The 133340-nt window shown below is 42.1% G+C and overlaps 5 protein-coding genes across 8 annotated transcripts in view; 2 read left to right on the top strand and 3 right to left on the bottom strand.

The window, feature by feature from the left end:
* The window catches only part of maml3 (mastermind-like transcriptional coactivator 3), a 120349-nt gene extending 85766 nt beyond the window's left edge, over positions 1 to 34583 (bottom strand). The window contains exon 1 of the mRNA XM_083982605.1: positions 33483 to 34583. Within this exon, the coding sequence (XP_083838731.1) occupies positions 33483 to 33866 (384 nt within the window). The 5' untranslated portion in view covers positions 33867 to 34583. The remainder of the gene's footprint in view (positions 1 to 33482) is intronic.
* Positions 34584 to 62965: 28382 nt separating this feature from the next.
* On the top strand, positions 62966 to 68503 carry scoca (short coiled-coil protein a). The gene is made up of 4 exons (XM_083977050.1): positions 62966 to 63106; positions 64385 to 64456; positions 64543 to 64623; positions 66579 to 68503. Exons 2-4 carry the CDS (start codon positions 64438 to 64440, stop codon positions 66719 to 66721), a joined length of 243 nt encoding a protein of 80 aa, XP_083833176.1. The 5' UTR covers positions 62966 to 63106; positions 64385 to 64437; the 3' UTR covers positions 66722 to 68503.
* A 1124-nt stretch (positions 68504 to 69627) lies between these two features.
* Positions 69628 to 85457, bottom strand: clgn (calmegin). 2 transcript variants are annotated; one of them, XM_084001202.1, is made up of 15 exons: positions 85255 to 85449; positions 77640 to 77912; positions 76113 to 76186; positions 75874 to 75932; positions 75476 to 75617; positions 75248 to 75329; positions 74932 to 75124; positions 74600 to 74789; positions 74380 to 74493; positions 74104 to 74260; positions 73290 to 73505; positions 73015 to 73131; positions 72771 to 72912; positions 72477 to 72676; positions 69628 to 70110 (listed from the first exon to the last, which is right to left on the bottom strand). In XM_084001202.1, the coding sequence occupies exons 2-15, from the start codon at positions 77910 to 77912 to the stop codon at positions 70036 to 70038; spliced, it is 2034 nt and encodes a 677-aa protein (XP_083857328.1). In that variant the 5' UTR covers positions 85255 to 85449; the 3' UTR covers positions 69628 to 70035. The 2 variants fall into 2 exon arrangements, with proteins under 2 accessions (XP_083857328.1, XP_083857327.1); XM_084001201.1 differs by having other exon boundaries at positions 69629 to 70110; positions 85248 to 85457.
* A 786-nt stretch (positions 85458 to 86243) lies between these two features.
* Positions 86244 to 90787, top strand: exosc9 (exosome component 9). Its single transcript, XM_083977074.1, has 12 exons — positions 86244 to 86403; positions 86647 to 86741; positions 86893 to 87012; positions 87152 to 87254; positions 87346 to 87483; positions 87750 to 87832; positions 89333 to 89465; positions 89621 to 89709; positions 89820 to 89966; positions 90092 to 90255; positions 90397 to 90475; positions 90554 to 90787. The coding sequence occupies exons 1-12, from the start codon at positions 86338 to 86340 to the stop codon at positions 90615 to 90617; spliced, it is 1281 nt and encodes a 426-aa protein (XP_083833200.1). The 5' UTR covers positions 86244 to 86337; the 3' UTR covers positions 90618 to 90787.
* A 12521-nt stretch (positions 90788 to 103308) lies between these two features.
* On the bottom strand, positions 103309 to 126159 carry LOC310994084 (high affinity choline transporter 1-like). 3 transcript variants are annotated; one of them, XR_014595775.1, is made up of 10 exons: positions 122905 to 126159; positions 115714 to 115922; positions 115445 to 115558; positions 114306 to 114461; positions 110123 to 110271; positions 109155 to 109298; positions 108756 to 108909; positions 108341 to 108558; positions 105900 to 106536; positions 103309 to 105308 (listed from the first exon to the last, which is right to left on the bottom strand). XR_014595775.1 is itself a non-coding variant. In XM_083982618.1 (10 exons), the coding sequence occupies exons 3-10, from the start codon at positions 114339 to 114341 to the stop codon at positions 105967 to 105969; spliced, it is 1368 nt and encodes a 455-aa protein (XP_083838744.1). In that variant the 5' UTR covers positions 114342 to 114461; positions 115445 to 115558; positions 115714 to 115882; the 3' UTR covers positions 103309 to 105966. The 3 variants fall into 3 exon arrangements, 2 of the variants coding, with proteins under 2 accessions (XP_083838744.1, XP_083838743.1); XM_083982618.1 differs by lacking the exon at positions 122905 to 126159 and adding exons at positions 111019 to 111065; positions 112695 to 112744 and having other exon boundaries at positions 103309 to 106536; positions 115714 to 115882; XM_083982617.1 differs by having other exon boundaries at positions 103309 to 106536.
* Positions 126160 to 133340: the final 7181 nt, after the last annotated feature.

Below are 133340 nucleotides of genomic sequence, written 5' to 3'. Positions count from 1 at the left end.
CCCCCCCCCCCCCCCCTCCCCACTTCCCCGACCGCCCTCCCACCCAGAATGTCGCTTCTTAACACCATCACTTATTCATGTGAGTGAACATTAGAAGAGGACTCTCCCTCTCTGTATCTGTCTCCTCATCTCACCAGTGTGTGTGTGTGTGTGTGTGCGGGGACCATATCCATAGGTGCGTGATCATGTGACATATTCACAGAGTACGACAGGGCGACTCTTTACTTGCCGTTTACTCACCTGTGTGTGTGTGTGTGTGTGTGTGTGTAAAATTGTGGGCTGTGTCTGAATGGGTTCCTGTACGAGTCGACGTGTACTTGTACAGCTATACAAGTGAGGACCAGTTTGAGTTTTACACCATCAGAGTGGGGACCTTTTGGGAAAGTGAGGACATTTTGGCCGGTTCTCACTTTCTCAGACCAAGGGTTGAGACTTTATAATAACTAGGTTATTATAATTAGGTTTAAGTTAGGTTAAGAGTTATGGTTAAGGTTAGGCATTTGTTTTGGATGGTTAAGGTTAGGGTAAGGGGCTAGGGAATACATTATGTCAATGAGTGTCCTCACAAAGATAGCATTACAAACGTGTGTGTGTGTGTGTGTATATGTGTGAGGGAGTGAAAGAGAGATGGAGAGAGGGAGAGAAAGAAAGAAAGCAACAGAGGAAGTTATTAATTATTTTAGCTCCTATTAGGAGGAACACGTGGACTCGACACCCCTGGAGACGTGTCATGAACGCCTCTTATTGTTCTCTCACTGACATACGTCGCTCTTTCCCTCCTCCCTCCTCCCCCCCTCCCCGGTCTATCCTTCTCTCCCTGTCACATGTACCTTTCCTCTCCTCCCTCCTCTCTCTCTCTCTCTCTCTCCGTCCTCCCTGTCGTTCACCCTGGCTGTGACGTGCACATCTTTCCTCATCCTGCCTCCCTCGTTCTCTCTGTGTTTCTTTTTGCATTTTTCCGCCAGCGCCGCATCTCCTCCGTCTCAACCTTTTCACTCTGGTTTCCCCATCTCTGCCCCCTCCTCCTCTCCCTCCTCCCTCCTCCTTTCTTACTCTCATCTCTCATCATCTCTGCCTCCTCCTCTCCTCCTATGATAGCTCCATCCTACCTTGAGCTCTTCCTCGGCGTTAGCCATCCCACCCCTCCCTTCATTTCTATTCCACATTCACTTAATCTCTGTTGACTTTCCTCCCGTTCACCCACACAGACGCAGCTCACTCATAGCTGTTGAACTGTCACGCTGTTTTTCTCTCTCGTGTGTGTGTGTGTGTGTGTGTGAAATAATGTGTGTGTCTGTGCACGACCCCCCCCACGTGCGTGTGCATCTGCCGTTGGGAGAGATCATCACGAAACCTCGCAGCCTGCTTCGGCTCAGGAGCCGCTGCGGCTTTTTATCCCCCGACTCGGTCACAACGGCTACGACCCACCCACTGCCCACTAAAGCAGCCAATGAGAAGATGGCAGGCCACTTCCTTGTTTCATACGCCATGTGGCTTAAAGAGGCATTGGACAGTTACACACACTGAGACAGAGGAGAGCAGACGGAGACGGAGAAAAACAGAGACAAAGAAGAAGGAATCCCCCAGTTTATACACAGACGCAGCCTTCACCACAAAGCAGCTCCTAGAAGATGATGCTGGGAGCGGGTCAACATGGGTTAATCCAACTTGGCTCTGCAGCACTGCTTATGACCAAGGTACAAGTCTGATCAGGTGAACACGGGTTACTACAGGAACATAGACCTGACTCTACAGTTGGCTTCCACAAATTCATCTCCTTATGAAAAAATGTCATTTGTTGTCAACAAAGCAAAAAACAATGAAGTACTATATATTTATTTTGATAGAGCTGCGCTAAATATCACGCTTGATGATGAACCCACAGAATATTATCAGAGCTAATCTTCCATTGTTCTGGTCAGTTATCAAACATACACTGCCCGTCCAAACAAAAAGTCACACACTCTAATATTTCGTTGGACCTTCAGCTTTGATTACAGCATGTATTTGCTGTGGCATGGCTTCAATAAGCTTCTGCAATGTCGCAACATTTATTCCCGTCCAGAGTTGCATTCATTTTTCAAAGATTCTCAATGGGGTTCAGGTCTGGACTCTGTGGTCACACTGGACCACGTTTCCTCCTTGAAGATGATGGTTCCCCACTCTCCTTCCAGTTTTTAATAGTGCGTTGGACACTTAACCCAATTATAGTAGTCTCAGTAATCTCATTGGATGTTTTATTTGCTTGATTCATGTCAATAATATGACCCTTCTGAAACAGATTAACATCTTCTCCATGACCACAGGATGTGTCTTCTGAATCATGGTTGTTTAAGAAATGAGACTGAGTTAGGGTTAGATAAGTTGAAACATAGCTGAAACATAATCATCCATGCAGTAACTATCCAATGGGAGGCTCTTACCTATTAGCTTACTTGAATCCAAGTGTTGACTTCTTTTTTTGGACGGGCAGTGTATATCAGCCACAACACTTTACTTTTTAACACCCAACAAAAACCAACTTCAGTCCACACAAGCCTCCGGCCCCGAGTTACAACTGCAAACCTGAATCTTTCATCACACGTGTATGACTCAAGAAGAGTCAGTTTCCTCTGAGTGCAGGGCACTGTGGTTTACTCAAACTGGAGTAAACAGCATTTGTTAAGGACTATTTTGAGCCGTGAATTAATACACATTGCGTACGTTAGTAAGATTTGTGTATATGAGACAAATGAATGACACTGCCCTTGTTCATTGTACTGAAGGAACCTGTCACCAAGTGGCTCATTGATACGTTTTCACTTCTCTGGAGGTCGACAGCACAGACGAACATCAGAACAGCACTGATGGTTATTTGGGGTCTTATCATTAGCTTCCTACACATAGAAATACAATGTGCATCTCACTTTATTTATACTCACAAATTAAAAGTCTGAATCTGTTGTGAATATAAAGGTATGACAGTCAAAATATTGGTACTGGTTTAGTTACACAACGCCAACGTCCAGTGTAAAGACAACTTTCTAATTACTGTACCACTTTTAACCAAGTGTGTTTAGTGCATAGGATCACATGAGGTCTGTTAGCATCCAGCTAACAAATAAGTTACTCTGTAAACAGCAGTCAGCAGGACTTGAGTCAAGACAGGAAGATCTTTGACCTTGAAATCTGTTAGGAGTCACCCGTCTAATACACAAACGAGACACTAATTATCTGTGTGCACACACGCTCATCATTTGTGTATGCACACACACCGACGCACAAACACACACTGGAACATGCAAACAGAGATCAAACCCATCCACATATGATGTCTACGAGCGCGCACGTACACCCACACAGCGCACACGCACACACACACAGCTTTCTATTGTCCCCAAGACAAAGATGGGAGTGCATCCCCGTGCGAGTGCCCCTGGGGGAGACCTGATTCTGCGCCCACCCCTTAACCCCCACATGAATGTACACACACACACAGTGATATTAACCCACCCCCATGCTTGACGGCCTGTTTTGAAGAGTAACAAACAGGCTAGCAGACAGAAGTGGGGGGTGGGGCAAAAGGGTCCCTCTATGGTAACAAGGGCATTATAAGCCAATTAGGAGTGCCGCCTGAGTGACTGACAGACAGGGTGGAGAGCACGGCACGGCTCGCTGTCTGATGTGGAGAAGGTGTGTGTGTGTGCGTGTGCGTGTGTGTGTGAGTCCTTGTATCAAATTGCATTCCCCTCTTTTTTGGGCTAAAGGGCTCTAATATGTGCACATAAACAGAGCCCAACACACACACACACACACACACACACACACACACACACACACACACACACATGCACGCAGGGCAAACATCCACACGATCCCCTCCCTTGAGGTCCACCTCCTACACGCGAAGGCATTCAAAAGATCTCTTTGTCTCTCTATCGTGCCAGAAAAATAGAGGAGCAAGACGGAGAAAGGGAGAAGGAAAAGTGAGGAAGACTGGAGAGGGAGGAAAAGAAGAAAAAAAAGAGGGCTCAGAAAGAAGAAAAAGAGCAAAAAGGGAAAGGATTTGCAGGAAAGCAAGGAGGAAAGAGGGAGACCTGAAAGGGAGGAGGGGGACAGAGGGAAAACACGGAGCAGGAGACAGAGGAATGGGAGGGGGAGTGCAGAGGAAGACGAGGAGAGAGCGGGCTAGGAGATGGAGGCTGGGAGAGAGCAAGAGACAGCCGGGCTCCAGCGCTGCTCTGAACTCGTTTGATCCAGTTCGTCTCGCCAGGCGTTCCTCGAGATACATTCCTGTGGCTGGCTGGGCGCAGAGCGCGAGAGAGAGACAGAGCGAGATAGTAAGAGAGAGAAGCTGGTAGGTAATTTGCGAGAACAGTGGAAGAAATTAAAAGACGAGGAAAGTAAAGGATCGGCTAAAAAGAACAAAAAAGAAGGAGGTATTCAGGAGAGAGAGAGAGAGAGAAGCAGCTGCAGCTGAAGTTCCCTGACAGACACAGTGTTACCTGCTAGTAAAGTTCAACCCCCATTGTCTCTTTTTTATATGTTTTTGTCTTTCTCGCTGCTGGAAACCTGAGTCCTACAGTCAGAGAGCCAAGAAAGAAAAAAACAAAAGAGGAGAGGAGAGGAATGTGGAGAAAACATTTTGTCATGTTTAAAGTCACCGATATAAATCCTTAATATCAGAGGCGAGCAACCGAGAGCAGATGTGAGAGGAAAACAATGTTGCGCAGTCTCGTGACTCCACAGACTGAATACAGGAATGTAAACCCAGAAGGGAAAGATTTATGAATCCTGTTAATACGGCCAATTAGAGGAAGAAGAAACTCAAGTCTGGTTTCTTCTGTTTGAGCTCCATGAGGCCTTCCTACCAGTAACAGTCTCTAAAGCTCTGTGTTGAACTAATTGACTCTATTGGGATGGGAATTAATTTTATTTGCTAATCAATAGGCCATGTCATCGAAGATGTTGCTTCTGACCTGTGGGAGGGGCTAACGCTCAGTGTGTCTACACCAACAGGAGACATTTGGCTGAAGTAAATGTTCACAGTGGCTTCATGTTGAATCATAAAATTACATTTGTTTTTACTTTGCATGTGTCTCAATTGGATATGAAGAATTCAGTCAATGTTTGTGCCAACAGCAGAGCAGCTAAGAGATTGTGTAACAGGCATTGTGGTCGAGAGTTTACAGCATTCAAATCATTAAATGTGCCGTTTTATGCCCATGTTTCCAAAAGAATGTCCAAACTTTCTTGATACCTTTAGGTTTACTCAAATGTGAAACAGAGAACTGGTCGGTCGTCAGTCACTGACTATGGCCCATGTCTTTTGCATGTGTGGCACACTATTGGTTCTGGCTGGCCCTTTACAAAGGCCCATTCAGTTGTTCAGTATGCTGAATTGCAGGGGTGTAATGATTCCAAACCAAAACGCTGCCACACTGCTGACTTCGAGTGCCCGAGGACTCTGCAGTCTCAGCGTCATTATCACTTGTTCATGACTGGACCAAAACATGTCATGTGACACACATGGATTGAAGACACAGGCCTGTGTAATATTTACAAAGCATACAGCTCGACTTCACTTCATTCTATGACTTACATGAGTTATAACATGACAGCTACGTGATTGGCTGCTCCTGTTACAACTCAGATTTTATCTGAATAGATGTGGCCACCATTTGTAAAAATGTTCTCAGTCCAACCAGGGAGGAAACACAGGCAGTCGGATCATTCAGATGTTAATAAGCCAGTAGGTTAGCTACATCATCTCCAGGCCAGTTCAAGAAGAAAGAAATTTGCTCTCGCTCCCAGGGCTGGCAGAAAAAAATGGCGTCAACTTCGTTCTCGTATGGTGTCCGACAACTTGATTGGTCAGAATTTTAAAGTGGGCGGTGTCAATGCGAAAATATTATATAGCCTATTTCATATTGAGAGGTCGGACATGCCTCCTCCGTTGCCTCGTTCTTTCCATCTCCTCTGCAATCGCGCTTAATATCATGAAATCCTCCTCCTCCGCAATCAACGAAAAAATCTCCGCCATTGTTGTTGTTGTGGTTACAGTTAGATTCCCACAGGGATTCCCTTGACGTGTACTGCAGTGGGCGGGGCGTGTGAGGAACTCCCAGGAGTTCTGCGCTTGAGTTTCTTGTGAAGTATGAAACACCCTGGCCAGAACGAACTTTGTTCTTGTTCTCGCCACCTCGAGACAAATGTCCTTCTTCTTGCGAGTATCACCAGGCCTTCAAGTGAGTGCATGTGAAGTGTTGGTAAGAAGAGGCGAACTGGAGGTTTGACACACACAACCTGAACCTGGTGTGTCAGACAAACCATGTACTCACACAATACACAGCTGTGTACAGTCGTTTATCATTATTACGACCTCAGCCAATCAAAAACATGGACTACAGGTCCCACCACCTGTGACTTAACACATTATTAGGTGACTACACATGTGAAAGTAGTGTGATGGGACTGTTAAGAGCCTGAGTGCTAATAAGCTACGTAGCTCTTTTAGCTTATTATAGCAGTTAGTATTTGTGAGGACTATTGAATATTCAAACAAATAAGTATGCACCACTTTGTTTTTCAGTTTTCCAGCTGTTTAGGTGTTTTTAATGCTACACATCAAGGCTCTGGAACGATGTGCTGGAGGACATTAGGTCAGCTTCATCACTGTTTTAAATCACTCCTTAAAACTCATTTCTATCTGAAAGCCTTTCCTGGTTTGATTTAATTTGATTTAATTGTTTTGGTTGCCATTTTATTGGTTGTCACTTGGTTGTACAGCACTTTGTAACATTTGCTTTGAAAGGTGCTATGTAAATTAAGTTTATAATTATTATTATCATGTTTGCAATTACGCCGGCCAGTCATGTGAGGGTCCGAACACACCTCAGAATTTACTCAACTCCTCCTAAACACACATCTCCTCCTCGAGACCACCCCCCTCCCCTCTCTCGCACTCTGTTCCATTCATTCCCTTCCCCACTCAAAATCCATCCACTCACCTCTCTCTCCTGCGCACAACTGATGACAGGTCACAGAGTGGTCATCAATTGTACACGTACGTGTGTGTGTGCGGTGTGTGTGTCAGTGTGTGTGCGGTGTGTGTGTCAGTGTGTGTGTGTGGAATGGTAAAAATGGCCTAACTGAGGGGATAAAGAAGAGAAGAAAGAGATGGGTCAATTACTGCAGGAAATGGAGAGCAATTGTGTGTGTGTGTGTGTGTGTGCTGAGAGGTGGGGGTGGGGCGGGTCTGTCATTACTTCCTCCCTTTTACGCATCTATAAAATGCCTGAGCTGCTCCACCTCTGTCTTTCTTCCACACTCAGTCATTCTCCGTCCCGCCCCCATGCTGGCTTCCTCGACCGCCCCAACCACGTAAACAAACAAGCACACACACATACATGCACGCACGCACACACACACAACCACTTTCCCATTCAATGAGGAGGTGGTCTGAGACTGTTGTATCCTGGCTGTACATGAGTGTGGTCTTCTGGTGTAGCCGTGGCGCTCCTCCCTGATCTGCTGCCCACACACCCCCCCCACCCTCTGTGACAACCTCACTTTCAGTTCCTCAAAGTCCACAAACTGAACTGCTGGAGCTGGAAAACATGTAAACAAAGCTGGGTCAGACCCCAGTGAGCTCCGTCTTAGCGTCAGCTGGTTTCGACCGTTTATCTGTTGCCATCTCTCATGTACAGTTCTTTTCTACAGCCGCAGTCCCAGTAAAACTGATCTCATTTACTTGTTTTCCTCTTTCTGTCGTCAGACAATGGAACAAGTTAGAAATTGGGACTGAAATACACCCCATTAAGACAACATGATAACCACCAGTCATTTCCAAGCTGCTGCCCTGCTGTTAAAATCCTGCTTTTATAACAGAGTCGGCTGACAAAATCACAATAAACACAACTGCTGTGATTCACTTGTAAAATGATCACTGAAAGCTGTAGTCACTAACAAAAAAATATATAGTTGTTGAAGCCTGAAGACTTGGTTAATCTAGCAACATACTTGTTGACTTGAAAACTGCTATAACACCTGAAATCAAGTTTCTATTAATTCTAATGACAGTGATTGTCCAGTGAAAGGATACACATAGAGAGAGGTTATTCACATCCAGTTGGCATATGATGTTTAAAGGTCTAGTTTAACATTTTGGCAAATTGGCCCATTGCCATAATCCCTATAGTTTTAGCAGTAGGTTCGTTACCTTTAATTGCCGGTGCAAGCTATTTGTAGAACGGCGGAGCAGAGCGGCGAGCTGCTCAGAGCTACGCTATGGGGGCTAAAGGGATTTCATGGTTTCCCTCATCAAACTCATCAAATACACAATCCAACAACTCCAAAACACTCTGGTGAACAAGTTGTGACCTGCACAACGTTATGAGACAGAGTTGTTTTCGAGGTAAATTGAGTTTGATGAGGGAAACCAAGAAATCCCATTAGCCTCCACAGCGTAGCTCTGGGCAGCTTGCGGCTCTGCTCTGCCGTTCTAAAAATAGCTTGCACCTACAATCAAAGGTAACGAACCTACTCCTAAAACTATAGGAATTAGGGCAATGGGCCAATTTGCCAAAATGTTGAACTATCCCTTTAAATACCGAGCTACTCAAGTCCATTGAACACGCTGTTAACAAAGCTGCTACATTTACACCTCATAGGCACACACACACACAGTCGAGGGGATGGGGCAGTTTGAACAGGTTCAGATGTCCAGTAGCCATGGTGACAAGGATGACAGCAGTGGCGACAAATGCAGTGTTCACACCTGTCTGCGTGCATGTATACGTCCACATATAGACACATCAGTGGATTCAGACAAGCAAATACCAGATCATGTCAACGTGATCACATGTTTCAAAGATCAGACCCACAACAGCGGAGCACATGTGCGCTCCGAGAGGACGACATGGCGCACATCAGTGTCAGCTGCAGGACGAGCCACAGAGGTGCTGCTGCATCGGTAGTCGAGGAGAAGAAGAGGAGATGTAAATGATGTAAACAGGCCAGATTCATGCTTCCTGAGGCAGGAAGTGTCACTCAGACGGATCATTTTTAGAAATTAGAATCTATATTCTGCCTTTGATTTGTCTACTTATTTGGTCAAAACTGTGCTTGAGATGAAAGAACGTATGTTTTATTCATTTTCATGTAGTGCTTTGTGTGGGCAGGTATTAAAAATAGTTCATAATATCACTTTAATTCCAGCAAAATGTACAGGCAGCCAACCAGCCGGGAGCCCACACTTCTGCCTCCATATACGTTTCCTTACGTTGTGACCTGAGTCAGCAGAGGAGAGGTCCACAGATTTTGTTTTTTATAGACCAATTTACGGTAATAACAATAGTTTTAGCAGGAAAGAGCCGATGATTAATGGTGAGTGTCGACGGTCCACTCAGCTTCTGCCATAGTTTATGAAATGACGATGAATGAATCAGTGAAACTGATAATCAACCTCCACAACAGAGTGAGGAAATCAGTTCTCCCAACGGTTTAACATGACAGTGTCACCAACTAAGTAAATTACAAACAGTTGCCTGTTGAAAAATGAGAAAACCTCTTACGTCGGCATTTGTTGGCTTATAGAGTTGTGACAGCGTGTCTCTTAGCAACGCTCACACTCAAATGTCAATCAAACTCCGCCACAGGAATGTTGTGTGTATACACAACAGCTACGGTCACATCGTAGCTTTTATTTACTAACAGAAAAACTGAAGAGGTCAGATTTCATTTCGACTTCAAGGTCGTGAACAGAACGTTTAGGTGTTGGATGTAAATATGTATGTTGAAAATGAAAAACACATGAGATGTAGCAGTGTCCACATGGTGATTATCCTTCAGTGAGGCCGTGTAGATCGTCTGTTACCTCAGCCCATTACTTCACCGGCCCGCGTCGCTGCTAAGCTAAGTGGCTAAATGGTGGTTTGTAGTTTCTTGTGTTGTCTGAAGCGCTCGGTCACAGCTGGTGGATACAAACCAAAGTTTGTTGCCTTCTGAAGAACAGATGAGTGAGATGAGAAGCCCACTGTTACATAACACCAGTCGGAGGTATTCTGTCTGTTTCTATCTGTAGAGGTGCACTAGGACGTACGTACACCCAAAACAAATCACTCAGGTTGTGTACGAGTCCCACTTCTAAGTATGTGTGTATCTGTGTAATTTACATGCAGGTGAACGCTATAGTTTAGTGTGCAATTACACACCGTGTGTCTGAGTGTGTGTGTGTGTGTGCGCGCAAGTGTGTCTGTGGACCAGTGTCTTTAGTAGACTTGTGGTAATCCTCTTAGCGTATGCTGCTTGAAGCTCAGAGCGCATTATGTAACCCCTCTAATCCAGCACCGCATCAAGGCAGACAGCAAAAGACCACAACCCGTGCTCCCTCACACACAGACACACACACACACACACACACAATCCCAAAGACACACAATGTCACTGTATTAATCAACAATCCATTCTCACTCTAGATACACAGACATGAGATATCCACTCCATTATCCTACAAAATAAAAATAAAAAGATACACACTACAAGTTATTGATTATCAACAATGGTTTGACTTTGTCCTGTTGGTGTCCAGACTGAGGCTGCAGAGACACTGCAGGACCGCGTCCCCGCTGCCCTCTTCACATATTCTCTGCATCTCCCCGATAACCTGAACATCCAACTAAAAAATAAGAAAAAGGAAAAAAAAAAAAGATCTCTCACTCTCTCCTCCTGCTCTCCATTCTGTTGCCAGGGCAACAGCGGCCATCTTGCCGTGCCCCTTCGGTCTTGGGTACACATCACAGGCTGGTCATAAATGTGGAATGACAGTCGGAGAGGGGAAGCAGAGAGAGGGAGACGGAGAGAGGGAGGAGGAGGACACTGACCAGGACACAAAGACTCACACATCATCCTCTCCTGTTTAAATGGCAGCATGAAAAAGCACCGACTGGAGATCTTGGCATCTCCTTGTATTTTTTTTTTTTTTTTTTATCTTTCCTGAGTTTTGATTCTCAGCCACACCTCGAACTGCTGCTCAAATATCACAAGTCATACGAGCCATGATCCTCTAAGGTAGTGTTTTTCAACCTTGGGGTCGGGACCCCTCGTGGGGTCACCTGGAATTCAAATGAGTCGCCTGAAATGTCTAGTAATTGATAATAGATTTTTTTTTTAACTGATTATTATTCTTTTTAAAATTATGATTTAACACCACACACAATCTTTAACAACTGTATTCTATACTTTCACTTTCTCAAATATAAATTGAGTTCAAATAAAATGCATCATTGAGCTGGCATATCCTGATTGACGGCCGCGATGATCACATGATCGTGGGAGTTGCCAGAAATTTGTTATGTCAAAATGGGCTCACAAGCCAAAAAAAGGTTGGGAACCACTGGCCTACAGAGTGACTAAAGGTGGCTTTCACTCAGAAATGACTGATATCTTTCCATAAACGGCCGTGTGTCTGTCTCTGTGGTAACCACGGTTCGCCCCGACCGACTTCACATTTGGCAGGTGTCTTGCTGATGGTACGACTGAGTGCGGCGCAGAGTTTGGCTTTGTTTGGATATGAACTGCAGGAGATGTTATCTTTAAGGGAAGCACACTTTGGCTTTTGTCGCTGAAGCCCCTCCCCCTCTCTCACAGAGCAGCTCTGATCATCATCACTGCAGGTAGCCTCAGGTGTTGCCTCTTCAAATTAAAATCTAAATTGAGGAATGCATATATTGTGATGGTTTTGTGGATATTTACTGAATTTGTAAATGGTCCCTGTTTCATGAACCTATTTCTGGATTTACATTGTTGCTGTGTTCTCAGGTCTGTTGTTGTTAACATTATTGGTAAAGACATAACCTGTTCATTGCTCTGTTTACAGCAGTGTATTCAAACAAAGCCTGCTTTCTTTCCACAAAATAAATATGGAAAAATTGAACTATATACATCAATTTTACTAAATCCATTTTAACAAAAAGAAAACTGCAAAACACATTTTAGTTTTACTGTAATTATTATTTTAATTCGCATTTTTAGATCTTGGCCCAAGAATGCTGTGTGCTCATTGGCTCACTGTCACTGATGGAATTTATTAATTTACTCCTTGGTTACTGAAATGTGGTATGAAATGGTGAAGCTTATTGCAAACTGGCCCAGTGACACAATGTTGCTAATGAAACCTACAAACTACACTTATACATCTCATATTGTCAGATAAAGGTGCATGTACTAAAGTTGTTGATTCATGCCTTTGGCTCAACAAACTCTTCCAGATTGTGGTTCAGTTTTCTGGTCTGTTTTTTTGTTTTGGTGCAGCAACAGAAAATTAGTAAATGACCAACACTCTCTCTTCTACCACAAAAATCAAACACTTGGATGGCAGATCTCACTTCTCATAGTGAATCAAACAAACACTGACCACATACAGTAGAGTGGTTTAGTGAAGCTCAGGCTCAGAGGTTAGTTCTGCTATTGAAGTAACTTCAGCAGGGATCAATACCCACACTCCTACCTTGTTGTCTCAGAGACACACAACACATCTGGACTTCAAGTCAAGGTGACAGAGAAATCCACTCAGTTTCCTTTTTCTCAAGTACTCCACAATAAGATGAATTAAAATAACAAACAGGATGAGACACACAGGCAGGGTCTGTGTAGCCGACTCACAGCTTAGCTTTTTGACTAAAAAGTTTTCCTCCTGGGAGGTTTTTTTATTGTTTTGTTTTCTGCTGCGCTGAAATAAAATAAAATTGATTTGCATTAATGAATGCTGACGCGTTTTTTTAAAAATCCCTTGCTTGGGAGTAATGAAATCCATGCATTTACAACAAGATCATTCAAAACAACCAAACATCTAAATGTGCAAAGAAACCCAAACCATAAGGTAATATATTTTACACACAGAGCTACAGCTGCAGACTGTGTGTGGAAAACAAGCTCACATCCAGTGCGACTACACACTGGAGGCTGTGGTGACCTCACACAACCTGGAGCTGAGGGGGGTGACAGAGTGGTTTCACCAATGACGAAACTGAGAGCACAGGAGGCAGCACGGGGAGAAGCTGTCGGTAACACGTAAAGAAAATACACAAGAAGTTTAAGATACACGAAAGAGAGAGAGTGAAGAAAGGAAGTTAGTAAAACAAGCAGAAATAAATTTTAAAAAAAGAGCTACACAAGAAATGAACACTCATAATCAAGTCATAGACACGGCCCACTGAGAGGTAGAGACAGTAATGAGTGTTACTCTGGTCTTTCACTGGGTTGGGTTGAGTGTTGGGTTACTGTACACGCACAAATACAAATGATGAGTCACTTTCTAAAACACACAAGCAGAAGTACACACACACACACACACACAACTTTAAATATAGACTCATTATACTCATGAAGGCCAGTGCACTCTGTGACTTACCAGACGTCCCTTTTTCTTTTAAATCGTGCCCAACACATAGACATAATATTAATTCATGACATGTTATTACCTCCCCCCCCCCCCCCCAACTGCAACATTTCAGTGACCTTTCTCCCAAAAAGCTCTGAGAGCAAAGAAAAACATTCTTTTTCAAAGAAGACCGAAGTATAGAGTTCTTTCTGGCTTCCCTCCACCCGCCGCTCCGTGTGCGCGCTCATGCTCACGCCTAGGCCTGCTCTTTTTAACATTTTCTCTGAAATTTTTGTCATCTTAAAGAGCACTAATTACAGGCTTAAACATGCGGGCATATGTGTGTGTGTGTGTGTGTGAGTATACACACGCACTCCCACCCTCCCAATTCACTCAGCGAGTGAACATAATTAGAGACTTGAGAGGGCCATGAATGAGCGGGGAGAGATGGAGGGGGGGGTGGTTAGAGGAGAGGAGATTAGAAGACATGAAAAAAGTTTATCTTAAGAGTTGAAGATCAGGAGGGAACTTCAGCTCAGAGTTCCTGCGCAGTTTTGGCGTGGAGGCCGGCTCTTCCTCGCTAGATTTGACACTTTAATTCGACATTAGCAGCAGCAGCAGTAGCAGCAGTCAGTGGCAGCCGTCCTACACTTCACAGCGCCCACTGCTTTCACTTTCATGTCAGTAGGACGTGACCTGCAGAGACGCCAGTCTTTTGCTCGAGACAGTTAATCCATCATAATAAACATTTCATAGCCTGTAATGTTGTCAGACATATGATATCTAGCAGTGTCCATTTAAAAAAAACCTCCTTGTGTGACAGTCAGTAACCTCTTAATGCAATTAAACCCTACATAATGTATGAACCTGTTTTACAGCATCCATGCTTTTCAAGGAGAGAAGAAACGTTATTCCACGTCACTGCAAAACACTGGATTTCTGTTTTTTCTCTCTGTGTAGAGCGGCGGTAAAACAAAGCATGAAGAGCGCGGCACGAACAACACGTTCACTTCCTTTATTTGTGAGCGCGCGCACACACATACGGAGGGTGGTTATGATACACCAGCAGAGATTCCACATCAGGCTGCGATGACGTGAAAATCAGCTTGTGCAATTTGGGATTTTACCAACAACAACAACAAAAAACCAAACCAAGGTTTGTAAACTACAGCTGTGTAATGGAGAACAACATGGAGGTATATTTAAAAAACAACAACATAATAGACCAACAAATCTCTTGTAATAACAGGTGTTTCTATTATTATGTCCACTAGACCCACATCAGTCAGGGTGTGATTGAAATTGGGGGTGGGTTTATGTGTTTGATTGTTTTAATGCTGTTCTTTTTAAATGTTTTGTCTTTATGTACAGCACATTGAGTTGCCTTTATATGAAATGTGCTATATAAATAAAGATGCCTTGCCTTGTGTGCTGGAAAAAAAAAGAAATCAGACTGGTTTGCTGGATTAAACTGGATTAAACAATGATACAACTTTGACCAAAAATAAAAATGGTGAATTCACCGAGGTGTGTGAACATGCCGTGTGTGGAATAAAGTGAAACTTTTGAGTTGTTTTCACAAATATGAAATCTATCTTTTTTTTTTTTTTTTTTTACATTTTGAGACTTTTCTGAATTTTCTTGTTGTGTTTACAACTCCACTGTATCATCACGCTCTCTCTCTGTTTGTGTGTCTCTATTTTTAGCTCTCTCTTTCGCAGATTAGGGGCCTATTTATAGACCCCCCCCCCCCCCCCCCCCCCCTTATGTTGTCCAATAAGAGGGCTCTCTGCGGGAGAATGGCAGCGTCACAAGGATTCACACACCTCCCACTTGGCACTGAGCCCACCCTCCTCTCTCTCTCTCGCTCTCTCTCTCTCCCCTATCACGTTCATCCAACCCTCTCCCTCTACTCTCTTTTGCTTTCTCCACCCATCCATGTGCTCTCCTCCTCCTTTCTGCCCCCTTCCCCTCCCTCATCTCGCCCCCTTCTCCTCCTCCCCCTCCCCTCCCTCCATCTATACTGGGTGGCTACTGGCATGCGGCCCACAGCTTCAGTGGAAACTTTACACACAGGAAAGAGCCTCACGTCAACCCCCCACTGCCTGACTCTGTGTGTGTGTGTGTGTGTGTTTAAAAAACTGCATCCTACTTACAAAAAGAGACTGAAAGACAAAATACTCCACACTGAGCCACCTTGACACGCTAAAATACCCCGGCCTCAAAGTGCATGGCACTGGCTGCTGATAGACTGTGAAGTATTGTCACCAGAGGAACATGCAGATGGACAGATAGGATTTTTTTCTTCTTCTTCTTCTTCTTGACTTTTCCCCACTTAAAAAAAGAGGACATTACATAATTCTCCAAACACTTCCTCTCAAAGCCGAAAGCACTCTGCCGTTTTATCAGACACACACACACACACACACACACACACACTTGACATATCCAAGTAGACAGGCAGCCTGTTCGGGCTGTCTGCATCACAGTCACTATGACAACGGTGGGAGAACAATCCACAAAAACAGCCACTCGGGAGGAGGAGGGGGGGGCAGAGGAGTAGAGAGACAGACAGACAGACAAAGAGAGAGCGAGCGAGAGAGAGAGAGAGAGAGAGGGAGAGAACTAATGGTAAGCTCATGTGTACGTGCAGCTGTACCAGCTCGGGCTTGGTGCCATTTCTTTGCCGGATCCCCGGCTCCGTTTCCTTTACCTGCTCTCCTCAGGAAAGAAAAAAAGTCTGACAAACACCAGAGTCACATTTCATTTTCCAGAACATTTCCCTTTTCTCTGACTGTGTCTTAGTCAGAGTCACAGATAAACAGGGGAAGAGGGATAAAACAACAACATATCACCGAATCAAACATTCCTTATGATTCAATCACACACACACACTTGAGGCTGCAAGATTAGGTCACAGTCTACACCTTTTCTTTTTTCTTTTTTTTTTCTACAGGGCAAACCTCAGCCGGATGGTTTTTGATACTCAGGGCATTTAAGTCTGATGATCAGAGCAGATTATGTCGCAGGATGAAAAGGCTGAGGAGCAGACGCCGTGGCTGTGGTGACCACCTGGGTCCAGAGCAGCGAAAGCCCACTGGCTCACGTTTTGAAATGTACATGTCGTCACTGGGCCTATTCTGGTTGGCCTTTAGGATTAAGAGATAAGGCTGATTTATCTATGTCTCAATACAGTAGCTTCACCACGGCGTCTTTGGTGAGCCTACATAAAGGGCTGCAGCGTAGTTTACCGCCGGCGCACTTGTCCAGAGACAGATCTACACATGTTCGGTGGCCTCGCCGACCTTTTATCACTGCAGTCATTGTGATTCCATTCCATAAACTCAATGTAAACACTGTTACGTCACACAAGTAAAAGCTCCAAATCAGCTGCAGTGACACCTCTACTGGTGACGTACTGTATCACTGAGACATTGTTTGAACTGAAAGGTGATGGAGGGGCAGGCTGAAGCCAGAACGAACAAGAAGATAATAAGCTGGACGTCACTTTCAAGTTCCTCTCCCAAAGTCGGACCACAGCTAGAGTGAGTGGGATTTACAATAGTAGCAATATAGTGTTAAAGGAGACATAATATCATGCAAAATAGTTCCCAGGTGTCTTAAAGACATATCTATGACATGCTTCGGTCAAAATCCCCCAAGGATCAAACATCACAGCTCTTTTCATCCTCTCAAAACAGCCCTGTTCAGAACAGCTGGTTTCAGCGCCTGCCCCTTTAAATGCAAATGAACCACTGCTTGCCCCGCCCCTTCTACCGGTCCCAGGTAGAGGTGGGGTTATGCAAATTGGAATCCTAGTTACATCACTGGAAGACATCTGAGGGAACAGCTCACATAAAACCAGGTGGATTTCAACCTAGAGAGCCTGAACATTACAGATTTTTTTTGTCATTTCTCACATTTTGGGGGCCGGAAGGCAAGACAAACACCTAAATATATGTTAAAGAGCCTTCAAAAAGTGTTATTTCCGTAATATGTCCCCTTTAATATGTATTTTCTATAATCTTTTTTCAATCCATACTCTGTATCTGATGCTGACCAACTACACATTAAAGTAAAGCCATGGCTGCTCAATGTCCTCTGACCCATTTCATCAGGAGTGAGGTTTCATAAAGTCAGGAGGACGCAGTCAGCTCAGACTGCTCCATAGAAGGAGAGCAGGTCAATAATAAATAATAATAACACCAATTACTGGTTATTTGTGCACAGGCCTGCACAGAGTGGAAAACCAGCCTGAACAGCTGACAGTCAACTCAACAGGTGGCTGTCCTGTCGAAAGGACAAGACTGAAGACTGTTGGTGCCGTTGTCTGCTGGACTGGTGCTACAAGACAAACTCATGTTAACAAATGTCAGTCAGTCAGATCACCAACCTGAAACTTATTTTAACTTTTGTCTGAAACGTCCTGAATGTTCTGCCCTGTTCTTCCACCCCCCTACTCCCTCCTGGTTTGTTATGATGTGAGAATGGCAGTAGATGGAAGAAGAAACTAAATCGACCAGAACAGCTTCAACAAATTGCTAGGCAGTTAGCATGTCAGTAGGAATCAGCAAGCTGACATATTTTAGCACCAGGACGTTGCCAATTAATCACTTTCAAATTCTCAGGAAAGATTTAAACCCTCCTCTTCATCCAGAGCATAAGAAGTGTATTTTTTTAACACTGCGTTCCATTTAAGTGACTACTAAAATTCACACTACATTTCCCATGAGTCTCTGCGCACACTGTGAAATTCTTGGACCGGCGCAAGACGGACGAAAGCGAAAACATTGCCAAGAATGTTTTCATTAATCAAGAATGAAAGTCGGAGGTTCGAAGACGAACAGATACCGTCGTAGTTCCGACCATAAACGATGCCAACTAGCAATCCGGCGTCGTTATTCCCATGACCCTGCAGGCAGCATCCAGGAAACCAGGAAATGCTGGGCGAGTCGACCACTAAATAATATCAAAATAACTATAATGACAAAACGATATATTTATCAAAAATGGACCCATTAACAAGTGTGGGTCTCTTTAATGTTTTATTTGCCACATCTGCAGGTATGAGTCAGTCTGAACTGCCTGGGTGGCTGCTGGACAGTCCTGTCATCAACGCAGCCAAAACACAACCTAAATATCAACACAACGCTGAAACCTGTCGACCGTGGTGAGGATGCAACAAGCTCTGTGTCTGGTGGCGGGGAAGCTACAGAGCAGCTCCTGCTAAAGAAATCAACACCTGTGCTCGCTACACTACAGGTTCACTACAAGTTCACTTCCCAGAGCCCGACTCCGCCACAGCACCAGGCGAAAGCAAACGGAGAGAATATCTCTTTCTGAGGAGCGTGTGTTTGCAAAGACAACCGTGTTGGTTTTTTTCCCCATTTGTTTAGCATAAAGATGTAATGAAGTGGAAAAGCCATGGTGTGGGGGAAATATACTGTTAATGCTCAAAACCAATATATTGTGTATGTGCATAACAAAGATGAGGACTTTTCCGTCTCTCCAGGGACCTCCGTTGGCTGACAGTTAGGATCCTCGAGGGGCTCTCTTTGTTATGTTTTGTGCAGCAGTCATTAAGTATCCATTAAAAAACTCAATGGCTCCTTAACTGTCAACGCTCCAAAAATAAAACAAGAATCCCAGACTGGCTGTTTTCATGAACAAGGAGAAGTGACAATTACAAAGGCTGAAGAGAGGCATAATCACTCTGCTCTTCCCTGACTGCAGTGGAGGTGCCAAAAAATGTAAAACTGTTACAACTTTTCACAGATGAAAGCCTTTTAGGACATTATCATTGAAGAGTTTCAGCCGAGCTCTAAGCCGCCAACTCCACAAAGCTCGCTTGACAAAAAATCACACCCCGCCTGACCCGAATCTGCTCAAAATCTTCAGGGAAATATCGTTTTTCTCGGCTATTTTTACTGCGCGGCGCCTCATCCTATGACTTGCAGCGCGTCGCATGATAAACTGAAGTGAACGGTTTGTGACAGCAGAGAGCGAGGTAAACATCTGCCGATCTTGTCTCCTCGGCGCAGTCCACAGTCTCAGCGAGGAGGAGAGGCTGAAAGGCAGAGAGAGACAGAGGAGTTGAAAGAGGTGCTACAGAGAGCAGGGGTTGAGAGGAAGACAGTGGGATGTGCCGAGGCTGACAGAGGGAAGAGAGAGTGAGCTGAGGAGTGAAGGAAAGGGGAGCTGGGTGGAGGGATGCAAGCCTGAAAGGTAAAAAAAATAAAATAAAATAAAACAGGAGAAGAAGAAGCGCTTGGTGTCGAGAAGAAAGAAAGAGAGGTAGTGCGACGGAAAGTGAAGGAGACGACAGAACAGTCCGAACTGAGATGAAACTTTTGGGCAGAGTTACCATAGCGCAGGCGGCTCGTGCGTCTCATACTCGTACTCTCAGGCATCTCCGCTTCAGTCCAGCACGGTCACTATTTCTAGCAGGAACGTGGTCGGAGCTGTGTTTACATTCTCTGCATCACAATCGTGTCAAAGCAGCGAAAAGCATTTAAAGGCCTGAAACTCGTTGACGTCAAGACAAGACCCAGGTCCGACAGCCACCGAGCTTACAGACTGGAAACAAACTAATTTTTAACTTTTTACACTTAGTTTTTAATACTGGAGACACTTCCAGCCTTGTGTCATGCCAGGCTAAGCTAACAGCCTGCCACCTGTGGCGTCCAACTTACCACACAGACATGAAAGTGACATCGGTCGTCTTGTTTCAGTCTGTAAGATGACTTGTCACGCATCTGTAGGTTGTGATACTGCTGACTGCAAAGTGATTATACACTGTACATCAGTTTCCAGTGCTTTTATTAATTTCAGACATTGTTTTTCCATTGTCTGTCTAGAGATAATGAGCCACCGAAAGAGTGCTTTATTTTGACACACAACACATTAACACATTAAAGGTCTGAAAAGGAGCTGTTTTGGTGCAACGGTTACTTTCTGTATATTGTATGGCACACTGTCTGGAAATAAATCAACACCTAATTTTCTTTTCAAAATGAAAGAGTAATACTTCAATAATTAAAAAAAAAATAGAGATAAAGATAAATCTTTTTCAATAAGTGACTGACTGACGTGGGTATTAATAATATTCAAGTAAGAATATGCAGCCAAAGGGAGAGAGCAGAAAGCGAGTGTGTTTTTGAAAAGAGCAGCTGGCAGGCTTCCTTGGTTGTGATCGTTGCTGCTGCTATTTTAGGAACCATTCAGGAAGTGATCTAGAGAAAGGGTAGTGACGGAGTGTTCGGCTAAACTTATCACATACCAAAACAAGTGCAACTAAATGTAACAAGGAGACGGCAAGAAGAGCAGAGACGAGAGAGATGAGGAGGTGCTGCATGTTGTGTGGATGTTACATCTGTTTTCCTCCTGTCTGTTGTTCTGTTCACTTCTGCAGAACAGTAGGTGTGTACTGTAAGGCTGCTGTGAAAATGGAAAGGATCAAGATCTCTGGGGTTAGATTTGATCACACTTTAACCCTTCAGTACAGACAACATTAGTTGACAGTTTGGAGGGAAACTAGAAAATGCATAAAGTTCACTAATAAGATCAGTACAACATGTTTGATATAGTAGATCCTGGGCATTCTTATAGCTTGATCACAAAAAAGAAAATCCTAGCTCGAGGTCAGTGCTTCAGTGGAAGTTATGTCAACATGAAGATACACAAACTGCGTGACTGATAGCGAGTGACAGATGAGCATTTCAACGATGAGATTATTCTAGATGGAGAGCTGATGATGACGACAGTCGCTGGAAAACATGCGAGAGGTGACACCCTGGAAACAACCTCTGGTTTGTTTACATTGGGCTGCTGATAGAGCCGGCTGTGTGTCCTCACGCTCTGGGTGAATAACTCCCAGCCTGAGGACGGACGCACAGGGAGAGAGAGAGACAGTCATCACTGGGGCCTGCTGCTAAATTATTAAAAGGCCCAAGTATCAATAAGCTCCAATGTTATTGGTTCTGCTCTACGGACTGGAGATATGAAGAAATGAAAAGATTTCCTGTTTATTGTTGCTGTGCAAATGTTCTGTCGCACAATTTATCTCTTTATCTCACCAACTCCATTTCCATTAGGACATTGGGGATTAAGACGTTCGACTGCAGGACCATGCGCACACACACACACACACACCTGAAAATTGTCAAGAGAACTAAATGCTCAAAAGTTTTTTGCATGTAAACACAAACAATCTGTTGAAGCATCTAGAGAAAGTCCATCGACACATCGAGACATGCACAGTTTTCAGTTTCATTATAGCAGCCTAGAAGCCTTACATAAGGTAAATAAATAAAACATGGTTTAGTGATTAAAAGCAACCAATTCTCATGCAGTTTGCTACTGAAGATGAGTTCATTTATGTTGGTTTAGGTCAAAGAAAACAATAAAACATTCTATTCTAGGCTATTTTCCTTTTAATAAATATCAGAGCAAAGTGAAAGCACCGCATCAATAATCAGTGTTAAAGCAGCAGTTCAGTAAAACTCTAAAAAGATATTAAAGGTCCAGTGTGTAACATTTGTCAAGATGTATTGGCAAAATCTGAATATACTACCAATGAATATATTAGTATTAGTAAGTGTATAATCGCTATAAAATAAAATCCGCTTGGTTTTCGTAGCCTTATAATTCTTCTTTTATACAGTATATAAATATAGCAAGGGTGCTTGCTTAGAGAGTGACGCCATCTTGCGCCGCCATGTTTGTACGGAATGAAAAAATCCAGCCAACCATCAAGCACGTTTCAAGAGTTTCCCGTTAATAAATAAATGATAGAATTATTTAATAGATAAATAATAGAATTGGAATGCTAGATGTTACTGTTTTCCCCTCATTTTACACACTGGACCTTTAATTCCTAATTCTTGATTCTCAGAACAACCAAATGAGGCCTGGTCTTGTTTGTAAGCAGCGGCAGCAGCAGCTCAATGATCGCCACAGATGAATTCATTCAGGTCTGATAGTGGGAGGCTAAATAAATCTGCCGCTCCGACACCGACAACACGGCCTTTGTTTCTGCCACATGTGCTGGCGTCTTGTATCTCCAGGCAAAATAACAGTTATCACCAATCGCCGTGATATTTGCAGGTCCCGCTGCTGCACTATCACAGGACTTCCTGCCTGCAATCACCTGCTATAAATCAGTTATCAGACAGTAGCATAGCAACAATGTCGCTAAGTGTCTGACCACACGGTTAATATCCTCTCTCGCGCCGTCCTGCTCTGCCCCACTGAGTCCTCGCTCCATCTTTTCCTCCCTATTGCCCTCTGCAGTATTATCAGATAATGTGTTTTTTTTTCTCCCCCCCCCCTCCCCTCCTGCACTGCAGCCACTGTGGCACAATTACCCCGGCTGCTGCACTAATGGCTATTGATGCAGCTGAGGGCCCCACACACACACACACACACACACACACACACACACCCTTGCACACGCAAACATTCATAAAAAATTCATGACGCTGGCTCAATAGGAAGGTGCGGGGGGTCTGGCTGGCCCTAGAAAGAACAACAAATGTCATTTAACAAAGGAGGGACGAGGCAGATGAGACGAGCCTCGACATTATCACACAGGAAGATGCAGGAAAAACACGGACACATATGAGAACACACTGATCTGTGTGCGCTAATTGTTCAGAGGATCATCAGGCTAAGTTGAAGCAGACCTGTTACCTGCCACCGAGCACGTATCTGTGTCTGTGTACAGTATCCGTGGCTGCAGATCCGTGGGGATACAGCAGCGGCCTGTGAATGTGTGTGTGTCTATGTGCTGCAGGAGTCTGTGTGGTAGGTAATTCCCTCTTAGCGCGGGATTTCTCCCTGCCACCGACCTGTGCTGAGAGAGCTTTAGAGCGCTAAGCCTGCTAGCTGAGACTGAACCAGGGATCACCGGAGACAAGGAGCAAAGAGATGGAGGAAGGGATGGAGAGGGGGAAAAGAAAAGCACGGGCGGGTCTGAATCATGAGAGGAAAGAGGGAGGGAGCAGATGAGGAGGAGAGGGGAAAAATGAAAGGTCAAATGGAGGTAGGAATTGAGGGGTGAGGGGGGGAGAGAGAGAAGATGAAGGAGAGAGAGGGAAAAATAGAGAAGGCTGGAGAAAGCAGAAGCCCCGGTGTGATGGGTGGATGTAGAAATAAAGTGGAGAGGGAGGAAGGACGGAGGAGGGACTGACCACAATTTGGCGCTGGAAAATGATTTTTCAAGGGGGGGGTGTCAACTGATCCAGATTGACCCTCAGTTTAAACAGACAAACAGGAAGGTCAGCGGCCGGTTGCCTGGCGCCAACAGGAAGCTGAAGACTGTCCGTCAAAAAGGAGCCAACATTTTATCGGCACTGTTTCACTGTACGTGCATAAATAACAGACGCAAGTCGTGATGGCAAAAGGTGTTAACGCTTAATTTCCTCAAAGACCATAGTGTCAAACAGAGTGAACATTAGTGTGTGGCCTCCACTGAACCACAAAACAACCACCAACACTTTAACCTGAGGTGGAAAATAATAACACCTCCTGAAATACTTGAGTACAATGCTGATGTATTTATCTTGGGTATTTATAACTACTTTAGAGGGGCTGCTCGTAATTTTTGCTCTTCTAAAAGCTAATTTGAAGCTACATACAAGGAACAATTTTGAGAAAGTTGGAGGCCCTCCAAGACACCTCCAAGATAGTTTAAAGATTTTAACTATACAGCGTTTCATAAGGCAAAAAAAGAAGGAGAAATTAAAATAGAAATAGAAAAACCAGTATTTGGGTAGCACTCGTGTCATTACCTCTCAGATTTACATTACCTGTTCATTATGTAACTGCCTATACACTGATGCCTGAGTATTAACAATCTAATAGTGCAATAAAAATCACTGACATTGACTGTGGCAGCAGTCACTGTCAGTGATCTTTGATACCTATCCTACATTTTGCTGATAATACTGTACTTTTGCTTAGGTAGAATTGTAATGCAGGATTGATGTACCTGGGTGCTCCTTCCACCACTGACTAAAGCCTAACAATAAACATGAATAAGGTGATCACAGGGCATTTAAGAAAAAGGACACATTACTTTTCTGTATTAACTTCCCAACACCAGTTCCTTAAATTCCATTAAATGCAAAACTTAATGGGGTTTTAAATAGAAAAGAGGCTCCGCATGAAGTTTCTGAATGATGATTGCTTGTTGACAGGAGGAGGCTAAAAACTGCCAAAACTGACCAGCAGTTGGCCGGTGGCAGCTTGTGATGTCTCACAGTGGACGGTGATAAGAGCCAGTGTTGGCTAACTAGTACTTCTTGCTGCTACTTGACTGCAACCTTGAGCAAACACTCTTACACTCGCTTACCACACGCATCTGCTGTGGACACACCGTCGCTCCAGCAGAAGTCTGCAGTCACCAAGTTTCCCTAAGACATGACTCAGGTCTGTATTTTCTTCCCTAACGTTAAAGGGATAGTTCAACATTTTGGCAAATTGGCCTATTTCCATAATCCCTAAAGTCATAGCAGTAGATTTGTTACCTTTAATTGTCGGTGTAAGATATTTTTGGAACGGCAGAGCAGAGCCGCGAGCTGCTCAGAGCTACGCTACGGAGGCTAATGGGATTTCTTGGTTTCCCTCATCAAACTCATCAAATACACAATCCAACACCTCCAAAACGCTGTCGTGGACAAGTTGTGACATGCACATTCAACACGCTATGAGATAATAACGGAACATTACGAGACAGAGTTGTTTTCGGGGTAAATTCATGCAAAACCGCTGATGCGCGTGGAAGTGTTCTGAGGCAGTTTTTCGGCAAGCAGTCTGATGAGTTTGATGAGGGAAACCAAGAAATCCCATTAGCTTCTGTAGTGTAGCTCTGAGCAGCTGGCAGCTCTGCCCCGCTGTTCTAAAATAGCTTGCACCAACAATTAAAGGTAACAAACCTACTCCTAAAACTATAGGGATTATGGCAATGGGCTAATTTACCAAAATGTTGAACTACAGGTATCCCTTTAAGACAGTACGATGAATCTGATCCATTATACATAATCTATTTTGGTTATAAACCGGCCACAAATCCTACAAGGTGAGGAACCTAAACCAAGCAAACTTGCAAGTTCAAGACTTACACTACCCCTTTGCATGAGCATTTGCCAGTCTTTGTCCAGTCATCCAGTCCTAGTAAAGACAATGTTTTTTTTGATAGTGGGTCGTGGTCAATATAAAGACTCAATTACCATGGTCATTATTTAAGAAACCCTGTTCAGCATGGTCACTCGCCTTACAAATTGCAAGCACAAAAAGAAGCCTAATTTTTTAATCTAGCTCTATGTGTAGATTTGCAATCACCACGGCGGATGCTTCATGATTGTAGCACAAACACATTCACATATCTACAGGCGCAACACATTCACTCTGCTCCGTGAGGAATGAAGCGCGCACATGCACATTAACTCACACACTCCACTCGTGTGGTGTATCGCAGTGGACCTAGGCATCTCTGATAACAACCTCATTCATATTTTACGATTGGTGTGTGTGAGTACATGGGGGGGTGGGAGGAACAAAGATGAGTTCCCTCCATTGTATTATCAATAATGTAAAATCTAAACTGCCCTTCAGATGCTTCTTTAAGGCTAAGCTACCTATTGTATGCAGAAGAGTTCAGCAGCCTTCAAACAAAATCCAAACACAAAGGTAGCACCAGCACACACAGATAAGACAATCGCACTGAAGATACAACAGACCTGCTGTCACCAGCGCTCTGTTGACTCAAGAGCCTTTTTACACGCAGGTAAATCTCTCAGTACTGGTGGCGTCTGTGCTACGTTTCAAACTCCCTCCCTGAAAATCGTCTGGGTCGATACACCGGGGCCAAGTGGTGGGGGGTGGGGGGGAATTCTCCAAATCCACAGATCCATGGATCTTTGAACCATGGTCTTCAAGTATCTCGACCCGAGATCATGGACATTTGGTTCAAGGTTTTGGCCTCAGTTTCTGAGCTGTTATACTCCTGATTACCATAGATGTTGGCCATTAGAAAATGAGAAATTACGAAACACAAATACTTCACATCGCTGCCAAACAGAGTCTCCTTTACACTGCGTGACCACAAAAGAGCCGTATAACTTGAAGAAAACAAGTGGCAGCTCCAAAATAGTCTTGGTCTTGGTTTTGGAGTGGTTCACTCACAGAAATACCTCATCAAGCAAACAAGATCAACCCCCGTATGTAAGTAACTAGCTGTTTCTTCTTTTGATGAAGGCTTATTACGATTAAATCACAAGATGGTTTAACTGCCATTGCCTACGTTTTCCTATTTAAGTAAAACATCTATTATCATGATGTTTTCATTATTTACTTCATTTATGATATGATGATATGTCAGGAAAAAAAACTGGAAAATGCTTGTTACATCTTCCCAGAGCCCAGACAGAAAGAAACGTCTTGTTTCGTTGGACCAAAAAGTTAAGAAATAATCAAATTACTGCGACAAAGAGAAGCAGGAAATCCTGCCATCTGAGAAGCTGGAGGCTTTTTCTGTCCATCAACTAATCATTAAATCAGCAAATCACATCAGCCCTAATCATAAATGCAGCAAATTATAGACCTTTATAGCCAATTCATATAATATCAGCAGGTGGCCTGTATAAGTCATAATCTTTATTTTTTTTAAAAACTACAACAGAACCATTCACCACCCTCATTGATTAGAGCAGGTGAAATGAATAGGGAGACACAGATTTGAAGAAAACACACTGATAATTAGAGCGAGCTATTATTAGACGCCGGCTCTCCTACAACCTCACACTGGAGTTTTGACAGTGTTAACATTAGCAGGCAATTCAATGCACAGCTGTCAAGACGACAAAACAACCTTGAAACTAGTTGTGCAAATATTTGAAACATGAACAAGGCCATCTGTCACACCGCGTTGTTGAGTAAAAACTTCTTAACAGATAGAGAAAGTTGGGTGTGTTTCATACAGGTATCACCATTTGTTCAAGCTTCATTAAAAAACAAATCTGCAAGTAAATAATCAAAACTTTCTCAACTGTGCAGCACAGAGGGAAAACTGTTTCCTCACTTTATTCAAGGGTCTGCACTGAACGTGTGTGTGTGTGTGTGTGTGTGTGTTCCTGTAGAACATGTGAACAAGCGTGGGTGGAAGGGAATGTGGTCACAGCCGCCCCAAATCAAAAACATCCACAGCGTGCGCTCGTGTGTGTGTGTGTGCGCGTGTGTGTGTGTGTGTGTGTGTGAACTGAGGAACAAGAGTGAGAAAAAAAAAGTGACAAAAATGTAAAGTTTGCAGGCGAGCAGTGGAGACAGAGGAAAAGAGTTTAAAATACACAGTCCATAAAAGCCAGAGGGGGGGTCAGAGTGGAATTAGAGAGTAATGAGTCAAAAACAGCACGTCTGTGATGTCACGACTGTTTGTCGACGTCACGCTCGGCATGTGTGCGTGTGCGCGCTGGTGAGTGTCAGCCCCGCGCCAGCTCACCGGTTTAAATATAGCGCTTTCATGGGCGACGGTCCCGGCTGACATTAACAATGCTATAGCTACTAAGACCCAGCTCCGCTGCATTAGCACGGTGCTAAGGCTGAAACCAGAGAAGTGGTGAACAGAGGGAGGAGAGAGAGAGGGAGGGAAGGAGAGGAAGGGAGGGAAGAGGGAAGGCCTCGGATTCATGAAAACTCAGCCGCCCACACTCCGGCCTCTGCTGCCAAGAGCTGAGCAGGACAACTGTGTGTGTGTGTGTGTGTGTGTGTGTGTGTGTGTGTGTGTGTGTGTGTGTGTGTGTGTAAGACATTCCACGGCGAGGTGGATGCCAAGGAGCGAGCACAGCCGAAGACAGACTGTCCTGAGCTACTGTGTTTTAGTGGAACTAACGAGCCCCTCGCTGTGCACCTTGGCCTCGCAGCTGTAAACTTGTTAGCGATTAGGTAATCAGATCTGACTGGATGTTTTGTCAAAAAAATGTTCAGGTCACCATTCTGCTTTTAAGCAACATCGTGTGGCCCCGTCGGGGGTTTTTTCGAGGAGACACGTGCCTCGTAGCTGAGAGGTCACGGGTTTGATCCCCGCCATCCTCGACGTGCGCTTCCGCCAGGACGGAGAACAACCGTTTGGTTTGGATGGACAGCCAAAAGTAGACAATCAGTACGTTTACATGACAGATGAAAAAAATGAATTATGGCCTTAATCTTACTACAACTGGACAACTAAAGTGCATGTAAATGCGTAGTCCAACTAATACTGGACTTCTCCAAATCCGACTAAAACACCCAGATAATGCGATTGGAAACCGGTTTTCTTCTGCATGTGTACGTCTTAAACCAACACTAAGTAACTTTTCAACCTTCATATAATATTTTCAGAACTTTTGTGATGGTACATGGACTTACAACAGGTTGAATGACACCTCTGTTGTGGCCTGAGGGGGTCTGAATCGCCTTCACTGGCACTAAGCAGCTTCCAGGTGGATGGTAGGAACCCCTCCACACAAAAAACTACAAATGTGCTGACTGCTTTACGGCAGATGCCAGTGAGAAGATCATGTGTTTTATAAAAAATCAATCAATCAAAACGGACCCAACCTGAGTCATTTGTATGTTCAGCCCGGACCAGCGCATCCAGTCAGGAACTGTAGCTAAGAAATCTAAGTTATTTATTTCCTGTTATTTACTATGTGAGAGAAAAGTCAACAAGGAAGGTGGGGGGGGTGCATTAACACATTTCACCACCTATGTTGAGGAGGCAGACACAGTCAGTTATTTGATTTTCCCTGTAACTGAGACGAGGACCGAACTCCGACGAGACGCTCAAATCGAGCTCATGCTGTTCATGTAAACGTACTGAATGTCACACAATGATTATGTCACACCAAAAAATCTTTTCAAACAAAAAAAAAAAACATCTCAACGAGCTACTCCCACTATTCCACTCATTTTGTTTGGTGCTGACATTCGACGATCTTCCGGTGGCCTCGGCAGGCCGCCACGCTACACAGCCAGAGGACGTGTTGTTGTTTGGTGGCAGGACGCTGTTGTGACCAATCACTGAACAGTTCCACCACAAACACATGTAATCAACAAGCCCACACCTGCTCCCTGCGGACCGCCAACTGTCACTCTGCAAGACTGAAAAAAACACCAAACAACCTCAGCAATGCACAGACCGACATCATCTTATAGTGCTGTGATGATTCTCCTGCTCCTTTCTGATTGGTTTTCAATCATTACTGTTCAATTTTAAAGGAAGAGTTGAGCAGAGCTGCCTTAACCATTATCTAACATCATCTCACACTGGTGTTTACTACTAATCTATGACCCCATGACCGTCACTTCACACCTCGCTGTTTAACACTTCAGTGCACTTCATTGTTTGTTTACGCTGAATTATGAACTCGTCATCGTCGACTGAAACACCACAGTCTTATTCAATCAGGTATTCTCATTCAGACCAAGAACACTTCAAAAAAATTAGATGCAAGTGCAATGGAGGAAATACAAATAGACAGAGATGAGACAGACAACAAAGCACGGCCAAACAGAAATCAGATACAATCAAGAGACATCCCAAAAATCTCATGTTAACAACAAAAAAAAGGGTTTAAATTAATCCAAAGGCATGAGACTAGTGGTCTCTGCCTTTAAATGTTGCTCTGGTTAAACTGCATTAATAGTTGATGATGTCAGTAGTAGCAGTAGTCAATAGTTGATGGAGTTATCAGCTGTAGAAGGATTTCACCGCTGCAACACCAGATGGCTGTGTTGCATATTACTGACATATGACTTTCTTCAACAAGCTTCATCGTGTCGTCACTTTCAACAGCTATACCGCGGCGAAAACACAGGCGGCCCAGCTGACCAATCAAATGATCTCCGGTCCAGTTACGTTCCTGTAACTGCTGCGAATCCTGCTCTTTCCTCTCAGCCATAAGGATTTTTGTTTTTGATGTGTACACTTGTGCAACCCTTTACTATGTGGATAAGCCTATGCAGACCAAACTGTTGCCAATTAGTTTTCTTCTGATGAACTCATCGATTAACACACTAATCATGGCGGCTTTGTTGTTTTGTTGTCGGTCCTGCTGAGGACTTCATACAAATATGAAAGAAATCAATAAAAGCTCCAGTGTTGATGTTGATGTGGACTCCGAAGCTGAGAACCTCTGTACACATATGAGGGTTTTTTTTCTCTGTTTGTGTGTTTAACTGTACACAATGGACAGGGAGCTACCAAACAAACCTCTCTGCACACGTCACACAACTGTAATTACTGGCTTTTACAAGTTGGACTCTGCCTGTGTCTGAAGCGTTATATCATCATCTGTCTTAAACTGTTGCTGTGACATACAGCGAATTCGTCCTGACTATTCATCCATAGTGTATACAATTCACAAAGCATGCAGAGATTTGAATTTATCTCTAACTACCCTGGTGTTAGTGCAACATGATACCTGGAGAGAGAGAGAGGGGGGGGGGGCTATCCAGTGTTTGGTGAGGAAACTCTCTGATTATTCGTTCCAACATCTTCTGACCTGGAGAGATTAATGTATGTTCTTACTGCACACAATGATGTGAATGTGAATACTTATACTACACTATAACTTTGATATATAGGCTATGTGAATACTGTCTAAGAAATGGTGTGAAAGGGTAGAACGGGTGTCTTCTTCTTCTCCGTTCTCACTAATAGTTGGCCCATAAACACAAACACACACTTTCCATAATTACAGGCTTGCTCCTGCCCTGACGTGGGTGTGTCTGAGAACCATTAGACCGGAGCTCAGTGTACTGAGGTGCTCATGACAAAACAGCACGCTGACGAATATTACACTTAAACAGTTTAAACCGTGGACAATCCGCTACAACGGGTTCAACGATCTCAAATGCCGTCTTGCTCGAAACGCTGTTGGTCTTTTTTTCTTTTTCTTTTTACATTTCATCTATTTCAGAAGAAAATTGCAGGCCTTCCTCCAAAACTGACAGTTACTATTGACAGGAGTCATTTGCGTTCATATCCAGCTATATGAGCCGGTTTGCCACCGTACTCCATCCGGCAGATGAAAACTGTTCTGAAACGCAGCCTCTCTCCTCCACACAGGATACGTATTACAACAGTCTGTAACACACCCCTACAGATTAAGGCCCTCTGGGTATTTGTGTATGCATGCGTGCATGTGTGCATGTGACGTGTGGAGTCACATCAACAGCACACTTGGCTTTCCTAGAATGCCTGCTCCTGTAGCGACTACATACAGCCATCTAGCTGCAGCTCTTCTGAGGAAAAAAAAATGGAAGAAGAGGTGGCAGATCTCTCTCACACTTCCTGTCATCTGCTTGTACAATCCAGTGCTTGAACAAAAAAAAGAAGAATTTAGCATTAAAAAAAGGGGGTGCAGACGCCTAGATATCTAAGATTTAGCCACTGTTTGCATACAATGTGTCACCACACCACCAGTGACTGAGAGAGGAGCAGAGAGGGACAGAGCGGAGGGATGCCACTGTGTCTTTAAGCAGTAATCCCTCCGTTTCTCAGAGCATTTGTTGCAGGCCATGGGCCATGGGCGGTTCGGTTTAATGTCCACAAGGGCCGCTGGGAGGTCCCGCACTATTAAAACCACTGCTGCTCTCTCAAAGCTGCAGCCGGTCGGGCTTGTGGAGCTCTCAAGTGATGACTGAAGCCTGCCACAGAAATTAAAGATGATTTTTTTTTGCACTTCAAAAAAAGGGGGAGGAACTTGGCTCAACGCTGCAACAAAAGAGGATAACTAACGCTGACATTCCCGACATGTATCTTCTTCTTTTTTTTCTAAAAAGGGAAAGTGGAGCTCGCCTCGCAAGGAGCCGTGGTGTGAACGGAGGAGGGGGGGGGGGGCACCGGGCGCAGTTTGCCGGTGTGTCTGCCTCCATCCTTTTCATGCAGGCAACAGTCAAACATTTTTTTTCTTTAAAACACGACTAGATCTGGTCATAAAAGAGATCTCATCTGCAGACCTGCTCCACAGTGAACACAAAAAGAAAGAAAGAAAAGACAAACCAAGATCCTCATAAGACATTCAGCAATCCTCCATATGTTACCACTGCCCCCTACCAACAGGAAATCACTGTAGCATTCCTATAAAATCTCCTGTGACTTTATTGACTCTATTAAGACTTACATCTCCTAAAGCAAAGCTGCATTGTTTTCACAAGGGAAGGCAGTTTTGTGGCAGTAAAGGAGAGACTTCTTATAAGATGAAATTGTGCAGCCGCTGCATTATTTCATCCTATGAATGAATCTTCAAAAGTTACTTCCAAAACAACGTATGGTTAGAGAACAACACTGACTGCTATCTGGGGTGATTTCAGTCTGATGGCAGGTTACTTTCAGCGAGTGGGGGTGGCTGTGATTAAGTGTCTGAAACTATTGGCTTGATGATTGTGAGTGTGTTACATAGGTTAGAGAGCAGGCTAGGGCATAAACTACTACTACTGCTGCTGCTGCTGCTGCTGAGGCCAAGGAAGCTGTGTTGCAATGTTAATGCTGGCTCCTCTTGCAGAACAATTTGCACCCAAAAAGAAAAAGAACAAGAAAGAAGAAGTTGTTTTCATGTAAAAGAAAAAAAGAGCACCCCGTCTACCAGAAGTTAGGTTAGAAGTTTGTGAGCTAGAAATCATAACTTGACAATTAGCAGTGCCTCCCAAACTTCCAGCCCTCCTTTGAGCAGAAAGCAGCACTGATCTTGCAAAAGATCAAATATCACTTGTCAGGCTTGTCATTTCCAAATCTTGCAGCATTTCCAGCCCCTGGCAGCCTGCTCTCTCTGCTACAAGGGGCTGGATTTCTTTGTAAACAAAAAGCAGCAGTTGGCACTCTGGTTTGAAAAAGTGAAGTGTGTGTTTCCAAAGCAATTGCCAGCGCTCAATGAACGTGTTTTCAACAAGTTTTCTCAGGAGCGAACAAGTAGTAGTAGTAGTAGTGCAGCTTTGCAGCATGATGGGGGTCCAAGAATGTTGGGGGGGTGGGGGGGACACACAGAGATGGAGGGTACATGAAAGAGAGGGAAGTGTGTAGCCTACTGAAAGTGTGCTGTGTGTGTCGTGGAGGTCTTGGCCGTGATTGAGGACCAGGTCTTACCGCTATTAGCGTGTTATTCCTCTGTTCCGTGGAGGAGGCAGAGTCCGGGTCCTGCTGCTTGCTCTGCGGCTGCTTGCTGCCGCCGCCGCCGCCGCCGGTGGCGGACTTCTTGGCCCTCTGCTCCAGGCTCCGCTGGTACAGGCTGACCGTCTCCCTCCGCTCGATCTCCAGCTGCTCGGCGTGGGCTTGCTGGTACCTGTTCTCGCAGTTGACGTGGTGTCTCCGGCAGCCCTCTATCCGCTGCCTCAGCCTCTCCACCACCGTGCTGTGTTTAGGTATGCCCATCGCCCCGGCGGGCACCACGCTGCCGGCGGCCGGGTTCATGCTGTTGTTGATGCAGATACCGCCGTTGGGTCCGGCAGCGGGGGAGGCGAAGTCCCCCATCACTGGGCCGACTGGCTGCTATTTTGGAAGAACTTTTCTCCCCCGTCAGGCTCACCGCCGCCACCTCCTCCTCCTCCGACCACCTCTTCCTCCACCTCCACCACCGAGTGTCCTCTGACTCTGGCTGTCCTCCCCGGTGAACTATCCCAAGGAACCGGGCAGCGGAAGGAAGATAACCGACCGAGCGACCGAGCGACAGCCGCCGCCGCGGCGGCAGTAACAACCGGGAGGTTTAAAGGGCTGCGAGCCCGGCAGTCATATGGTCGGGGGACCGCGGGTCCTCGGCTCTGTTTCCAAACAAACCGCTCCCGACAACACGGATAACACCCAGCGTGAGAGAGACCCGGGCCAGCCCCAAACTGAATTCAACAATAAAACCGCTGCCACGCTGCTAACAACAACTCCGCCGGAGAAAAAGCACAACAACACGGCGAGGGCACGGACGACAGCAGCACTCAGCGGTCATACACACACACACCGTCCGGCGGAGAGGCAGCGGCAGCGGCGGCAGCAACAGTAACAGTCCACTCGCCGTTTCACGGTGTTGTCCTGTGAGAAAAAGTTTTGCTGCCTGAACCAAACGGGCTCCGGAGTTTCCCAGTGAACTTGCATCTCATATGGTTTTGGTTTGAAAGAAATCCCGGTGAAGATGTTGTTGAGTTGTGTGTGGGGGGGTGAAAGCGCACAAGCGCCCTCGGTAGTCCGGTTGTGAGGCAACTAGAGTGGCCCAGACGGCGCAAAACGCGGATATGGGAAGCAGTGGCGGAAGTCTGTAGTCACTGGCTGCCGCCTGCCACCATCACAATAATCATGTCCGCTTCTCCACCATGCCAGCGGAGTGATATCAGGACAGGAGTTGAGTAAAAACCAGCTAGAGGCTGTGAGGAGCCCTCTGATGGACACACGGAAAACACGGCGCGGAATCCGCGGTGTGCTCCGGAGCACAGGCTGCTCCCACCCGTGACCTCTCCTGTCGTGTACTCACGGGTTACACCACCGTTTGCACGAGGCACACACACACACACACACACACACACACGCACACAAAAAAAATCAGTTTTTCCATTGATATTATAAACAGGTCAGCACGAGTTAGGTCCGCGACCAGGTGCTCATTAGCCTGCTGCCTGCCTCATTACACCGGTTCAGTTAACATCAAGCCCAGTAGAGGTTGCACTTTTATTTTAATTATTAGGCAATAGGCCTATATTTTTTTAGATTTAACTTAGCCTAAGATTATAGAATAGAAAAGGACAAATATGAGGCAAATGAGCTGTTATGTTTGAATGAACATGCAGTTGAAGCAGCCTTAGGAAAATTGAATGAATGTCCACATAGTTTTGTAAAAAAAAATATGCTGACAACGGTAAATTATCTATTCACACAGACAAATAACTAAAGAAACAAAATTATAACGAAAATAATGTCACAGGAACAGGAATGGTCACAACTACAGGTATGTTAGCCTATATATAAATAATAATAATACAAATATGACATCACCACTGAAGAGAGACACATTTTTCGTAATTGTTTTTCATAATTTGTTCTGAACAATTGGCTAGAATACACTCAAATGGAAGACAATTTACAACCTGTTATTTAAGTAAAGCTGCATGAAGTGTTCTTCCATAACCACAAACGGCCATAAAAAGGAAAATTTACTGAAATATTATCTCTATTATCTAATTTAGATCATATTCAAAATGTCCTAAAAAGTTTTAAGGAGAGATGACAGCATAAAGCAACACTTCTGTGGTTGATGAATCATAGCTTAAATTATTTAGTCATGAAAATGATCATGACAAATCAAATTATTAAGGACTATTTGATATCCTTCCTTATAGATGTAAACTATAGGCTATAAAAGTGCAGATTATAAGGACAAGTAGCCTACTAAATAATATATCGTATCTACAGTGACATGAGGAATTATGTGAACCACAATGTGCTTTAGCTAATAACACATAACCAAAAAGAAAAGACACATTTATTCAATACAACATTGACAGTACTATTGAACAACGTAAGTGAACCCTTCATTTAATACCTGACACTGCTAACCCTGAAGAAGTTTTAAGTGCAGATCAGACCTGCACAATGTTCAGGAGGAGTTTCCTCCCACAGAGCCGCCTCAGCTCAGACACACAGCCTGGTGCGAACGGCTCTCCACAGAGTCTCTCTGGGATGAAGCTCTGGGCTCTGACTGGGCTGCTCAAACAGGTGGATTCACTTTGTTTGAAGACACTCTGGAGTAGATTTGCTTTGATATTCAGGGTCATTGTCCTGCTGCATAACCCAACCTCTTCTGAGCCTCAGCAGGAGACGCAGACCAGTCGCAAAGCACCTTCAAATCATAACGCTCCCGCTAGCTCCACTAAGCATTTTCATGTCAGTGAACAGTGTCCTTGTTACCGTATTATATTCTGATCCTCCCCGAAAATTCAACCTGGGTTTATTGTGCTATGGAGTATAACAGTGCTCTAAAACAAATCACACAGACACACAGATGAGTCTTGCTGCTATTTGTGATAATATAAGTAAAAACTTGTCTCATTGGCTGGACTTTAGATATTTGTTAACCTCTGACTCATGTAGTTTCTTCCGAGTTTCAGTTTGATGTTATGATCAACAGGCAGAATAAGGGTGAAGAAAGTGAAAGAAAGTGCAAAAAACAGTGCCTGTCTGTAATGGGCCACTGTGATGATGTACGTTTTACTGATGTTTGATTGTGATCAGGGTGTTCCATAGTGAATGCTGGCTCATTTTAATACTAATAGAGAACAATACAATAAATGAACACACATCACTCCAACATGTTCCCTACGTCTTAACACTTCCCTGCAGCTCAAACTTCCTGTGGTTTAAACAACACATTACTTTTGCATGTTTTCATTAACACCTCCTCCATCAAAGGAGGGATTGTTCTGTAGATGTCACCTTTGAAAACTGAAACAAGACGATAAAATCTCTATTACTATATCTAAAGACTAACATACAGTTACCTGGTAAGAGTTTAAAATGTTGATGTAATGATGTGTGTGTTTGCAGGTGAACAAAAAGAAGTAGAGGTGAAGAGGCAACAGTTGCTGAAGCTGCGAGGAAAAGTATCTGAAAAGAGAATTTATGAGTTTTATTTTGCAACATTTGATCAACTACTATGGAGACGTTTCACATTATAGGGCATTCAGGTGATTTTTCTTTGTCATGACTTTTCTTGACAGAAGGTTCAGCATTAGAATAAGTTTCATTTCCATTTAAAGACCGCGATAAGAAGAAGTACAGAACCACCGTGCTTTAATAATAGCTGTTAAAAATACTCTCGTCACAGAGAGGTGCGAGAGAAAAGGAAATAAGAGATGAGAAGATTTTTTTCTTTCAAATGAGAACACTAGCAAGGTTATGTTTTTGTGACAACATGTGAGATTCTCATCTTCCCGTCAACTTTCAGCAGCTCATATTTGAATAGTGTTTCCACATGAAATATGCTCCTTTATGCAGGCAGTGATTGCCTTATTGTAACATTATGGATCACATGTGCTTCAACACTGCATGATGATAACTGACCAACCCAATCATCAAATCAACACCGATGCACAATCACAGGTGTGTGTGTGTGTGTGTGTGTGTGTGTGTGTGTGTGTGTGTGTGTGTGTGTGTGTGTGTGTGTGTGTGTGTGTGTGTGTGTGTGTGTGTGTGTGTGTGTGTGTGTGTGTAATTTTACAAGACAAAAACCATGAATCAAATCCTCACAAATGCAAATGTTTCAGGTCAATGTTGTAGACAATCAGAGGCCCACTCGCCCCCTCTCTCTCTCTCTCTCTCTCTCTCTCTCTCTGTGTCTCTCTCCCGTTTTTTATTTTTATCTGCCATGCCATGTGGGAGTTGTGAGCTCCATCCCTGACTGTTCAGGCCATATGTGCTCCCTTGTCTCTTAGCCATCCCACCAACACACACATACACATGTACTCGCACGCACAGCCATTCACCCCCCCACACATACTGTAGGCAAGGACCTGCACACTAACACACATGCACACTCACACAATCTGTGTGGCAATTAAAACGTGGCCAGCGTGTGTCTGTGCTTCCACTCCATTGGGCGTTATTCATTTCTGTTTCCTGTTTCAGTGTTAAGGGGTTATTACAGTAAAGAGTAAGTGATTCTACCTGTGAATAAAACTACTATTTTCTTTTTTTGTTGTTGTTCAAGAACAACTGCAGCCAATTTGTCACATTTGACGGTTTGGATGGTCTATGATCAGTTTACGTTCACAAAGGTTTCACATCCCCCCTGTACTGTTACTTAGCCAGACATTTGTCATATCAGGGGGATTCCTGGGAGGAATTTCCCATTTTGATAGGAATTAACAGAAAAGAAGCAGAGATGGAGAAAAAGTCTGAGAAATGAAAAGAATCGCACAGAAAATAAAATAGTTATTTACCATGGTACAGTGTGGTCATGGAGGTCTCAGAACTTTACAGGTGTGTAGTTAAGATCAAGTGAAGGTCAAGTTATAAGATGTTTGTGGTTGAACCCATGAGCACTCACATAATAATGTGTTGGTGATTACTGAGTACGCCTGAGTCAGAACATCAGGTTAAAGTGATAGTTCACCCAAAATTGAAATTTAACTCATTATCTACTCACCCTCATGTGGACTAAGGGCTGTGAGAAGTTTCAGAGTCCTCTGTGCCTTCTCTGAGTTACAGGGGGGCTCGGCGCAGCACTGCATGTCCATATGACGGTTGCGAACGGAGCTCACTTTTCTTCGTCCAAAAAGACACACCAAAAAACATCCAAATACTGTACCTCCATAGTGCTCGTCTGTAATGTTAAGCTTGTTTGTAGCGGAAGCTCCCAGCACTGCTCTTCCTAGTCCGTCCAAATCTCGCGCGATTTGCATTGACACCCAGTTCACGGCTCCGCAAATCGTGAGAGATTCCGGCAGAGCAACACTGGGAGCTTCCGCTACAAACAAGCTTGAAACATAGACTTATTTAATTTATTTCGGAACAATTTCTAATGTTGGGGCTTCAATATAAGAGGGACACTACAGACGAGCTGTGTGGAGGTATTTGAATGTTTTTTGGTGTGTCTTTTTGGACGAAGAAAAGTGAGCTCCGTTCGCAACCGTCATATGGACATGCAGTGCTGCATATTTTAAAATTATTATTATAATTTCCAACCTGCCAGTCATTTCATGTTGTGACCCTTTGTAGAAGTCACAAACCCACTGGAAACCACTGTCTTCAATAAACAGTGCACAACAGCTCAAAAGAAAAAGTATGTGGTCCGTGTGACTGATGTTTTTTGTACAGCTGTTTCCCATAAAGTTGGTATCATTTTGATTTCAGACACTTTCCTCTTTTTATTCCTATACATCAGTAATCACATTTGACCTGGTGCAGTGATTACATAGGCTACGGAGTCCCACTTATCCTGGTAAAACAAATTCATGCTTAACAATTATGTGGCGCTAGACATTTGCTATGTTGTCCTTTTCCTTGCTGCTTTAAAGGGAAACTTTTTTTCAACCTGGGCCCCGTTTTCATATGTTTTTCTGTATACGTGAGTGATGGATAATACAATTATTGAGGTGGCTCCAGTATTGAGCCGGGCATGCAGCCCAGCTAATGCTCTTCAACCGGGCAAGTGGCTCCTGTCAAAGTTCGCCCTATAAACGTGCATTTTTTTCACACTGACAGGCTCAGATAGTAGAAAGGAGAAATGAACGTAGGCTATGTCTCTACCTTTCGCTGGAGGTCGCTGTTTGTTGTGATCTGTGTCCAAATCTCACCACGCTAGAAATCTCATTCTGAAATCTCGCGATAATTCGCGGCAAAACACCGGTGGGGACTGAGGTGAAGAGAGACGACCGGAGCATTTCCAAATTATGGCAACAAAATGTTGGGCTACTCTTCGCGCAGCTTTCACAGAGCTTTCACAAGTTAGGGCTAACAGTTAGCTGTGCTACAAATGGATGCTGACACTCCTGTCGATGCACAGGGTCTGCTGTGAGCACTTTGACCGGGGATGACTACTGCCTGTCAAAGAAGCGAAGCGCCAAAGGTAGATACATACGTTCATTTCCACCTCAATAATTGTATTATCCATCACTCACGTATACAGAAAAACATATGAAAACAGGGCCAAGGTTGAAAAAAAGTTTCCCTTTAAGTCTGTAGTCCACGTTTTCAGAATTGGCTGTATGATTTTCAACCAATTGAAACAAAACCCTCCCCAAAATGTATTTAAGCCTGAATACACATTTCACAAAGGTTGATTGTGGTTTAATTTTCACAGTGATATGTTTGGAAGAGATTGATAGTTTATTGACACTTTATCTGTCAAAAATAAATCACAATGTCACAATCGTTTCATGTAAAAAAAAAAAAACATCTTTTTTTTTTCCTAACTTTATGGACAACCATGTATATAACATGATTAGATTTTTAATACTGATACTGTAGGCTATGTAGTTGGTGTGGAGCCATTTTCAGTGTAGCCACGAGATGGTTCATAATGAACAAAAATATTGGTGTTTGTGTTTATGAACTGTGATATTCAACAATTTTCTTCAGTGCCAGCAAAGGTTATGGCGATTCTGGTCTGGCAGATAAGCTAATATTGTGCTTAATTTAATGTAAAACTTTTTTTTTCCTACAGTGTCTACATAAATGAATACATAAGTTATATCCCATGGGTTCCAATGGAAAATAAAATGCAAAAACTCAAACACCTCAAACTTGTATACATAGAAACTTAGGACAAACTGAAACCTAAACTGTCAAAATCTTGTTTGTTGCTGACTTGTAGCCTACAACAGATTTGTTTTTCAGTGGCTACACACAACAGCTTTCTCCATTGAAAACTATCCCAGTGCACAGGAGGGGTCCAGCATCAACCATGGTCTGTCTGGGGTAAATAGAAGAAGAATGACGAGTTGTTGTAACTGAATGGATGAAAAACAACAACACTGCAAAGCAAACTCATCCCACTGATTACTGCAAGAAAATTGACTCCTAGCACGACTGAAGACACCGTTTGATCACCAAGTAACCTGTAACCACAACAGTACAAATATACATCACCAAACAGACAGCATTTCTGCTGTTGACATGAAAATATCATGGAAAAAAATAGTGGCAGAGGCAAATGATTACTCCACTGTTTCGGACTATTTCATCACCCCCCCATCTCCCAGACCTGAAGCCATGAGGATTTTCTTGGAACATCTCGGCTTTCTCTCTGCTTTGTAGACGGAGGAAAGGCTTTGGTTCTCTTGTTGTTGTTCTGGATCGAGCAAGGAGATGTCTCCACTGGCCCAGGGCTAAATATTGGCTCAAAATCACCTGCAGCCGGTGCTTCTTCTTACAGGATTATAGTGTATTAGACAGAGAGAGAGAGAGAGAGAGAGAGAGAGAGAGAGAGAGAGAGAGAGAGAGAGAGAGAGAGAGAGAGAGAGAGAGCCTTTCACCCTGTGTCTGTGGAAATAATCGGTTGGTTCATACAAAAAAACACAATGCACCACTTGGGCTCAGTCATTCTCACCAATAAATGAGAACAACTAAATTGACATTTCTACTGATCTACATCATGTCTATGCAGCTAAAATACCAAATCGGTGGCACCCATTCAAACATTTCAGAAAGCTACATAATTGTCTCCTGCTGGTTTGTCTGAAAACAACATCTTGTATCTCCGCACTGTAGCAGATGATAGCTTCATAAATTCACGGGATGAGTCTAGAAACCTTTGCAAAATGAAATCCACGGCACAATTAAGTGTGCGCAAAAGTATAAGGGTGAACTCTTTCTGTCATAAGCGCAGTAACTAACTAAATAACTGTTGTTTGTTGTCAAACAGCTGTTTCTTGTCTGTAGGCTACACAACATTTATTGCGCGTCTGACCGCCCTGCATGGGTGAGGGATCCTTCCTCTGTCACTCACCCTGAAGTTTCTCCAGTTTTTCCCTGTTACGTAAAGGTTTTTTTGGCCAAGAGTTTTTCCTCAGTCGATGTGAGGGTCTAAGGGCAGAGGATGTTGTAATGATGCTATGTGAAGTCCTTTGAGATTAAAGCAGAAGTGAGTGATATATTTGTGTTAATATAAGTCTTAAATAGTTATATCTTCCGACAGCAATCACTTACATAGAGTGTTTGGACTGAAACACGGGTCTGTCAGTCCCTCTGCTCTGCTCTGAGCCGAAGAGAAAACATTTATCGTATCCTACAGTTTTTATCCAATGAGGAGAGAGAACGGCATGCAGGGCTGTGTGTGCAGCCAAGGAACGCCGTGAATGTGGTGACGTAGCGACGAGGACTGTTATGGTGCGTTCAAGGAAACTCGTATTTTTCCGACCGTGAAGTGGTACCAGTTCGATCTGGTACGAGTTCACCGGTCGGAAGTTACGAGTGGCCGTTATAGTGACTTTCACCGGTAAAACAGGTCGGAAAAACACGAGTGGGTTGCCTGGAACGCTACAAAGTCGTAAGTTGTGACTTGAAGCTGTAATTTACGATTTCAAAAGCCTGCCTGGAACGCAGCATTAGCGGAAACGACCGGATCACTCACTTCTGCTTTAACTGTTTGTAAAAATTGTCTCTACAAATAAACTCGGCTTGCATTGCCTGTCAATGCCGGTTACGCTGGCTTTGTAGCATTAGCAAAACTTACAAATACCTCCCTTAAAGGGACAACGAGGAGTTTTGGAAAGCTTAGTGTTTTCATACTACATTTACCATGAGCCTCCGCACGCACGGTGAAATTCTTGGACCGACGCAAGACGGACGTCTTGCCAAGAATGTTTTCATTCATCAAGAATAAAAGTCAGAGGTTCGAAGACGATCACATACCGTCGTAGTTCCGACCATAAACGGCGATTTGGCGGCGTTATTCCCATGACCCGCCTGGCAGTGTCCACGAAACCGAAAGTAGGGAAACACTGTTCGGCTCGCCCAGCATTTCCACCACTAATAATAACGATAGAGACAAAACGATATATTTATTGAAAATGGAGCCATTAACAAGTGTGGGTAACGTAGATTCATCCACATTATAGTAATATGAGACTCTTTTAGAACCAAATATAAACTCCTCGTTGTCCCTTTAACGTGCTTACAGTGACAAGGCTAACATGCCCATGCTAATGTGTGTTAGTTACTGCTAACCACAACACACAGCTGAGGAATACCACAGCCTTTAAGTCTTCAAGTGGGTTAAAGTTTTAAAGCATTGTTTGTGGTGTCTTCATTTCACGAACTCACTAAAGTCAGGATGCTGTCGCTCAGGTTTTTTTTTTTTTTTTTTTTTTTTAGCAGAAATCATGTTCCAAAGAAGCTTCTGCAGTTATTACTGTAAACTGTTTGCTTTCTATTCACCACAGATTAAAGACAGAATTGTGTGTGTGTGTGTGTGTGTGTGTGTGTGTGTGTGTGTGTGTGTGTGTGTGTGTGTGTGTGTGTGTGTGTGTGTGTGTGTGTGTGTGTGTGTGTGTGTGTGTGTGTGTGTGTGTGTGTGTGTGTGTGAACATATGTTTTTGTATATGTGTGGCTGTAACTGGTGCCCTGGTGTTGCTGCCCAGTCTGGCAGGCTTAGCACCTGAGGAATGAATGGAATGTTGTTTTACACACACACACACACACACACACACACACACACACACACACACACACACACACACACACACACACACACACACACACACACACACACACACACACACACACACACACACACACACACACACATACACACAAACCACATTCTCAGTTACTTGCATTCACCTATTTTTCCTCGGCCTTCTCCTTCTCTGCTGGTTGGAAACAGACAGATTTTCTTTGTTGTATTTGTTGAAAATTAAATATGTTTTCCATTCACCTCACTTTCTTCCCACTGACACTGTGGGAGTGGGTGTTTGCAGAACTTTGGAGGGGTTATTGACTGCATCCACATAAAATGGAGTTCCCACCATGAAGTGATCAGGGTTGTGTACGCTCCAGTATCCATGAACACACGGTAAATATACCGTACACTGCACAGTGCAAAGGTATAACAGCGCTACAGATGGCTTTAAAAACTTGCAATCGTCCCTATTAAACAACAGAGTTGTTCCTGAGTAGTTAAGTGATTATTAAGGGATGTTAATAGCTGTTTTCCTTGGATCTGCCTGTGTGTTGTTCGTTTACACAAAGGCACAAAAGATCACTTGTTGTTTCTCTCTCAAACGAGGCAGAGACATCTTTCTTTTCTTTTCTCACTGTCATGCCGGTTTGTCTGCTCACGACTTCAAGTGTGGGAGGTAAAGAATGAGTTTACACAAAAGGTACGGACACACACACACGCACACACACAGATCTAAAAGCTGGGAGGAAGTATTGAGCGTTGTAAAAATCAACAGGGCAAACAGTGATGTCTGTGCATCTGTCTGGCTGCGTGTTGCGCTGTTTGTTACATCATAAACCAGTCAACCAGATTTCAGACCGAACACAGAAAAGAGAAAAATGTGTTTTAACCTAATTTGAGGATTTCCTCCCACACTGACACCACATATCTCCTCCTCCACTTGTTTTTCCATTTGGCCCTTCCTGCCTCCCCCTGCACTCACCACACCGACTTCCACAGCGTTTTGACATTCAGACCGCACTGCTCACCCTGTGATGACCCCCAAACACGCGCGTACTGAAACCCAGGGGGAGAGTGGGGCTCTCCTACCCTTTGGGCTCTTTCCGGAGACCCCCCTCCCCTCCCCTGGCGTGGCAGAGAGGAAGAGAGGGAGAGAGAAAGGTCCCTGCCTGCTCTGCCTGTCTCTCTTGCTCTCCCTCAGTGGAGGTTGCTGGGCTGTTGCACTCGACTGTCTGTCTCTAAATATTTAATGTACGAGGCACACTGCCTCTGAGACTGAGATAAAGACAGAACGGAGGGGGTTGATGTATTGATGAGCCAAGGGGAGGTCTGAGGATTGAATGGAGGAATGGGGAGAGAGGGGGGAGACAACCTTGCCTCAAGGGTGCACCAATAGTAGTTAGTAAGAAAGAATAACCTGCTTGCTGCCCACACTCAGACGCTGCACCATCGATTATCCCAACTATCCTCTGTGTCCCCTCAAACCAAAACTGAATGAACCATGAAGGTCTTTACAAATTCTCATGCTGGTCCACCCAATATTTTACTGATGATGCAGTGGTGTGCCATCACTGCAGCCATGCCCACTAGTGTGGCTAAAGTTTGTGGCCTGGTCCTCATCTTTGCTGCAGGCAGTAGCTACTCAGGCCAATTACATCACACTCTCCAACAGTTCAACAGTGGAGCTGCATAGTGAGTAATGTCAGCTCCAGGTTTCTGACAAGGAAAAAGAATGCATGGAATTAAACAGATAACATATCTGCTCCGCTGGTTTTGATAATGAGCAGAAAAATGTAAATGTCCATTATTAAGCAGTAGGAGACTTCTTCTCAAGCTACAGTAGATTGATTGATTGATTCCAACTTGATACACACCAATGGAACCCCATGTTAGCTTTACCTTAAAGGGATAGTTGAACAGCTATTTTTAGAACGGTGGAGCAGAGCCGCGAGCTGCTCAGAGCTAAGCTACGGAGGCTAATGGGATTTCTTGGTTTCTCTCATCAAACAAATCAAATACATAATCCAGCAACTCCAAAACGCTCTCGTGGACAAGTTGTGACCTGCACATTCACCACGCAATGAGATAATAACGGAACGTAACGAGATGCAGTTGTTAAAGCTAACAAACCTACTCCTAAAACTAAAGGAATTATGGAAATGGGCCAATTTGCCAAAATGTTCAACTATCCCTTTAAACATTAACACAATCTCAATCGTCACATCTGGCTCAGTATTTGTCATCTATATTGGATAATCTAACTATCCCTTTAAAGATCCAGCTTGGTTTGTCCGATGTTGCATTGCATGACATAGGCTACTTATCCCAAATCAGCATACTACCTGAACTTGATTTGAGTTTGCACACGACTGGTATGGAGAAATCAGCAGGAGTGTACTGATGTGGACAGAGACATGAGGAAACTTTTTTCTCATCCATTTCAGCACATGTCTCGGTTTCAATCTCAATCTCTTGCATGTTATACACAGATTATGAATAAATACATCAAACAAGCCCACGTCAAATAATGCAAACTATCACATCGCTATGCCACGCAAAATTAGGACTGTGGATTTCATCCCTGTCACTCATACTTGTTTGCCTGGACAGTGTTCGGGAACACTACAAAGACAAAGATGGAGATATTGTTGAAGGATTGCAGGGACCAAGTGATCATCATGTGGCATGTGAGTAATAAAAATAAACTTCAGAAAAAACCCAGTTTTTTTTTTTTTTTAAGATCAGTGTTGATATCAGTAAGTCTTTCAAGTAGCTTCAGTTAACATTATTTCTTGTTTACATGCGATGTACAAGTGCAGTAAATGTTGTACGTATGTTAGCTGTGCAGTTTTGGTGCACATCTTCATCATGTGATGTGACACACTGTCGGTCACTAAGAGACACGTCTGAACATGCTGGCTACAGGAGATCATCAATGACTGTGAAAACAAACTGGAACAACACAACACAGAGGAACAAGGTCATTCTCACAATGATTGCTTCACCTTCTTCAAAGAGATTTGTCCTTTCCAGCGTGATCATTCAAATGTGATAATTAGACAGCACCAGTGGGCCAAGATTCTCTAATATGGAAATAACATCACAAGGTGCTCAGCGTTTGCTGATGACATCTCTCTCCCCATGAGGGAATAAACAACAAGCTGTTAACCGTGTAACTAAACTGATATGTTTGCTCTTAAATCTTATCTTAATATTTTTAAAAGACGAGTGACTGATGAAAACATTATCGTGACTCTTCAGAGCAGTTCTCATCCGCTGTTTGCACTGGAAAGAGCACTTGAATATAATTATGCTGCATGTTGTGAGTGGTGCGGCGCGGTGGTTCGGTGGTTAGCACTGTCACCTCTCAGCAGGACTATGGGCCTGGAGCCTCTCGCTGCGTGTGGAGTTTGCATGTTCTGCCTGTAGCTGTGAGGGTCCTCTCTGGTTCTCCTGCTTTCTCCTACAGTCCAAAGAAGACATGGGTTAACTAGTGACTCCAAATGGCTCGTAGGTGTGAATATGATCGTGTTTATCTCTACATGTTAATCTGTTGGCCGGGATCGGCTCCAGCCCTTTGCACAGATAAGCAGAATAGCCGATGGATGTTGTGACTGGCTGTGTGAAGACTACAAAATGTAGAAAGTGTTTGTGGAATGAATTTGCTATTTTCTCCCAGGTGCCAGATAGCATTCAAAATTAAAGTTAAATTTCACAATTTATGCACCAAACCAGATTCTTCTTTCTCTGAACATAACATTATTTTCCATTTGATATCTTCACTTTGTGTTGCTCACGGGAAATGGAGAAAATGGTTTTGAGAAGAACAAACAAAAGATCCCTCAGAAATGATTCAGGCCACAATCCTGCGAGACTGTGAATTACACTCTGCTGAGCTGCAGTAACTCACACTTTTCATACAGGAATGCTATTGTTACCCAGACATACACATACAGCACCACAGTGTTTATGTCTTGTGCATGGTGCCGCGACAGTCTGAAACCTCTGGCTGGGAAGGAAGAAGAAGAAGAAGAAGAAGGAGGCGACCGCACGCACTGTGGAGGCCGGAGAGCAGAAACGTTTTATTTCTGCCTGATCAGCTGTTTCAGAGGAGTGGAAAGCAAATATCCCAATGTTAAGCTAAGTGCTAGTTTGTTGAACCCAAAGAGGCAGGGCACAGGCAACAAGACGAAACTAGTTTAAAAGCAGCTGTTGACTTAAGCTGAAGAGTAGTGGAAGCAGTGCGGAGGCTGGACAGGAAGGTTTAATGGCTGAAAAGGGGAGCTGGGTCCAGTGGGGCTCCAGAAAACTGGCGCCTAGTTGGAGAAGAATAGTATGGTGAGGGGCAGGGAGTTTAAGCTGTCCTTGTTCAGGGCGGGAGAGATCAGTGTTGTAGAACTTGAGACCGGTCAAGACCAACGCCGCAGTGACATCTTTTTTTTTACCGCAAATATCTCTCTCTGTCACACGCTCACTTTGGTTTATGTAGTGTAATTCAATAACTTTAAGATAATAAAAATCGTTCTACAAAAGTATGCTTGTGTAACCATCTGAAAAACTTGGTTGCACCAGTGCACAAAGTGGGAAAGACTTTAGCAGGTTCTGTGCTGCGTTATTCTGTTATTAAATATGGTATAGATTTTATAGAAAATTATCTTTTCTTTTTAGCTGAGGAATAATGTAAGAATCAAGCAACATGATTATTATGTCATTATGTACTGAATACAGTAATGGTCTTGAAACTGGTCTTGCATTGGTTTGATCTTGGTCTTGACTCGGTCTCGACACCCTCAAAGTCTTGGTCTTGGTATGTTCTCGTCTTGGTCTTGGCTCAGTTTCAGGTGAGGTGGTCTTGACTACAACGCTAGGAGAGATTGTAGAGCTGGCTAGAGGCAGAGGGGAAACTGGCAACAGGTCAGTTGCACAGTCATAAGGTTGATGAGGTGGAAAAAGAATGATCCTTTCTGAAAACCACTCCCAGGTCATAGCACCAAGCAGGTATCCTGGTTGAATTTGCAGTCCTTCAAACAGCCAGTGGTGTCATAGGAGCAGTTATTACACTAAACCGAAGACAGGCGAGCTTGACACAGCTGCATGGGTTCCTCTGCAGGGGGACTAAAGGATGCACCCAACAGAGGACACCGAGTGAGGGTTTTGTTTCACAGATGGTGGAGAGAAAGAAGAGGTGGAGATTGGCAGGGAGCACGCAGACAAGACAAGAGAGCTCAAAGTAGTCGCTTTGCTGTAAAAGCTGAATTCATCCTTTCATTGTCCTCAAAGTGTCTTTTTGATCCGCTGCACATCGGCTGCTAACGTCCAGAAATCACTGAGTCATAGTCAAAACCTCAAAAGACGCTTCCCAGAGTGGGGTCTGGAGGATGTGGTGTCTGTGCAGGCTTAGGAGTCACAGGAGGGGGTGAGTAGAGGTTAGTAAGAAAACTTAATTGGTTAGACTGTGTGATTAGATTCACCATAGACTGGTTACTTGTTGCTGTTGAGGCTCAGGTTGGGAGGGAGACTGCTAGACAGGAAACAGCATTCTGGAAAGATGTGGTTTCTGGTGTTTGGAAGTCCAGATCAAGTGGGCAGAATACAGGCAGTAGGACAGAACAGCAATTTTATTTTCACTATAACTTAATGATGAACATTACATTTTTAGAAAAAGGGTGAAGTCTGCACAGTTGTAGCTCCTGAAATGTTTATTGTAGGCTATAAGATCAATGTTTCGATCACATAGATCTTCGTCAGGATGACATGGATCCTGTGCGGACTTCACCCTTTTTCTAAAAGTTTGTTAGTCCTGCGATACTTTCGATGTGCATGCTCTATCCTACTATTGTGAACATTACATTTTTACCTTAATAAAACAGCTTCAGAGTAATTGTGAGGGTTAAATAAATGACTTGTAACTTGTTACAGGGAGAATAGAGGATCTCTGCCTTCCACCTTCCACTCGCACAGTTCCCCTTTAAAGACCCCCTCCTCTGATGGTCTGGAGAGGTTTGTAGAGTTCATGTGATGATGAGTAGCAGGTGTACAGTTGAGTTAGTGGGACCAGATACCACTAAGCACACACACACACACACAAACTGAAAAGCATCAAATCACAGAAGACATTTTATGCCGACGATGATTAAAAAAGACAGGCTTCATTTTCATAAAGTACAAGGAGCATCAATGAAGAGAAAACGAGTGTGAGATGAAGAACGTGGGGGAGGACTGTTGATGACAATAAAAATCTCCGCTGCAAAGAATACAAACACTCTGACAAATTCGTACTCTTATACGCACTCCCACATATGCATGTCATAATCACAAAGGATGCTGGGTAATTATGCTAATGATGTCATAATGAGATGCATGTGCCCTCTCTCATTAAGAAATGACATCTTGTTCCTTTCAAAATATGGTAATTTCTTAAGTACCATGCACATGCAACCGAGCCATACAGAGAGACAAAAACACACACACACACGCACGCACACACACACACACACACACACGTTTACAAAAACGTACAGAGGCTTACATCAAATACATTGATGGCCAAACACACATTCAGACAGAAATACACACTTATTTCTCACATATCCACAACACCTGCACATGTGTGGGTCTACATGACCAACACATACATAAGTGGGTTACATGAAGGCCCAAGTTGAACTGATCATAAAATTGAATGATAACCATTTCATTTAATGAAAACTGCATAAATCTAATTACTGCTGTCAGTGTCAAATCACACAATTACACACACACATTGGCACGTGATGATGTGACGGCCCGACTCCTATATTTAGATGATAATGTGTTTTTATGACCTCATGGGTGCGGTTATGACTTTGTGACGGTAACGAGACATTCACTGTCCGCATACATCAGCTCGAGAAACACCATTACTGACCACACTCTCTCTCTCTCTCACACACACACACACACACACACACACACACACACACACACACACACACACACACACACACACACACACACACACACACACACACACACAGCAACTTACCAAATACTGAATATCCCTTAATCACTGTTATTTGGCTCTCTCTTGCTTTGTCATGGTGACGCAAGGCAGAGAGAACTATTAGGTAGGCTTCAACTGTTTTGTCTGTGCAAGAGCAGAAAAACAGACAAATGGCTCAGACTCTGCAGCTCTGGGCTTTTTTCTTATTTATTTGATATTTCACACTTTTTGCATTAGGACTAAACTAACCGGTGTACACAGGTGACTGCAAAATATCATCACACAGAGCTAGAGATCTTTCGGCTGTGAAGCTGAGGTTTGAAAAATTGGTTGCGGGTGAATCAGAGAGCCACGAATGTCGCTGTGAAAAAAACGAAAGTGGGATTTTAGTGAAACTGGGATGGGAGTTAACTGCCAATCTCTTCTATAAAGTTAATAACTATATAATAACATTGAAATAAAGGAGCGTTTGTGAAGCCAGTCCACCTGAGATGTTAGAATACAGCTGTCATACACACACATCATTAGTGTGTGTCTGTGAGCTGCATCAGGATCACCCTGAACACATCAGTTGTTTCTGGATGGAGTGCATGTGTCTCTATTGCAGCAGTGCATGTGTGTTTTTTGTGTGTTTGTTCATCCACCATGTGTACGTGTTGCCGTGTCTGAGCACAAATTTTCTTCGGGAACAGGATGCACATACTTTGGGATAAGTTTAGACACAGATCATTATTGATTCCATCACGCTCAGAGATGAAGAGATGTGGTTGAAGTCAGTCTGCACCATGCAGCTAATGGTGGTGGGTGGATTGAGCCCCAGGCCCCTGACTCACAGGGAGCCCTTCAGGTGTCTGCCGTCTCTGTGCTGTGTGTATAATCCTTTGTACTTTGTAAATGCCACTGTTTCAAGTAATGAGATAAACAGCCTTGTTTTTAGTTCATCAAACTTTCACACTTGGCTTCTGAGGGAGCTCAGTGTTATTAAAAAGTGGTTTGATCTGAGAGACGACCCTGCACTTCCCTCCATCAAAGTGAAAATATGAAAATCACCTTAGTCGTATTAAGGTTAGCACGAAAACTGCGAGTGATGTGTTGCAGTGGGCAGAGATGTTGGTTATTCTGTGCACGGCTCTGCTGTTGAGCTTTTAGGATTCACTTCGTCTTTGTCAGTTCAGGCTCAGGCAGCTCCTGCTTCTGTTCAATCCCCCTGATGTTTCCTCATGCTCCCATGCCTGAGTTTTTCCTGCAGATTGGATTTTCTGAGTTTTGTTTACTTGCCGGTTCCTGAGTTTTTCGTCACCCATTTGTAAGTCAGTTTTGCTGCTCCATTTTCCTCTGCACCTACCAGGTTTTGTGTTGTCTGAGTTGCATTTGGATCTTCAGGACTTTTATGGGACAGCTACTGTACCCCCTCTCCTAAAGTCTGAGAAGATGACCGCTGCTGGTGTCATCAGGGTTACTTCATCTGCTGCCCGGAGACCACAAACCTATAACCCAAAGCCACTGATAAAAGCTGGGAATGTGGAGTTTCAAAGACTTCTATCAGCATGGGAGGACATTGAGGGAATTATAGTATCCAGGGCTTTTTTAGTGTGACACTTAGTATGGTCAGACCAACAGTTGTTGCTGCTCTAAAACACAATGGTTCATGCAGAGGAGCGGAGCCCAGCCAGCAAGGTTACCAGCCAATCAAATACAAGCAGAATACCTTATAACATGTCAACTGAAGACCATCATGATTACAGATACAGTCATTGGTGCTGTTATCAGGGTTTAAAACGTATAAATGCTCGTATTTGTTATTGCAACTGGACATAATCCATTGTAGATTATCGTCTCACATGCCTCCACTGACACAACCCCCTGCTGGTCTTGTCGCTGCTCCGAGATAAAGCTCATGTATCCTTTTATTTGTCTCTTGCAAGTTCCTGACTGTTTGTAACTTAAAAACTGCAGGCAAAAGCTGCAGTCAGCAGTTTGACATGTGGCTTTTTAGAGGTAACGTGAGTCACTCTGCAGGTGCTGTGGTGAGAAAACTGCAAAATTATTTATCATGATCAACAGTTCTGAACATGCAAACACAGACTTACTGTCCTGACGAAGAGACAGTATACAGTGTGCATATACAGTCATCTGACTCTGTTTTGAGTTTAAGCTGTTATAATATTTATTACTACCCAATATTTATTTTGGTAGATTGGATATATGAAACTATTTTAATAAAAATTATACACTTGACATTCAACATGAAGGTAATTATTTTTGATACTTCCATGATGATCCTCTATCATAAAGATGTTTTTCAGGAGGCAGAGAGAAAACAGTGACATTTCATGTTGCCTTCCTCGTTGCCATTTGTAAAACTTAACATAAAACTTTACATAACTACCGGTTAGTTTGTGTGCAGGGCTTTTTAAAATGCAATTCATGCAAATTATTTCTTTCTTTCATTTGTTATGTCTATATTATCATTGTATTATTCAGAGTTTTTCATTCTACATTAATCTTTTTCACTTGTTTTCATACCTATTTTAAATGATTTATTGTTAAATATATTGTCTTTACTGTAAAGCACTTTATGCTATATTTCATGTATGAAAAAAAGTTCTCACCATTATTTTCATTACTACATTTCACAGGCCATGAAAAGGTGGATTCAGCCAAAGTTACTGTGACCAGTATCACGGTTTCTCTTTATGTTGAAACTACACACAACTCACACTTTACAGGCAGTGGGAAGTTAATTGTGGGTTTACTACGGTGACATTTCCAGCAGTTTTCTACGTTTCACTCTGTTCACTACAGCTCCAGTTATTGGAGGCTATAACTGTGGAAATTACTAGTACAATAGGTTTATTACACTGAAAGTACTTTACTCTGTCAAAGAAACTGGCTGCTATGTTTATTTTGAGCAAATGAGTCGGTGTTACCTACTCTTTACAATGCAATAAAGCCTACAACGTGCACGTTTGTGTTATTGTGTATGTCTGACAGCGGAGCAGGTGAGGTGTATGACTGAGGAAGAGTCCTCGGCTCTGTACAGTCCTGTGGTTTCTGGCAAAAGAAATGGCAGCTCAGAGAGCAGGCGACTACTCCACTCACTCCGGTATTCGCACAGGGGTCTGTGTGCGTGTGTGCATGCTCCCCCCACAGAGTAGCAGAGTAATGTGTGAGTGGGATGAGACTGAGGCAGGGAGAATAGAGTGAGGAAGAAGGGGAGGGGGGGCTATATGGTGGAGATCATAAACTAACACTGTAGCCTTTCATGGCTGCCTGCAAACCCTGGAGTGGACTTTGGATGGATGGATGGATGGATGAATAGATAGATAGATAGATAGATAGATAGATAGATAGATAGATAGATAGATAGATAGATAGATAGATAGATAGATAGATAGATAGATAGATAGATAGATAGATAGATAGATAGACAGACCTCTGGTAGGTCTTTACCTTTGAACTTCATTTACCTGGACTCCCACACCGCATTCATTTCCCTGTTGTTTATTAATATGAAGGTTCAACACATTTTCAGGACAGCAGAGCTCCAAGTAGCGCTCAGATAAAGAGACGGAGCTCACCCCAAAAGACAATAAGCTACAGAGAAGGGAAGAGCAGTGCAAGAACAGGTGTGAAGCACTGGAGGCAAATCTGCAGCAGGAGTCGGCTCAGAGAGATGAAAGCTGGGGGAGGAAAGTGCAGCAAATGGAAAAAATAAGAGGACCCTGCACTCTTTAAAAATGGCTCAGTGTGGCAGCAGGGATGAAGGAGGAGGAGGAGGAGGAAGAGGAGGAGGAGGAGGAGGAGGAGGAGGAGGACCTGCAAAAAATGATCAGTGTCAAGTGTGATGCCTCAGCTGATCCTCTGACCTCAAAACCACCTTTGATCTTTTTTGGAAGCTTGTGATGATGAATACAAAGAAACAGGAGGAGAACGAGACTGGAAAAATATGACATGAAGAATAATGAGACAACAAGAAGGTAGGAGGTGAGGTGGAGGAGTGGAGATAATCAAATGAGAAACATCCAGGTGGTTTTCTCCTCATCAGTCTCTTCAGGTTCTCTGTTGTGTATTTATCACCACAGCCTCATGGGGCCACTGTTGTGCCTATAGACTTGTTGTCTTTTGAGAGAAACTGTGTGAAAGTACATGAAGGACGTGTTTGTCAGAAAGCACTAAAGTATCTACTAACAAAACTTATATGTTTTCTCAACTACTTTGTTGGATTTGTAGTCACACACACACACAACTGCTCACAACATAATGTGATGCACCATCTGCTCTGAAATGTTTTTCAAGAGTAAAACTTGAAAATTAGCACACACAAAAAAAGAAAAAGGAAAAAAAAGAATAATTGAGACAAGACAGTACTGACATCTCCCACTGCAAACAATTGTAATGACTTATAACAGACCACAAAGGTGATAGGGTTGTAGGTGGGCGAGGTCATCTGTGTGTGACATTCAAAACTAGACAAAATCAGAGTTTATATTTAAACAGCACACCCGTTAAATTATCCAATATAGATGACAAATACTGAGCTGGATGTGACAATGGAGATTGTTTTAACGTTTAAAGGGATAGTTCAGCATTTTGGCAAATTGGCCTATTGCCATAATTCCTATAGTAGTTTTACGAGTAGGTTCGTTACCTTTAATTGTCGGTGCAAGCTATTTTCAGAACGGTGGAGCAGAGCTGTGAGCTGCTCAGAGCTACGCTACGGAGGCTAATGGGATTTCTTGGTTTCCCTCATCAAACTCATCAAATACACAATCCAACAACTCCAAAACGCTCTGGTGGACAAGTTGTGACCTGCACATTCACCACGCTATGAGATAATAACGGAAGGAGACAGAGTTGTTTTAGAGGTAAATTCATGCAAAACCGCTGATGTGCGTTCGGGGGCAGTTTTTCGGCAAGCAGTCTCTGTATTTGCCTTCGAAAACAGCTCTGTCTCATAAAGGGATACCTTTAAGTTTTTTTTTTAATCTTTCAAACTCACTCAAATCACATGATTCAATCACATACACCCCATCAGGATTCTGTTTTTTCCTATCAAATTTTAAGACTTAAAATGTTTTGACCACTCTGCTGATTTCTGCATACATGCATACAACAAGAAAGAAACATAAAAAATCTATTAATAAATTATCCATAGAACATTATCATTATAATAACTTTGACCACTTTCTGCAATCCCTGAATTACAGAAAGGGAGCCATTTATTTGAATTTTTGCACACTGCTGAGTTTAGCTTACACACTGTGGAGAAGCGGAGACATGCTCGCACACACGCCGAGGACGCCATGGGGACACACAAACAAGCTGATGTGCTTAGTACCAGAGTAGCCGGGAGAAGGACAGATGGACGAATGCTCTTTTACAGCCTCTTCTCGGTGAGTGTGTATACACATGCGTGTGTGTGTTTGTGTGCGTGTGTGTGTGTTGTAAGTGTATGCCCCATGCCTAGCATAACACTGGCAGAGCGCTGGTGCCAAAGTGGGCATCTGGTCTGTGGACTATCACAGGGGAGAGAGAGAGAGAGAGAGAGAGAACAGTCACACCAATACACTCCCTCTCTGTGGATGCTGCTAATCCTGCTACTAATCTTGCAATGCTTCTTGGACTTGGATGTAGCTGCACAGCCTTAACACACACACACACAGACATACACACACATGCATACACGCAGAGACAAACAGACGGACACACACACCGACACAGACATAATAAAAACGACATTTTAATATTGAATCTTAACTCTGAAGAAGCTGTCTCAGGCTACGTTTACATGGAAATTATCTATACAGAAAATGCAAAAGTGGCGTTGTGTTCTCACTTTTTATTCCGCAGGGAATAAAAAGGGGAGGAAATCCGCGTGCATACGGTGACGCAGAAGTTTGTGTAATTCAATGTTGTATGCACGCCAGGCACCTAGGTGGCAGTGTGCTGCACAACACACAACACCACAAAGTCTGCTACCAGAATATTTTCCTCTTCTTCTTCTTCTTCTTCTTCTTCTTCTTCTTCTTGAGTGGACTTTTGCGTTTTCACCCTTTACATGGGGATGCAACACCGGAGCGTTTTTAAGATTTCCACTCTGTTGGGTGGTTTCACTTTTTTGCATTTTCAAGCCCCCAAAACACCGTCGCTGTCTAAACGAAAGGCACATCCGATAAAATGTTTTGCCGTTTTCATTTGTGAGCGTTGTCGTGTAAACAGGGCCTCAGTCTGTGGGGGACCTCAGCTTCCGTCCCCAGGAGTCCCCACATGTAGGTGCATGTTCACATTCGTGTCCCCACGAGGACATGAAAACAAACCCACACACACACTCACACAGGGGGCAGGAAAAAGGTCACACATACTGTCTCACATTGGATTCATTTTCTGCCAGAATCAAGCTGTGGTGTGTGTGTGTATGTGTTGTGTGTGTTGGGGGGAGGGGGGTGTACCACAGGTGCTAACCCACTAACCATCACACACCAACACACACATCGATACACACACACACATCACTCTGAACTCTACACGTTTGTGCTACACTTGTTTTTGAGTGTTTATTGGATGTTTAGGGTGAAACAGCATCTTCACTGTCACCTGCTGAGTTTAGCTGGCAGTGATAGGACTATAGCGTGCAGAGACGTTCTGCTATAGCGTGGGTGGCCGCAGCTTGGAGGTCAGTTTTGGCCTGGCTTGACCAGGGTTAGGAGTAAATTATAGTTTGTAAGCAGCTATATCCTTCACTGTGAGGTTTTTCCCCATAAATGTTGGCTGGGGGCAGGTGAATCCCATGCAAACACGCACACATAAACATAAACACACAACCTCATTACTGAGAGAGTCCAATAGAAAAGAGCAAAACTGGGAGCAAATATGCACATGAACACAAAATAACATCACAGACACACTAACTCAGACATAATGCAGATGCAAACACACATTGTCTCCCAGACGACAAAACCACATTCTGCTGTAACTCATACTGGCACAAAGTAAGTAGTTATTTTCAGCCAGCTGGACTTAAGTAGCCTACCCAATCTGACTCCTCTTAGTTGTATTATTTGTGATATAATAGGACAAATGATTACAGTCCTTAGCAGCACACAATCCTACAAGAACAGTTGTCTTCTTCAGCAGTGGATGGATGGATGGATCGAGAAAACAGAGTTGAACCCAAGTGACTGCTGTTTGTTTTTCCACTTCAAACTGATATTCAGCCTTAACCATGATCATTCTTTAACCTTGACCAAGTGTTTATTATTGTGACCGTGACCATGAAGGTCCTGAAACACAAGCTGTTATACTAAAACACCAGGGTGTTTTAGTATAGCATTGCCAAGGAGGACCAAGTACGGAAGTGCTCCTGTAGGTAATGTCAGAGGAGTTAAACAAGGTGTGTGTGTATGTCTAAGCTTGTCTTATTGCTGCTGTTGCAAGTTAGTGTGTACAGCATTTCGAGGAGATCTTCGAGGAGACTTCCATTGAAACTGAGTCAACTGAGTTTTTTTTAACACCTATTTATTTTATTTTCCCTGTTTGTTCCTATGTTAGCATTAGTTCATCAGTTTCCTTTACTTTCAGGTTAGCTACAGATTTAAACTCTTCAAACTCTTCAACTGTTACACTTAAACATGCATACATTTTATTCTACCATTTTAAGATTTCTATTGCTTTTAGCCCTTTAAAATGCATTCAACTCTCAGCTTACAAGTTAAACGTTTCAGCCTTAGTGTCAGCCTTTTCAACTTTGCTTCAGCAATTTCTTCAGCTAATTCAGCAATGGTGTTCAGCTTTCAGCATTCACACGTATTTTCTTCAGGAAATGCTCTTTCTAGCCGTTTCTGTTGTTATATCTGTATTTTTTTTCTCCCACAGCTGCAGCAAGGTCAAAACATCACAAAAATGCAGAGTTGGTGTACCACTAACTTGGTTTATTAAAAAAATAAATCAATTTGCTATAAAAATGTTCACATTGTTAGTGTATAAGTGGTTTCTATTCAGAAAACAGTGATTGGATGACGGGAGCCAAAGGTCACCTGCGTTCCTGTGCATATAGGCTACAGTAGCTATGTGTAAATTGCACTGTCACTGCAGGATGCTCTAAGCTGGAACATGAAGGAGTCTCTGCTGCCTGACAGCCACCTTATCTGCAGTGCTCAGCATTAACCAGCAGAGAGCAGGCCACTCCCACACATCTAGTGGAACCAGTTTTCCTATTCATGTCCCCTCCAGTCAATTTATGTCAACCTGCTCTGAAACCTTTAAAAGCCAAATTCATCATAAAGAACTGACATCAGTTTATACTATCCTGTGTGTGTGTGTGTGTGTGTGTGTGTGTGTGTGTGTGTGTGTGTGTGTGTGTGTGTGTGTGTGTGTGTGTGTGTGTGTGTGTGTGTGTGTGTGTGTGTGTGTGTGTGTGTGGCTTCCTTCCATGTGAGTTTACCAGATGTTTAACTTTGACCCCTGGTAGTTTTCCTTCAGGCTGGGCCAGTTTGCCGGTCTGTTGTGGTCCAGTGGTTGCCATAGTGACCCATTCCCATGACAGCTCCAGTAACCTGAGTCGCCAGTCAGGTAGGGCAGGTAACCGTGGCGAAGTGAATGATTCAGATGGCAGGTGTAGATGGAGGCGGGGCCAACGCACATGAAGAGAGACAGAGACAAGAAAAAGGAGCAAAGGTGAAAGAAAGAGAAAGAGAGAGAGAGAATGTTACTACACTAACGAATGACTCAGTGAAAAAAACAAACAAAAAGGAAATCAAGCGCGAAGAAGGAAAGGAGAATTGGGCCATGGAGACCGAGGTGGACGAAGATGATGGGACATTCACCAACATCTCTCTGACAGACGACGCAGGTAAATCCTCAATGAAACACTTAGTTGTTCAATAGTATTTTGCAGGCACACTTTTTTGGCCCTTCATTTTTCATGAGCACACAATCAAAAGGGCCAGTTTCCTATTATCTGGTTAGTTTCATTCAGGTCAGCTGCTCAGAGGAGAGGAGAGGCTCAGCAATCACTATATCACACGAACTTCAGTTCTTAACACATTAGATGAGATCTCTGAGACAGAGACACAAACTTTCTACACTTCTAAACTTTTCTTTGCAAACTCTGCTACGATCTTAAAGACTGTACATTTGGATCCAAGTGTAAAGCAAATGTTAAGTCCGGTGTCTAGACTGTCAAAATACCTACAGGTGTAACCAAACACATAATTTTGAAATACATTTCTTCAGTGTTGTCAGTGTCAGTACATGTGACAGACAGTTAAAGCAGCTGTAATAAATATGTGACTGAACAAAGGGCAATGAGGCAGAAACAAACAGCTTGTAAAACCAGAGTGGTAATGTGGGTGTGTTGTTCTGTGACAGGAATGAGATGTGACTCCTAACAAATCGGCATTGCTTTGTTTTTGGCAGTCACACACACACACACACACACACACACACACACACACACACACACACACACACACACACACACACACACACACACACACACACACACACACACACACACACAGAGTGAGATAGAGTAATTGTTTTTCAAATGCACGTTTTCTGTGAGAACAGAAAGCGTTTAACTAAGAGCATGACTATCTACAGTGCTGCTTGATAGTTTGTGAAACCCTTGAAGTAGTTTAGATTTGTCTGTTGTTTCACCATGATTTTCTTATTTTATCACCACCAGTTTATATGAAATGTCAGGTTTATCAATTCCACATACTTGTTTGAGGGAACTGTGTGTGTAGCCAGCAGACAGAGTACGTGAAACATGGAATGCAAACCCAGCTACATTGATATGGTCAAGTAGGTAATAGACTCAGGTGAAACACATGTGGGTGCTCAGGTCATCAGTTAAGCAAATCAAATCAATCAAATTAGACATCCTTAAGGTTTTGAGCAGCACTGATTAAAAGAAAGAGGAGACCAACCAAACCACTGTCGTGCCAATCACCACAATGTTATATGCGACCCTGAAACTTCTTATATCCCCTTTTATAGTTGAGAGTAAAATGGCAGTTTGGCGTCCAGGTTTTTAAATTGCAACTGACCACAGGCATGAGGATATTCATTAATAGCAAAACCTACTGTGCTTTAATGAATCAACTTCAAAGCAATTGCCAATCAATTTTATTTTGAGATTTGTTGGTACAGACAGGCAAGAATAATGACAGTGATCTGTGTCTGTAGACTGCAAAAGGAAATTTCTCCAATATGAGCACAATGGGTCAGAATCTGACTGATGCTGTGAACCTGGGGCCTCTTAGATTCTGGGGGTCCTTGAGACGTCTGACTGGAGATCTAGCTGTGACCATAACAGTGAATGGTTAAGTCCTATCGAAGCCTGTTGAAGCCATGTTGTCACATACCCTTCACATTGTCCAGAGCCTGCAGTCTCTATAGAACCACTAGAGATTATACTCAGTGTCAAGTTTGATGGCCTCATATTGTAAAAGCAAATGTTTATGTGTTATATCAACACTGTGAAAGTATCAAAGTGTACAATCCACAGACAAAGTGCCACATGGCCCAGATTTAAAAACAGTCCTACAATGACCAATGCAGTTTTCTGTAACTCTGTGATGTCACAAAAAACTGTTCACCACCCTCAGCCAAGCTACATCCCCGCCTGAACCCGGTGTCAAAAAGGGTTTGTTGAGATTGTGAGTCTATTGATACTCGAGCTCCAGGTCGAAGCTGCACTAAAACCTCTGATGTATCATGTTCAGTGAGCTTCAAATTAAACAGCAGAAACGTGTACAACATGAGACCTTTAAATTTAGACTCAAATCTTTACATTATGATGTGAACGATCATTTTAGAGACAATCTGGCATTTCAACAATAGTCATAATATTGTCAGTGTTGGCTCAGCTGGTGTAGTAGCTAAATGTGTAATGTAGGTGTTTATATAGTGATCTGTGTGATCCTTGAATGATGGACAGCACTCTCTGAGTAAGATGATTTACAGGACTGCAAGAGGAGGAAGAAAACATTTCTCTTCTTCCTCTAACAAGTAAAATATTAATCCTATCAGCAGAAAAACACACCTTTGCTTAAGCTTGTAAACGTCATGTTGTTACCTGACATGACTGGTTTCTTCAGCGTGCTAATGTCAACTACTTTAAATAGATAATTTTGTGTTAGAGACGATTAAGTTAATTATTTTTTGCTACTGATGCTTCATTGACCCATTTTAGCATTTATCATTACAAATAAAAATGGCAGAGCTAGTGTTTTCCCATCACACGTTCTACTTGTGTGTTCTCACAGCTCTGTCCTTAACAAACTGTCTTTTCAGAGGGAGCTGGAGAGCACATGTTTAGAAATGTTAGCAGTTGGGAGCACAACAGTTTTGACACTTTTAGCTTGCGATCTCTCGCAGGGTTTGGGGAGACAGACGCACCAAAACCAGAGAGGAAAAGACAGACTGAGAAATAGATGGAGGCAGAATAGACTGGAAGTAGAAGTCTATTGGCTGAAGCAGCAGTGTCCACAGGGTTTGGCTTGGCTAATGAGCAGCAGCATATGGATCCCTCAGAGTGAGCAGAGACAGCACAGACGCTGCAAGGATACCACACACACACGAGAGAGAGAGATAGAGAGAGAGAGAGAGAGAGAGAGAGAGAGAGAGAGAGAGAGAGAGAGAGAGAGAGAGAGAGAGAGAGAGAGAGAGAGATGCATACATGAATGCCAGCAAACACTGTGCATGCAGACAGACAGACAGACAGATAGACATAGACAGACAAGGCCCTGGTATAGGGGAGAAAGGTGATGATAATTCTAGGGGCCCAGCGCCCAGTAGGGCCCACAAAAACCCCAGTAGCTAGTCTAATCCTAGAATTCCTAGCAACGGCCCTGTAGACAGATAGATAGATTTTGTTTTGATTTTCAAAATAAACCTTTATTTTTAGTTTTTCCTTTACCACAATTACTGTAAGATAGATAGACATACAGACAGACAGACAGACAGACAGACAGACAGGCAGGCAGACAGACAGGCAGGCAGGCAGGCAGACCGATATAGGCTATATGTGACAGTTGACAGGTCCTGACACCCTCCAGTTGATCATGCCCCCTGGCTACTTGGCCAAGGGGATGTCCCTCTGGCCGAATGGTTAGCAGCATGACTTTTACCTGGGAGTCTGGGGTTCGAAGCCCGCCCGGGCCCTCTTCACCTTGCCATAGATAGATAGATAGATAGATATCTAGATAGATAGATAAAACACACACACACACACACACACACACACACACACACACACACTCAGGATAGTATAAATTGATGTCAGTTCTTTGTGACACTACTGGTCAGGTTCGCCAACTGCTGCAATGTCTATGTCTGCGTATGGTATGTGTGTGAATTTGTACCAGGGGAAGACTCTGAGCATCTGTTAGGACTGCAACGATTGTGTGTGTGTGTGTGTGTGTGTGTGAGTGACCACCCCGACCGACAGAGGGAGCGACTACTGCTGCACACAGACACACACACACACACACACACACTGAGGTGCTGATGACGCCGTCCATGGTGGAGCTGAGCTAACATCATCCCATCACCGCCTCGGAGCTGCTGCCGCTGCTGCTGTGTGTTGTGTGTTGTTGTTTACACGGTGATTTCTCGCTGTCGGTGAGTGTAGACGGGCTCAGTTACCTCCTTGTTGTGAGTGTGTACCAGAACATGTCAGGTAAATAAAGCCCAGGCAGTATTTTCTTTGCTCTTACATTTGAAGCCGGAGCTAGCTGGTAGCAGCGGTTAGCTTGTAGCCGCTAGCAGCAGCTCCCTGGCCGATGTCCAGATGTCTGACACGGTAATAATGGTGTTTATCAGACAGTTTAGTGTGTACAATGTGCAATGTACAGTTAGTAGAACAACTAGTTGTTGTTGACACAGTAATCGCGGCAGAGCTAGTTTACACAGTTAGAGTACATGCGTCCATTATCGGACAGCTCCGGTTTAGCCCAGTTTTGGTCAAAGTGTTTGACTGTCAGCCTGCTCACTGAGGACCCACGGTGTTTAATCACACCTAACAGTCCTACAGTAATACCTAGGCGGCTGTGGGGGCTGATAGGGAGTCTGCCCGGTCTGTGTGTCTGAGACCCAGCAGCAGCTAACAGGCTGCAGGCTCCATGAGCTGTTTGTGTTATTGTATTTTGTCAACTCAGTAGGCTACAATGCACACACACAACGTTGTAGGTCTACTGTTGTTGTAGTCTCCATGTCAGCTGTGATGTGTGGTGTTGAAATACACGGGGTTGTTGTGAAGTAGACAGACAGACAGTGGCGTGGTCCTGTATCTGAAGAAGTGTTGGCTCGGTCACTTCAGTGGTTGTTGTTGGGTCAGCATCAGCTCACAGCCTGGGTGCGGTGTCTGCTTCACCCTGCTACCAACACACACACACACACACACACACACACACACACACACACACACACACACACACACACACACACACACACACACACACACCTCTGTTTACTCACATGGTAGATCGAACATCTAACAGTCAACACATGGGATGGTGGAGGCACATTGAGCCTGGTAGCAGCAAGCAAAGTCATGTACATATTGTTGTTTCTTTGGCTGAATACGTCTGACAGCCACACATAGCATAACTGACAGATTCACCTACAACATCTGGATTAATTATGGCTTGCACATACAACATCTAGCTGGCCCAGGTACAGCGTGCATCAGCCCGGGATGTGGATGTATTTTAGGCTAGACTTGGGCCATGATCTGGGCTCATTCTGGCTCTCACCAGAAAAAAAGTCATCAATCAGATGTGTCTTGTGGCCATCACCTACAGTACTAACTAAACCCAACAGTTACAGCACTAGACACCTCACATCCATGATTGCTACATTGCACTCACAGTGTCTTGTCTCTTTTGTTTTTTTTCACAGTGGACGGTCAATCTGCAGTCCTGTATACTAAACAGGAGAACGAGCTTAACATCATGAACTGTGACATAGACGGTAGGCTTTCACGACTTTCAGGAATAGTCATGAGACAGTGCGTTGTAAAAGCATTTGAACAACATCCTTGATTGTGTTTATTTTAGGAGACATGGAGAACCAGGTGGAGATGGAGGAGAAGACGAGGTTAATCAATCAAGTTCTGGAGCTTCAGCACACGCTGGAAGGTAAAACACGCATATCCACCTGTATTTCACTGATCAGGGTCCAGCATGTTCTGATTAGCTGAAGGCTCTTTAAAATTAGAGGTCCCTTAAAGGGATAGTTCAACATTTTGGCATATTGGCCCATTGCCTATAGTCATACCAGTAGGTTTGTTACCTTTAATTGTCGGTGCAAGCTATTTTTAGAACAGCGGAGCAGAGCCGCGAGCTGCTCAGAGCTACACTACGGAGGCTGATGGGATTTCTTGGTTTCCCTCATCAAACTCATCAAATACACAATCCAACAACTCCAAAACGCTCTTGTGGACAAGTTGTGACCTGCACATTCACCACACTATGAGATAATAACGGAACGTTATGAGATGGAGTTGTTTTAGAGGTAAATGCAGAGACTGCTTGCTGAAAAACTGCCCCCGACAGGAACACGGTTTTCCATGAATTTACCTCTAAAACAACTCTGTCCTGTAACGTTCTGTTATTATCTCATAGCGTGGTGAATGTGCAGGTCACAACTTGTCCACCAGAGCGTTTTGGAGTTGTTGGATTGTGTATTTGATGAGTTTGATGAGGGAAACCAAAAAATCCCATTAGCAGGCCACTCTTGAATGTGTTTTTTCATAGTATTTTAGCTAGTGTGCTTTTTTATGCTGTTGTCTGCTGGGGGTGGGGGTTGAAGTCTGAGGACAGACACAGGATTAACAAAGTGATCAAAAAAGCAGGTTCTATCATTGGTTTGCCTCCTGACTCCTTAGAGGTGGTCATGGAGAAGAGGGTGGGGAGGAAACTCTGGTGCATTCTGCACAATAAGGACCACCCACTCTATGTTTTCTTCCATGAACTGAAGAGTTCTTTTAGCAACAGACTGGTGATGCCAAGATGTTCCTCAGAAAGATTCAGGAGGTCTTTTGTACCTGGTGCAGTGAAGTTTTTTAATGAACATTGTTGTTGATTATTGTTGCTTCTGTTGTATGCTATGCTAAGTAATGCATTGCATTGCACTTATTGTACTGCCTGAGTTGTCAATGCTTGTCATGTTGTAGTATTGTGTGTTGGATGTTGTACGTACAGAGTGACAATCAATTTCCCTTCAGAGGGATTAATAAAGTAAACCAACCAACCAACCAACTAACCAACCAACCTCCGTAGCGTAGCTCTGAGCAGCTCGCGGCTCTGCTCCGCCGTTCTAAAAACAGCTTGCACCAACAATTAAAGGCAACGAACCTACTGCTAAAACTATAGGGATTATGGCAATGAGCCAATTTGCCAAAATGTTGAACTTTCCCTTTAAAGTGCTCCGTCCTCATCTCTTTCACACACAAAACCGGTGCAGACAACATTTCACAGAAAACTCTCTCATACGTGGAGATGTCTGTAGCAGATCTCATCTTCCCCCTGATAACTACACACACATACCTTTATTTCCCAAAACATTTGACATATTTTTAAGATGTAGGCGTGTGAAGAAACGGTTTTCTATTTCATTTCATCATGGCTATACACACTCACTCACCTTCTTCAGTGTTATTGTTGATAGAGCCAGTGAGGTAAAAACAAACCCAACGTAGATGTAAGTTAATGAGGCCTCATCATCAGAACTGCTTGGTCAGAGCTACACGGTTGAGTAGCTTTAGAAACTTCCTCTCTGCGCACTTCTGTGTTGAAGCATTAAATCTTTATGTCTTCATATGAGAGGCTGCAGTCAAAGAAGTGATTTGGGATACGTGCATGAATTATAATGAATCAATCGTCAGTTGTGAATAAAACAGTTGATCAACCGTTGCAGCTCTTTTCTTGAACTGCATCTACAAACCTTTACCCCGCCATAGAGAGAGGTCGTCCTGTCACAGAACCAATTCTTTTCCAGCATAAACTGACCCCAAAGACAAAGCTGATGTCGCTGAATTACTTGACATTGATGAATTCTGCGTTTTATTTCATTGTTTTTTTCCCCGTCTCAGACCTGTCAGCACGAGTCGACGCCGTGAAGGAGGAGAACCTGAAGTTAAAGTCAGAGAACCAGGTCCTCGGTCAATACATCGAGAACCTCATGTCGGCCTCCAGCGTCTTCCAGACCACTGACACAAAGAGCAAACGGAAGTGAGCGCCCCCTCTGGGAAGAAAAAAAAAAGGGAAGTCCCAGGTCGGCAGCTGGGAGAGGAAACCCACTGTGAAGAAATGGAGAGGGGTTTGTTTCCTCTGCAGACCTGGGTGTTTTCTGTGTTTAACATTTGAGCTCTCTCACCCGAGTTAAAACTAACATTTCAATAATCAAACCATAAACTGACTTCACCCGTCCAGTTGGTTCAAAATTAGACAAACATGTCATGTCAGTGTGGCCCAGGTCTGTTTAGCAGCAGCCTCCTCTCCACGCTACAGCTGAGGTAGACTTCACTCTGTAATCACTAACACACCAACATAACCAGAGTGTGTATACGTGGTGGTTAAGAGTCACTTGTACCTTACGTTTCTTCTTAACTCTCTTTGTCCAAGAAGTATGTGTAAAATAATTCCTAGTTATGTTTCTCTTGCTTGACTCTCTGTTGGAGGACAGTTCTGACTTCTGTAGCTTTCTCAACAGTGCTCCTGTCTCAACCGATCCGTAAGTGGGCCTCAACAAACATAGATATTACAAATGCTGTTTGACCGTGCTCCTGATTCTCAACACTAATTTACTTTTATTTATTTTTTATTTTGTAAATCAATTTTCTACGTCAGCTGGATCTGAGTTTTTGGTAGCTCTCTTAATGTCTATACAAAGCATGAATTTCCTCCACTTAAAAGCTGGAAAACTGGACAGTATTACTGAAAATAAGAAATAAATTTAGATGGCATGTTTTCATTTCTATACCTTTTAGATGAATTTCTTTTTGTTGAATAGTTTAGGCTAACAAATGAAATGGCATTATTTAAAGTGTGCAGACTGGATGGATGGAGCTACTGAGAACCTCTTGACATTAGCAGATGGATACTAGATACATGCAGACCCCAAGGAGAGCTCTGCAACAACTCAAGTAAAAGCACAGAGAATGAAAAACTAAATGTTGTGTTAACTAGCACGTAATAATGTAGGTCTCATCAAACATCAGTGATGTTTTTATTGCCGTTGGTTGAGTTTTAAATCACAAAGGTACAACATTTACTTTCTGTACTTACATCTGCCCTTTAAATGAAAGTCATACATGACTGTGAAGACAGACAGGCCGAGGAAGTGGAGAGTTCATGAAGGCAGAGACAAAACCCTGCATGTTACATTTCATGTCCTTTCGTGTCCCGCGATAGTGATGAGGGAGGAGGAAGCTGGATGACACAAGTAGGAGGGTAGATAAAGGTAAAGGCTGAAAAAGAGAGATGCTTTCCTCTGTAACTGCAACAAACAAAAGCAGTAAAGAGGCCTTGAGTGCTATTGATCCAATCAGTCAGGCCTGGAATGCATTGTCTGCTGGAGGACGGGTCTGACCGTAAAATGAGCTGATGTCTTTTTTTTCTACAGTGGAGGAGGGTGTGTCCTCCAAGGCCTCAGCTGCCTGCGTCAGCAGATGGAGATGAAAAGTCATGTGATCCCAACATTTTGATTCCCTTTAAACTGTAATATGTAAATGTCAGGAAGGGACTTCGGTTGGATGTTGAAAACCAATTAAATATGATTATAAAAAAAAGGAAGGGGCTTCAGTTTGGAAAGGGAGAGACTACTGGTTACAGGAGACTTTAAAAGTCTGTATATGCTGTAATCTATTGAATTTATTTGATATTTTCATTCAACAGTTGTACAGTAGTATTTCATTAATTTGTGACATGCTACCCACCCACACCCTGGTACCATCTTGTCTTGTATGTAGATACCCTGCACCTTTGCCTTTAAATGTTTTGTTTGAATAAAAACCTAAGGTCACTTCATTCTCTGGCTCTTTTGTCAACCCGACAGCAGATCAAGAAAAAACAACATCACCCCCCAAAATAAGATTTCTTTCATTTGATCAGACCAAATTTCCTTTGTATTAAATAGTTTTATTTTCAAGAGCAATGTACAATTTGCAAACAAATGTAAACAGGGATATCTGCCAGCGTATGGCCAGAATGTGAACTACAAAAGCTTGAGACAATAATATAAAACAAATAAATTAGCGTTAACGTTTTCCCGAGGCAACGATCTAGATCTGAACTCCAGCTCGTCTAGACGTTACAGGAAAGCGCTGCTGTGGACTGACTGAATGAGACATGTCTTCACAGGTTTAATATCCAGCTGCAGAAATCCACATCATTGTTTTGTCTTTTAGACGACTGATGGCCAAGGTGTTGAAGATAATGTGTTTGCTGCAGACGCTGACAGTGTCAGTTTTTATTAAAAAATATTTCCTAACAAGCCTGGGCTCAGACTAAGCTCACCAGTGGTATATCATATGTAAGAAAACTGCCTCAAGTCACTCAAAACACTGCATCATTTAATGTTTATTCATACTGGCTTCAAACAAATTTAAAAACCAATAAATAGGGTTATCAGTGCTAATCCTCAAGTCTTAAATTACGATAACTTAGTAAAAAACACATAAAAGTAACTGATGCTCCTGACACCTAGCTAAAATCTAAACAGAACATCCATTTTTTAAAGAGGTAATCTTTTAAACCTAAGCTGAGGCGACTTCTCACTGAAATGCCCTGACACGGCAGTAACATCTCAAACAGCCTCTCCTCACAGCCCGGCGCCCTCTCCTCCCGGCCTGTTCCTCAAACCCGAACTATTTGCAAACAAAGAGGGAACTTTGTCAAACGGTGTCCTCGCACAAGTTCTTTTAAAAAAAAAACAAAGGACACAACAATAGAGTCTAACTTCTGAGATGTGGCCCCTATGATATGCTGTAAAATGGTACAAACAACCAGCTATGGACAGCGGACGCCCGGCGCTGCCTTCGCTCTCAGAGGGGGGGGGGGGGGGGGGGGGGTGCTAGATCTATGATGGTGCGTTACTCAGAGAGAAGAAGACTGACAGTGTAGACGGGCTGAACAGGAACAGAGGTGGAAGAGGCGTTTGGGGGTCGGGGGAGGGGGTTTCAGGCTGACAGGCATTTTGACAGCAATGGCTTATAGAAGAGAGAGAGGAATGAAAGAATGGAAGCTCAGGAGAGAGGAGGGAAAACAGCTAAATGCACAAAATGTCCATGGAAGTCATCTGATGGTTGAACGAGCAGATGGGATGTGTAGGGGGGGGGGGGGGGGGGGGGGGTGTAGCCGAGGGATGGAGGACACATGGATGGGGCAGCCAGGGTGAATGCAGGCTGCCGGTCGGTTTGGAGGAATCACATGCTGCTCCGCTCAAAGAGTGTGTGTGTGTGTGTGTGTGTGAGGGGGGGGCAGCAGCAGGTACAGCCCTTCCACCTCCTTTCCATTGGGAGGGAGACAGTAGGCGTGGGCTTCACCTCTTCAGTCTTTCCGTACCCTCCTCTTCCTCACAGCTTGTTTGTTGCTCTCTTCACCGACGTCCCCTCCCTCCTTTGGCTGTGGGACAAAGACGAAGGAAAAGGACACATTCAATGAGATGTAAAACACATTAATATTGTATTTGCCACCGACTGTACCAGGTGGTTCACAAAAGTCCACAGTCAGTCACAATTGTATTAATGGACGTTTCATGAAGTCCAAGAAATGTCAAATAGAGAGAAATTCATTATCGTTCTTTATAGTGCGATCACTGAAAATGAAAACAAGAGCCGTCAAACTCCCTGGCTGTGCACATTTCTCACCACGCGCAAGGACACACACAGCGTCAGAGCAGGAAAGTCGTCTAAACAAAGGGAGGGGGGTGAATGATCCTGTTCTGTGTGTTGTCTGCACTGGCTCCGACAATATCAGTGAGTTTATTAATGTAAAACTTGTGGGTCCATGAGGGGTTACTGAGGACATTTTAATGCATCTGGAGCCGAGGATGTCCTCTAAACCTGCAGAAACTATTCAACTAGAGTAAAGTAGCTCTATTTCACTATGGAGATACATTTGTGTCTATTATTCGAAATTGAAAAAAAAAAGTTGATTTAAACAAAAATCTAATAATAACTCACTTCAATCAAAAAAAACCTTTTCAATCAAAGGAGAAAAAAAAGGGTTCAAACGCATTTTTGGGGTCTCAAGTGAAGTTTGTTTTGACGGAAAATATCGTTTTTGTTTGAATCAACTTTTGAATATGAATATGAATAATAAAGACACAAATGTATCTCCATATTTCATTGAGTGTGCTTTGTTGGTTTGTCTCACGTGAGTGATGCGATACACAGTCCTGTCTGAAATTAAACTACATACAACATTGATCGGATATAGAAAGATCTTTCAGCCACTTGGGGGCAGTGGAAACAAGTTGTGGACACAAATCAAATATATTAACACACTTTAAACAACAGACAAACACTGCGAAACTGAAGCAGAATTGTGTTTCTGGCCTGACAGTTCACCAACTTCAGTTTTGTGTGTCTGCTCTTTGGTGCTGAGCACAGACTGTACTGAGGGGTTTAGAGGTTTTTGGCTGAAAATAGCTGCAGCAGGAATCAATGCTTATCAGCAGGAATAATAACATTAAAGCTGCAGCCAAAAACCAAAACAATGAGCATGATACAAAGTCATTACAAAGTTCTGTAAGGGTTGGGGGAATTGCAATTACCACATACAACTTGTCATGTGGCCCTTTGTTGATATAAGCAGTCAGTGAATTGAGTTTAATTAATATGACATTTGCAGAAACTCTGCAAGTTGAACCCTCAGGTTCAGAGCTTCCTCTCTTCTCATTGGCTCCTGAACCAGTTGTTGCTAGAGCTCCAGAGAGGAGCCTGAAAGAGGAGATATAAAACTGCAGTGAGGTGGTTTTTGGTTCTTAGAAGTACAGTATGTATCTCCTTATGGATATAAAAACTAAAAACACCAGAAAAGTGTAAAACACGAGCCTTGAAGATCTTTGCACTACAATCACATGAAAGTAGAAAAACCATGATGACCTGCTGCCTCTGAGACCTTGGGAGACTAATACAAACATGATGTTCTTTCCCTGATCTCAGAACCTCAGACATCAGTTTAATATAAGTATAATAATAATAATATATAAGTAGATCTGTGTTAAAGGTACAGTGTGTAAAATGGGGGTAGAACTGTGATACCTAGCGTTCAGATTCTAGTTTGTACTGGGACGACTGGGACTATTTCAGGAGAATGGAGCGATGAGGTGAAGATCTAAACAATTTTGCGATATGTCTGCTGTTTCCTACTCCTTCTTTCCTTCCGCCTTCTTCTTTGTTGGTTTATTTATGAACGCGAAACTCACGAACTGTGCTCTCTGGCTGGCTGGATTTCCCGTTCGGGCTGCCATACAAACATGGCCAATGTTGCCAATTATTACACACTGGACCTTTAAACTGTATTAAACATGTTTTAAAACAAGAAGCTCCCAATCAAACTTTCAGGACAAACAAATCATCTGAGTGACTTGCAAGAGATGCTCTCATGATATTACTGTGAAAGTGAGTATATTTTTATAGAAATATTTCACACAGGTAAAATTATTTCTTTTCCATATATTGGTAAAATGTTGAACCTTATAATGAAACTAATGGACCTAAAAAGAGAAGGAAAGATAGAAAAACTTTAAAACTGTTGCGCTAAAACATCATATGGACGTGGTGCCAGCTAACTGCTGATTGGACAATGCTCTGTGGATAATGTGTAGCCTGTACGTACCTACTGTATATGTGATATGAAGTGAACGTAGGTCATGAAATCTGACGATGTGGCTCCAGCTATTAATTCCCAGAGTGCAGTGCAACCTCAGATATCTAGGAGCACCATCAGATCATGTAGGTAACAACAACTCAAATAACACCAACCTCATCCTCTAATGTTCTCTCTGGGGCTTTGCTTTCCTCTTCTTCTTCCTCCTCTTCCTCCTCCTCGTCCTCCTCCTCCTCTTCTTCTTCTTCCTCTTCTTCTTCTTCTTCTTCTTCATCATCATCCCCCTCTAGATTGTCCCCTGCTGCGTCTGCGCCGCCGTCCTCCTCTTCCTCCTCCTCCTCCTCCTCAGCTTTTTCTGTGGTATTTATAGGGCAGTAAAGGTGATGACAGTGAAGGTCACGATGCACAGCGCCGTGGCCAAGACAACACCAGGAGAAGAAGAGTCTTACCTGCGGCTGCTGCTCCCTCTGTTTCCCCAGCAGCTTTGTCTTCCTCCTCTGCCGCTGCCTCCTCTTCCTCTTCCTCCTCCTCCTCCTCTATACCAGCCTGGGGCGCATCCACCTTCTTGTACACGTACTCATCTTCTGATTTCTGGGACAGAGAGAGAGGATTTAGAGGCATTTCTAGAGACCTTCTCCAAAAAATATATGATCACTAATAAAAAGATGAATCAATAACACAGCTTCATAGTACCTTTGGCCAACAGAAGAGCACAGCCAGTCCTATGGGCAGCCCCACTGTCAGTATGTAGACCACCCAGAGCCACGGTCGCTCCTCCGCCGCCAACATCAGCTGAGCAAAAATTCCCGGCTGAGAGGTGAGCAAAGACAAGAGAGACCGGAGAGCAAAGGCAGTGAGCGATTGTAAACCTTTCCCCCACAGAGACTGACAGCCTTGTGGCACAGTATACTGCAGTGTGGATGTAAGTGTGTGTGTGTGTAAATGCGCTACCCTTCAATCACACAGACCTCGTTAGCACTGGCCACCAGTTTCTTCAGTCCCCAGCTGTCGGAGGCCCAACGGTCGGCCACCTCCTTGTGAGAGGTGATGATGAAGTTATCAAAGTAGATATCTGAGGTCATGGACCACAGCTCCAGGCCCAGAGCTCTGACAGGTGTCATCCTGAACGGCTGCAGGTCCTCGAAGTAATCCGGGTTATCGATCTTACGAGGCTTCCAGACCCCCTTGGGAGAAGACACGGGAAATTAAAAAGACCGCAAGATGTTTTCATCTGCAGCCAGATCACACAGGATGTGTGTGTGTGTGTATGTAACACAGAGTATTATTCATGATAACACCACTGACAGAAAACTCAAGAGTTATAAACAGATCAGTTACCATGGTCTTTGTTTGATCTTTCTGGACCCAAAATATAAACATATATTATGAATAATACATATTTTGGTATTATTAATAATAACATAACATAATGCAATGTAACACAATATAACATAACATAACATAACCCATTATAATATAACATAACGTAATATAATGCAATATGATATAACATAACATAACATAACACAGTGTTTCCCACAGGTTTGCAAGGAGACTGTGGCGGTAGTGGATCGTCCAACGGGGGGGGAGTGAGCGGATCGATATTGCGTTGATAGAAAAAAAAGCAGAATCAATTTGTGGCGCTTGGTCTTGGTTCTGTGGCGCTGCGCCACACATCACATTGGTCTATGAATGGGAAACACTGTAACAGAACGGAACGCAATATACCGTAATATAACATAACATAAAATGATGCTTTAAGAAGCCAAAAGCAGTTGTTACCTGATAGTTGGGGTTGTCCACCAGTGGGGCTTTCCACTTGCCCTTGTACAGAGGGTTGTTGATCATGGGGCGCTTCCACTCCCCGCAGCCAGGGGCCGTCTCACAGGCTGGGTTGGGAACCTGTGGTGGCTCCCACTCTCCATCCATGTCCTCATCCCTGCACACAGAGAGAGAGAGAGAGAGAGGACAGCTGTCAGACTGAACCTTTTCTTCATATCCTCATCATAGCTGAAAAAAGCTGGTTGTGGGTTTGTTGTTGACAGTGAGTGTATTTACCAGTCTTCTGGTTTCTCAGCACTGGGGTCAGAGACAAACTCTGGCTCGTCATCCAGCCAGCCCTCAGGCTTCAGAGCGTCGGGATCCTCGACCTTGGCAGGTGCATCCTCATCCCTGACGCACGGCACACACATCAATGTTTGTTACTTACCAAGGTCAACAAAACCTTTACATTTAGACATGTTGAATCTGAAACAAAGTCTGTGGAGGTTGCAGTCACCAGTCATCGGGCTTGGCGGCTTCGGGGTCAGGGATCTTGGCCCTCTCGTCCCAGTCCTCAGGCTTGGAGTCGTTGGGGTCGTCCATGTCTTTGGGGGGGTTGACTGGTGGCACCACGTCGTGCAGCAGGTTCCCACGGCTCACACTGGACTGATCGATAAACATCTCGTAGCTGTTGTCTGGGTTCAGGACTGACGACAGAGAAGAATGCAGAATTTGTGAATAGATTTATTCTGTCTGAAGAATTGTTTCAGTATTATGAAATCAATGGATACTGCACGGCAACAACACACAACATGAATGCATTCTTTCCCAATAAGTTTCAGGAGTTACCTAGTGTGTAGAGGTGGGTCTTTTTGTCAATGTAGAACTTCTTGAGGTCGACGTCGGCCCTCTTAGCGTGCTTCTCCTCCAGGTCTTTATTCAGAGGATTCTGGTGTCGGAAGATTAAGTGCAGCTTGTAGTCCTCGCCGCATTTGTCCGGTCCAAACATGATGGTGTATGGTGTACGGTCGTGGAACTGCTCCTACAGCGCAGAAGGTGCAAGTGTTGAATTAAAAAAAAAAAAAATGCTGAGTCTGTTTAGTTGAAATATGGATCGTTTTTACCCTGTTCAGACAGTAGGGTGGAATAAAACATGTCAACTAACCAAGCTAAGATCACCACTGTCTGAAAGCAGCTTGATGTATGCTCCACCACAGTCAATACCATCCTGGAAATTCACCTCATACCTGCAACAAAAACCCAACAAAACAATTCAACAAGTCCTGGGTGTCATCAGATTTGAAATGGGCACTCATATATTTACTAGCAGTAGATAGTAGACATATGACTCCACTGGCATGAACAAAGTGTGTCTATACATGTTTGAACTCACTGTACGACCAGTGGCTCATCCTGGAAGACAAAGGCTTTCTCCAGCATTGCGGAAATGGCGTGGTGTTTGGCCCGGGACTTGAGCACGAGGCCCTGGTCTCCTGGAACTTTGTTCTCCTTCAGCTGCTCCACAGCCCACTTCCCTGCACAGAGGATAGTCAGACAACGGGTTATCACGCTGTAAAAGGTTGCAGACACTCTCCTAGAAACAGAAGCAAGAAACAGTCAACAGACACATCTCGTGTTTTTTGACGAGGTACTGTGGCCTCCTCTCTCAGCATTCTGCTCCCAAATAATGTTATTATGACCAATAAAAAACCATGGTTGTAAATATCTCTCTTATCTACATCACAGAAAATAATGAGGTGTCCATTAGAAAAGGGAGAAACCGTAACTAACCATCGTATTTGGCCACATCATCATCTGCGTCCCCCTTGACCGTCTTTGACTGCTGCCACCTGTGAGGATCAACAACATACAACATTTAACTTTCTCAGAAGAATTGGCAAAGACACACAAACACGCTGATTGTGTAAGTTTATCCTGGTCACTCGATAGCACTGGAGGTGCCTGTGCTCCACTATTCATCTAAAATGTATGAGGTATTTGTAACAGCTTGTGACCGTCAGTGTCAGTACCTTCCCAGTGTCCCGTCATCAAACGTCTCAGCAAAGTACACCTCTCCAGTGGGAACAGGAGTTGTGTACGTTACCTGAGAATAAGAACATAAGTACATGTTATTGACAAGTAATTCATTAGTAAATCACTAGTTTGAGTGACTTAAAGGGATACTTCCCCCAAATTCATAATTCACCAATTTTCTACTCACCGTCATGCCAAGGAAGGGTTCGGAGAATTTTTAGAGTTATCAAAACGCTTTTGGAGTTCCAGGGGGGGTCCGGCTGGATAGAGTTCACTTTTGAATCGTCCAAAACACACACTATGAAACATCCCAAAGATGTTCGTACGTTGTTGTAAACCAGTGATCATCAACTGGCGGCCCAATCCGGCCTGCGACTGAGTTCTAATAGTTAACAAGTAGCTATTATATTTCTCGGTCTCTGTTGGTGTGCGCCTGCAAGTCAATGCGCTGGGACACGCACCCAAACCCATTCAGTGTAGATGCGTGTCATGCACGCTCACAACCCAAAAACGATGCGGTAGCAGCGCGTGTTTGATGCCACGCGGTTGTTGTTGTTTTTTTTTGTGCACGTCCGTGCGACGCACAGCTGCACGGACCTGCTTCTCCCTCCGGTGTTGTGTCCCGGTTCCCCCTCGGCCTGTGTCTCTCCTACTGTTTCGCACTGAGCTCTGTCCATGTGTGGAAAAACGTCGCCTCTGAGATGTAGAATGTGTATTATAGAAGAGAAACCCTACTAACTACTCAGGACTACTGATTTGTGTCATCAGAACCGATTGTCAGCCTCCTTTCATATTTAGGCTGAAAATCACAGGGCAGGTCAGCAGTGTAAAGCTCCAGCCTTTGGGAGTATCTGAAAGTCCAGCTGTCAAGATTTTTCATTTTATATCATACCAAACACCAAAGATATGTATAAATGAAAATTATGAGCTTACAGGTAAAATAGAATATAAACAAATAAATTATTAGGCAAAAAGGTGAATTTAATTTCAATCTCGGCCTATTTGAATGTCCGGCCCCCAAGATGTCTGTTGAGAAAAATTCTGGCCCTTCAACAAATATAGTTGATGACCCCTGTTGTAAACCATATGATGTAAACACGAAAGAACATCTCGCAGCAAATCTCATGCATCCGCACAAACATCAACAGAGCCACTGGGAGCTACTGCTACATCAAGGCTAAAAACAGAAATCAAATATCAACTTTTTCATGTTGCAGCTTCAGGACACATGGGTCAGTACAGACGAGCAGTATGGAGGTATCTGGATGTTTCATAGTGTGTGTTTTGGACAATTCAAAAGTGAACTCCATTCGCCGCCATTATATGAAAATCCGTTGCCAGCCTGACCCCCCCGGAACTCCAAAAGGTTTTGATGAATCCAAAAGTTCCCCAAACCCTTTCTTGGCATGACATTGAGTAGAAGATGATTGGTGAATTATCAATTTTGGGTGAAGTGTCCCTTTAAATCAAAATCTTGATTATAATTTTTTTTAATTTCACTTATAACCTTTGTGTGGACTAACCTGGAAGGAGACATTTCCATCCATTTCAGCCTTGCCGCCTTCGCCACTTTCTTTGCTCTGCTCCTCTTTCTCCTCAGACTGCTCTTCATCCATCACTGTCGCCTCCTCCTCCTCCTCTTCTGCCATAAGGACGTTTAACTCCTCGTCCAGGCCCATATCTTCATCAGCATCTGCGGCATCGGCCTCCTCCAGCCTCTCCTGGGCCGTGACTGCAGCCACGGCCAGGGAGGACAGCAGCAGCATACGCCACATCCATCCCCTGTCCAGCTTCATCTGCGGGGAGGAGATTCGGGGTGTGAGTGTGGTGTCAGCGAGGAGGGTGTGGTGTGGGAGGGAGGGAGGGAGGAGGGAGAGGCAGGTGTGTGTGAGACAGATGTTATTTATGGAAGCAAGCGATGACGGGGGGGAGGGGTCAATGGTAAAAATAGAGAATGCAAGTGCGTAAAAGGATGGAGAGATAAGAGGGTGTAGGTAGGAGAAAAACAGAAGACATGGAGGCCACACGAGTGCAGTGGCTACTTTTGGTGTGGCATGTCCTCAGATACAATCTTATCTCAAATACGTGCCACCCTTTACCTAAAAAGACACTAGTAAGTCTGCCTCTTCTCTGTTGTGATGCATTTCTACTAATTAAAACAAAGCAAGGCTCCCTCTGGGGAATACACCAAAAAAAAAACATCTGTGCTTTTAAATCTGCACCATACAGCCACTTTGAAATTACATTACCCCCTCTTCACTACATGGGCTTTACTAATGCTAATTTGTTGCATTTGTACATGCAAAGGATTGCAATCCTTGTGTGTCTGCTCCTAATTATGCGCATGTGAAAATGTAAAGACAACCTGCTGAATAATGGCACGACTCAGAGATCTGTTACAAGCGAACAACAGCTTCAATGACCTCCTATTGATCGGGCCACACCTGCTCGCTGTTGTTGGGAGCAGCAGGAAATGAAGAGCATCTCTGCAGACAGCACAGCAGCACGCTTTCCTTAATTCCTAATTAACTTTAATTCCCACACTGGCGTTGTCCTATTTGCTAACATCAGAGCGCAGGAGGATCAAAAGGACTCATTTGAGAAATCTTGGCCACATCACTCACGGGAGGACGCAGCGGAAAAAAATGGATTCTGATAGAAAACATTTAAAATGTAAAACAGTTTGCAAGTTTGCTGTTAAAAATCTACTTAGAAGAAGAAATATCTTGAGCACTATACTTTCACTATGCAGAATGTAGTATATAAAGAGGTCACGTTCAAATCAGTGGGGTGTTGAGAGACTTCTTGACTCTGACCGGCATTGAGGAGTCGCAGTTGAAAGATCAAGTCTGTGTATTTCCTTCTAACTCAGAACTTTATTTGGGGTCCATGAAGAGCAAACTGCTCCCCAGAATAACACCTGAGTGAAGTCTCAGCTGCTTAGATATGAAGACAGTCTTTAACAGATTTTTATTCAGCTTTTATATTGCCCACATTACAACAACTTCCACACTAAGGAAAAACCTTCCCTGACTGAATGCAACATATCAATCAACCTACATGACAAGTCTATAACTTACAACTCAATGGAGGTGGAAAGGTTAATACTTCAAATTCAGACAATTCACTAGGGGGAAGGGGGGAAATCAATATTGTTCTCTGACATAATTATTACAATTTTATGATTTCTGGGAATCAGCTTCTGGCTATTTGCTCATGAGACAGATATAGTACCTTAGCCTTGTATGCTGATGCTGATTATAGACATCAGGAATGTTTGGATAATACTCCTACAACATTCAGACATAACCTGATAATAAACTCAGATAAATTGGTGACACTTTTTTTTTTTTTTTTTTTTTTTTTTTTTACAAATCTCAAGTCCATTTGTAATAAAAGTAGGCGCTCATTTTACGGAATGAAACTAGTTATCACTTTTTACAGTCTATGGTTATCACATGGTACATCTACAACATCATCAACAGCTGACTGCAGTGAAGTTAGTTTGAAGTTGGATATTTGACAGACATTCGCTCACTCACTCGCTTCTCAATATATTAAAAATCCATATAAAATATTAGATGTGTTCAAATGCAATAAAAACAGGTGTGTCTCATAGAGGAGGCTTAGCTCTACCATCCTGTGTCGATTTTGAGCCAACAGGTCACATGACCTAGGAGTTATTGAACTATAATGCTCATATTTACAGTATAAAATACATTAAAAATTCATATAAATTATTTAATGTGTTTAAATGCAATAAAAACAGGTGTGTGTCATAGAGGAGGCTTAGCCCTACCATCCTGTGTTGATTTTGAGCCAACAGGTTACATGACCTGAGAGTTATTGAGCTCTAATGCTCATATTTACAGTATAAAATACATTAAAAATTCATATAAAATATTAAATGTGTTTAAATACAATAAAAACAGGTATGTCTCATAGAGGAGGCTTAGCCCTACCATCCTGTGTCGATTTTGAGCCAACAGGTCACATGACCTAGGAGTTATTGAGCTATAATGCTCATATTTACAGTATAAAATACATTAAAAATTCATATAAAATATTTAATGTGTTTAAATGCAATAAAAACAGGTGTGTGTCATAGAGGAGGCTTAGCTCTACCATCCTGTGTTGATTTTGAGCCAACAGGTCACATGACCTGGGAGTTATTGAGCTATTAATGCTCATATTTACTGTATAAAATATATAAAATATTCATAAAAAATAGTAAATGTGTTTAAATGCAATAAAAACAGGTATGTGTCATAGAGGAGGCTTAGCTCTACCACCCTGTGCTGATTTTGAGCCAACAGGTCACATGACCTGAGAGTTATTGAGCTCTAATGCTCATATTTACAGTATAAAATACATTAAAAATTCATATAAAATATTAAATGTGTTTAAATACAATAAAAGCAGGTGTGTCTCATAGAGGAGGCTTAGCCCTACCATCCTGTGTTGATTTTGAGCCAACAGGTCACATGACCTAGGAGTTATTGAGCTATAATGCTCATATTTACTGTATAAAATAAATCAAAAATCCATATAAAATATTACATTCGTTTAAATGCAATAAAAACAGGTGTGTCTCATAGAGGAGGCTTAGCCCTACCATCCTATGTTGATTTTGAGCCAACACGTCACATGACCTAGGAGTTATTGAGCTATAATGCTCATATTTACTGTATAAAATAAATCAAAAATCCATATAAAATAGTAAATGTGTTTAAATGCAATAAAAACGGGTGCGTCTCATAGAGGAGGCTTAGCTCTACCATCCTGTGTTGATTTTGAGCCAACAGGTTACATGACCTGAGAGTTATTGAGCTCTAATGCTCATATTTACAGTATAAAATAAATCAAAAATCCATATAAAATATTACATTCGTTTAAATGCAATAAAAACAGGTGTGTGTCATAGAGGAGGCTTAGCTCTGCACCCTGTGTTGATTTTGAGCCAACAGGTTACATGACCTGAGAGTTATTGAGCTCTAATGCTTATATTTACAGTATAAAATACATTAAAAATTCATATAAAATATTAAATGTGTTTAAATACAATAAAAACAGGTGTGTCTCATAGAGGAGGCTTAGCCCTACCATCCTGTGTCGATTTTGAGCCAACAGGTCACATGACCTAGGAGTTATTGAGCTATAATGCTCATATTTACAGTATAAAATACATTAAAAATTCATATAAAATATTTAATGTGTTTAAATGCAATAAAAACAGGTGTGTGTCATAGAGGAGGCTTAGCTCTACCATCCTGTGTTGATTTTGAGCCAACAGGTCACATGACCTGGGAGTTATTGAGCTATTAATGCTCATATTTACTGTATAAAATATATAAAATATTCATAAAAAATAGTAAATGTGTTTAAATGCAATAAAAACAGGTATGTGTCATAGAGGAGGCTTAGCTCTACCACCCTGTGCTGATTTTGAGCCAACAGGTCACATGACCTGAGAGTTATTGAGCTCTAATGCTCATATTTACAGTATAAAATACATTAAAAATTCATATAAAATATTAAATGTGTTTAAATACAATAAAAGCAGGTGTGTCTCATAGAGGAGGCTTAGCCCTACCATCCTGTGTTGATTTTGAGCCAACAGGTCACATGACCTAGGAGTTATTGAGCTATAATGCTCATATTTACTGTATAAAATAAATCAAAAATCCATATAAAATATTACATTCGTTTAAATGCAATAAAAACAGGTGTGTCTCATAGAGGAGGCTTAGCCCTACCATCCTATGTTGATTTTGAGCCAACACGTCACATGACCTAGGAGTTATTGAGCTATAATGCTCATATTTACTGTATAAAATAAATCAAAAATCCATATAAAATAGTAAATGTGTTTAAATGCAATAAAAACGGGTGCGTCTCATAGAGGAGGCTTAGCTCTACCATCCTGTGTTGATTTTGAGCCAACAGGTTACATGACCTGAGAGTTATTGAGCTCTAATGCTCATATTTACAGTATAAAATAAATCAAAAATCCATATAAAATATTACATTCGTTTAAATGCAATAAAAACAGGTGTGTGTCATAGAGGAGGCTTAGCTCTGCACCCTGTGTTGATTTTGAGCCAACAGGTTACATGACCTGAGAGTTATTGAGCTCTAATGCTTATATTTACAGTATAAAATACATTAAAAATTCATATAAAATATTAAATGTGTTTAAATACAATAAAAACAGGTGTGTCTCATAGAGGAGGCTTAGCCCTACCATCCTGTGTCGATTTTGAGCCAACAGGTCACATGACCTAGGAGTTATTGAGCTATAATGCTCATATTTACAGTATAAAATACATTAAAAATTCATATAAAATATTTAATGTGTTTAAATGCAATAAAAACAGGTGTGTGTCATAGAGGAGGCTTAGCTCTACCATCCTGTGTTGATTTTGAGCCAACAGGTCACATGACCTGGGAGTTATTGAGCTATTAATGCTCATATTTACTGTATAAAATATATAAAATATTCATAAAAAATAGTAAATGTGTTTAAATGCAATAAAAACAGGTATGTGTCATAGAGGAGGCTTAGCTCTACCACCCTGTGCTGATTTTGAGCCAACAGGTCACATGACCTGAGAGTTATTGAGCTCTAATGCTCATATTTACAGTATAAAATACATTAAAAATTCATATAAAATATTAAATGTGTTTAAATACAATAAAAACAGGTGTGTCTCATAGAGGAGGCTTAGCCCTACCATCCTGTGTTGATTTTGAGCCAACAGGTCACATGACCTAGGAGTTATTGAGCTATAATGCTCATATTTACAGTATAAAATAAATCAAAAATCCATATAAAATAGTAAATGTGTTTAAATGCAATAAAAACGGGTGTGTCTCATAGAGGAGGCTTAGCTCTGCACCCTGTGTTGATTTTGAGCCAACAGGTCACATGACCTGGGAGTTATTGAGCTCTAATGCTCATATTTAGCCTACTGTATAAAATATATTAAAAATTCATATAAAATAGTAAATGTGTTTAAATGCAATAAAAACGGGTGTGTGTCATAGAGGAGACTTAGATCTTCTGTTCTGTGTTGATTTTGAGCCAACAGGTCGCATGACCTGGGAGTTATTGAGCTCTAACACCCATATTTACTGTATAAAATATATAAAAAAATTAATGTGACCTGTTGGCTCAAAATCAACACAGAATGGTAGAGCTAAGCCTCCTCTATGACACACACCTGTTTTTATTGTATTTAAACACATTTAATATTTTATATGAATTTTTAATGTATTTTATACTGTAAATATGAGCATTAGAGCTCAATAACTCTCAGGTCATGTAACCTGTTGGCTCAAAATCAACACAGGATGGTAGGGCTAAGCCTCCTCTATGACACACACCTGTTTTTATTGCATTTAAACACATTAAATATTTTATATGAATTTTTAATGTATTTTATACTGTAAATATGAGCATTAGAGCTCAATAACTCTCAGGTCATGTGACCTGTTGGCTCAAAATCAACACAGGATGGTAGGGCTAAGCCTCCTCTATGACACACACCTGTTTTTATTGCATTTAAACACATTTACTATTTTTTATGAATATTTTATATATTTTATACAGTAAATATGAGCATTAATAGCTCAATAACTCCCAGGTCATGTGACCTGTTGGCTCAAAATCAACACAGGATGGTAGAGCTAAGCCTCCTCTATGACACACACCTGTTTTTATTGTATTTAAACACATTTAATATTTTATATGAATTTTTAATGTATTTTATACTGTAAATATGAGCATTATAGCTCAATAACTCCTAGGTCATGTGACCTGTTGGCTCAAAATCAACACAGGATGGTAGGGTTAAGCCTCCTCTATGAGACATACCTGTTTTTATTGTATTTAAACACATTTAATATTTTATATGAATATTTTATATATTTTATACAGTAAATATGAGCATTATAGCTCAATAACTCCTAGGTCATGTGACCTGTTGACTCAGAATCAACACAGGATGGTAGGGCTAAGCCTCCTCTATGAGACACACCTGTTTTTATTGTATTTAAACACATTTAATATTTTATATGAATTTTTAATGTATTTTATACTGTAAATATGAGCATTAGAGCTCAATAACTCTCAGGTCATGTAACCTGTTGGCTCAAAATCAACACAGGATGGTAGGGCTAAGCCTCCTCTATGACACACACCTGTTTTTATTGCATTTAAACACATTAAATATTTTATATGAATTTTTAATGTATTTTATACTGTAAATATGAGCATTATAGCTCAATAACTCCTAGGTCATGTGACCTGTTGGCTCAAAATCGACACAGGATGGTAGAGCTAAGCCTCCTCTATGAGACACACCTGTTTTTATTGCATTTGAACACATCTAATATTTTATATGGATTTTTAATATATTGAGAAGCGAGTGAGTGAGCGAATGTCTGTCAAATATCCAACTTCAAACTAACTTCACTGCAGTCAACAGCTGTAGGAAAGCAGGGGAGTGCAGGCCCCATTACAAATGTATCTAATAAAACCAGCTACAATGTCCGTCTCTATCTCAAATTGAGTTTCAGTGCTCCTATTTAACACAGTTAGCCTAAGTATACTGCGGCAGCATCACCCACAGCCCCTCCTTGACATTTAACATCAACAGGACGCCTTTATCTGATTGTTATCACTGTGGAAGAAAGGCTTATTATCGAAAAGATGTAATAACTACTACAGGGGTCAGAGGACAGGACCGTAGAGCCAACATGGCTGCCACGGAGCAGTGCGATGTCCAAACTCTTTTTTTATTATTTAGATGCACGGCTCTGACCGCAGCACCTGCTCCGCTAGCTGATGCTACTGTAGCTCAGTGGACGGCGCGCCAATCCCAAACAGCACACGTTAGCATAACAAGAGCTTAGCTAGTCAACTATGAGCTTATACAGTGAGCCTATTAATTAAACCAGCTCTGGCGTTAAAAGCACGAGCTGGGAAAAAGATAAGTTCTAATTAGTGTGTGGCTGAAAATGTTTTATTAGCCTGTAATGAGTGCATAGCAACGGTTAGCTTGCTAAATTAGCAGTGATGTCGCACGGTGACAGAGAATGAATGAGCGCACACAAACAAACAAACAAACCTTGTACCGTCTTCAAACTGCAGAAAACCCCTCCGTGGACGCTGCTTCTCCGGGTTGAATTAAACACCAGGTCTGTTGTGCGTTTGTCTCACTGGGAGGACAGACGAGGCCCCTCGTCTGTGGCTGAGGGAGAGGTAACGGTTGTCTGAAGGAGACGGTCAGTAGATGACAGCCCGGCCCGGATAACGGTGCGTTGCTGATGAGCGCGACCGAGTCCCTGAGCGGGCATGCGCACTGCTCAGCCTCACAGACAGAGCGTGGATGGTGCGTTCACGTGCCGACCAAACGGTAAGAAAAAAAAAAACAGGACAACACTGTTGTGTCGTTGATGATGAGAAGATGAAGGCTGTCAGTAGCATGTTACATCTATTGCTGTACTGTATTTTTATTTTTATTTATTTATTTTTTTACACGTTTTCTTCGATAGATAGATAGATAGATAGATAGATAGATAGATAGATAGATAGATAGATAGATAGATAGATAGATAGATAGATAGATAGATAGATAGATAGATAGATAGATAGATGGATGGATGGATGGATGGACGGACGGACGGATGCATACACATACTACATACATACATACATACATACATACATACATACATACATACATACATACATACATACATACATTCGTAACATACTACAGTACATAAATACCAGTCCAAAAGCTAACAGGCTCATTTATAAATGGAAACAACCGTTAGCCCCTACAAATCCTCTAAATTACGAATTTACAGTAAGCATTTAAATGCATCAGAAACTCACTCCGCACCGGGATTTCAAAGTAAAAGCTTGTCAACAGTGAATTGTAAGAAAATGGCCCGAAAACGTAATACCAACGTAGATATGGTTCACAGTTGATGATAGCAAACAGGGTATCGTAGCAGTGACCACATAATAAATATAGGCGAGCCCCGTGAGACAAAAAAGCCCCCCTTTCACTTTTATTATGGCATAACTCAAGCACTTCCGGGGTAGAGTTCAGAAAATATAGATGGCGGCCGCGTGTTTCTAGGAGCTGTGGCATTACATTAGTCAATCAGATTATTATAATTTACCCACAGCCACACAAAAAACACAGAATGAAGGACACACCTTTGTCAAACTGTGAGCGGGATTTTTTACTTAAAGCCATCGAGGAGAAAAAGGTGAGCTGCTTTCCTAACATTTCCTACGGTCCTGCTTTGGTCTGATGACACCACTGATGCTTGAATCTGAAACACGCAGTTTATCAAAGTTACTAAACAGTGTTTAGAGACTTGGGGTGATTGATTCCTGCTGTCGGTGAAGGGCTGTCCATGCCCAGCCAAGTGTCCCAGTGTAGCACCACAAAAAGTGCAGTCTGATGATGTTTTTCCCTGTTCCACTCACCTGTCCTGTGCTCCCTGCAGCGCCTGGATGGACGGCAGACATATGACTATAGGAAGATAAAGATCACGTTTGGTGCTGACTATGGATGCTGCTTTGTGGATCTGGGGAAAACCAGGTGAAGTCTTTGCATTTACATTCAGCTTTCTCTTCAAAGGGGATATTCTGTGTGGTTCAAGATGAGCATTTCCATTTAATAAAGAAACAGTCTGTCTCTAGTGAATTTAACACTTTGTGACAGTGGATAATAAACAGGCTGCTGTGTGCAGGGTGATGGCTCAGGTGTCCTGCGAGCTGGTGGCTCCTAAAGACAATCGGCCAAATGAGGGAATCATGTTCTTCAACATCGAGCTGTCACCCATGGCTTCGCCCGCATTCGAACAGGGCAGGTGAGGAGAAATTAAATGGGTCATGTTTGTTTGTATTTTAATTTACTGCGTTGATGGAGCTTGTGCTGAGACTGTTAAATGTAATGGAGCTGCCAGTGCAGGAAGTTTAAATCATCTGTGGCCTTGTCTTTCTCTCCAGACAGTCTGAGTTGTCAGTGAAGCTAAACAGACAGCTGGAGAGGTGCTTGAGGAACTCCAAGTGCATCGATACAGAGTCTCTGTGTGTGGTGTCGGGAGAGAAGGTAAAACACACACACACACTGGAAGAGATAAGAGATTAGAAACTGTATCCATTGTGATGAAGAATGTGCTCCTCTGTGTGTCTGAGATCAGGTGTGGCAGATCAGAGTGGACGTTCACATGTTGAATCATGACGGGAACCTGATGGACGCTGCCAGCATCGCAGCCATCACTGCTCTGAGCCACTTCAGACGCCCTGATGTCGGTATCCAGGGAGACGAAGTCACAGTGGTGAGTCGGCATCCGCCGCAGCAGGTGGTGTCTGCGCTTCATTTTATCTACTGATGGTGCAAACACCAAACTGCTTCATTGTATGACTGAACAGATATTGATATTGGTACTTAGAGGAACTTGCTGTTTACATGAATGCAACTTGTTTCCTTGTGTTTTTATACAAAAATGAAACAGACCAGTTTTCTTTGGCAGGGGTAATGCCAAAAGTGTTTTTTCTACCTTATGCTGGTTGTAATATTGTATGTATTTCCGTCCTTCATCAGTACAGTCCAGAGGAGAGAGACCCTATCCCTCTGAGTATCTACCACATGCCTATCAGTGTCAGCTTCTCCTTCTTCCAGCAAGGGTAAGAGAACAGAAAACAGTCACTGTCTGTGAAGATGCATAATGTTAAGATTTCTGTTCTTCGGATCATTTTAATTCCAATGACACTACAATGGGCAACCAGCTGATCATTGAAAATAAATATTCAATCTCTGACTGTCCAGCTACTCTATGTGAGATGAGAAGATCTGGCTGTAAATAAGAGTCACCCTCCGTTGTCATCATGTTCTAAAAACCATCAGTGCAGAGTGCATTGTGAATGTCTCTGATTTTAGATTTGACCTCTCTTACAGACTTATTAGTGTGGGTTGTTGGAGCATATATACATGCAGGCTCACCCAACTGCATTTTTGAAAAGGAAAATTAGTTAAACTATGTCATTGGCAATAATTAAATAATATTGTAAAATATGCCTTATTTTAACATCAGTTAAGGACAAAGGCAGTAGATGGATCCACAACAAATATGATAAAGTATTAATTAGGAGACTAAAAATGAAGTTGAGTAGAGTTTGCTCCGTTCACATGGAGTCCGGTAAAGGGCAGACGGCATGCTGGACTCTATGTTAGTACGAGAGGACGACGGTAAAACTTGGGGGAGGCAGGCAAAAATGCCGTCCCAAGTTCAAATATTTTAACTTTTGCCGTCTGCCGCGACAGTAAACTCAACCGAACGTGACGTGTGAGTACAAGTATGTTGATGTTGCCATAGCAACATGGTGGTCTTGCAGTTGTGCTGTGCCGTCCGACAGTTTGTTTGTTTTTACCGTTCCGTCCATGTTTACCGGACTCCATGTGAACGCAGCAAGTGTCTCAGACAAGACAGAACCTTACGTGACACTTAGATTTGATTGACAAATGTAGCATCATGTGTTTGTGTTGGATTAACTAGAATGATATAGCTATCATATTATATATGTAAAAGTTCATACAGTCATTGTCTGAAAATAGAAAGCATGCATACAGAAACTAAGAAAATGCAAACACAGCTTATTGTTCTATTATAAGATTTAAAGGGATAGTTCAACATTTTGGCAAATTGGCCCATTGCCATAATCCCTATAGCTTTAGGAGTAGGTTCGTTACCTCAAGGTCACAACTTGTCCACCAGAGCGTTTTGGAGTTGTTGGATTGTGTATTTGATGAGTTTGATGAGGGAAACCAAGAAATCCCATTAGCCTCCGTAGCGTAGGTCTGAGCAGCTCGCGGCTCTGCTCCGCCGTTCTAAAAATATCTTGCACCGGCAATTAAAGGTAATGAACCTACTCCTAAAACTATAGGGATTATGGCAATGGGACAATTTGCCAGAATGTTAAACTATCCCTTTAAATATACAATCCACTATCCACCTTTATTATAGTATGCCCTTTATTTTTTTTCTGGGTCACTACTAATACCCTCTACCCGTCTTGTTTTATTTGGTTATCTTCATTGTAGGTACATGTGCAAAGTTTGTCCTGTTTATTACCAGATCCTATCTCAGTATCGTGCACTTTTTTTCTCCACTCTGTTTGATTCTGCAGGACTTACCTGCTGGTGGACCCCTGTGAGCGGGAGGAGCGGGTGATGGACGGCCTGCTGATGATCGCCATGAACAAACACAGAGAAATCTGCTCCATCCAATCCAGTGGGGGCATCATGCTGCTTAAGGACCAGGTGAAAGACACGCTCTACAATACACTTCCTGTCCAATATAACTGTTTATATATATAATATATAATATATATATATGTATGTATATATTATATATATATATATATATATATATATATGTGTGTGTTCATATTTAATGCTTGTTTTTGGTATTAAAGGTTATGAGATGCAGTAAAATTGCCAGTGTTAAAGTGTCTGAAATCACAGAACTGATCAGCAAAGCCCTGGACAATGACAAGAAGGCCAGGTGAGCAGTAGTATCACCTTGTCATACTAAAATACTAAACTTTAGATATGTAAAAATATATATATATATATATATATTATATAAGAACGCTGTATTTCTAAATACTCCAGGAAGGCAGGTGAAAGGTGTGGTTTTGCAGAGTCTATTCCTCAGGAGCGAATCACAGCTCTGAAAATGGATGAAACTCCAGTGGAGATGATGGATGTTACAGAGAAAGCCAATGACATCGTCCAGAAAGCTGAAGCCCCGCCTCAGACGTATCCTAAACTGTGCACGACTCACAACAGCATCAAAAATGTGTGCTTGTCCCTTTCTTCCCCTTTTTTTTTCTTGATGCTCAGTTCTACTTTATCCAATGTGGCTGCTTAACTGTACATATCAGGGTACCATCCCCAGTGGTGCCCGTCCCAGGTGTGGGGCAGGTGGGGCAGGGGCTGCAGAACACATGGGGCATGGAGGAGGATGACGAAGAGGAAGAGGAAATCGACAGCAGTGGTGAAGAACAGGAGGAAATGGTGACAGAGAGAAAAGAAGAGAGCAGAGGAGGTAAATATTTTAAAATCTTAATTTCATATTAAAACTTCATCGGTACTAGAACATCAACACAGCCAAAAAGTGAGAAAGTAAAATTTTGTTTGGTAAAATATACGGTAAGTACTCTGATAACAATCTTTTTTTGCTTTATAGGAGAGGTGGTTGAAATATCCGACAGTGAAGAAGAGGAAGTGGTCATACTTAATCCAGAGACACCAGACAAAGCTCCTATGTAAGTGAACCTGTCATTGTTCCTTATGTATTATTTGTTGTTATTTTTAAAATTAACATCTCTTTTCATTTCCTCTAGAAATACAGGGTCCAGTTCACACCAGAAGGGGGCAGCATCAACAAAGAAAAGACAGAAAAAATGAAAGAGGGAGTCAGAAGGACTGTCTCACAATTCGCTTACAAATGTATAGAAAATGTTTTGCAATAAAATGTTTTTGTTTTCTTTTTTACCAGTCAAAGAATGTACAATGTTACATTTTTGAAAGGTATGATTAAATAAAATAATGCTCAACTACTGTTTCTACATTGTGAATGTGATTTTTGGTGCTGCTTGTAAAGAAAAACAGAAAAAGAAAAGGATAAAAATAATAAAATATTTTTCCTCAATGTGTTTACAATGAGGGAAAGCATTACTTGCTGATAGAATATCTATAATTTGTTCTTATCTCCTATAACATGTGGTATGCGAATGTATGATTATTGTACCATACCATATTCTATTCACACGGAGTGTAATGCAGTATTTCGCTGTTATTCTGTGAAACGCACGAGTTACAGATGAAGTATTAGTAAAACTATGTCATAGATGAAAAACATAGGTTCCACCGAGATTTGAACTCGGATCGCTGGATTCAGAGTCCAGAGTGCTAACCATTACACCATGGAACCGTACTGATCGTCCGTGGATACTATATCACCATATATATTCAATGAAAAAATAGCTTCCCGATTTATTTTTCCACGTGTTATTTATGGTCTTTCCACGTGTTTTATTTATGATAGAAGTTTCTTGTTTAGAGTATCATTATACAATATATTCTTGTTGTGTCTCCTCTACTGTTGTCTATCCTTTGTAAAGGTGACAAGGTTGAATACTGTAACCGTGTATAACCGCGTCCCTTGGGACGATTAAAATTAGTGGTTTACGCCGAAAATATAAAAACTCTGTGGCCCGTACGGGGATCGAACCCGCGACCTTGGCGTTATTAGCACCACGCTCTAACCAACTGAGCTAACCGGCCATGCGCCCCCTACGCTCAAAACCTGAAATTGAACTGAAACGGGACTGTGTACTGCCCTTATCTTTTTACAGTCTATGGTACTGCCTGTGCCTACCCATCATAATGTAAGACTGTGAACATTACAGTGTAGGAAATAAATCAGACCTAACCACCATGAAGGGGAGAAGGGGAGAAGGGGTGGACAGCATTTTTGCTTTAGTGTAGCCCAAACAGGTTAGCCTGGACATTCAGTCTTACTGTAAGTGACTGACATGAAAATTAATCATGTCTGTTTACTCAAGGTACCAGTCAGTCTCTGCCAAAAGCTTTCGCAAATGTAAACACTTAATAGATCAAACACAGGCCTGACCAAACAATGATTGATTTGTTAGGGCGAACCAAATACTGTATATATATATTTTTTTTCATGTTCATTAAAGGGATAATTCAATATTTTGGCAAATTGGCCTATTGCCCTAATCCCTATAGTCTTGGGGGTAAGTTCATTATCTTTAATTGTCGGTGCAAGCTGTTTTTAGATCGGTGGGGCAGAGACGCGAGCTGCTCAGCTAACGCAACGGAGGCGCACGGTACTTTCGCCTTTCGTCATCAAACTCATCAAATACACAATCCAACAACTCCAAAACACTCTTGTGGACAAGCTGTGACCTGCACATTCACCACACTATGAGATAATGTAACATTTCAAGACAGAATTGTTTTCGAGGCAAATGCATAGCCAGAACTACCTCCAGATATGGCTGCTGGGTGGAGATTTTACAAAAATGCCAACTATTTGCTTCATGTGTCGTAATGTTACATAAGTCTACGTTATTATTTCATTGTGTGGTGTTGAACACAGAGTTTGAAGATGAGTGTGGTCTGATCCATGACTGATGTGAGCCAAAATGTCAACAAGTTGATGGCTGCTGAGACAGCAGTGATCTCACTGCAAGATGTTCTGCTGTTTTTTGTTTCATCCATCAAGTCTGTATGGCAACTGACATCCTACATGTATGCATGTATGCTTGAAATCTTATATTATATTCAAAGGGATCTGTAGTTCTACTTTGATTGAATCTAATAAATAACCAGCATCCCCACATAACTAGATGGCAGTGACATGCATGCATCAGCTGTTCTGCATGTTACATTCTCCTGTATCCACTTTGTAAAAGACAGGAACAGCATCATAAAATACAATGGCATGATGCATTTACAGACAGCAGCTGCAGCCAGGTACACAGCCATTATGATTTCAGGTCGTTCCTTTCATAGCTCCATCGGACGATCCATCCCATTCTCGTTAATGTCAGTAGTACAAACGTTCACTTGGACTCAAAGGTCGAGGCCAAGATGACCTAACTAAACACAGGTTTGACAAATTCATAATATTACATACTTACCTAACTGCAAATATCTGATAGAATAAAATTATGATGTGACTTTATATCCAAATGGTCACTGTCACTGTGACATTGAAACATCTCCTCTGTCAGGCTTTTCTCTGTAGCTCTTTTGAGAACAGGTTGTTCAGCCTATCAGAAAAAATCCTGAGAGCCTCCTCTTCAGATTGTAGCCTCCTACTGTGGCTGTTAAAGCTCACCAGCAGCTACAGGGTCAAAGCTACAGAGACAAAGCCATCAAGCATCTTATCCAACTTTTGGCTCTCTGTTGCCAGACAATGAATATCATCCCTTAACTGTGAATAAGCAAGGTCACACAGCTATATTATTACTGTACAGTAATGGCCTGTTTACAGCTTAACTGACAAAACAATGTCACAGAAAACTCAAAACAGTAAGATAAGAGTCAATCAAGAAGAGAGTAGTGTAGTATATGTGGCACTGTCAGTGTCAGCACATTTTTCATGGTAACCCTGCAAAGGCCAAACCCAGGAATAAATGTTATGAGTATCTGAGATGTAGCTGTGTAACTTGTGCTCATCAGAATATTCAACAAAGGGAATATTGTGTAACCTTTTCAACAAGTAATAACTTCTGTCTTGAAAGCCAAAAAATAATATAGTCTGTTGCCTAGACCTGTTTTTGTTGAGGTACCATTACTAGAAATAACATCATTGCCTCAGGTGATTCTTCCTTCATTTTCCAGGATCAAACAAGCCGGGGTTAGTCAGTTAAAATGACAATTGGAGAGTGCCAAGTGAAGTGAAGTGAAGTGAAGTGAAGTGAAGCGAAGTGAAGTGAAGTGAAGTGAAGTAAAAAAAAAAAAGTAAAGTAAAGTAAAGTACAGCAAAAATGTTACATATGCAGAAATGTGATTTTGAAATACAGTACAAAAAACAAAATGGACAGGTTTCTATGGAGCAGGTCAGATGTCGAGCCATGCCACATTTCGCTTTAGCGGAGAACACTGGGAACATTTCCAGCTCACTGTCGTATGCAGCTCTTGACATGTTTGGCAAGGGTAGATTTTATTTGCACATTTTACAAGTTGAAGTAGTTCAGGTGCGCTCCTTTTAAGGGTATAGGTAATGACAGATTTATGATGTAATACAGTGATGTGTGTGAGGCAAAAAGAGTGACAGATGGCTTTTCAAACTTTCAAAACAACTCACAGCACAGCTATTGGTGATGGAACCAAGGCTCGTCACAGATGTTGCATCATTACAACATGTTTAAACCAGTGGTTTCTTTAAATTACTACCGTACTATTTCAAAATGTATATTGACGGAAGAGGAGTGCCATTGTGTGTTTTTTTTACAGTGTTGAGTGGTCCATTGTCTTAATAATAACCTATAGGACTCCTATTTGCTCACTGATAGAGCAAGAATGCAAACAGAAAAACCTCTTGAGCAACTCCTATCTAGACGTCACCTGTCAGGTAGGTGTATAAACTGTGGTTGTCACAGAAGTGAAGTTTTACGAGGTCTGACACAGACCCTCATACCGATGCACATCCACAAACCACCCAAATTAAGCCTGCCATGCAGGGGCTGCGTGACCGGCCGGTGTCATGTGTCATCATCTGTGTGTGTTCTTATTTGTAATGAGTCAGCGCGATGGCTTGTGGACATGTTCAGAGTTGCTTTAATGGTTCAGAACGTGCTGTGATGCCCGAGTGCACACCATTGAGGCGTCCGCATGCTCAGCCACTCTGCTTTAGCTTCATATTTACTGGCTGCCCTATCAAACATACTTTGAGGGTGCCAGCTTTGGCAAAGCTGTCCCCTCTTAACAGATACACATGATTAAATGTTATGTAATGCTGCCTAATTCGTGCTCATAAATTGCTGTGTGACTGTGTAATCCTGCTTCTAAATCCCCTCTCCTTTTCAAGAGTTCAGCTCCACATCAAAGAGCTGCTGGGTTCTCTTTTTGTCTTTTTCCCCTGGTTGGCTGATAAGGAGCAGCAAGTACAGCTGTATTTTCTTCACAGGGACACACAAGGCGCTCACAAACGTGCGCACTCACACAGTAGCTCAGACAGTGGAAAAGTACTGGACAAAGCACAGGCTGTGACTGCACACCAACCCACCTTCACTGGCATCAACAGTCCCACACACAAAGCCACAGTTGCATACTCAGTGTATTAAATGACACACAGGGATACTGTGTGGGATCAAACTCATTATTTGACCGCTCACTGAATAATAAGTGCTGCTGTTACGGCCATAATAACCACTACAGTGCACAATATATGAGTCTGCAATGTTAATAATGTGTAGCCTATTTTTACTGAAGTCAGTGAATAAATAAGGAAGAAGGAATACTTTATTTTGTAATATCTGCATCGTCTGCATTCAGACACTCTGACACTATGAAAATAGTTATTATTACTAGGTATTAGGTATCATTAGATGTTATTTTTATGCCCAACCACCCACTGTCATCCTGTAAATCTTGTGCCTCTATCTGCAGAGCAAAATAAAGTTACATAATGCTGCTGTTAAGCCTGTTCCTCCTGTTGGCTTACTTTTAATTTATTGTTTGTTCTTTGCAGAGCTGTCAGACAAGGTGTGCAGGCCAACCTGTTGCCATGGGAAAAAACATGGATTATCAGTGAAAAAGGGACATGATATTCAATATTTACATCTGTGTGGGCTAATTGTTTCTTTTTACCTTTTAAGGCACTGATTTAGATTTTGATCAAGTCAAAATGAGAAGGTGCTGCTACAGGACTGGTTGGTGAAGTCAGATTTTTCTCCCTCCCTTCCATACAGACAGTTAAGTAACATATGCACGCCTCAACCTGCAGAATTCGGTCGCTCTGGTACGATAATATGCAAATATGATGATATTATTGACACAAATTGAGACTGGGATGAATGAGAAAAGACATCATAAAACAAATCTGTTTTAACATTGCAACACAACAGTTAGCCTACTTTTATTCTGTCAAAGCTGTCATTAAAAACAATAAATTATAGGTATCATTCAACATGTATACTTGTTTTGTATAAGCAAGACAAATATAAAAAAGACAATTATACTTGTGAGAAATTTGCAGGAAATTAACTTAAGCTTACATAACCAACCACTTGAATTTTATTCCCAGGACCTAAGTGATTCATGTTGACTGTGAAGTGACTCATGGCACTGATACAGATCATCGAATGACACAGATTGTCTGTGAATGACTATCACAACACTTCAAGAAAGAAGCAGTCCAGATAATTGTGAGTAATAAGCGGGTCCGGTTTGGCGAGGTTTCAAAGAGGATTTTGGCATTGATGTGTATCTCTCCTTTCTGGGAAGAAGTCCTGACTGTGGCCTGAAGGCTGGGATGTCAGTTCTCAAATGACCAGCGTGGCTGACATGTCAGACCAGCTGCTGAGGACCGGTTAACAAGCACCTAGAGACATCACCAGGACCGGATTCTTTAGAAATGAGAGAAACAGGTTTCAGATAAGAGGACTAGAAATGAGAGAGAGAGGCGTCATACCAGAAAAATGAGTGAAGAGAAGAGTGGAGTGGCCAGTAGTTCTTCTCATAGTTAGTCGGCTCAGTAAGGAGGATGTTCTACTGACAGAGAAATAGAAATAGCTGTGTAATTAAGTGCTGACGGATGTTATTCAAACATGCAATATTTATACACATCAAGTTAGCTAAATGCCTTTCAGATAACCTGACACTGAGCATTAACACAGCTTCACAGCACTAATGCTTTATATCTGTCAAATTAATACCAAACAGTCCAGTCCCATCCTTGTTTTACTCTTTGTTTTTCATTCTGTTGTTCAAACTCTAGCCTTGACCATATGAAAAAGAATTTTTAAATGCACTGTGACATTTGTTTTTCGAGGAAACCATCTGCAGAATATACCAATTAGCTGGGGAACAGCTATAATTAAAAGCAACAGTATCCTTTGGTTTGAAAGATGAGTTCCTCCTCGTAGTTAGAGGACTTTGTTGACTGCATCCACCTGTTATAAATAGTGTGTGTTGGGGGGAGTAAGAGCGTGAACCCTTTTCTCAACTGACCTGGCAGCTGTGCGTTTTGTTTTAACCAGTGGGTCACATCTTATTATTTTGTTTAAATAATGAATGCAGTGGTTTTGTCTCTTTTTCAAATATAGTGAGGTGATTTATTGCTCTGAACTTACAATAAAAAGAGCTGCCTGGATTGTTTTATTCCTCTCTTTCTTTCCTCTGCTGAAAGAACCCACAGCGTTTATTTCATTTGTCTCAACAAAAATCATGATCCTGTGGTTCTACAGTGAACAACTGTTTGTTGGATGAGTGTCAGGTCCTGACCAAGCGGAGGGGGGCTGGTGCACAGTGTATGGAGTCAACAGTAACACAAACAAAGCAAGCACCTTACAGCTTATCAAACAGTTACCTTCAACTTTCCAGTCCTTAACAAAGTCCAGCAGGCGTTGCCATGTCCAAGCTACTCAGCATAGTTGGTCGTTTTTCCCCAAGCTCAAATGTCAGCTAAGTGGTACTGTTGGACCAGAGATGAAAAAATGAAACTTGGTCACATGAGAGCATCTGCAGTTAAGTAGTCTGTATTAATAGTTCTGTTTGTGGAGCTCTTTGTATCACGGTGGGCCAGACTGAGTTGTCTTGTTTTCTCAGTACCTGCAGTTTACTGTAATATCCAGCTGTACTTCATATTCTACTATACAGACTTTATTTACTGAATTTAACAGAGATCACAACCACCACCAGAGGCCACTAGTTATGAATGGATCAGCGTGTCCAGTTTGGGAACTGACCATTAACCTGTGTTTTATCTGAAAAAAGCACAAACGAACATGAATGTGTGGTGTAAAAGCACCAGGCCGTCATTACGTCATGATTCCAGTGAGAGACAGTGGATTTGTCAGACTTGGTTTGTGTTGCAATTTAATCCTATCCAGGTCTATGCGGCTTCTGTTCCCCAACAAAAAAACGTTGTTCAACTCTTTGTGTGCATGTGTTTTTAACATTTCATAATTTTCCTGTCAATTCAACAACCTCCAAGTCTCCATTCCTCTTTTGCTTCAAAACAAGTGAAGATTACATAACGCTCTCCCCCAGCCTCCTCCACTGTTATTGCAGAGGTTCCTTTTAAACCCTGCAGGTTTAACTACATGCTTTTACTTGCCCTGACAAAAGAATAACGTATCTGCCGATCAGCAAACAGGTGTAATCTATCTCATGTGTAAAGCATGTGACATGTTCACTGAAACTAGTTACAACATCTAAATCAAAGAGCAAGACATTTGAAACCAGTTTTCCTCAAATTGCACTGATCCGGAGTTTAATGGTCCGCAACAATCTGTCTGTATTTTGAAGAAAACATTTTGAGCCTGAAATGATTTATTGCATGGGCGTAGGTTTTACGTAAGGACGGTGAGAACACACCAACATGTCATATTCCTCAGCAATGTCTGAGCTTTTTTTTAATCATCCAGAGTGTAGTAGGCCTACACAAAAAAACAACTAGCCTACAAGTCTGGTAAAACGTCACGACTCGACATTTCTTTATTTTTGCGTCCATTAGTCCGACCTCCCACTTCTCCGACTTAAGTAGCCCTAACCCTTAACCTTACCCTAAACCTAACCTTAACACTATAGAATGGGTAGTCGGATAAATGAGCCGTCGGACTTTTGGGCAGTCGGACTGACGTATGCTCCCCACTCAGCTCAGAGTAAAACACACGTGCTTGCTAACCGAACAACAGATAAAACAGTCACACTAGACTGGTCCATAACATTTTTTTAAACTAAAACACACTTGCTAACCAAGGGCACAACTCAATTCAGAGTAAACCTTCTTCGATAAAATGGTCAGTAAAAATTAAAGGGATAGTTCACCCTAGAATGATATTTCGCTCATTATCTACTCACCCTCATGTTGACTAAGGGCTGGAAGAATTTTCAGAGTCCACCGTCCCTTCTCTGAGTTACAGGGGGTCTTGGCGTAGCAGTGCATTTCAATGCAACGGTTGCAAAGGGACACCAGAGCTCTTCGTAAAAAAACACACACAAAAAAACATCCAAATACCTCCATGATGCTCGTATGTAATGTCCGTCTTGTGCTGAAGCCCCAAATTGCGTAATTGTCCCGAAAAAAATTAAATAAGTCTATATTTTAAGCTTGTTTGTAGCGGAAGCTTCTCGAAGCTCCTCTTCCTGGTCCGTCCAAATCTCGCGTGATTCGCAGTAACCGCACTGACGCCGGCGCAAATCACGCGAGATTTGGACGGACCAGGAAGAGGAGCTTCGAGAAGCTTCCGCTACAAACAAGCTTAAAATATAGACTTATTTAATTTTTTTTGGGACAATTACGCAATTTGGGGCTTCAGCACAAGACGGACATTACATACGAGCATCATGGAGGTATTTGGATGTTTTTTTGTGTGTGTTTTTTTACGAAGAGCTCTGGTGTCCCTTTGCAACCGTTGCATTGAAATGTACTGCTACGCCAAGACCCCCTGTAACTCAGAGAAGGGACGGTGGACTCTGAAAATTCTTCCAGCCCTTAGTCAACATGAGGGTGAGTAGATAATGAGCGAAATATCATTTTAGGGTGAACTATCCCTTTAAGCTCAGTAAAAACACACACGTGGTAAATTAAGCTAACAAGAGTGAGTGCTGAAGCTAACGTTAGCATCGACATTGGCAGTGTGTGAGACCCACAAACTCGCCAGCTGCAATGTTACTCACAAGCATTACCTTTCAAATAAGCCAACAAAAATTCTGCTGACATATCTTAAATAAAGTCTGCTGACTTACCTGGCTTACCGCCGTCCACCACTGCCGTTCACCTCGACCTTCCAATGCTGGGATAGAAAATGGCGGCAGAAACGAAACCTAAGAAACATTAGTGGGCTTGTTCTTGATATTACTCCCATAGGATTTACTCTATTTCTTTCCTCCTACTCTAGTGGCCACTGGAAATAATTACAATCCAAAATAGATTTTAAAAAATTACTCTTTTAGAGTAAAATAATGGTAACTCTGAAAAAAGTAGCCTACTCTCTCATTTGTCCTGTGTAGTTAGTGAACTAACCAGCCAGCAGCCAATTATTTCAAATGAATCTAACATTAGATTGTTCATGTTGACATTTCACTAGATTAGCTGCGTTTGACTGCAGAACCTGCTTTTGAATGTGAAATCAAGTTTAGGCTACCACTGCAACTGTTAGACCTAAGTTGTTAATGTTGAATGAAAAAATGCAAATGTCCTGTTTGTTCTTCTCTTTTCAGTTTGTAATTTACTGACGGCATTGATCTGTTGTGTTTTTTTTATTTAGGCCTATTTATTTCAATGTAAATTCAGATATAGGCAAATTCTTAGATGCTAATGTGGTTTCAGCATTATCATCAGTTGCCTTTGTTTTGGATGGTGGTGGTGATGGCGGGTTGTTTTATCTCTACCAATGTTAGGACCAAACCCATGCTTATTTTGTATTCTACAGCTATATTAATGTATGTTTTTCTATCATGTAATGTTGTCTCTATTAGGCTATGTAATTTATACTATGGAGAACGCTGTAAAAAAAAAAAAAAAAAAAAAAATTGTTTTGCATTGATAACATTTCTCCAAATATTTATAAGATTGGTGAAAATGACTGTGAAAAATTTTTTGGATGTGGAAGTCACACACTTGATGTAAAATGGTTGATTGCTCACCTGGGCGGGGTCACCTTAAAGAGCAGTTTTCTGTCTGTATTGTAACACAGCAGTTTGAAAAAGAGCGTTTTGCTCGAAACGTCACAATGCTATTAAATCCTTGTTGAAAGGGAGCTTCTATGGTGTGCGGATTTTCTTCATTTTTCTAGTATTCCCTCCTTTGATCCAGCACCCATCCCAACCGGACCTATCTGATGTGCATGTTTTTTCACAGTTCTTCTAGAACGGTTTGGAGCAAGCTGCTGGTTAGCTTAGCTTAGCACAAAGACTGAAAACAGAGTCATATCAGTCTCATCATCTCTGACTCAGCAACTGGAACTGGAACTTGCTCCTTACATGCTGGAGATGGTGCCGTCACAGATCTGCTGCTGACTGCAGCTGCACGAGTAAACAAAAGCACCAGCTGCAAAACCCATGTATCAAAGTTATTTCACTCGTGGTCGAAGAAGTCACCACAGATGAAACGCTGTCCCTTCACACTGAGGATTTCATACCCGTCTCTATGAACTGCTTAGGTGTTTATATTTATACAGTTACTGTTAAAGCAAAACTCTAATCCCAAAATAGAAGTAAAATAAAACATGGGCCTTAATGGAGCTGCTTCGCCACTGAGGTTTGCAGTTTAAAAAAAAAGCAACCGCTCAACCCTCACGTGCTGTCCCACTCGCTGCAGAGCTGATGGTATTTTTACTGTGTTGGCTTTAAAGTCTACAGCCATGTGAGCAGCTCTGTGAGGCTATAATTATCTGAAAAAGGCCTTTACTGACTGAAGTCACAAAAACTGCCTCCAACCGAACACCTCAAAGACTAACGAATAGTTCGAGATTTCCGCAGGTCCAAGCCCCCTCTCCAGCCTGTGAATACTTGTGGGTTGGTGTCAAACTATAAATATCTAGGTGTAGGCTACACCTGAATAATAAGTTGGACTAGTCCCTAAACACAGACACACTCTACAAAAAGGGGCAGAGCCTCCTCTCTTTTTTTAAGGAAGCCGATCTTTTGACATCTGCAGTAAGAAAAAAATAAAGTAAAGGGGAGTACCAAAATTGATAAACAGTGACAGAGTTCTTAAATACGTCATTTACAACTGAGCATACAAAGGGTGCCAGAGGTCGTGGAACAAATGACCCTGATTATATTCTTCCAATGTTATTTTTTCCAGGGGAAGAAATTGAGCTATAAAACCCAGGATCATATGTTGGTGGTGATTGGTTTTTCCATAAATGGAGTAAACATTTCTTAGCAAAAAAAAAAAAGATAATGATCAGTAATCTGCATTCCTTTGAATCTATCATTTAGGTGGGAGGGGATAACTCAAATTCAAGCTTCAGAACAGATTTTGTGAATGCGTGAATCATATTCCAGAAATTTGTCGCAGTGCCAGAACGTGCATGAATGTTCCCTCTTTGATTTTACATCTTGAGCAATTTGGTGAGCTTTCTTTCAAAATTTTGTGCATTTTTAGGGGTCAGGTAAAATTTATGGATGAATTTATAATTTGCTTCTTTGATTTTATTGCTGGTAAATGGGAAGTGTTATCGTTTGCAGATGCTCTGGCAAACATTTTCATCCAGTGTTATTGCTGTGCCAGTCTCCCAATTTTTTAGTAAGGTAGGGAAGCTTGAATGGCATCCTTTAATTAAGATAGGCTATCATATAGATCTCAGATTTTTGCCTTTGATTGTAACTGAGTTTGTGAGTATATCTTCCAATTTAGACACTTCAAAGTTGAGCTATTTTTCATTAGTGAGTGCGCGTAAAACACTCAAAGTTATTTTTATTCCTATTCCTAATTTGGCACAGTGGCACTTTGAACGCTAACAGCGGCATGTTAACAGTAACAATGGTAACATGTTGACACTTGTCAGGTAGGCTACTGATTACCATGTTCTCCATCTTAGTTTATCCTGTTTTGTTTCACACCATTTTGACTCAGTCCCTGCTTGAATATTAAAAGCAAATGGTAAGCCACACAATCAGATTTATGATAATAGCATTAACACGTCTGCCTCTGGCAGCAGCTCTGCCACATAAATAAAACGGATTATCCCTTAAACTTAGAATGTGTGTTGTAAATTGTATATCTTAGGATAAGATAAAGTAAAACATCCCACTATTCACAGCCTGGAGCTCATTTTTTACCTCTTGAGTCACTGTTCAGCCATTGCATCCACTGTATCATAGCACTTTGCTCACCATTACTAAACAGAAACATTCTCTAAATGTTTCAAAAACCTGATGTATCTTCACTAAGCTGGAAAGGAAAAAATCTTGTTCAAGTTCATGATTGACTGACAAGACTCACTTTTGGTTTCAGCTTTTATTCTGAGAGAGCATCACCCCATGGGGATTGACATTAATCGATTACAAAGTAGGACCTTACCAACTGGCAAGAAAGAACAGCCTTCATGAAAGTTCAGTATACAAACAACACAGTTAATCACAATCAACATGCATAATAGTATAAAACCAAAACACATATTAGGGGAAAATACAATGTAGAACTCACTATCTACTTTATATTATAAAACTAACAACTGTCCAGTTCTTTCATGGATGTTGCTTGACTGAACCACACATGGAAATTAAAACATTTCTGCTCAAAAAGTAATGAAAAAGACAGATGATAATGTGTTTAAGCGCCATTGCTATGTGTATAGCTACTGTCACTACATTGTGGACGGCTTACTGACAACCGCTGGCTAGTTTTTTTTTGTTTTTTTTTGCCATGACATCCCATCATGACATTTTCTGAGTTTTTTCTTTAAGGCAGGAGTGCTCATTCCAAATGGCTATTACTTTCACTCAGAGGCATGTAGCATGTTTATCTTTCCCTGCAATATGTGTGCAAGACACACCAGTCCAGGATGACTGCAGGCACAATTTAAACATGTAGAGGTGAAGATACAGTACACTCATTGTTCTGCAAAGCCGAAGTTGAATTTATTTAAGTTTAAACATTGCTAACTTGAGATAAAATACATTTGTTTTTGTTTTTTTTTCTTCTACTCAACACATAGCAAATAACTCTGATAAAAAATTATGTGTAAATATACAAATAATGATCAGACTGTACAGTACAAGAGTATAATACAGGTAGAAATCACAATCATACATATAAAAAGATACATGCATTGTGTCCTGCATCCGTCCTGTTTTGAGACACAGTTTGTTCTGTGTGCCACCAGTCTTTGGAAAATGACATTCATACAATAGTCTTAGGACAGAAATCAGAATCATAGGTTAAAATTTTGAATACCTAAAGCCAACATTACCACTCCATGAGGTATTTGAACAGTGACTGGAGTATACACCCATTTAACGATGTGCAGCAAGTAACCATTGACAGCGGAGTGAAACCAGTTTCCAGTGATATTAAAAAGGCAATAGTGTGACAGAGGAAGGGTTTTTTGATTGTCACTCGTTAGCAGGAATTTCTTTGCACAACAAACTACTATGGAGGCTCAGTACAATAAAACACAGGCCTATTCAAACAACCAGGGTCAATTGAACAGCCTGTTCTTCAATAAAAATCTAACCATGAAACAGTCAAATTTGTACTTTTTGTGAGATTTTAATGTAAATGAACTGAAACTTAGCTGCAAATGTTTTCACCACAAAGAGGAAAAATTATCCCACTGTAAACTAAAGTTTTGTATACTATATGTAAGAAGAAAAAAAAACCATTACAGTACAAAAAAAAAAAAAAACTGACAATGACAAAATAAAAGGCTCACACTGACTGTTGGTGAGATAAAACGGGAAATGAGAAATGGGTGAGGAGGAGGAAAATGTGCAGTTGTAGCAACACACAACATTGAGTTACCTATAATGTGAGTAAAATGCAGCTGAGGAGATACAGTAACTGTGGCATGCTGGGAGTTGGAGTTCTCCAGTATTGTCTCTCCCTGCAGCTATATTCACAACAAAATGGGTCAAATTAAATAAGAAATAGTAATAATAATAAATACTGAGCATTTAAAAAGCCTGAAATAGTGTTTGTGTCACTTCCATCCGAGTGTTTTGCTGAGTGGTCGCCACTTGTTATTTTCAATATTGCAACAAAGGCAGCATTGCACCGCAACCAGACTCAGAGCATCCCGACAGGGTGGAACACTTTAGCTATCAGTACCTGTAGGGTGGTTTTTAAACAAAGTCACAGTGTAGTAAAAAAAAATGTCTTAAACTTGCTGGTGTCTACTGAGTAGTATTTGGTATATGGAGGTAAAAGTTAATTTACCAATAACTACAACCACTACATCTCTTCACATATGGGATATGTTCACAACTCTGATCACTCGCTTTCATCCAGATACATTTTTTACAAAAGATTTTAGAACCACTGTCAAGGGTGTGGACAGTCGCTTTGGACACATTTTTGATGAAAGACTTGCTGCTCAAAGTGCTGATCAGCTGGATAAAGGGAAAAAAATAAATGTCACATACAGGCTCAGCACTGTGGAACAGTGCGGTGCAGTGTGCACTCATTCTTTGTTCTTTGGGTAGCATGGCTTTGTTCTGGTGTCAAAGAGCCGCGTCATGCTTGTCAAATCTTTTGCAGACGTTCATACTGAGAGAGAAGGTAGCCCACTTGAGACACAGTGCTGTGCCGTGAGACAGGTTTGCTGCCAGACAAGCACATGAATGATTATTGTTTGAAGGATGAAGCAGGTGGCTTGCTGCACTGCTGTTTTCTGAGAGGGTGCGTTACACAGTCTGATGCACTCTTTCTTACTAAAGAAAAATCTGAAAAAGACATATCTTGTTTATTTGGAGCGTAAACTTTTTTTTTTTCATCAACATTTATGTTGGACTTTTCTTGTGCAAGTGTCTTTTTCCATAAAGTGTTGCCACAGTGCAGTGGTCTTTAGGACTGGTCTTGTTTCCTCTGTGTTGGGGTGGTGTCTCAATTTGTCAAAGTTTGGTTGTAAAAATAAATTCATATAAATCTTTACAAATGTACATGTGCAATCTTAATTGGAGAATGTCTAATGAATAAAAGGCACAAGGTGTGTCATTGCCTCTGGGTTCTTTGTGTGGATTGCTTATATTACAGTGATGTGTGACAGCACAGCATTTTATTCTGTATATTAGACCGGTAGATGGCTAGTTCACCACGGTAACCCAGCCAGGTAGTCTAGTTGGATTGTATTCTCTGTAGAGGACAATGAAACGACTGATGAAGAACGATAACGGAGAGCTCAGATCACACTCTTCTCACCTAAGTGTCACCACCACTAAAAAGTTATATAAAAAAAAGAAAATCACTCTGATGCTGTACAGAATCTGTGTGTACTGCCCAGACTTTGCCGTTGTTCCCCCTCTATGAACTCTTACTTGGCAGACAAACAAACATGTCCACTTCCAGCCAGTGCCCATCTCCTCTCCCTCTTGGACAGCCTCCTCAGCAGCTGGTGGTGGTGGTGGTGGTGGTGGTGGTGGTGGTGGTCAGTAGCTGCTTGGCTGCAGAGGCCTCGTCACTATCAGGGTTGGTCCTCTTCATTTCTGAGACTCTTGGTGTTAATTTCTGCTTGCGTTTGATCTTAAACACATCCCACTTCTCAGACAGGAGCCCCTTGTTGAAAATGATGGATGTCAGCCAAGAGAAAAGCAGAATGGACACAAGTGAAATGAGCATGATGACGGTGCGGAAGGGGAAGTACTGGGTTAGTTTTCCCTCTGCGTCTAGCCTGCAGCCAGGGAACTTGATGGCGGGCGGCAGGCCGATGAGGGGCTCGCCACTCAGGATCCTCATCACCATTCCCATAATGTAACCCACACTGGCCCCGTAACCATTAGACACCTTAAAGAAGAGGACACAGACAAGCTGAGGGAACATGATGGTGTAGGACATGTCCACGCCCACGAGCCAGAAGACCAAGACGCTGTTGTCCAGGAAGGTGAGAGCGGTGCCAGCCATTCCCACCACCACCACTGAGATGCGGATCACCCACTGCATCTCACGGTCCGATGCCTGAAGGAGCAAAAAGAATGACATTAGGAGACAAAGAGTTTCACATTACACCTTGTTCAGTCTAAGTGACATAAGCATCATCTGGACTTGAGGCCTCCTTGACCAAGAGATCATATTACAAAGACACAGTATCCATAAGTCACAGCTCTGTAACAGTGAACTGGCCCCTGAGGCTGAGATCATGAAACGGATCATTGTTTTACCACAGTAAATATCGCACATATCTCACTCAGCAGACAGAACACAGTGTGACACAGTGGGCATAGTAGTATGTACAGTATTGTGAAGTCAATGCCACTTTGTTTCCACCCCCAGCCTGTTTGTGGAGGCTTACTACAGTGATACAGTCTCTGGGATGTAAATGGATGTCTTTATTGGGATTATGTACTGTATTACTGTATCCTTTAGCACATTTATATAAAAAACATACCATAGAGAGTAACAACCAAGGCTAATGCAATAACCTTACCTATAACTTATTTCCCCACCTATTACCCATACTTGTTCCCTTTAAAGGGACAACGAGGAGTTTTGGAAAAGCAAAGCGTTTTCACACTACATTCATGAGCCTCCCCGCGCACCGTGAAATTCTTTGACCGGCGCAAGACAGACTCATGTTTTCATTCATCAAGAATTAAAGTCAGAGGTTCAAAGAGGTTCAGATACCACCATAGTTCCGACCATAAACGGCGATTCGGCGGCGTTATTCTCATGACTCGCCGCGAAACCGAAAGTAAGGAAACGCTGGTCGGCTCGCCATGCATTTCCGCCACCACTAATAATAACAAAATAACGAGAGAGACAAAACGATATATTTATCAAAAATGGGCCCATTAACAAGTGTGGGTAACGTAGATTCATCCACATTAACGATATACTTTTTTATTGTCGTTCTGCCGCTGGAGAAACTCCTCGTTGTCCCTTTAAAACTCTATTTTGAAGTCATAATCATAATGAAGTTTAAAGATTTAAGTGAAACACAAACAGCACAAATTAAAAAGCAAGGAGCCCCTCCCATTATTTCCTAAGCGGAACCCCACACACTGACAGCACTACGTCACTTCACACTGATGTTCAATTTCGACCCCCCCCACCCCAATACCTTTTCCTCTTTCAGCCCCTGCTTGGCTCACCTCTTCTTCAGTGATTAGTGTTGTAAACAAACCAAAATAAACACTAAAGAAGAGAAGGACATATAAAGATAGTATGAAGCTGTGGTTGCTAGAGTGCAACACTTGCTATTGATGCCATAGGGCTGACACTTGATGCACATCAGCAAGCTGTGGCACCAGTATATGCATTTAACTTAAGAGTATAAAGTATCGCAGTGCCAGCAGCGCTGTCAGGCTGTATATTGACCTTAAAGCTAACATCAGCAGGCTAGCATGCACACATTGACAAAGTTATTATCCACCTGTTAAGCTGATAGTTTAGTTAGTTTAGTTTAGCATGCTGATGGGAATGTCTTGGAAGTGTTCATGGATCAAACCAAAACGTACGGGGCAATTCTGAAGACTTTGGGGTGATGATACATGGAAAGTCATAAAGGGATTATGTTGCAGTATGTGAGAACAATAAATGCTGATTCAAGATTTAGTGCCGATATGTAGCCTACAGTAGAGACTAAGTTATTTAACAAAATAAGGGAACTCTGGCACTAGAGGAAAGGCAGAGAAACAGTACCTACCTTCTGTGCAACCCCCTGACACTAGTGGAATTCATGCAGTTTTATTAAATTGACATATTTGCAGATAGTTGAGTTGATTGGGTACACACCCATGATATCTTTCTCCAAAAATCTCACCTGCTTTCTGATGATGTTCTTGTAAATATTTGAGGAAAACAGTGATGCCGAAGACAGAAGAGCCGAGTCCATGGAGGACATTACAGCAGCAGCTACAGCTCCGATGCCGATGACGGAGATGTACGTGGGTGTGAGGTACTGCAGGGCGATGGGAAGGATGGAGCCCGCCTGGCCATTTTCATACGGGGTGTTGGGTCCATAGCTGGTTGAGTTCCAGTCTGGGAGGAGAGAGGTGAATATTTGGATTAAGACCAAAGACTGACTGAACAAATTAATGAATTGGAAAGGAGAGGGTTAATGTGATAAATACATCTTAAGTCAGTTAAATAAGGGGGGAAATGTCTAATCTCCTATTGTTTCTCATGTCCAGTGCGGACTACGATTATACATTTAGTTGTGAGTTAAGAGTGTGTACCTGTGGACGCAGCCACAGCTCCCACCAGCACAGACGGGATACCCAGCACCAGGCAGAAGGCTGACGAGGCGAAGCAGGTCACTTGAGCCTGGGTGTAAGATGAGGCGGACAGGATTCTTTGGTAGAACGCTTGGTAGGCCAAACCCCCCAGAGCCTAGGACAAACACAGGACAGGAATCAGTTGATGCAGCAATAAGAAGAACTATTCTCTCATGCCTATGTTGTTGCTATGCTTGGCCATCGGTGTGTCTAATGAAATAAGCCTATCTAATTGAACTGCTGAGTTGAATTTAATTTAAACGCTATGATGGCGGGAGTTGTATAAATACTTCATAAGCTGTGTTTCAGACATCATTTAGAGACGTGCACTCTGCGACGACCTCTCCCAGTCTCACTCACCAGCAGCATGAAGTCGTCAAACCACTTGCCGGCGTCTTCCAACTCCACCGTGCCGACCCAGGGAGCCTGGAAGGTCTCGTTGTAGGCCGTCAGTGATATGTCCACAGAGTGAGGGTTGGTCAACAGGAAAGGAACACACACCCACTGTATACACAAACACAAGGACACAACTAATCTCATTATCGGCCCAGTAGGGGAAGTTTTCAGTTAAACACTGGGAATTGGGAATCTAAAACTAGAGCTGGGGTTGAAGCTCCAGTACGATGTGCTTTTTTGTTTCACGCTGTGGTAATAATCTCATCAGCAGCTCTATCAAATAGCTGGCCTTTTACATCACATCACATCACATCTGATTGGTGCGGCGCCCCAAAGAGTCATTTGTTTAAAAAAAAAGAAAAGAAAAAATGCCTTTTAAATAAACTGTGTGCACTCCCCAGTTAGCAAACAAGCTATTAAGCGTGTTATCTGGCAAATGGCATTCCTCACTCTCTTTATTGAATGAAATACAGAACAGTCCTGAGAACAGAGAGGCAGGGGGAGTAAACCCACATAACACAGGGAAAACAGAAAGAAACAGAGAGCTGTTGTGACTCACTGGCATGTCTCCAACTGGCTGTGGTGTCAGTGGTTAACTTGACTTTTACCAGCGAGCCCTGTGGGTACCCCGGATTCAACCGCACATTGCACAATCAAATTACAGTGTAGCAGCCATTTGGAACGTGAGGTGTGGGGAGGAAAACTCAAACAAACAAATAAAATCAGTGATGCTTTAATTTGGCAGGTAATCCAATCTTGCTTGCATAGTTAATAAGGCACCAGGTACCTCAGGATCTATAATTTGATCCCTCTGGGCTTTCGTCCACTTATCTCCATTATGTAGCTGAGTGAATAATCTGATAGGGCACATACTTGATGGTGTTCATCATTCAATGTGCTGCTGTGTGAATGGATCAAAAGATGTTACGCACCAGGCTGACAAAGATGAGGATGAGCTGGATCACATCTGTGTAGGCCACAGAGTAGAGCCCCCCCAGCAATGTGTAGACGATGGCCACCACAGAGGAGATGATGATGGAGTAGAAGTAGGACAGATCCAGGATCACACTCATAGTACCACCTGGAACAACACAGCAGAGCAATGAGAATCAGGGGACTGATGGCTAAATATCTCACAGCTAGTCTTCTAATGTACAGAGGTTGGTAGCAACACATACATGCAACTGCTTACTGTAATATTTTAATTGTTGTGTGATTAGGTTTTTTTTTTGCTTTAAAATATTTTCTCTCTCACACAGACACACACTATACATGCATCCACTCTTATGTACTGAGACTTTGGAACTTATAAGAAGCTTGGCAATGACACTTTTCTTTTTACACTGTTCATTTGCCGTAATGCAGTATTTTCCAACGAGCACTGACAAACAAATTACACTTTTGCCAACAAAGAGCAAAAAAAAAAAAAAATGCATCTGTAGTCTTTTGAGTCAAGAATAAAGTTATGTCTAAACATGGGTGGCATTAGTTTAAACGTTTTAAAGCATCATATTGCTTAGATAAAGCAACAAATCAACATAAAAGTAATGATGAAATTATAACAAAAAGGAACCCTAAAGAAACATATAACAGAAGCAGCCTATTGATTGTGACTCAAGATTTCTGTTTTCACCCTCTTGGGGGAATTATCACCCTGTAAATTGTGACAAAGTAGGGGGAAAAAAAGTCAAGATGAAGGTGATGAGAAGTGTCTTCAAATGGAGAAACAAATGTGTGTAAAAAAAACAAAAACAAAAAAAACCTATATGTATAAGTAAGAAAAAAAAGACATCTTGTTACTCAAACAAGGCAAGCAAAACGTCACTACCTTCACCGTCTCTTCTGCCATATTGCCAGGGTCCCCCCAGCCGCAGCCTGCAGCCACACCACAACAATGCCCTTAAACAGAGAAGTGTCAGATCGGCACCATCGATCGCCACTCACCACCCTGGTGACCAGTCACCCCACTACGGAGCCCACCACCCCCTAAACCACCCCATCACAACTTTCTGTCTTCCCCACTGGCTGTAGGGTGTAGTTATTTTTTCCAAAATGTTACTGTTGTAACTGTAAGAGAATTTTGTGTCTGCACATTTTTGCTGTATATTTTTTTCTTTTTCTGAAGTCAGTCAAGGAAAAATCATTTGGTGTCAGAGTCTTGAAGCACTGCTGAAAAGGCTTCATTCACTGCTCGCAATGTTGAAGTGACTGACTGACTTTGTATGTTTTGACACATGAACAAGGTTTTGAACTTTTCTGAGATCTGCAGTGAGAGTTGCTGATGTTTCTGGTGGGTGAACTGAACAACGGTGACTGAGAAACACTGTAATGTAAAAGGGATGTAAGATCTGATCGCATGCAGCCACTTTGAAGTGAAGTGAAATCCATCTTTGCTAGATCTACGTTACAGTGGGGTTCTGTTCCTGGTGAGCTCAGATGTTTGGACCGCCGCCTCCCCCCTTGTGTGCCTGACCTGGATATACTGGATACACATTTAGATCGAACAGGGCCCTTGGTGTTGTTGTTGTTGGTCCTGTAATTAATCTTATGGTGGGGCATGACGCAACATGTATTGTAAATAATTACTGGTGGTCCATTTTTGGTCCACTAGATCTCTCATCTGTTCTGTGCTGAGCTGTGCTGTTCCCCTCTGGGCTAAATTTAGGAAGAGGGAAAGTGGAATGAGATTCAGGGGCCTATGGGGCTTAATGGGCAGCACCAGGGATGGGCAGAGGCATAGAGCTGCCCGAATGCCCCCTGTGTTGTTTTTAGCTAGGTACTCGTCCCACTTTAAAAACTCATGCATGTGTGTGCAAACACACACATACACACACACACATTGCAACCTTTCTGTCCTGTTCCCAATTCCTTCCCGACAGAAATTTGACCATGACTGTGTTGATACTACATGGCGGTGTGACAGTGTGCACGTAAGGTGTCTTAAAAGTTAAATCCTCTCTGGCACTGAACCACATACACACACACATACACGCACACACGCTCACTCAAGCAGACCATGAAGCTGAGTTTATGCAACATGCACACAAGCAGTCTCCCAGCAACAACGACCCTGTGGGGTCAAATGCTCAGCGCTCTCTCTTGAATGTCAAGTGTTTGTGTGTGCGTGTGTGTGTGCGTGTGTGCATTTGGGCATGTGATGCCAAGCACACATCAGGCATGTACGCATAACTGTCCCAGAAAAATTGACAGGAGGTTTTACTGAGGAGCGAGGGTTCCCCTGATTCTATATTGGTTTAATAGGTTAGGGTAAAACAGTCCCAGGAACATTCCTGTCTCCCTACCAGTCCTTTTGTGGAGTGTCAGCACAGGGACTCTTGTCAATGGATTTCACTGATTCCCTTCACTGTGTGTAAAACATCTCACACACAGAAATGAAACTATGATTCAGCATGCAACATTGATCCCCTAGGAACAAGCCAGAGCCTTGGAACAAATGGAAATTTCTCATAATGGCACAACAATCTACTGTGAATAATTGATCACCTTTCACAATCAACAGGCTGCTCGATGTTTAACCCCTTTTTCAAATTACACTGGAAAAGAAAACAGTGTTAAAAACACACACAGGAAAACATTATGTAGCCTACACACGCGTACACACATTTTCTCTGCTGCACAAACACCCACGCATTCATGCTGCAGAGCACATGCTCACTTGCACCTGCTATCAAGCGCAACATACGCAAGCACACCCACCCACACGCACATCCACACACACACACACCTACACACACTTGAATCACTTACAGATTAGAGAAACAGTAAACAACAGTGCCAAATGTAGTATGAAACAGTACAGGAGGATCACATAAGAAGGAGCAACTTATCGTGTCATCTTAACAACTGGCAACACTACACATTTATAATCCATGTAATTACACAGTAGTCCGCAGTAGTTATATAGCCTATTCTTAGCACCTTATCTTCATTTTACTATGTTTTTATTTCAAGTGTGTTAGTGTGTGTGTGTGTGTGTGTGTGTGTGTGTGTGTGTGTGTGTGTGTGTGTGTGTGTGTGTGTGTGTGTGTGTGTGTGTGTGTGTGTGTGTGTGTGTGTGTGTGTCAATTTTTTTTTTAAAGAGATAGACCAATAAAGGCTTTCTTTTATGGCCAGCAAATGTTGATTTTCAAGTCACAACATATCTCGTAACTTTTGTCAGCAGTAGCCAGCTTGGTTATTATGCTAATGTTAGCAAACTCAAACCAGTTTTATCTTCTGACTTCTATTAATAAAGAACCTTTTAAGAGAATCAAACTAATTTAGGACACCTTACAGCTTGTATTTTTGATGACGATGATTTCACTTATTGTTACAAGAGAAAGGCCTGACCTCACATCAAAGGGTAAGACTGATTTGCTAATATTACTCTAATCTCTAATGGCATGTAGGACTAAACCAGCTTCCATGTGATAAATGTTGCTTATTTTCTAAGGAAACATAACCCCATAAATGAAAGTAGTAAATTGGCTTAGATTTAGACGTGCTAAGTTAGCTGTGTAGGAAGTTAGCCCACACAGCTAGCTGTAGAAGCTATTTATAGCTTGCATTACAACTCACAGTGTAACCAAATCCAGGACCAGCTAAACTAAACTAAACTTAACACCTCTTGAACTGGGATTTGACAGTTGCTGTTTGAAAGAGGAAGTTCATGAATGGTCAGCTTCAACTTAATAAAAACCTTCTCATAGTATTTTTTTTTGTTTTTTTTTTTTTTTGTTTTTCAACTTAATGCATGGGCTACTTCTTGTTTTGTAAGTTTTTATCCACTAAACTTAGAAGCTAAATCTCACCCAAGACAAATTTCCCTTGCGGGACAAATAAAGCCTATTTTAATTTGATTTAATTAAAGTTGGAGCACCTTACAATATTCCAAATTCAATAGTGGTTTCACCATTTAAGGGTGTTTCCTTCTTTTAAATATGGCCTTTTTTATTCTTTACAATGCTGGCATTAATAGTAATTATCATTATATAAACTTGTTCTTTTTGTGTTTGTGTACATTGTGTACCCAGATCCGTGCGTGCCTGCATGATTGCATAAGCATGTGTGTGCATACATTACAATACTAGCTGTTTAGAGTGTGAGGTAACCCACCCAGGCTGACAAGTGTGCGTGCCACCCACAGAACATCGGCCACCAGTGCAGGAAAGATCAGAGCGCTGCTCAGGACGTTCCCATACTTCTGTTGGAAGGGGTCCATCATTGTAACGTACTTGTTCTCTCTCATGGGCTTGGCAAAGAAAAAGCCACCTGGAGCAAAGGGGAAGACATTACCATAAAGTCAGTCTCTCTCTGGAAATGATGAAGCAATCAATTTTTAAAAAACACGGCTGTAATTCTATCATTTGTAAACCCGAGTGTGAAAGAAAGGAAGAAGAGGAAGCGAGTGAGTGAGAGAGTGAAAGATCAAGTCCACGTGAACAATAAGAAAAACAAGTGTTCCCTCCAGATAACTCAAACACTTTCAGCTTCCACTTGGCCAACAATGGACAAGAACAGAAGGGGGGATGTTATATTTCCTGATCAGGGACTTTGGGGTTTCCAGGTCCCATTATTCTCCCACCATGTAGGCCGTTGTGACATTGGGCCCTGAACATTGACGATTTCACCTGTTACAACTGAGTGCGTCAGTTTGGTGGATTCAGGAGCAGGCAATCTTAATCTCTTTGAGCCTGTTGCCTCAACTTACAATCCTGTACCAATTTCTCATGGTTCTATTTTTAACGTGAGCGACACTTTTATTGCTGTGTGTGGAGCCAGGTGGGGGTTGGGTGTACAAGAGTATTAGTGGCAAATGACACTTAAGCTTCAGGTCAAAGTCAGATCCCTTTAAAAATTATACCTGATACAATAAAAGAATCTTACGGAAACTTGCTTATTAGTGAAACACTGACAGTTACATTGTTACTTTGTTAATAGCAAAGTGTCATCTCCAAATGTTAACAAAGACAGTTTCTCTCATCTAAACCTCATAATCTAAAGTGTGTGTGTGTGTGTGTGTGTGGGGGGGGGGGGACTTCAATACCAGTCTGTATTGAAGTGAGAGTTTTCAGTGTCACGCATTATCAACCTTAGCTTCCTGACAACAACTAATTTTACTGCCATTTACTGGCGCTTGCATGCCAGGCATATGTATTGTGTCTATTTAAAGCTTTGGCTACTCCTACTTTTACAATGCATGTTGGGGTGAGGGGTGTTCAGACTTTTAGGCTTTGGTCACTAATGCCACTTACCCAAGAAGAAGGTTAAGACGTAGGGCACAGGCATGAGAGCCCACACTGCACCCAGCGTTGGGTTGTATGTTGCCTCAGCTATGCCGAGGATAAAGCCTCCACCCACCCACGTAGCTGTCAAGATAAAAACATACATGTTAAAGGAGAAACATGAAATACCACATTGCTTGTGCATTCCAAGTATTTCATGCATACCAGACACTCTTTTTAGATGTCAGATATTGAAAAGTAATAAGCTATTGCCTAAACTGAACTCCCTCTGCTTTTACCAGTAAGGGTGAAGATGCCGACTAGCAAGTTGATGTTGCGTCCAGCCAATAATGTGATCTCCATGCCATCTCCTTTGCACTTCTTTTCCTCCTTCTTGGAGCGCATGGATGCCCAGATGCCCGTCGCCAAGATCAACATGTAGAACGCCGTTATCACCACCAGACCTGGAACATTGAGAGCCATCCTGCTCTACTTTTGCGTCCGTATTCTGTTGGATAGAAAGAGAGAAAGAAAAAACCATGAAGATCCAAGTTGCTAAATGTTAATGCTAATATATGAATGCTGATTACATTGTTGTTGTTGTTTTTTCTTTTTATCACTACAGTATACAGTAACAAAAAATGCACAGAAAATCACATAACAGTGCAAATTCTCATTTACTTTTTTAGAGCTGCAGGGCAAGAGTTGAAATCTGAACAAATTCAGAGATGATCTAAGATGTTCATAAAGAAATAGGTACATTCATCATGTGCAGGAAGCTCACAAGCGCAAATGATAAACAATAATGAATAGAAAACAGTAGCATGTATTCAAATGACTGAAGGGAGTAAGGTGAGCCAGGTGAAAAAGAAAATATGTCGTCTCAAAGACAGAAAGTGGATAAAGGAAAAAGGCTGCAGTGGAAAAAAAAAAAGACAAGAGCAGCAGCATCTGGGACCTGGCTCTACTTGCGTGGCAGACGGGGTAATGAGTGAGGAGTAGAAAGAAAGGTGGGGTGAAGGAGGAGAAAAAAAACGAAGGCAGGGGAAGGGAGGGATGATGAGTCAGAGAGGCGAAAGTGGTCTCACCATAATACTTGGCAGCACTGAGAAAGATGGCGGACAGATGTTGTCCCCCGTCTTCAGTGGTTGGATGGCCCCGAGTTTCGACCCCAAACAAAGAGCCACATTAGTGTGTACATGTGTGTGTCTATGTGTGTGCAATTACCATGACTACAGGACCGATCATTTTCTAAAAAAAAACCTATAAAAAAGTATTATTCTTTAACTGCTAGTTTGTGCCTATACACGCAGTCCCGAGCACATTGATATTTATTATGTTTACTTATCCACCGTGTTATGCACTCCAGGAAAAGTGTGTTAACTCAACACAAGTTTTTCTTTTTAAATCTAAAATATCACAGTAAGGCAGTTTCTTAGAAAACCTCATTTATTACAGACAGAAATGTATTAAGCCATCCTTTTCATAGTGAAAAACAAGACATAGCTCCGCCCAGTGTAATGAAAAACACATCTGTTATACAGAAAGTTTTTGGCTCGATTCATAATAGTTGGAACAAAGAAGAATGCATGTATATCCACTTGGGAGAATGGATAAAGGAAAAAAAGGAAATGTTTGTGAAGGAGGAATGGACTGAAAAATACAGGTTGGAGGGATGTATGCGTACCGGTGTGTGTGTGTGTGTTTATATGCGGGCGAGGAAGGAGTGGGTGAGGGGTGGAGGGCATGGGGGGGAGGGGGGCTCAGCGCCAAGGTCAACAAATGCCTGAGAAGCTCACCCACGTGGCCCACGTGTTTTTCTGTGTTCTGTATGTATACATGCATGTATGTGTGCGTGTTTGCTCACTTGCACACACTTCTGGAGCCCCCTACATACCACACATTGCATACCAAACATCGCAGAGTTCAGACTGCATCTTTATATTAGAAAGAAATCCGAGAGCTGCATTGTAAAGTATTTCAGCTTGTGGTAGCCTACTGTGATGTATGAAGAATAGAAGATGGGTTGAGGATGGTTGTATCTACATTTTGTGCTATAATTTAACAATTTATGAGTTCTTTGCAGGACAGCATGCTCTTCAAATAGGCTATGAGTTTATCAAATATATTGCCTTGTTAATGTCACATATGAACATGATGGCTTTAGTGTCTGAAAAATAAAAACAAAAACATTCTTCTACAAGAGCTGTAAAAAAATGTCATTCTTGGTTGGTCTGGTAGTAAAAGCAACACTTTCAAACTGCAAACAAACAACTATGTAGGCCCTCGTCTAATACCCTTTCAGTCCTACTCACTCAAGTAATTGCCGCTGCCAGACAGCAAGCAATGCAGTGTGCGATACACAGCTGGCAGCGAACACACTTATTTTTGACGCTAGCCACCACTAAAAATCAACAGCATAAATGTTTGTAAGCTTTCCAAGGACTTGTAAAAAGAATTTATGGGGCTTTTATGCAATCTCAGGGGAGGCTGTTAGTATTTTAGCCACATGTAAAAAAATAAATAAAAATAAAACAATGAACATGTGAGAGGGAATTGTGGGTACGTTGTGTTCCATTCCAGTGAATTTTCCCCTGTGATATCTGCCCCTCAGGAACTGACAAATTCTCAAACTATTAACAAAACAGGAGGTCACCCTTAATTATTACATGGTATTTCATTATTTTCTTAAAAAGGGGCCTAGCAGTTGAGAAGAAATCTTTCTTCTAGCAAACTTATCATGCTAACTCACTGAGTCACGGAAGTGTTAAGGCTAATGATAATGCTCACGATAGCAACAGCAAAACAAAAGGTTTAGGCTGCAGTGAGCTATCCTCAATTTTTTTATGTATAAAAACTCCAGCTAAGAGCTACACAGCCCTGACAAAAAATTACTGACTCAAACATCATTTGTTCGATGTTTTGTCAACTCACTCACATTTCTCACTAAACGTTAGCTTAGCCATGTCTGTCCCCTGTTCAGTGTTTGGCAGACGTAGCACACAGTGATTTCTCAGCTCTTTGGATGAATGACTGCCTGTTTTCACTGGAAGTGAGGCACAAGTTGAAAAGTAAAAAGCAAGATGAGAGGCTATAGCACCACTGACCTGTATTTCTTACTGCTGTGATGTCATGTTTTTCTTGTTTTTCTGTAATTTTTTACTACTTATCTAACTGGATTCTTACTTTCTTAATTTGTTTAGTGCAGGATTTCCAGTAATTTATTGAGCACTAACTCCTCTTTATAACAGTATGCATGATATTTCACAGAGCAGTGAGATGTTTGGAGTCCCTCCATGGGGAATGGACAAGCACGCCTTTTGACCTATTTTGGAGTTGAAAAAAGTCCTCCTATGTATCCTTCCCTCACTGAAAAAAACCCTCTCATTTGCCCTACTTTTTCAATGTGATGTCTATAAGGACCTGACCAGTGTTTGTTGGGTGCGTGGCATTCCTAAAATGAAGCTGGATGTACTCAAGTTACTGTGGTCCAAATTAAACACACATTTCAGATAGGCTATTTCAGCGTACACATTCATTTTGCCATACATTACAGCTCTACATTTTTTGTAGTTAAGCCAAGTTCATATTCAACTCATGCTGTAGGTTCTCACAACAGTGGAGCAGAACTAAAGTCTGTTCGACCAGATGAGCTTCAAAAGTGATTGAATATTGACATATCAGAATATTTACAATGTTTGTGTCAGTAATTCCTGATAGGTTGTCAAACACTGTCAGTGTTTGACAAGCCGTTAATAGGAACGGCTAGAGTTAAACGTGTCCACACCTTCTTGAAGTATAGCCTACTGCAAGAGGCGAGGAGCCATCTCACAGACAGCACTCAGTGTAAGAGGTGTGTTACTGGAAACCTCTTCTATCACTCTAAGAAGTCCTCACTCATTTTAAAGAATTAGCCTAATGTCAAGTTTTTTTTCTGTAGGTAAACTTCTGCAATTTGCTTACTCAGCTCTGGTAACTTTCCACAACTGGGCCCACATGACTCACACATGACTCAACACAGAGCAGGAACACACGAAGGGGAAGGGACTTTTTATACCTATGCAATGTCATAGTTATATGACTGTAAAAATCTGTTTACCAATAATAAGGTGTAGAGGGGAAAAAAAAGTTTTCAGTTTTTACTTATGCAAATGCAGGAAGAAAATGTAGTGAAAAAGCTTTTGAAATTTTGCATGCACTTAAAAGAACTGAAAAAGATCTATTGTAATAAATGGTACTTTGATTTGCTGCACCTTTTTGTAAAAATAGGCAGCATAATTTCATAATCATTCTGTAATCATGTCTAATGTTGAAATAAAATACAAATGCCTTGAAAACTAATTGTGCAGTTACAGAAAAACAGGGTTAGCTAATCCTGCTTGACTGAAAACAGGCTCAGACTACAGGAGTGCATCACACAGACGCTCTAGCGTACGCAAGATTTCCAAATAATGGCACATCACACACCACAGGAAATTATTAAGGTTATCATGCGAGAGGGAGCATCTCATTACATCATACCTCAAGGGGAACCAGACAAAAGGGACACTGGTGCAACAACAATTTGCAGTACTAAGATAAAAGAAAAGCTGAAGGCTAAACAAGTGAGATGCAGTCAACCCACCTTATCTGTTCTTCAGTGAGCATAAGATCGTAACAACAGCATATGCTATTTAACATAAGCTATTAGGGTGAGAATCTTTACAGTTGTTTGGCAACATGCTCACAGATCTTCCCATTTTAACTCCCAATTACCACCCCCCCCCCCCCCTCCATTACAATTATCTGTCCCAAACATTAGTAGGCTACAGGTCCCGACTAGATTTATCCTTGCTGGGATTGGTAAATTGATGTTAAAGTGTCAAACTCCCATAGTCTGTGCCCGTCTTTACTAGAATAAGAAACACGTATTAATTTTATAATTCCAAAAATATTTGTGGTGCATACGGTGCAGTCTACAGTCAATATTATATATTTTCTACATACAGTATGGCAAGCTGATCTAGGCTACTGTGATTGGCCATGCAACACATCTGACAGTGGCCTGCCGCGGCCTGGCAGAAGCATCAGCAGGCAAACCTGCCCCTATTCAGGAGGGATTTTGATGTATCACAAGTGTTTCATGTGTGACCATGAGTTGACACAATCAAATGTCAGAAGCAGTTACTGTAATCTTGTTAGGAAAACAAGACTTTCAATTGTATTGCTTTTTAAATAAAGACAACAATATCTCAAGTCACTGGGGTCACGGATCAGTAATCTGTGCTGAAGTACATTCAGTTCCCTTACAGTGTGACAACATTTCTATAAACATAGTGTTGACAGATTTGATGCAGCTCTGACTTAATGACATCTGAGGGCTTTGTTAAGCTATGAGAAAACAGTCATTGGATGGATTGGCCCTGTCATGAAAGTGTCTTTGGGCATGACTGCTTTCTTTGTTTAAATATTCCATGTAGGATTCTCTTTCATACAGGTGCAGTGGTGTGTCTTGGCACCGGTGCAACTTTAAAGTTCTTTCTATGAACACCTCCTCCCCCCCACCCACACATCTCATCTCCCTGCCTCTCAGTACTTTTCCGTTCAGACCAACTCCTCTGCCGACTGCATGTTTGCCGCCTGCCTCCTCTATCAACTGCCCCCCCATGCAGTTTTGTGATTCATACACACACACACACACCCATTACCCTATCTGCCAGCCGGCGAATAGCACTAAACTGCCGGTAATCTGTAACTTTCACTGCACACAGGCGAATTCACACATACACGCTCTAGATTTCAAAAGGATGCAGATCAATGTGACCCACACTCCAGACAAACATGTTTTCTTTTACAACAAGGAAGAAAAGTGAAAGGACCAACAGGTAGAGAGAGAGAGCTCGTAAAAAAATAAATAAAAAAAACACAAAGTCACAGTTCTGCTTCCTCTCTAAACACCTTGTCAAATTGACATGGAGCATTCAATTTATATGCCCCGTAACACTTATGAGATCACCCTTCTGGACCAGTTCCAACTTTGAACTCTTGGAAATCATCCATCCTCCTGACTGACAAGCAAAACAAGAACCAAGACACAGAGGAAAATCCAATATTATATGTAATCTGACAAACTACAAGGGAACTTGAGGCACAAGATGCCAAGTCTTTTGTTTAAAACATTAAGAATTAACTAAAATTAAAAACAGAATATGGTAAAAAAAAAAAAATAAAAAAAAAAAATAATAATAATAATAATAATAATAATAATAATAATAATACATTTTATGCACCAAAACATATTTTGTATATTTGAAAACCTACTTGGCAACAAACCGGAGTTCTGAAAATGAATGCTATAAACCCAGACGTTACATGTCACAGGGTATGTTGTGTGGACATCATCAGACCATGAAAGAGTGAAAAGGGACACTTATAAGCACCTTTAAACAAACACTGATTTTCGGATTGCCATTTTACTCGGTCATTGTGTCAAAGGTTAAGTGGGCAACGAAAGCAAAGCTGGAGTACACATTAGACACATGAAACTCCAGTCACTTTGAGGATAATTTAAAGCTAACCTCTTTGTTTTAGAAGAAAGCACTTTGTTATTTCACCCAAGGCTCTATGATAAGTAGCTGTCAAGGAGAGGTTGGGCCAGTTAGCCCTCAAGGATGATGACTTTGATTAGAGAGGCGGAAACCATGTTAATGATAAGAGGCAGTCATGAGGAAATACAAAAAGTGTTTAGTCCACGTGGTGAGGACTGACAGGAAACACCAGATAAATAAATGAATGTGTAAATTGGAACTGGATTTTTTTTTTTTTTTTTTTTTCAAAACTTTGTAGTGAATGTAAAACTGCTCTGGGGATATGTATATCATTCAAAATTATGAAAATCTCCCTCACAACAAGTCTCAGCATGAACAGATTTCAAAACAGCATTCAAAACAAGATTGAAATCATAAAAATACAGTGGGGGGTGGGAGGTGGGGTTGGGTGGGAGGGGCCGGAAAAAATGGGTCTCAAAACATTTGGACCTCTCTGTGTATTATCACTAGTCTAAATCTGTCATACCTCTGACACAGTCTGCTCTGCCCCCTCGGCTTCTCTATTCTTAGACCAAGATCAGCTCATTAAAACAATTGATGGAAAGTATACATAAAAAATAAATAAAGATAGGGAGTTGTATTCAAAGAAGTCAACCCACATGAAGCAGTTTGTCCCTGCACCCATGTCCCTGAGTGCTATTTCTAGGACAGGCATGCTCTTCCACTTAGTGTGTCCCAACTTGACTAAGCTTAAATTCCATTGTCAAAGATAAACACACACATACCACATACTATACTATACATGCCTGCAAACTGTATTAGCCTATTTACTTTAAAGTTAAAAAAAAAAAAAAAAAAAAAAAAGTACATGAAGTTAACATAATACCAACAGAAATAAAAAATAAAATAAAGAAACTTAGCACAGGCAACTTATATTAGCATATTTGATGATTGAATACATACCAAGAGTTAAGGTCAGTGTCAGTTCTTAGAGATGATGTGAAGAGGGAACAGAGCCCTATTTTCACAGAGACAGACAACGGGCCAGGTGATAAATTCAGTCCAGGAGGAGAAAGATTCAATCAGCACTCATCCACAGTGCCGGGGAGTAAGAGGTGAGAGCAGCACAAGGGGAAACAACAGGTACTCTTCAGTCCCTTGAATTTAAAAAAAAAAAGAAAAGAAAAACAAAAAAGCAACCCAAAAAATGTTTGTAGAGTTTTTTTTTTTACAGAGTGCTCTGCAGGGAAGAGAGTGAAGTCAGAGTTGATGTTCAGAGCTCGACAGGCAGGATCAATGAGGAAGGATGGAACTCTCTAGAATCAGCAGGCAGACTTCCCCTGGTTTTAAACCTCACGGAGTGGGGAGGGGTCAGATCAGAAACAACAGAGAAGGAAGCTGTCACTACTGTTACCTGATTGGTGACTGCATTGGTGCTCCTGGCTACAGCCAATTAGCTAAGTTGAGAGTTTGGGGCGGACCCAGCCCCCTGTTCAGCTTTGGTCCACATGAGGATGACTTTGACTGTGGGGCGGAACTGGCACCTCCAGCTGCTCCTGATCAGCTCACTAACAACAGCAGCCTTTCTTTATCCAGCTCTGCTTCTCTTTACTCAAACACCTCTTGCTTTTTTATTTTTTTTATTTATCTCCCACTTTTTTCATTCTCTGCCTATTCTTTTTTTTATTTCACCTAACTTTCATTTCCACTGTCTTCAGATAATGTCCTTTCTCAAAGCTCTTACTCCAGGAACTTTACCAGACATGAGTCATTGCACTTCTCTATCTCTCACCTACATGCAGTGTTTCACAGCGGCTGTACAGCCAGCGTGACAGATGCCAGGCACTAGGATCGTCACACGCCCACAATACGAGAAAAACATCTCCTTCTCCAGGCTGCCCCTGTTTTGTTTTTTTCCCCCCCTAGTTTTATTACTGTGTGCTCATGTGTGAGTGTGGCTGCACACAAGTGCCTCTTTGCCGAGGACTTGCACAAAGCGTTGCTTGTTCTGTCCATATGGTTTAGTGTATCAAGCGTTTAGTAAATCACATGGGAAGAGTCAGACAGAAAAAAAAAAACAGGCTTGAGAGTTGGTTAAATATAGACAGCAAAATAAAAGTGCCGTGCTCACGTATGCAGAGAAGCTCCCTCGCAATATAAAAGGAAATAGTTTTGAACTGAAGTGCACTGATAAAAGTGCCTGTGGTCACAAAAGGGGCTTTGTATGGTCCAGGTGAAGCCAAACCTCAAAGCCAAATATATGCAGATAGTTTTCACAGAGTCTCATACTGGTGAGGAAAGACGAAACCATCCTACAAACCTGATGTGTGAATTCTTGCCTCGTTTTACAGAAGAGGGCAACACGAAGGCAACGCTCTCACGGCAGCTCATCATTCAGCCACCAGCCCTCACTATGTACAAAACACAGCACGTACGAAACACCATAACACACGGAGGTACTTGTCAAAGTGAAAGCTGTGCCGCTCTTGCTGACTAAAACATCTCTATGGACCCACGTGTGTTTTAAAAAACACTGTCTTGTGTTTGACAGACTTTGAAGGAATGAGAAGGGGGAAAAGAAACTCCTGATCAGTTCTTCACTGTAAAAAAACAAAACAAAAACAACCAACCATCAACCAAATCAAATCTCAAGGCTGGCAACCACTTTCATCCTCCCTCAATTACAAACATTAAGCAACTTGATCCAAAGCGTGTCTTCCTTAGTTTGAATCAACACACAGAGCAGAGAGGTGAGGCAACGCTGTCCCTTTAAGAGTCCTCTTCCTGTACCAAGAAAAGCTCAGGAACTCTCCGCGTTGAGTGTGTGTGTATGTGTGTGTCTATATGTATGTGTGTATGTGAGCAATGCACAAGCTATATACCATGATACCATATATCCAGTCCCCCTCTTAAGATGCCGTGCAGGCTCTGAAGGTTGAACTTGCTGGGCTTGCTTTCTGCACGTCTCTCTACCTGCTGGCTTATCACTTTTTATGTATTTATTTACATATCTCTCTCCAGGTCCTGCTCTCTTCCTCGCGCTCACTCGCAGACAGGACTGGTTCCCAATGAGTTCCAGATGGGTTCCACTTAAATTGTCAGAATAAAAATGTTGGCAGAGTCTTGTCGCCATCTCTCCCCTCCAGACTCTGTAACTATGTCTGCAACTATAGCCCCAAATGTAGGGAGGAAATTTCCCAACAGTGGGAACAGTAGGCACAATTCAGTGAGTAGGTACATTGTTATGACACATTGTAGTTGCAGTCATTGTAGTTTTAGTAGTAGTCGAGACATAATATGGCAAAACAGGATGACACACAATATGATGACACATATAAGTCTCTGACGCAGGCAAGTTGCAATAGTGGAGGGATACTAAGGTGGACTGGCACAGTCTTTTAAGAAAGTCAAACCGTAGACCAAGACTTGCACATGAATCTAGAGCTATTGATCATATTCACAGCGTTGCCATCTTTCCTTACATGGGTAAACAAACCGTAGAACTACTGAGTCCCTGGTTTCAAGCTGTACGAACGTCAGGAGTCTAATAAACTGCTCTCCTTTCATCGCTTCCCGATTGATACAGATTTAAGGAAGGCATGGGTTATTAACATCCGAAGGGACATTGGGCCATATTTTAAAGTAACATTGCGGAGTTTTTCGGCCTTAAAATAATGTTTCCAGACTCATTGCAATGGTAGAAAAATGGTTAATAGGATGAATGGTGCTGCCGCTGCAGCCTGAGCCGGGTCGCGTCGGCTGAAGCTGCACTATGTAACTTCCCTGCAAGGGTACGAAACACACGAAAGTTTCGTTTTCGTTAAGTTTCGTTTTTCCCCCCAGACGATAGCGCTTCTCAACCAGATGGTGGAAGCACTGTGCTGAAACTCCGCAATGTTGCTTTAAAGTAAAACGACATTTGGGTCAAACCGATTTGAATTATGTTAGTCGGCATTAGCTGCAACTGTTAAACGTTACCAGTAACGTTATGTGACAGCGCTAATCTTCCCACCCCGAGTGACAACGTAAGCAAAGATGGCGATGCTGTGAATGTGGCTAATGGTACCTCTATGGGACAAAAAGTGGAAAATCAAACTTGCTTGAATCAGTCTCTAATAAGTGGTTGGTTTAGTTTGCACCTTCACATTTCATTACTGATATTACTAAACAAATACAATCCTAAGAGCAGTTGAGAGACTAGACAGTTAGTTATACCCATTTAAATTAAACATTGAATGTTGTCTCTGAAACAATGGAAGTTTTCTCCCAGACTGGATGAAATCACTTTGTATTATTCCTTTGATTATTTTTTAAGTGAATCAACCACATTGGTTTGAACATCACCATTTGAGGTCAGTCGCTCATCACTCAACACAAGTGTTTCTTTAACACCTCCTGTCTACCTGAAGTCCCCTTAAAATGTTGCGTGTCTGATGGTCTCAGTGCTAGAGGTACAAATGATTAAGTATTTCATTGTCCCCCTGATGATCAAAGGTCTCCAGATGTAAATGGTGTCTCCATGCAAATTCTCATATATGTGATTTGTCTAGGAAGACGTTTCACCTCTCATCCAAGATGATGAAGCCTCTTGGATGAGAGGTGAAACGTCTTTCTAGACAAATGACCAAGTCCAGTTGCTTTCGATTTAAAATTCCTTTGAGATGTGTTGCAATATCTGTTTCTTAAGTATTGTTACTATTGATTATAGTTTGTTCATTATGTGCATCACAATAAACTGGAATGTTAACCACTCATTTTATAATATTCTCTTATTGTTATTGTGTTCTTTACCAAGTTATGTTCTATAACCTCTGACTATCTCAACCAAGTTGTCAGGGGTTTAAGTCTATATCTATAGCATCCCTGAACTAAGATAGAAAATAGTTAAAGACTGTATCGCAAAGATCTTAGGTATATGGTAAGTTTCACTGGGCGTTTTTCACACCTCTGATTTGGACAGGACAAGATTGAGTATCATGTTCTCAAATCTCTGAATACTTCAACCCAGGCATCAGAGCTAGAAGGTCACTGAGTGGTTTGTTAACCTATATCTGCCGTCCCTGAACTAAGATTGATGTCAGAGTTGAATTTTTAAAATGACAATATTTCTAATCACTGGTTAACTATCAACTATCACTAGTTTTTAATGGTAAAGTTATTTTTAAATGAAGTCAGATTAAATAATTACTTTACTTTACTTTGAAAACCTCATCCCAACACCGGAATAACAGAATACTGGGGAGATACTGTAACATGTCTCTAGATATTTCCTCCCCTAAAGGTCAGACAGGGTTTCTCAACATCAAATTGAATTTGTGTGGCTTATTGCATCACCATTTAGACCATTCAGGAGTTTGGAATGAGATTTCCCTACTTTACAGAGAGCACATCTCACCTCTGTAGAAAATGTGCAGTGGCTTGTAGCAAGCACTGTAGCCATAGCAGTAGGAGTAGGAGTACAGGCAGAGAAATACCTTTTCATAATGTATGCACAGTACGGAGAATGCCACTCCACAAGCCCCTGGAGGGTTTTTTTTTTTTTTTTTACGGCATTTCTCTTTCACATTGTCTTGGATTCTATATGTTACTTTTTTATTTTTTCTTCTTTTTTTTTTTTTTACTTTTTTGATATGTGAAATAAACAAACAAACAAACAATAAAGAACTGCAATGTCCTGACAATGGCCTGATATGGTTTTCTATGCCTGAAACTTGCCCCAGTTTCAACAATGCAACTGGTGGGTGTGTAAGACTAAGTCTGTTCCCCTAAAACTCTAACATGTGTACAAAGTAAGTGGTAGAAATCAGAGACAGATAAAACAAGCAAAGCTGCAATGCTAGAAAATAGTGTAGCCAGTTAGAGGAGAACCAACCACAGTGCTCTCTGAGCCGTCAGGTGTTTGGCTTCATCTGACCACATGGAGGTTTTAAACACTAGACGATGGAGTGATATTTACGAGTGGTTTCTTTTTTTAGTCAGTATCATAGACATCATGGTTATGAAGACACACATGCATGCATGCATACGCAGTATGTTTTAATTAGGAAACAGTTTCTACATTTCAATTTCGTTATGGTTGTTGTTGTCAAATTGAGTTTCTCACTACACATTGGAGCATTGAGCATCAGGGACATAGCGTACTGACAATATGACCTGATGAATCACAGGTTAAATCGTTTTGTTTATTTCATTGGTTTTTGTTTTGTTTTTCAATTTAATAATTGTCAAACATATAATCAAGTTCAACTCTTTAAGATTTCTCTTTTTGATATTACACTACATTCATGTGATTTTTCACAGTTATTAGTTATTATGGCTATATTAAATGCAGTGTATTTATGTAGTTTAATCGATCATTAAATGTGACAGAGCACAGGGGGTTGTGTTGAGCTGGATCTCTGTGCCCTGTATGTTGTTTTGAAGAAAAACATGTTTTGAGCATAACAAGACTGCTCCAGTTTGACCATCACCCCCTATGCACTGAGCTCCTGAACAGTCAGTCCTCACCATTTCAACCATCTGAACCCCAGCTGCCTAAATGAGCTGCTACCTGATATTGTATCCAACCACACACACACACACACACACACACACACACACTAACCAATCTCCTACTCTGTGCTTTGGTGTCACTGTACAATCATTGCTAGAGTGCTTGCTCAATTCTGGTGAATTCATCCTGATGTTTTGTTTTGTTTTGTTTTTTGGCTAAGGATGGTGTTACCAATGCCCTAATAAACAACAAATAAATTAAATTAAACTCTAGTGACATCCAATATAAATTAATATGTGTATCAAATGGTTGTCAAGGGGACATACAGAATCAGGATTAAAAAGTGTCCAGACTACACAAGGTTGGCTTCAAATGTGAGTAAATCCCCACAGACTCCCAGGTGACAGCACCTAACATTCCAACAAAAAGGAACTGGTTTACAGCGCAGCATACAAATAGTTTAGGTGCCAGCTGTACAGCTAATGTTCCATTCATGACAAGCGTAATACATAACTCACTATATAGGCCTATCACTCACAGATTTGACTATGGATTACTGTAAAGTTCTGTGTGCGTAATTGAAGGTATGCTCCTTTGACTGACAGGTGGGTGTATGTGTGCTTGTCTAAAAATCACTCATCAATGTCTTGGCTCTAAACGGCTCCCATGGTGAATGGAATGGCATTTATATAACACTTTTCTAGTCTCTGGGACCACTCAAAGAGCTTTACACTACTAGTCACATTCATCCATTCACACAAACATTCATACAGCACTACATATGTTGCGCATTATGTGTAAGCACATACATGCAAGTTTGGATTCAGTGTCTTGCCCAAACACTTGGGCACCGAACCACAAACAATTTTGCAAGAGAGCCTGAGAGGAAAACAAGTTCACTCTGTGTCAGTATGTCACTATGTTCTGCGGCTCGCAGCATTTGGTTTCTGGCTGCTGGGAAGCTGCTTGGTGTCACACTCGGATTTCAATTTCACTTCAGTGTGTAGATCATAATTACACAATTTATCATCGATTGTTTTTACTGTGTATGGGGCATACCGGGGCAATAAGGCTGGTATTAACATGTTCCTAGTTTCTGTGCTCCAACTAGCACACTCACATTTCTGAACCCAGGATATCATGTTTACATGATGGGACAAGAGTTTTTCCTTCACAGTACTCCAGAGAGACATACCAGTGAGACAGGATGTGTGATGATTGCAGGATCTTGCCACTATCTCTTCAACAGAAATGCATCTGTGACTGAAGTCAAGTCAAGCTACACCTGTATTTTATTTTTATTTTTTTTCAAATTCACTGTTTTGTGTTCGTGTTCCTGTTACATTGGGTGATTTTTAATGTATGTGATGACCCAAAGGATTAAGTGTTTGTTTATAGGTCTACTTCACAGAATAAATAACCTATTTTGGATTAGAACATTTCAGAGATATGGCTCTCAAGGTACAGTGACACTTCAAACATATCCACAGACTTTCATCCCAACCAATAAACCAACAAAATCAAGATCCAATTCTGCAGGCTGCAACCAGGGATACTTGTCAAGAAGACAGACTAAAACATGACAATGACGAGTTTTTAAAAACATGCGTGAGCTGCACCAGAGACCGAAGGATCGTTTTCACCTGGAACTGAAATATAGTTCCTGATATCAACAGCTCAGCTCAGCTCTGCTTCCACTTCAGCACACCTAGTACCTGTCTGTACTGTGACTACTTCATCTAAAGTACTGTCACTAAATCATCATAATACACACCTAAGCTAACAGAGAGACTGACATTGACAGAAGGTGGTGAAATACACACATTATATGTAAAATATAAAAATTTAACAAAATATAAAATTAGGCACACTGTTCATTTTCATTGGTTCGTTGTCATTGAAATGTATTGCAGACAGACGCCCACAGGCAGAACTGTTAGAGTATATTGTACTGTATTTATTCAGCTTCATTTTCTGAAACTAATGTATATTTCAACTCAGGTCAAAGTTCATCTTCCAAAAGGAATTTTATCAGGCATTACCACAGGCACAAGCACAGAGCAAACAGTAGATTAGCAAAAAAACGTAAACATAATACTTTCTACCAAAACAACATAGCACTATGACCGGCTGGACATCACTGGTGCTGTTCCCTCCCCCTCCTGTATGACGGTGGTCACGTCTCCACTTTGGCCTGAGACACCATAACAACCCACATGATGGGTAGTTTAACAACTCTAAGGGCCACGCCCAAGGTCACAACCCCACCAAAGGGTAAATACCTGTGGCTCTTACCTGTGTACCAGTGTGTGTACAGTACAACTACTTATAAAAAAATTCAGCTATTTGCTATTTTGATTGTTTCCAGCTATGGCTGGACTTTCTCTCTGTCCAATTTACTAATATAATATAAACCAGGGCTGGCCCAGCCAGTTGAGAATTCTAGGCCTACATTGCGATCCAGAGCTGGAAAATAAAACTATAACTGACTACCCATCTTCGTCATAATCGCAGTAACGGTGATGTCTTGATTCTTAGATAAACGTTAGCTGTTGTTAGCCACAGCCTGTAACTCGGCTACTTAGTTACTACTAAGTACTACTACTAGTACTAAGTTTCACGAACACATAGCAGTTTAGACAATGTTTATCTTTGCGCTGGTCCTGTTGGTCAGCTAACCCCACCCTTGACCCCTCACGTTATGGGTTCTTTGCTCCAGGCCAGCAAGGAGTTGGTGCTTGTCTGGAACTAGTTTTGAGAGCCAGAAGCCGGTGCTTAGGCGACTGAAAAGCAAAGAACTGGTGTCGGGCTCTGGCTCCAAACTAGCGCTGCAACCAGCTCGGTGGAAAAGGGTGTGGTAAAGTGAGGAAACTAAAGACATACCTGTAACTTAATTGAATGCAAAGTAGCTAAAGCCTGTTCAAAACCTCTCTTTATGTCACCAGATGACATCATTAGTTCATTATCATATTCATGACATATCGTGTTGTATTTGCATCCTGCCTTGTGTCAGCTGTTGTCAGCCCATTTGTTTTCCTCCCCCTCCTCTCTGTGTTCACATAAAACAGTATTTTTGATACAGTCAAGCTCCCAGTAAAGCTGTTTTTAAGTTTATGTTGTCAGACAACAGAACAAGGATTAAACACAGCCCATTTAGACCACAGTAACCAACAATCACTTCAAGATCCTGCTCTGAGCTGTGGAGGGAAAGCAAAACCTTGCAGAAGTAGCAAAGGTTTGTCCATGAAGCCAACAGATTTGTTGCCAGGCACTTCTCCAAAAGCCGACTCATTTTACAGAGGTGTTTACAGTTGGTATTAAACGCTGATCACCACACAGATACACCTCCCTGTCCTTCTTTCCGTCTCCTGTTGCCCCCTTCTTTTGCCCTTGTGCCCCAACAAAGAGTCCACCTCCCTATCAGCTGCTCTACGCCTGGTAATGTTACCACTTCACTGAGTTGAGAGTCAGCACACCAGTTTAATTCAGCTAAACCTCAGCAAAGACAACGTGAGAGAACAACTGTTTTCACAACCCTCACATAAACGATGATAGCCTATTTGTGGAGATAACTGGTAAAACTCGCTACTGTCCAAACAGTGCTGTCTATACTAACAAAAAGATCATAAAGATTGTGTTCATTTGTCTTCAGTTAAGCTGTAGCTTAGCTTATACACACATGGGGCACTACACACACGGTGCTGCCTTTGTATTCACACCAGGAAAGCCTGATAGTTCACTTGCTTTGGTGCGGACCAATTTTTTTTTTTTTTGACTTGGTGCGGTTTGTATTCACTTGCATTGCAACTTTGTAAACAAAAGCACGTGTGTCCCACAGTCGCTCAAAATATCGGCCTGATCTTCCACGAAAAGTACACAAAGGAGGTCATGAATGCGTTTCTTGCTGCCCTTTTAATTTGGTAACGTTAGCATTTCCAGTTGCACCTGTCCTGTGTGGGGATCATCCCTGTTCCCCAGGTCCTATGTTCCCCGCTGTGTATGTGACCAGGGAACACAGGACCCTTTTTTAGAAAACGGGTCCTATGTGACCGGGGAACATAGAACCCTTTTTTAGACAAAGGGTCCTATGTTCCCTGCTTTTTGCCAATAGGACCCGGGGAACATGCAATTTTTGTACCCATACCTGGAAGTGGAGTTGTGACTTTGCAGATTTTTGCCTATTTTTGAGTGAGAAGTTGAATTGTGACTTTGAGCGAGAAGTGGAATTGTCCCATTGGTTGGGTTTAGGCAATGAAGAAAGGAGTTGGTTAAAGCAGATATCAGTGGAATGTTTTTGTTAATATAAGTCCTAAATAGTCCTATTTTCCGTCAGCAATCACTTACATGAAGTATTTCAGCCTAAACACGAGTCTCTCCGTCACTCTGCTCTGCTGTAACCCGAGGAGAAAATTTTCCTTGTGGGATACAAGTGTTATCCAATGAGGAGAGAGAACGGCATGAAGGGCTGTGTGTGCAGCCAAGGGATGCGCGTGAATGTGGTGACGTAGCACGAGGACCAATTGATGCCTGACAAGGGCGGGGGCTGCTAACTCATGGTGCGTTCAAAGAAACTCGTACTTTGTGTTTTTCCTTCCTGTGAAGTCATACCAGTTCGATCTGGTACGAGTTCACGGGTCGGAAGTTACGAGTGGCCGTTATAGGGAACTTTCACAGACAACAGGATGGTAAAAACACGAGCTACGGGTTACCTGGAACGCTACCAAGTCGTAGTTGTGACTTGAAGCTGTAACTTACGGTTTCAAAAGCCTGCCTTGAACGCAGCATTAGCCGAAACGGCCGTGAAGCTGATATCTGCTTTAAGTTTAGTAAAAAGACCAGGTAGGTTAGACAGGTCAGATAGATAGAGAGTCCAGATAAGTAGAGAGAGTCCATCGACCAGCAACAG

Source organism: Trachurus trachurus (genome assembly GCF_905171665.1).
Source record: "Trachurus trachurus genome assembly, chromosome: 1".
Lineage (NCBI taxonomy): Eukaryota > Metazoa > Chordata > Actinopteri > Carangiformes > Carangidae > Trachurus > Trachurus trachurus.
Note: the sequence above shows the minus strand (reverse complement) of the source record. Positions and strands in the feature narration are given on the sequence as shown.

Bases quoted from the DNA above. Each gene is read 5' to 3' on its own strand.
- clgn (XM_084001201.1), bottom strand. From the start codon at position 77,912: ATGAAGCTGGACAGGGGATGGATGTGGCGTATGCTGCTGCTGTCCTCC. The intron at 75,933-76,112 runs GTACTGACACTG...TGATCCTCACAG, and splicing joins GATGACGGGACACTGGGAAG to GTGGCAGCAGTCAAAGACGG. The intron at 74,494-74,599 runs GTGACTGCAACC...GCCGTGCGTCAG, and splicing joins GCCGCCAAGCCCGATGACTG to GGATGAGGATGCACCTGCCA.
- exosc9 (XM_083977074.1), top strand. From the start codon at position 86,338: ATGAAGGACACACCTTTGTCAAACTGTGAGCGGGATTTTTTACTTAAA. The intron at 86,742-86,892 runs GTGAAGTCTTTG...TGCTGTGTGCAG, and splicing joins GTGGATCTGGGGAAAACCAG to GGTGATGGCTCAGGTGTCCT. The intron at 89,466-89,620 runs GTGAAAGACACG...TTGGTATTAAAG, and splicing joins TCATGCTGCTTAAGGACCAG to GTTATGAGATGCAGTAAAAT.
- scoca (XM_083977050.1), top strand. The intron at 64,624-66,578 runs GTAAAACACGCA...TCCCCGTCTCAG, and splicing joins GCTTCAGCACACGCTGGAAG to ACCTGTCAGCACGAGTCGAC.
- LOC310994084 (XM_083982617.1), bottom strand. From the start codon at position 115,897: ATGGCTCTCAATGTTCCAGGTCTGGTGGTGATAACGGCGTTCTACATG. The intron at 108,910-109,154 runs GTGAGTGAGACT...TGTTTGTCCTAG, and splicing joins TTGACGACTTCATGCTGCTG to GCTCTGGGGGGTTTGGCCTA. The intron at 108,559-108,755 runs GTACACACTCTT...CTCTCCTCCCAG, and splicing joins AGCTGTGGCTGCGTCCACAG to ACTGGAACTCAACCAGCTAT.